The following is a 121,896-nucleotide window of genomic DNA, read 5'->3' on the forward strand; positions in this document are numbered from 1 at the left end:
GTCACAGGGAGACTTCTCTGCCCTTCTAGCACATGGCCCGGGCAGGAAGGACCAGACCATGCCTCTAGATGGTTGGACTAGATGATCTGAAAGGTCCCTTCCAACCTAGCCATTTCTCTGATTCTATGCTGTTGCAGTGGCAGAAAACATGCTGGTTTGGCTCATGCTGAAACATGAAACCACAGCCTTCAGTTTTACTTTTCCAGCCATTTTCAGGAAAGAAATAGCTATAAATACAGGTCTCATTCGCAGCTGCTAGGATCCATTTTGTTTCTTTTTTTCAAACTCCAGCAGTAGCCAGTTCACTCAAAAAAAAAAAAAAAAAAAAAGGAAATTTGTTCCTCTGCGTTAAATTAAAGTTTTTTTCATGAGGAAAGAGACCTATCCTTAAAGCCACAGTGACCTTTATGTCACATTGCAAGTGCAACAATCCAAAAAAAAAGAATAACCAAACAAACAAACAACAAAAAAAAACCCCACACTGAACTAAAGCTTCCGCAAGAGACCAGGCACTATCTCCAAGGAACAAAAGGGGCCAAATCCTTTATATAATGAGGAATTGCATCCAGTGGATGTGGCAGGCCAAAGCCATTCACATATCATGCGCATTTTCATTTCTTTGAAGTACGCACATTCCCACACCCCGGGTGAGGATGCAGAGAAGAGCTTTCCAAGCACTGTCGCAAGAGCAACCCTTCCTCAGTGCTGCCCTGCCACATCCCAGCAAACGTGTTTTCCACCCATTAAAGTTGTCATCAGTATTGAACCTCCATAAAGCCTCATGCTGAACCTCACAAGCTACCCATGAAGCACGAGTAAGATGTCTGACATTTTGACCAATGCTCTTGGGTTTGAGCCCAGGTCCTGATGCCTTGCAGCTCCAGTGCCTTTTCCTGATGGCTCTTACCCATACCCTGCTTTGGATTTGGTCTCCCTTCAGAAAAGATCTCCCGCTCCCCCTTACATCTCACCAGTTTCTAGAAATACCTCACAAGCGTCTCCGAGCCCCAGCAGAGATGGGCAGAGAGGTCTCGGGCAAAAGGGGCTGTAGGGCACGCCGGGGTGATGTGAGAGAAGGGAACATCTGGCAGCGCAAAACTGGGCGCAAGGAGAAAGCCACACCAAGGGAAGCCTCTAAATAACACCACGGTCCGGGATTAGCACAGTAACACAAAAATAGATCAGATCTACAACAGGCTTTGCCCTACTCCGACTGGAGAAAGATGCAGGCCCCCTCCCATGGCATCCCAGGGCCTGGCAGCTGGAGAAGACGCTCTCCTCTCTTTGGAAAGGGTTTCCTCACCCCGATTGTACAGAAGAGCCTGAAGACGGGACTGACACTTAAAGCATGGATCTGGCTCACAGTCCCCCTTTCATTTCCAGTTTTTTGTTCTTTTCGCTTGTTTGTTTTACCCTGAGAAAACCTACCTCTGCCTCAACAGAAGGGAGAAAAACACCCAGATGGCATCAAAACCCACATCCCAGGACCGTGTGGTGCTCGGGAGCCAAGCACGTGCGGGACACCCCGTGATGTCAATACAGCAACGCTTTCTAAATATAGCTTTCAAATAAAGGACGGCGAGGGAGAACATCTCTGTGCCAGGAATGGTCTGGCTGAGAGCTGGAAACAATCATACCTTGACGTTGCAATGAGTTTGCTGTTGGTTTAAAACAAACGCCTTTTTCCTCTATCAGAAATAGCTGAAATTTGTTATTCTTTATTTTTTGCATTATCAGAACTGGTCATGAAAACTCATCACGAGGCCGCAATCCTCATGTAATATTAAGAAGTTTGGGATGCAATCAACATTTAGGACCTTCCACTGCAAGCTCATCCACAACTTTTGGAATTTATTATTAAAAATTAAATGTTAATCGATAGCTTATGGTGATTTTGATCAGACAGCATTGCTTTGAACACCTGCAATCACAGTATTCGTGGTTAAATTTATTCCAAGGTCCTTTTCCATAGCTGTAGCAGCATAAAGACAAATAAAAGCAGACATAAGCGTATTTGCAGCTATTTAATGGTCCTTTGCATCTGAATATAAATGAGTTCACTCCTTCTGGCACCACAGTTAGAAACTACCAATTTCATATTCTGATGGATTCCTTTTTTCCAGCTACAAGAAGCATGGTACAACAACCTTGAAGGCTGCGTGCAGTGAATCAAGCCAGCAGGGACTTCAGCACAACATCCCTCGGAGGGGATTTCTCTTCTAACAGGAAGAGACAGAGAGCACAGCAACAGCAGCTTTTCATGTTTCAGGCTTCAGTTTTGCTTTTTGTCAGAAATTCGGGAAACACCGGTGATACTGATGCAGCTAGCAAGTTAACTCGAAAGGGAACACAAAGCATCTTTCATTAAAAACAGCTCTTGGTTAGAAGAGAAATAAAACATTTCCTGTATGTTCAGCTGAAACTGAGGTGCCAAGATGCAGTGGTAGATAATGGAAGAAAATAAACTAAAAGAACACATTACTGCTTTACGCTGGAGATGTACACCTCCCTCTGTCATTGCAGAGACCGTCGGAGGCAGGAGGGAATGGGGGCAGGAGAAAATCAGAACGTGATGAGAAGCAGAGTGGGAAAGGGCACCCAGAACCTCTGAGACCACCCAGCATCAAGGTCCTGGTGGGGAAAGGATTTGTAAGGTCCAGAAGGGACATCGCCAGGCCAGTCAAAAATCACCATTCATGGTGGCAAAAAGCGTCGTCTCCCACTTTTGGAGGAGAACAGCCTAAAAGGCATTCGATGTTTCAGAGGGTGAAGGTGAGACTGGGCAGTAAAGTCCTGGCAGCCTGGGCAAGGACTCCTACAGGAACTCCCTGCAGATCCCCGGTGCTTTGCCATGCTTCCAGGGAAGAAAATTCCCTGCCCAGCGGAAAATTTATTTTTTATCTTTTCTCTAATAATTAAGGACCATAAACAGTGGAATGTTATATAGCCAAGAGATCCTTACCTTGGGTTAAATGCAGGGTGCAGCCTTGGAAGTCAGCTGAATTATTAAGAGGAGATGTTCAGGTTCTTCAATTTTTCTTCTCATTCATGAAAAAGGCTTTTGTGCTTCATACTTCAAAATTTTACCTAGTCAATTCACAATCAGATGTCAATGTGTTAAAAGTTCAGGAGGAAGGAGAGCGGGAATGTGTTTCTAAAAATCTTTTAGGACACCATTTTATCAATTTATTATAATCAAAGTGAACTGCAATGCCCTCAAACTTTCCTAACTTTCATTTTAAGCTAAAGCCTGCATACCCCGCTCGTTCATGTGTGCAAGGGAACAGGAGCAGAACTGGTTCTAGGTGATAACCAGTTGGGTCACCTAGTTATTTCACCTATCACTAGTTATATCACCTATCATTTAGTTTGATATTCCTCTCACAGCCCCAATCCTTTAAATAGCCGTAGCTCACTGTAGACAAATACAGCCAGACACGAATTAGTGACGTGTTTCCTTAAAAAGAACAAATTCTTACGAGCACCTTTTCCCTCTTTGCATTCCAGATAATTTTTTTGAGAAATCTGCCTGGATTTATGTAAATACATTTTTACAAGAATTAACAGCAACTGTAAATTCACCACAGTCCCCCATCCTCTCTATAGTCATGTCAAAAGTGCAGAAGAAAGAGCCATTGAGCGCTGCTGAATGAGCGAGTCCTGCTGTCAGTGTTATCCCGCAAGAAAGAACGTGGCTTTTCCGTGCAGTGTGTATATAGCGTGTGCTTAAAGCAGCCACCGCTCGTACATACGATGTTTCAGCAGAAGCAAGTGCTGCTCTGCCAACAAACTCTGGCAATGAAGTTTTTTGGGTTTGTTTTTTTTTTTTTTTTTTTTTCATACGCTAAACCTCCCTTCGCCTACACCTCTAGGAGGAAGCACGCCAGCTAGTCATAAAATGGAAAGTCTCACTGTAACTGGTACCGACATGCACAGGCTGTTCCCTCCGAGGGAGGATGCCACTGCCTGAATCAAGTCTCCTGAAACTACTTCACAGGTCACACAATTTCAGACAGACAGGTCTGTAGCGCAAATTAGCAAATACCCTGCTGGAACGGCTCCAAGATTGTGCCATGTGCCAACAACGTTTAATTAACGTTTAGCAGGAAGGTCATGGCACAGTGACATAACACGTAATTATTTTAAAGTACATGATTACAAGCAGTATCCAGACAAATTTAATCACTCTGAGGGGTTTTACAAACATTGGTAAAGAATTGCCCCTGACTCATAGTCAAATGTCTGTGTAAGCTACAAAATACTCCAACAAGGATGGAAGCTAGACAGGAGGAAAGCCAGAACTCATCTGTTAGCGATGCTAGAGATTACTTAAAATTCCCACTTGTCTGTATTGTTGTAAGTTGGCAGCATCCCCGTAAAACACTTGCAGTTCTGTCTTTGAAACACGTGTTTGTTGGGAAGTTCTAATGTCCAAAGAAGCGTAGACTCGTGCATCTCCCTCCTGCCCATTGCCATCACACTGCAGTGCAATCTTTTCAAATAACCATTTTCCATATCCATGTAGAACACGGAAAATCTGTTGCTCTTCAAGACTAAGGATTTAAAAGCTTAAGAATTAACAGCGAAATTTAAACCAACTGGGGAAAATAATCTCATTTCAGGTCAAAATTCTGAATTAATCCTTCAATATTTTTTTCCCCCAGAACTGTTTAGAAAAAGGGCTGATTTTAGCAATGAAAACAAACCTGGATTGAAACTGAAGATGTTTTTTTCCGATTTTACGTTTTAGTTTTTCTTCCATAATTTGTACGACGAACAAAAATATACATAAATCAGGATGAAATTGTTAAGGATAAAAAGAGAGAAAAAGATCACAAAACAAAACATGTGGAATATGATATGTTTGGGGCTCAAAGTAATTTTTTAAAAATCAGCTCAGCCTGGCTATTAATACTGTTCTTAAAGATTGGTCCAAATCCTAATGTTAGGAAAGATGAGTCCGCAGAATTTTCAGAGAAAACTATGTTGAGGAAAGGACTTGCACTGAAAAAGGTTACTGTGAATTACTGAGAAAGACATGCTGCCTTTTAAGGAATCACATCCGAGATAAAAATTTCTTCTCTCTCGAAGTCGCACACCAGTGTTGTGTGTATTTAACCTAAAATTCCATCACCTGCACTTTTTAGATTTGATGGCAGTAAGGAAGATACAGATATAGAGAAAGTATAGGTCTAGGAACAGAATTTTATTTGATTCTGAAAAGTATCATGCAACAAATCTCATTTTTTTTTAATGATCCTTGCCCAGCTTTCAGACAACAAATTATAATTTACAAGTAAAAGGAGGCATACGGTTAGCACCATAGGAGGAATAGTCTTCTCTTTGTAATTCCATTTGATAGAAGGTTATAAAAGGAAACAGAGGAAAAGAAAAAAAAAACAAAACTAAAAACCTAGCTGACCTTGCATTTTTATTTTCAACATCCTAGATACTTAAATCTAAACATCAAGATACCATGACCCATCTACCATATCTAAATAATTCACGTTTAGCAAAACTTGCTCTGTACATTAAGACTGGTCAAACGGTGGCTATCACAAAGTCCCAGCTATTATGCAAGGTGAAAATTGTAAGGACCAGAAAAAGAAATGGAACAACAGAAACCAAAGTGAGGAATTTGCCCATCTTCCAAGTCTTGTGGAGGTATGGCTATCATGACTTGCTGCAAAGATCAAAAAAAATAAAAGGGACGTATACTGGTTCTGCCCAGGATGGATCAAATATCTTCACATTATCCTGTAATATCCTAACTTCTTGGGCCAAATATCCAGATGCACTTAATCTAACCTCTCCCATTTCCTACCTGCAAGCAAGTACAGGGTTACATCAGACTTCAAATGTTTATTTTCCTTACTTTGGTATCCATTTTAAAAACTTGCCCCTTGTGGTTCTTACTGTAAAGGCTTTCAAGATACTGAACAGTTTTACAAACCCTCCAATCTTTACCAAGCAGCAATTCTAATACAGGATGTAGGAGTTTTAAATACCATGTTATTACGTGCTATCTTCTTAAGGCAGTGGCATAATTCCTTTGAAGTATCCCAATTTTGCATTACAAATTGATGCTAAGATTTCCTTTGTAAGCATCTCTAATTACAATACATGTAAAATGCTTTAAATTTTACTAAACTATTAACCTAACTCAGTTATTAAAAGAAGGGTTCAAATGAAGATCGCAAGGCAGAGGCAACGCTTGGTCGCAGTTTGGAAAACACATCTTTTGATTACTCCCACCTTTCAAGGTCACGCGCATGGACGTTTAACAGCAACATTAAGCACCCAGTTAAAACAATTGCTTTGCATCCCAATGACAGCAAAATCATTTACTTCAATCCCAAAGCAAAACGTGGCATAACCCAAACCAGCTGTTTTTTACAGACCGATAAGAGGCCACCATTAGCAGTAGAACATCTATTGCAGTAGAACATCTATTGCAGTGAACGGAGGTTTAACACGGAGAGCCGACATTAACGTTGAGCTCCGCAGAGAAGCCTTCGCAGCCATGAGCTCTATGTCACTTTACCACCAGGAGAGTAATGAGACTCTGAACTTTTCTTTATCTTTCCTTTATTTATGCTTGGACTTCCAGCACTGCACATCAGATACCCAGGGTCTTAATCTGTCCTATATCAGACCGCAAAAACACAATGCTTTCCCAACTGTCCTTGCATGAACAAATCCAACAGTCACATCCAACAAACCCTTCACTTGAGTAGTTACTTCTATCTAAAAAGGCATCTCTCCTCTTCAGGATTTCAACTAATGCTTCTGGCTTATAAAAGACTAAGTGCAATCAGTTACACTGAAAGTTTATAATGCAGCTCTTGATTGTATTTTCTGTGCACGCATTTACATCAGGCACACGAGTTATATAAAATAGTTTGGAGTACAAAAATATGGTTATAACATAGGAGTACCAAACAGCACAGAATTAGAACAGTTTTATTACCGTAATACCAATTTATATACAGACCCCCAAATTAAGGATTTTTTTAATTCTAAGTATTCTTCCCAAATTGACAACTGTAGTGTACACTCTAAAAAACTGCAAATTAACAACACAAATCTATTTTAACCCCTACATTGTCTATGCAGGCTGCACCGATCCTCTCTCTTGCACACAAAAATGTATCATAAATAATTTTTCACAAAAGGTCATGTATGTTTTATTGCACATTGTACATGCCAATATCTAAAAGAAAGGCTCGAACCTTTCGCTTGATAACTAACTGTTTAAATATCTAGCATTTACTTGTGTTATGAATACTACTGCATTCTTCAGGCTCTACTCTTAACTGATAATTTAAAAGAAAAAAAGCAGAACAGAAAATATGCCTTGAACTGTGTAGCTTTTGTGAAAGAAACAAGCTGGTTTAGTTTTACTGATTTCTACTGTATAAAGTCATTAAAAACATCTGACCTAATTAAAAATCCTGCTTCAACATTTCTGCATTTTTTACTATAAAATTATGCGCATAGCTGCTTGTATAATCATATATTCCTTCTGTTTTGCAGAATTAGATGTTCCTGTGCTGTATCGACTAAAAGACTGAGTTACGTAGGTCCTAGTGTTAACTATAGGAGTCTCTGTTCTGCTGGTCTCCCCAGCGGTGGCAAGCAAGGAGCCCGTCAGGACACCAGAACAGGCCGTATGAAAAGACACTGGGCACAAGTGGCCACCAAGCATCAAGGCCGTGTGTAGTTCCTGTTAAGCGGACTTCTAGACTAAGCAATATGAGTAGTTTATCATTAATAGGTGGGTTTATGGTATGCTGCACTAAAATATGACCGCTAAACAAAGAGAATGAGTCGTGTATGACAGACACGTGCCAGCTGGTAAAAATGCCTCACTGGGTAAAAATTTGCATTTCGAGGGTTAAAACTCTGGCATGAACAAAAAGATTAAAAAGTTGATTGATCAAATGGTTTGCCAAGGGTTTCTAAAGCTATTAGCCATCAACAGCTCCAGAAAGGGATCAAAATAGCAAAACCAAACAACTAAAATTGCACTATTACAAAGAAACAAGTCCGTGAAAGGTAGAGTCACCAGCCGCAGTTAAGGGACAGCCACTTCAAGAAGCCGATTGTTTTTTCGCTTGCAAGTTGGGATGTTGCCGTTTTTCTGGCTGCCTTGTATGAACTTCACGCAGACTTTGTCTTGTCGGAACTGGACCAGAAACCTAGGACAGGGAATAAGATATGTTTTAGTTAAAGGTGGAGAAAACCACACGAGGAGCGAAAGTCCTCTCCTGTTGGTTCTGAGCATCGCTCCAAAAGATGTCATTTTCTGGCCTGTATTAGTAATAAGAGTTGGGGGATTAAAAAAAGCAATAGGTTATGGTATGGCTTGCGTCTCCTTGAGGTAGTATCACCTAATTACTGCCTTTTGCCTGTAACTCTGGACCTTTTACAATAGTTAGTTTGCTATTCCTTTAGCAAGAAGGCAATTTAAAACAGAATTTCTAATGTACCAGAAAAGCAGCAAAGCCTATTTCCATTTGCTTTACCACCATCCAAAGGGACTTTTCATGGAAGGAAGCTAAATACTTCTACAGCGACATCAGGAGTGCCCTTCTTCTGGTTTATGCTTAATTTAGTGTATTAGATACGATATATCTGGTAGAAATATGAGCAACTCTCATATTTCTAATCCTTAGTTAGCCTTTACAGGCCCCTGCTCAGCAACTGGGAAAATTCACTTCCTTCCCAGTGGTCTCCAAATTCAGATATTTCCTACAGTCCACGATAAATTAATCTGGATTTGACTCTTCGCTTTTTACGGGAAGAGAAATTTCATTCAATGTGGAGAATTGCTTTAAAAAAAAAAAAAAAGAAAAGAAAAAAATCCAACACGCTCCTGTGGAGCCTCAAACTTCTCACTGATCTGGATAGCAAGATTAAAAGCAATAAACAGGGCAGCGCTGCCTTTTGGCTCACATGCAGCGGTTGCTGACCTAAAAAGTCCTTTGTAATACAGCAGATTTTCCCTTTTAGCATCCTTAAAAAGTCCTCCAGCAGAGGCCAAAAACTTCAAAGAATTTGTTCTCCAGCCGGAAACCACAAATCAAGCTGACGGCAGAGCTCAGGGGAGGAAGTGGCCTCTCCTGCGCCGAGCTGCCCTTTAGTCCTGCTTTCCTGCTGCATAGCCCAGACGCCCAACGATTAACTTGTTCGGCGCCCCCAGCCATGCAAGCATCCGCAAAACACAAGTAGGTCTTATAGCCATCGTCTCTTGTCACCAAAGCTGCATTTTCCTAGGCCCATTGTTCCATTATTTTTTATATGTATATATATATACACACAAATATATACATAAACAGTGTGTCTCTTACTAGACATACCCCTGGATCAACAGTGTTTTTACTTATATAAACTCTCTTCCCCAAAAGTACTGTACACTAATCAAAGTAAGGCCACGTTTTCTCCTCAATTCCTAGCTGTGCTTGTATCTCAACTCTAGCAGGGAGAAGAGAGTACTGCTTCACCATCAGCAGAGATGGAACCGCTAAAAAAGAAGAAAACAACTTAGAATTATTTAGTCTGGGTTAACGCAATAGCAATACACACTTGTATGTTTTTAATCTGCAAGACAAGAAACAAAACCACATCCCAAAATGCAAGACTCCCAGAAAGCAGAATGTTTTCCAGACCAAGGCGGGCAGTCCAGAGTAGTGTTTAAACTTTGTTTTAGTAGTTCATTCCTTTGTAGCCATCATTAAACTAGAATCTTTTACACTCTTTTAGAGGCTAAAAACACACACCCTTGAGGAAATTAAATCACATCTCGTAACAGAACAAAGGAAAATGGCAGATGTAGTTTTCAAGGAAAGAGCAAAATTAGCTTTTAAATAAACCCTCCAATCTGAACAGATACAAACTGTACTCACCAGCACGACTAGAATACAAGCAGTGCTGTGCAGCCAGATAAAAGGTTCAGTTTTTGCCTACAGAAATTTCATTTCACTCTTGTTAAAGCGTTCCAAATTTTCTTCCTTATTCAGAATGAATAAACCCACCAAATCAACACTACTTCACACAAAAAACCGAGCACGTAACAATGATGGACTGAGTGAGGGACTCTTACCCAGCAGCCTTTAGGAGTTCACACACACACACACACAAACATTTTTATTCCGTAGCTACAAACACTGCAAGTGCACTCCGAACTTAAGGCCAAAAGATGTAACTGCACCAAGCAGAAAGAAGTTGTAGTTTGAGATGCAAACTTTTTACCGAACAAAGCTTTTTAACAACCAAAAATCCCAAAACAACAACAGGTGGTTCAAACGCCATCGGCAGGAATTTTAAGAATACATTTTTCACCTTCGAGAAAAAGAAGGTAGAGCTTTATAGACCTACAATACGAGCACCATCATTAGGTATGTTTGGGGAGGAGCTTTTCATTCTCTTTTGGTTGTTTTCACTGGAACTTGGCACCTGGTGTCCACTCTGACCAATTGATAAACATCTCGTAAGAATATGTGAACTTTTCAGTCACACACAAAATGATTCTCTCAAATGTAGCATCTCTTAATTATTTCTACAGCGGCTTCATAGCCCTGTTTGAAACTGCTTTAAGAAAAGTACATTCTCTCTAGTGATTTCCAAGAAAATAAGAGCCAAAATGAATACTAGGAATGAGTATACATTGAAAATTGGATCCTTATTTACAAATATTCTGTCAAGAGAAAAGAAGTATTAATTACACAGTGTGTTTTGTTTTTAACATCAGATACTTGACTTTTTAGCATGTTGCATTGAAGGCAAACAAGAAACATACTCATCAGATATCTCAATGTTGAGCTTCTGTTTGGTTTGGCTGAGAGTAGTGCGGTAAAGTTTAGTGGCCATTTCAATGAGGTGATCGCTGCTGAGCAGGAAATCTCCTTTACCAGCTGCTCCTGAGCCCTGGAACAGAAAGGAAGGTAGTGAGGCCTACCAAAACCTAGAATATGAAAAATATTAAATGCCAGCCAAGCAGGAGGTTTTACAAGGAATCTTCTCTTCCCAGCGCAATGAAACAACCATCTTTTGTCTTGTAAATTAAATAGGGATGCAGTGCAGTGTAGAGGATCAAAATGCAATTAGCTCTCAAATAAACCGCAAACCTGTTCAGAAAGTTAAAAACCTTCTCTGACCCTAAAGGAGGGTCCCTTTCATTTGTCCTACAAAACTGTAGTGTTTCTGTATCCTTCTTCTGGCTACATCACAGCAAGCTCACCATATTTTCAGAAAGGAACAGAACCCAATTACCAGCGCCAGTATTAGGTCAGTATGAAAAGACACTATATATGAAGTTTTTCAAATCCGTTCAAGCTAGAAAAGAAATGCCAGCGTAACGATTTTAGCAGAGCAACGCTGACAGTGCAGCAAAGCAAATACAGCACTGAACTAAGTTCTTTAGAACTGAGTAACCAAATTAGCTGTGCCATAACGTAGATTTCTTGGCATCCCATAAAGAGAGAAACATTCTGCCAGTGTGTCAGGAAGAATTAATTATATGAGCAGCTAAAAAGGAGAACACTGCCACAAGGTATCTGAACCAGATTAAAGGTCCATATTACAACTTGAAAACTCCAATCCTGAAGAGACTGCAGTGAAATGTGAACTCTGATTTTCACAAGTAAATGATCGTTCATAATGTAATACCTGTCCTCATTTGGCTTCAGTAGTTTTAAATCAAAGTTTTTGCAGATATGGCAAACTTCAATAAACTTCTAAACCTACAGGCTAACCACTACGATTTAACACTACAAAATAATTAATAGACAATTTTTATTTCATTGCATGTAAAACAGTCCTATTATTGTATTATAAAGTTGTAACCAACCTCCTTGAGGTGCACTGCAAAGAAGCCATCATTTTGGGAACTCATGGATACTTTGGTAACGTCTCCCAGTGGAACCTCTGACTTGATATTCCCAGATTTTTGATCCGCAAGAAGAACATTATTTTTGGTTAATAAGAAAATCCTGGATGTAGCCTGTGAAAATACAAAACCGCAAACCATTATCTATGCAAAGAGAGAACTGGTCTTTATTGAGCACCTGCGAAGACTACACGCAGTTCATAGAGTTAATAAGCCTGGCCCACATTAGTAAAACACGAACATTTGATGTTCAGTAAAAGCTGCAGATCAGCTGAAATCAGGTCAAATCCATTTATGAGTCTAATTATAGATTGAGAAGCTTAGCTCATTTTGGCACATATTCTTCCATATAAGCAGTTCCTTTAATTACTAGCTTACAGTTATAAAATTCAGAAACTATGCAAATGAGGATAACCTCATTTCCATGCACTGTCAGTCCTCAGGAAAACCAACGTACCTTTTCAGTGAGAGCTAATTCAGGACTACGGTTCACTATTTACTGTTAGTCACCAAAACCGTGTTGCAGAACAACACAAATCACGTAGGGATTTTCAATGCTATGTTCTCCTCCCTTTATCTATTGGAATTATTCTTTAGGAGGATACACATTCATATTTTCAAATGACAAATATTTTTAAAGCATGAGTGCGTGTTCTTAAATTCACCTTAGAAAATAATAAGAACAAGAAATGAGAACTTAATCTGCATACAGCTTTTTCTCCTGTAAAATTTTAAATAACAAAATCTTAACTATTATAATTAAGAAGTAGCTGTCTTAAGCACATAGAACCATAGCTCATTATTAATTTTTTTTTTTTTTTTAAATCTCGAGAGCTGAAGACTATGCAAGTACAGGAAAGATATTGTCTTCATTTAATTAGTTTCTTCTAAACCAGAAAATTAACTTGGCATCAAAAACAGGCAACCTAATTTCACTCCTACAAATGCATACATGACATCTACATCTGACAAGTTGAGATCTACTACTTCTAATATTTAGACAGATATGGTGAAAACAATTACATTTACTAAGGGAGGATATTACTTCCTGTTTTAATAAGTATAATTTAAATGCAAAACAAGTTCTGTGTTGGCAGATTTAAAAAGTACCCAGTATATTTAACAGCTTTATTCAAACGATACAAGAAACTTGTCTCTTCATTCCAAAAAGCTTTTGATATCAATCAGAAGACAGGCAAAGCTAGCAGAGCATGCCACTAACAATTTAAAAACATAATAAAATATGATAATCAGGAGTTTGAATGACAGTGTGAACCTTGAAAGGTTAAGTTTTCTAAATAGTTGAACAGGAACAATATTCTCTAAGTATTTATTTTATTCAATTGGCAAATAGACGATGTGAGTTTGGTACAGAGACTACCTTTAGTTATGAATCAATACCGCCTGTTACCAGTTGATGAAATGCCATTTTTGTTTGGAAAAGTCACTGGAAACTACAAACCCAAACAAGATTTTAATAATCTTTATGTAAATTTAAAACAGGTGTTTAAAATCACCAGTTTACATAAATCAAACATTTCCAGTCTTGCCCTTAAAAAAAAAAAAAGGCATTTTTTTAAATCCTCAGACTATTAGGTGACAGAAACAAAGTCTCCCTCTCAGTTAATTTTTAACAAAAATGAGCTGCCCTTCTGCATAAAGCAATGCCATTTTATTACCTTCCCGTTGGCTCTATTGATCTTATTCACAACTTCTGCAATAATGATCTTTTCATCCACAGCATCTTTAAGTTTTTTATACTTGGGGTTCTTGCTGATTTCCAAGTAAGCCCCTTGGAACGGTTGCCCAACGCTGCCCAACAAGAAGACAAGAGAAACACGAGTTAAATGTGAATCGCAGAGAAGTAGTAAACCTGAAACCGCCACATTCTGCCTCGGGCTTCGTGGAGCGGGGAGATGCACCAAATACCATTTTCACTGACTCTACACTGCCAGAAGATTCCTTAAGCTTTGATACACTGTCTGCCAGTGAAAGTCATGCGGTGGAATTGTCCTCCATTGTCTGAGAAGCTGAAAACTGCAGCCGTCCCGAGCTCTGCCCCTAGACTCTTCAGGTCGGTACCACCGGGGTGGTGTTGGCATCGATCTGTGCCATGCAGGCATACTACGCCAGCTGAAAATAACTTGGGAATTGCTACAGAGTAGTGTGGGTATATCTCCCAGCACATTATCCGAAGGGAAAGAAGAAAGGAGAGGTAAGAAACTGTATGTGTATTAGACACAGAATCTTGTACACATTAACAGCACAGTGATGGTGAATAAAGAAATTTATCACCAAAGGCAGTAATAGGATTTTATTTTTTTTTCTTTGCTCTGGAAACATTTTCCAATTAAATGGGCCAAATTGCTATGAGTATCAGACATAAGTACATCCTTACGTATACAATCAATTTTGACTTAAAATCGCCCAGTAACAGTCTCTGTGAAAACAGACAAAATAAAACTTCAGCAGCAGCAACGCCTCTGCCCCTCCACAATATTTCAGACTGACAGACAAGAACTTGCCTTCAAGATCTGCTGTTGTTTGTGAATGTGTACCAGCTCTTCCTCAAGACTCGGTGCGCTTGCAAATCACCCCGTCTTTGTCCACCTCAGGGTTATACAGTAAGAGCTTCGCTATCAGTTAAGAACTGGTGAATACAGTTGCTGCTTGCTTTGTTTGGAAGTCGCTTTAACTAATCACTTTGATTAAACTGCAGTCAAAGTACTAAATGCAAAGCTTTGCCAAGACTAGAGCCCAAGAGGAACCAATATATTATGTGGAATAGCACTACCTTTGTAATTGCATCTCTGTCACACAGGGAGATGGGAGAGAAAAGGAAGGGAACTGGTATTCTAATATTCACAAGAAGTCCATCTCTGTTCTTAAATAATTACATTATATACAGAAAATTAGCCACATCCTATGAATCATTGTCGTACTAACTAATCAGAAATTTTATGCAATAATTTCCTCCACCCTTAGGCCAAGAAAAAAAAACAACAGGAGCTAATCAGCTCTGAATACAAGACAAAGAGAGATGGAAATGTTCTTAAATGAGTGCAGGGTCAGGAAAGCATTCTAACTTTCTACCATGTTGGATCTTTGGGTTTTTTTGTTTTTATTAATTAGCTTTATGAAACCGTAGTCACCAGAATAGCAGATTCCCTGCGGACTTTGTCCCTAATCAAACAACGACGACTTACAAGCTAAAACTGAAATGAATCAACTGCTGCCCTTTATGACACATACCACATAAGAATGTCTTGGATAAAAGTAACTCAGATATATATTTTGCTATATAATATTTCATTGTTCAGTCTTGGTGTAAGAAGTACCAAACCAGGGATATAAATAAAATTCCTTCCTTCCCAAGGAGCTCAATGCTGATCAGATGTATACTGACTCAAAGCAAAAAAACCTGCTTGCTCCTAGAAAAGTCCAAAGGCAGCATCTTTCTCTTTTCCCAGCAGTACAAAAAGGCATCCCAAAGCAAATAAGGAACAAAACACAAGCCAACATATAAAGTTGTTAAATAAGATATCTACTGAATGGAAGAAAGAGAAAGATACTGAGTCCATTACAGGAAAAAAAAGGAAACGTGTCAACAAAAAATGACACAAAACAAACCTAATAAAACACACAAACAACCAAGCAGAGCTTGTCCATGCATGGAACTGCCCTCATCAACTCTTGCAGATTCCCGTTCCTCCCTCTACTGAACCTCGTTTCTCGTTTTACAGTGCCTTGTTCCTGCTCCGCTCAAACTATGGCTTCTAAGAAAAAACTCTCCTGAGATGGACAAGACCTTTGTTTTCAAGAAAAACACAATTTCTAAGCTCATTTTCACTTAAAAAGTTCAATTGAACTTATTTGAAGGACGTCAGATCTCTATTTTTTCAGTTTTATTTCATGCAAAAAAAAAAAAAAGAAAAGCATTCCTTAAGTAAAATCAGATACTACTGCACTTTAAGTAATGTTAGTACTGCAGATAGCAATGACAAGAATTTATCGTTTTTTAAGAGCTCAATCATCTGAGAAACCAAGAAGCTTATTTGCAGAGATTTCACGTTTAAAAAGTCTCCAATTATAAAACACCATCACAACAGTTCCAAAATGGAAATAAACTTCTAAGCCCCTTTTTTTTTTTTTTTTCCAAAGTATCCTTTCCAAAAGATATATACCAACGGTATCTAGCTCTTGAATGACCAAGTCTTCGCATTAGACCATCATGCTGAATGTACTAAGTTTGGAAATAGGAGAGCACACCTCATCTGGGAGTGACGTTGTCCCTCACAGCCTTTCAGTTCCACATTTATATGTTGCAGGAACCAGCGTGATGGAAACTAGGGAAAAGGGTGAGGGTTACTCCCTTCTAGAAGTGGTTCTGCAAACTTTTACAATGTGAACAGGTCACGGGGGGTTAGAACAACAAAACGTCATGGCTTCAGGACAGAAGTGCTCAGTATCGCAGGATTAGAGGACTGCAACAACATCGAAGTTAGAAGCAAACTGAGGTCAATTTCCTGGTTTGTAAAGTAACACGATGGAGGGACATTGTCAAACAAGGAAAATGCACTTTCCTGCTTCAGATAAAATGCAAAATCTTGCTTATTTTCCTAAATCTATGTAAGGATACTGAATTTATTGTACACTAAAAGCAACAGAGTAAGTCATTACCTGGCTGGATATAAAGCCTTCTTGTCCTTGAAAAGTTCGCTTGCTTCCAGTTTTTCTTCATATATAAGCTTCTGCTGATCTGTGAACTGGTCTCTGTACTTCTTACACTACAAAACATGATATATTAAACAAACTAGAAAATTATCCTTCCAGATCTGATTTGAAGCAGCAGCACCACAGACTAATGTTTGCTTATTGCTCAAGATGCACATTCTTTGTACACTTCTGAAGTGACTCAGCTCCATCCTACGTGCCACTGTAGCACAGTAACAAACAGCAGAGGTGGTTTTCTCCTTGCTCATTCTAGATACTTCTGAATTACACCAAAAACAATCTCTAAAACATACCATTTAAGCATGCTGCACTTGGAACGTGAGCTTAATCTATCAGATACCAGTCACTGGGAGACTGTGCTAAAAAGGTTCACAGCAACATACATAACTGCACAATTGCAGAAGTTTATGTAAAGAGACGGAGAGAACAAAACCCAGCTGAGAGGATGAATTTTGTGGAAGAAAAACTGCTCCTTGACAATTCACAGAAACCGTAGCCCACAAGATCAGTAAAACGTCTCATCAGCACTTACACAGATTCTCGCTGTTCTCTCCACCCAAAGATCCAAAACAAATTTCAGCTAACCACAGTTCATAAGTAAAAAATTCCACCCGATACTTCCAATGTTGGTCCAAGAGCTAGTCCCAGTCCTGGCCATGGATGCAAGTATTATAAGCTACCAATTAACAGGCAACAGGCATATTGCTTTACTATTAAGTTAAAAGCTGATGGCAGGAAGCAATCCTCTCTCCCTTACCCCTGAAGGGAGTAGGCAGGACAGTTATACCCCTTGCAGGCCAAAGACAATGATCAAAAGACACACTTCGTCCAAAGAAATAAAACATCCTGTCTGGAACAGGAAGAAATATATCCCCAAAATAGGCTCCTTATGAACAACACTAAACTACTGAAAACTGTGTGATGAAGTTCTGTACAGACTGGACCAGATTGTGTCCTACCCTCCACAAATGGAAAATCCTCTTTAGTTCCTTGTGAGTTGAATCCAAGAAAAGGTAAGGTCTCGCTGGCCAGTTTTTATCGATTGGTGATAAAGAAGGCATCTTATTCTTCATTTCCAGGAAGTATTTTTGCATCTGTGATAAAATTGAAGCAAGATGTTTTATTAATGTTCAAATACCAGAGTTACTGAAATAAGCAAGGAAAAGCAGATGCTCTGTGATTAAAAGCACAGCAACTGTCAGCTTTCATAAACCTGAATATGGATTTAAAAAGGCAGGTACATTGAGAAATGCAGATTTAGATATTATACAAGTGTGGCAAATGCTTAGTTAGTACTACTCCCACACCGTCAAAACACTATCACTATCCTTTCTTTACAACATCAGAATATTTAAGTTGTCCATTTTCCATATGTTTAGCTTGGACATTTTCTTACAAAGATGACGAAGGCCATAATACAACTGTTACTTTTGGTAGAAAACAAACATTTAAAACACAGAAAATGTACGTGTGCTTTGTACAGATATATACATACAAGTCTCTGAAGGGTAAATTCATAAATTTTTCTTCCAGCATTGGCTCTGAAGAATTTCCTGTACTCTCTACGGACCTGAAAAGTTAAACAAACCCTCAAAGTGAATACAAAGAATGAATTTGTTTGCATAGGTACTTTTTTATAAAGCTCTATGGCAGAAAATACTAAAAAAGCATACAAACATGCAAAGTGTTCCCTGAAATAGGAACACTAACCGGGTACAAAAATATACGAACCAAACCGTGGACCGAGAGGTCAGAAAGTTACCTCGGATGACCCGAGTACAGTCATTTGCAAATTCAACAGAGAATTTGAAATACCTTCCTCTGAAAAGGCAAGCTAGTCAAATATTGTTGAATTCACAGCATGAATCTATTTTCATAGGCTTTTGCATAAAGTTGGATTGAAAAAAGTGAGGTGTAATCAATGATACATATTTTATCTTGTCTGAAGTGACACTGAACTGATGGTAATTACATAGTTAACTGATAAACTGATTCTGATTTTTCTCCTTCAAGATTCTTAATACACAGATTTTGCTACTAAAAAAAAAAGGATTTTTTTTTTTCCAAAGCAGACTTATGCATGAAAAAACTCTTTTCATACAAGTCTTTTCCTACAAGCAGTTTTCATTCCAAAAGGAAAATAAGGTTTTTGGTGCTTTATAAGAGCAGAGAATCAACGCAAAGGTTGCTTAATGTCAGTACGCTTGATATTTGCTCCTAAAATTTATTTTAAAGAAAATGAATCAAAAAAAATGATCGCTGAGAACCACTTTTGCAGGTGATACTAATGTTTTACACATGCTTGTAAATGCAAGTGTCAGAGTACTTTTTTTACCCTTGGTATTTCTACACTGCTAATTAGCGCAGTATCTAAACTTTCCCCCCACAGAAAACGCAATCTGAGAGAGCACAACTGGTTTGTGGTTTTACGTGAAGCCCGTGCTCACATCAAGTTAGCTGAAACATCCTCTATTATTTTTTTTCTTCCTCCAAACTTTGGCACAGCCCGCAACACACCTGTTAAAAGTTTTGAGCAAAAACCAGGGAAAACATCGTGGCTTTGCATAATTTACCCCAGAGCAAATTTAGTGGTTTTAGCTAACTCACTACGTGTTGCTGAGTTCGCTATAACCAGAAAATAAAGGGAAACCCATAGAGGAAAAACCCATGTCAGCTTACAAGAAAAAGTTCGCTTGGCTTACCGTGGCTCGCCTTCTGCCCCGTACTGAGCGTCATGCATTTTAAGATAAGCCAGCATTTTGAAAACAAGAATCTGTCACCGTTCCGGGATTAAAAAAAACCCACAGATAAGTGGGTTTTGCTTAATTACACATTAAGATGCATCAACAAAACTGACAGCATTCAGCCGTCTTCATTCTATGCAAATACAGCACGTAATTTTTTCTTCCTCGCTTTGTAAGAAAAATTCTTATTCACTGATTTTCTGTAAGGTTTAGCGCTCTATAATTAGTGTACATCCTTTATTTATTATTCAGGGATGGAAATTAACACACTCAAAGCCACTCCAACCACAATCATCCCAAATCTCACCATGTTTTCTCATAGACTCTCTTTAATGATGTTGCTTTATATTATTCTTTGTGAGCTGCAAGGTGTGCAAATTAATTTGGAACAAAGGGACTAATACACGCCCACACATCCTATTGGCGCTGCAGGGAAGCTGCAAAGCAAGCACTGAGAAATGCAAGCCATTCCAGAAAAGCCTAAATCTGGAAAGTACCACAAATGCTATTAAAATCTACTTATCATACAATCAAAAAAAAAAAAAAAAAAGACTCAAGAATTAATTGTTTAATCTGGATCACTTGTATCAACTTTAAATCTTCACCTTGGTATGTCACGGGTGAAAATACTTTGCCATCAGACAAATGAGAATTGCCTGTGGTAACAGTGGTGTTTTGGAACTGCAGACTATGTTCTTATTCAGAAAAATCTGCGTGTTTCAGGTGAGGCAAAATTGCTGCTTGCACTATTTAAAAAATACACTGAAAAACCACACCACAGACAGGCAGAAACATATTCCTGTTGTAATGTGCCTTAAAGGTTTTGGATTCATCAGTTTTCATTTAAATGCCGCTGTTTGATATAAAACAGCCTCTGAGTTCTCAGGAGGGACATATTCTTGTTTTAAAATCATAAAACCAGACCCATTTGGCAGCAGGACTGCAAGTGTGATTCTGATCTGCAGAACGACTTCTTAAAATGGCTCCTTTGTATTTCCAGCTCTGGTTTCCACGCGTGTATTGTAATGGATTTTTTTATATATACATAATATACATATATATAACTGTATGTTTTGTAACTATTTTTCCCATTTCATCATTGTTAGAATGAGGACATGAGAGCTGGACTTTGCATTATCAAGTAAATTGTTGCCTTTCATACTTCTGTAGGCTACAAATATCCCTATTACCAAAAGTGACACCCAGACAAACAAACCTGATTTAGATTTCCACAGTTCTTCGGGATTGCATCTGTAAAACTACGTTTGAAAACGGTGTTATGTAAATCATTTGAGAACAGACCTGAAATATCTCAAGATGCCATTTTCATGGTCAATTTACAGAGCAGAACTACATTTTTCCAGATTACAAATGTGTTTTCTTCTGCCAACCAGTCCTTGAAAGCAAGGGACGAAAACCAAAAGACTCTTGTACATCCCGATTTTTCTGGGAATTCCTGGCTGCCACAAGCCATAGGTAACTGCATGCAATGGTATGCCCTAAAAAGGCTTGATAGAAGCGACAGGACATTATTATTAACTTTACACCATGCCCTCGACGCTGGGGTCAGGGGTTTAACCTGAGCAGCAGTGAGAGTCGAGCAGCTCCTCCCTACTTCCCATTCAAACAAGCAGAGGTCACAAGAAGAAAATACACGCTTGTAATCTTTCTGGATAGGATCGTTGCCAACGTAGGTCAGGTTTTTAAGTCAACAACCATAAATAGGGTCCCTTTAACCTGATGCTTGTCTTTCATTTGAAAACTGAAATCCCTGATATGACCCAAAACACCCGGTGCCTAAATATTGTTGTAAATGAGGCATTTTCAGCTTATGAATCATGAAAGTCCCTGACAAAATTAAGCAATGTAATTCTGTGTAAAAATAATCCCTACTAGCGAGCCCACACAACTGCTTCATTATTAAGTGTTAGTAAGATGCCACGCTTTATTGAGTTCATGTTGACAGACGGGAGTGTTTGAGAAAGTACCTTCAGTCCAAGCCAGTAAGCCCAAATGACTGCAACAGCATGCTTACGCCTAGCCTCCTCCTTCAAGCGTTTCAATTCCCTTCGAGCCTAAAAGGTTTAGATAGTGAACAAAAGAGACAGCCCGATGCAGATAGCACAACCACCCGGAAAAGGCTTCTCCCAAACAGAACAGCCAACTTACAATCAAGGTACAGAAAGATGAAAGACCAGCGTTTAACCTTTAAAACCCAGCACGTCTTGGTGAATTGGTGTGAAGCCACACCGGAGGTCCAAAAAGCCTTCTCCGCTGCTTAAGTGGTGTGTACAGATAAGAATTTTGTCAGCCCCATTATTCGCTGTCTGTGTTTCCATCTTCTCTTCCGTGCACACCTCACAATCAGTGTTAAGTAAGTCTTGTAACTTGATTCTAATGGAGAACTTTGCTTGTGATTGCATGAGCAAAATGATGCGTACGAAAATCAAGACTTACTAAAATCTCACTATCTAGTCACTTCTTCCGCTGACAAGTGCCTGGGCAGAACAGAATCAACTCTGAAACTATGTATGTCATGATGAATTACCGGCACTGTACTGAGGGCTTTTATTCTGGAGATTATTTTTTATTTTGGTCTTTATGTACTTTAAAAAAAAAAATCTCCAGTCTGTTAAATTATGTCTGTCTGTCTGGAATGAAGGGGTAAACCCTCCAAACCTAGTGCCTTCCTTACGTACAAAGAGGTAGGCACCTACCTACATTTCATCAACCATTCCCATTTTAGGAAAGCAATTTGCAAAGTATTCTAAACACAAAGGCATGTGTGGGGAACTTAAGAGAATCTCACATTTTCAGAGATACCAGTTATCTGATGATAAAAGTGAAGTAAAACAAAGAGTTCCAGTATCGTAGGATATAGCGATATGTCTGCAGTTGTCAAGTCGTATGTTGTCAAACAGACTTGTGCAACGGCAGTTCCAGCCTGTGCCAGTCACGCTTTTCTGATGCGGCTAGAAAGGTTAATTTGCGTTAGATGTAGGCGCTCATAAAGAGTATGTTTTCACTCATCTGCTGGGCACAACAGCTCCTACTATACAGCGCTGTAAAAACAAGGACCCTGCAAAGCTAAGTATTTGCCTGTCTTGTGAAAAGGAAGGAAACTGAGTACTTGAGGTCTATAGCTATTTTTTTTTTTTTTTTAGTAAAACAAGGGATCTCTGACGATAACTTCCAGAAACTTTTGTTTTAAATATTCCCCCGGGAAAAGATAACACATCACTTCAATGACGAGTTCTATCTTTTATCAGATACTGTAATTCTTTTTCTAATCTTAATTCAATTTAGATTATTACCTTTAGAGTTATATATATTATTATATTTAGATTATTTATATTTAAGGAATAGGGAGTCAATTTGTCGAGAAATTCCTGTGAGCCAATTGAGACAAATAACTACTAAAACATTTTAAAAATTATTCAAGTCTACTAAATATTTAAATGAGGAGCTCTAACACAGTTAACATTATTGCATTGCCTTCTGGATTGTGATCTTTTTAATTCTAAAGAACAACCTAAACCTAGGAAAGTAAATATCACTTCTTTAATACTGAGCAATTTGGGGGTGAAAGGAACTCTGGTTAAAAATAAAGTTATCAATGTATTGCACTTAAACATAGAGGAAACGGTGTGTCTGGCAAATTACACAGCTACCTAAATATCAAGCTAGAACAGAAAAGATGCAAAATCTCTCAAGTATGAGGGAAATACTGTACATGTTTTTTTAGATTCCCAGGGCTGCCATTTCATTAGAAATCTGATAGATTTATATCAAAATAGCAAAGGTCAAACTCAGCATCATACTCCAGATGTAATTTGAGCACATTTCCCCATCTCGTTGGCAAGGTGTTCTGACAATACCCCCCACCCCCCTCCAACCTAAATGATAACTGGAAGATGCTTTAAACTTAATGTATTTACTGAATGTAGTTTTCAACTAAGTTACGAATTTATTAATTGAAACCAATACATTTTTGTCCTGTAGTGAACAGCATTTCAAATGTTCACATAACCCACAACTGCAGGCTGGGGATTAGCAAGAATCTTTCAGTGGGACTTTGCTTCTGAAAACAAACAGCTGATGCTGAAATTCCTGGGATTTTTCTAGGGCTGTAAGTTTAGAATTGCAAACTAACATCATTTTCTGCTAAAAGATCAGGTCATAAACCCATGCTTTACTTGTACTTACTGAAATTTTCTTAACTGGTTCAAATCACAGCCAGAGAATCAATTAAACCAATTAAACCCAAAATTTAGTAAAACTTAATAGTGTTGGTTTGAACTTGAAAATGAAGACTGTCCAGGGTACAGAATAGACAGCCTGGTGAAAATCTCAGCTGGGTCACTAATACAGTATCACTGAAAGCACTTGTTAGGGGGGAAAAAAAACACACCAAAAAAACCCCAACCTTCTCTCCCCCCACAAACCATGCTTTGCATATTCACATGTAGTTAAATGCATTTCCTAATTTGAGAATACTGTAGTCTAGTCAGTTTTAATCTAGTCTAATGGCTTGTTAGTGCAATTCACTACTTGGCTGCCATGCAAAGAATTTCCTACTCTACAAAAATCTGACATACAGAATGTTGTCAAGTTTATTAAGTGTGGCATGAATGGAAATGGAAGGAATCAATGATCATGCTCTATTATTTTAAAGTCGATTGTATTAGTCATTAATTCTCTCTATTTACTACTGATTAAATGTTGATGTTGTTGGGTAATGAAGGGGGGCATGTGATATGTGCATGAAGTACCTTATATCCAAGCCAGTAAGCCCAAATAACAGCAATAGCATGTTTATTTCTAGCCTCCTCCTTCAGCCGTCTCAGTTCCCTTCGCGCCTGTGATGCATTTGAAAACGGGATATAGAAAAGCTTAGGAAAGAAAAGGTTACTGCAAGTTCCCAATGGTGCAGGAAAGAAAGAAAGAAACCATTCACTACAAACAGCAAATATTAAAGCGTGTCCCAGCTTCCCAGATCGCACCAGCTAAAACATGTTAGCAGCAAAGAGAAACATAAAAATCAGCAATTTAAGCCACTGAAAATATTCCCAGATAACTTTATCCTGAAGAGCCTTCTTCGTTCTACGTAGAGAGAATTATGTGCACCATATGTTGCTATTTTCTTACCTGGGTACCATGCCAATAAGCAGCAATTATTGTGGCAGCCTCATTACAACGCTTCTGATGCTTAAGTTCCCGAAGAAGTTTCCGAGCCTGTAAGCAATTGAAAACACTATTTGATTCAAATAAATAGCTATAGTGTTTTAATTTTTTTTGTTAAACTAAGGCACTACAATCTGTAAATCTAGGCAAAACCAAAACACAATGCCTCCAAATCCCCAAGCAAATACATTCATAAACGCTACACAGCCTAACATTTAGTGTTCCAGGGAGGATTCTGTGCACAAGTGAGACCATGGGACTGGCAGTTCAGGGGATTTTAGTTCATCTTTTAGTTTTCTCCCAGATTTGCGGCGTCACCTGAGATATCTATATGTCTGCCTGTACAATGGCAACAATACTTTTCTTCCACACAGTATGTGTCTTATCCACTTAGACTGCAATAAAGAATAAATCACAAGTAAATTGCCTGGCTTTAGGTCACACTGAAGGCTGCTGTCACAGCAGGCTCTTATCCATGGCAGCGTTACTGCAAAAGAGCATGTTCTCCAAAGGCAAACAGAAAACTCTTAACTCGAGATGAGATGATGCTTTTACCCAGTGTTCTTCAAATAACGCTTATGGGAAAAGACAGCACATCAAAAGTTAGACTGAAAGTATATTTTTAACTCGTTTAAACAAAATAATAAGCACAAAGTATTTATTAGGGGCAGAAGACACCCCAAGGATAACCCAGTAGTGTAGTGGGGTCCCAGCCTTCCACTTGCACCGTTTGCAGGGATTCAGAGCCCAGGCTACCAGCAGATAGCACAAACTTACCTCGTCTATGGCAAACACGAGTATTTAACACCGGCTACGGCACAGCCACAGCTCAATGGACAGAAGGCATGAAAGTTGGGAGGCTCAGCGCACTTGAAACATGTTTTGTGGCCTGCTCCTTACCTCTCCGTGCAGATAGAGCCCCAGTAACAGGAAACTCACCTTCCATCCTCTGATGTAAGACTGGACCACAATAGCCGAACTCTTTATCTTCTGATACTTCTTTTGTTGCTGTATTGGAAATAAGTATGTGATGCTTAGAACAGAATATTGCAACTGTAAAATATTGTATAATAAAACTTTTGTTACTAACATTTGCAAATATGATTACGGAAACAAGCACTAAATGTAAAAAGTGAACAAATTTTGACCAAGCAGATCAGAGCGTAGATTCTGTGTTCAACTCGAGGGGAAACAAAGCACGTCAACAATGCTGCGTGGACAATGTCACTCTGTTTACAGAAACCCTAAGTTCACGGTCAGCAGCACAAAAGTGACACGGATTAAATACTAACAGTAACAGCTTTATTTGTCTTTCCCACCAACAGAGTAGCACACAAACCATCACAAATGCTCAGGTTTGTTGGCTAAGCTTTTTACCACCTTTTCATAAGACTTGTGCTGTTCCTATTACCCGCAGTCCCTTTATAATACCAAATGCTGACGATAACTTAGGAACAGGAAAAAAAGACCATGGATTCTTGAATGACATATTGGAGTATCATCCAAGTATCCCAGTTTGAACAATAAACTTCCTGGACAGCTGAACTTTTTTCTTCTAAAAAGCTCAATTCTCCAGTAGACCAGTGGCTAGTATAAAACTAAGTGAACAACAGTTGATAGAATCTGCAACATGACTTTTAGACTTCACACTCAGCCCGCTCAATTACAGCGAACGTCTCTGTGAATGAGCTAGAGAGAATCCCCTCTAGGCCACATCAAGGTCACATTCGTGCCATGACTGATGTCTGCCATGCCTTGTGAAGGGACAGACAGAGGAGTATCTGCAGATCCTTTAGCCAAGCCTCCGGCACAAGTTGTTGTCAAAAAGCTTTGTTCATGGAAGGGATACACATTCCTTATGAAAGCTTTCAAATCACAGTGCCTAACAGTCATGCTGGGTCAGGAGAATGGTGCCCTCCATCTACACGAAGAGGCTGAGGAAATATCTCTATTGCTACCCACAAGTAATTCTGAGGGTCTTGCTATGACTTCATCCTGCATTCAAAGACATTTGCTGCCATGTTTCACCAGTCTACAGTTAAGCAATCCACAATGATGTGAATTTGGTCAAATATTCATTTTCATTTCTTTATATTAAAAGTTGTGCCAGTCTAGCTGTAGTAAGTCCATTTTTAATTCATTAGGACTGTATGAAATCATAACGAAGCCATATGGGCACAATGCAATTCTGTAACGATGGTGTTTCTAGAAACGGTGCATTCAATCACAGAAGCTAAGAGAGAAAAGTTTTTCCAGTGAAAAAGCATTTATTGATACTTTTCCCAAATTATCCATACTTCTCTCTAATTATCCAAGTTAACGAAACCAAACACTGCTGGCTTTCAAGACAATAAACAGAATTGCTTGTCAACTGAAAAGCAATTGTCAATTCTGCAACTTCCAGCTTAAGAAATGCTTTCTTTCCATATCATATATTTTATCAAACTTCCTGATGTGAACACAGTAACAAAATGCAGATGAAATGTTTAAGGATTGTTTTAAAACTTAAAAACAATGAATCTCTTATCATATATGTTATTTACTAACCGATGAAAAGACATGAGAGAGTCATATAAGAGTACTGTTCGGTTCATGACATAGAACACCCAGTCTACAAACAGATCTGGAACTGGTTTAGAACTGTATCAATAACAACTACTGAACTACGAGTCTTATGAGCTATAATTAAAATAAATCCCTGGGATCCTCCCAAGCAGCATTCTTGAGCCTCAAATGCAAAGGTTCCAAATAAGGCAAAAAACAAAACAGCCTTAGGAATGACTGAATTCCACAGAGTTGCACATGTGTATTACCGAACATTTTTCACACATTAACCATATGTTTTGAGAGCACTCTAAGTGCCAGGAGCACAGCATTTTAGGTGAATGAAAAAGTCTCTTCCCAGCTGGGCCACAAAATCCTGCTCTCCCAGAGCTAAAGGGCTCTGGTAAGCTTTTTAATTATTTAAGCACAAAGTAAATACTTCATAGTAGTCACTAGAAACTAAATTTTCTTTTATTCACATTTTTAGTACTTAAATACTAGCATAGAATTGAATTATTTCAACAATTCTCCATACATATCAAGGAAGAATATCATATGAGGGTTATGTGAAATATGTCAAGGTTATACAAAAAAACCATATTAAACAATAAAAAGAACCCCCCATTTAGTAAGGATATTATCTTACTGCATATCTCCTGTACCAGGAAGCAATCACTATCTGGCTTTTTTTCATTAACAAGAAGCGTGTGCGGCACTTCCAACCTCTGTAAATCTTCTCAATTAGAGTAGCCAAGTCCTCCAACCGCTGCTTTCTCAGATCTTCTAGTTTGAAGAGCTGGATATTGGGTTTTTGAGGGTTTGGTTTGACATTGGAAGAAAAAGGGTAGGGGAGAAAAGACCAAAAAACCCATAAGCACAGCTATTGTAAGAGAAATCTCTCCTTTGTTCAAGTCCCCCTTCAGACACCTTTTGGTTTATTCATCTTCAGAGCTGTAGGCAGATACATCAACAGGGTTTGTGGCAGATACGTTGCCACAAGTCAGTACATGAAAGTTACATTAAATTCAGGCTGACAGCTACTGTAGAGTCTTGATTCACACCAATTTTAATGGGTCTAACATTAAAAAGTGCCTTTTTAAATGCTATATTCCACAGCAATATATCAAAGCACCGTATCCAGAAAAATCTGTAGTAAGCAGCTAGTGAATTATGCAGTTCATAACAGGCTATCCTGTAGTAAGCAGCTAGTGAATTATGCAGTTTGTAACAGGCTATCCTCATGAAAGATGGCTTGATTTTGCAGGGGAAGACATTTTTCACTTACCGTTCTTGGGTTGCGGATGAATATCTTTGATCTACCAAATGAAAATTCTTCTTCAGGGATTTCCAATTCATTAAACAGTACCTCTACTCCATCCCTAATAAGAAGTAAATGAGCTTAGCAAACATGACCCTCAGCTCTAAGACTTCTTACTTTACATATTTACAGATTAATTTATGGAAAGTATATGAAAGTGTATTTTGAAATCTTAAATAGTGCTTGACATAAGAAGATTGAAAACCTAACTCATTTACTCACTGGTTATTTAACTAAAGGCAAGAATAATCACTGTAAAGATTCAGAATAATTTGATGAAAAAAGAGCAATTTTTTTTTTATATCATCAGCAATGGCCTCTTTTCCTCCTCCATCTACAACTATTTTACTTTAAAAAAAAAAAAAAAAAAGGGAAAGAAAAAAGGAAGGGCTCTGACTCTAACGTCAAAATGTGAAACAAAGACCGACAAGTTTGACAAATGCTAGTGTTCCACACTCCACCAACTGCATTTTATAAATGTCAACAAAAAAAGAGAGCATTTCACAGAACTTTGTGAGGATTGTTACAAAGCTATTGTTATCAATACTGCACTTCCACCCTTATCTTGATAACCTTAAGATTTAAGTTGTAGCTAAAGATATTAATCTGTTATGAAAGAAATTTAAATCATGCCATTGGTGGCCACGTGTAAAAGAACTAAGAGAAGCTCATTTGCCTACCCAAGACTTCATTGGCAAAAATACCTGTGAATAATATGCAATTTAAGATTACCTATTTAACATAATTGATTTGCAAGAGGTAAATCACAAATCATTATGTAGTGTTTTTCTTGAAAAGACAGAGGCAGATTGCATGACTGTCTTCAAAGAAATTGGTGTTCCTACGCTTTGAGATTCCTTGTCGTTTTTATTCCACTCCAGTCAGTCAGTCGCTCTTCCCCCCTCCCCCTTTTTTTCAGGCTCAAATCAGTAAAGGCTGCAATGTATTCTAAAAACAATGTGCTCTCCTTGCTCACATACAAAATCTTTTCCGTTAGTAGATTAGTTCATCACTAAAATCACCTCCTTTGCTAAGGAACTGTAATTTTCAGCCTACTAAAAAGTATAGGTTTCCAGCAAATGAACTCATCCAACAAGCTGCTGAGGAACAACATACAAGTAAACACTTGGGCCACGCTGGCTTAGTTTTTAATTTGCTTTTAAAATACTTGAAAGTTCATTAAATTTTTTTTAAAAAAATTTTAAAAAATCAGAACACGTGGAAGATAGTAATTTCCATCATTGGAACAGGACAGGGAAGAACACTGATGTTTTCCTACCTGGCTGGCCCTCTCCAGTGGGGCCATGTCTGCTTACACAGCATTTTGTACCTTTCCAGGCAAGGCTCGTACGCCTGCCTGAATGCATACCCTGCCCTTCTGACCCGGACGTTCTCCAGAAGACCGAGGTAGCGGATCTGGTGGCACACCAGGGCGTCATTGAAAATGTGTGCAGCCTTTTTGTCATTGGGTTTGATGCACCTGGAGAGGGAAACGAACAGGGACACTTGTTTGCAGCACTGTACGTGTCAACAGCTATTAATGTGAGCTTATATCATAGTTGTCAATAGTTTAATCCTTGGATATCAAGATTTTTTTTTTTTAATTTTTTTTTTTTAACTTCGCCAAACATAAATTTACCAAAGCTTTGTCACAGGGTAATTTACCTAATGTAGTTTGGATTTTTTGTCTGAAGATTTTTCATCAGGGTGGCAACCGAAGCCTTGAACTGCGAACCTGCTGTCGGTGGTCTCTTTAGATTGATCTTAGCAGGGTTACCTTCTGGGAACAACGCTTTGATAAGAGAGTGACTGGCCTTCCACATGGCCTGGGAGAGGTCACGGTACAGAAGATCATTATTTTTGTCAACAAATCCTTCCACCTGGTACATAACCTGAACAATACAGAAGAGTCTCATCAGAACATGTTTTGAACAATAACATAGGCCAATTCAAAATTGAACCAAGAAATAATTTCCTCCTTTCTCACTATCCAAAACAAGCTAAAGACATTTCAGCTTTCCTTTTAAATTTGACATTTGGGAGACTTTTTGTCAGGTAAAATTTCTGTGAAGACACTTTTCCTGAGAAAGATGGATTTTCTCACACCGCTAACAGATCCTTGTGCTGATCAGTTCTGGTTTCCAAAATTTAAAAAACCCTTCTTCTGTGATAATTCTGATACACCACCACTTGCCAATACTACAAAAGAACCCTTTTTTGGCTGACAAAAGGTTTTGTCCCTTTCTTTTGAATCACAACAGCAAAAATACCTTTTCTTTTCAAAGTACGTTATTTGCCTAACCAAAAAAAAGATATGAAATACCACCTTTTGATATCGTAGCAGCCAGCACCTATCTGTACCGTCCTCAGGGAATTGTTATTTTAAAGGACTTTTACCAGGAGAAGAGGCCAATGACAACAAGCATGAATGCAAAGCTCTGACCTGCAGCCGGAGACCCAGGAGGCATCCAGGGGAACTTGGAATCTCAGGTTGCTAGTGGCTTTCTTTAATTTTTTGAGGGTAGGGAATTTAGTTTGATTAATTTTGACAAGTTGTCTGGCTGGTAATACGGATTCTTCAGCTTCATGATTTCTCAGTTCTTCTGTGTAGATACGTGCTATGTACACAGAATACTGAATAAAGCTAATACTGACATAGCCATATTTTACACAACAGCAAGTCCCTGGGTACTCAGGTGGCATTTTTCTTTGCAGTACGTGTTTCTGTTTCTGACAGGTGTGCTAAATGCTACTACTGAAAAAAACTGGTCGTATGAACTTGCTTATATTTCATAAACGGAGAATCAAACTTTTGTTGTCCAGTGACTAGATCAAAATGTTCTCAGCTGAGGATGGAAAAACAACATTCCTCCCAAAATAGGAGGAATTAACTGACTGCTCCACGGGGTAAGTGAATGTCAGTAACAATCGAAGACCCTCGCTGTCTGCTAAGACACAGTCTGTTTGCAGTCCTTCTCAAAGCACTGCAAAAATACAAAGTATTTTCAATTCACTTGGAAGGTAAGATGTTTCTAAATATTTATCCCTGATAAATGATATGCAATTATGCATAATGGCTGCCTCAAAGCCAGAAGGTATGACTTTTGCAGCACTATTGTGAATGAGCAAATTATCGAGTTACTCAAAATTCTAAGATTGAGAAAATGTTAAAAAATAGGGAAGTATTAAACAGTCCTAGCAAAATGAAACGTTTTCCAAACATTCATTACTCTGTGAAACTAACAGTTCAGCAGATTCAAACAAGAGGTATGGTTTCAACCCCTATGCTTTTTTTTTTTTTAAATAAGTTTTCTTCTTTTTACAAATTTAATTATTTTGACTTTCATTAATAAAAAGTCATACTGAATTATACATGAAAAGCTATCAGACTTGTATTTATTCATACTACTTATGTTATAAAAAGCAAATACATTTGCGAGCCCTCTGTATAGCTTTCTCTTCCATCTGTTTAAACACACAAGCTGTCAAAATAAACTCAGTTCCTTCAAACGTACAAAAACTCCACTTTCTCATCAACATGACTAAGGACTTCAGCTAGTTCGGTAACAACGAATACGTTTTCCAAAACATCTTGTCTTCAGATGTGTGTGAATTTTTGTCATTCTGAACAACATTTTTACTTGCGGAGGAGACCTAGCGGCACAAGCAGCTCACGACCAAAGCACATGGGACAACTTTCTCCTTTGCAGAAAGGAGTACTGCCCTTGATTTCAACCAAAGCAGCGTGATCTCTGAAAAGCTTCCAGCCCAAATGACGGATCTTCGGCTTAAGATGGAAAAGATTAAAACGGGTCTGGATTTTTTTGATCAACTGTTGACTCAAACAGTTCTCCTCCATTACTGTAACATAATTTAATGGATGAAGAGCCTCCCCACTGGACCAAACCTAGGCTTTGCACAGGTACAACACCCTCCAGACACCACATACCCCCCGCTTCACCAGGTACCTTGCCAGCGTAATGCTGAATCCTGAAGCAGCTGTGAGGCAAGGAGGTGTCGTTGAGGAACCGGGAGCACTTGCTCATCCTGCTCTCAAAATGCTGGTGGGTGGCACAGACTTGGTTCAGTTTTTCTAAAAAGGTGTCATCAGTAACAGTTCCTGGTCTCAGGCATTCTTCATCTAGCATGGCCAGGATTCCAGTTTGGTTCTGAAGTTTCAAGGCAAGAGGTTTAGTGTTTGTTTCCATCACGTTTCCATCAAGGCATAAAAAGGAGATGGCTCTCTCCTGTCTCACTTCTGCTACCCAGAAAAACGTTCTTCAAACCGTTTCAAAGTTTGTCTCTTTTCCTCGTCCCCATTTTCAACAGACTTTTAGTATCTGCATTTTTGAAAGACTGCTTCTGGGATCTGAATCTTGAAGTTCATGTTGGAATTTTGTGTCATTTACTCAGACTGTAGAAACTGCCACTTAACTGAAAGTAGCCAGTTTATGGGTAAAACCAGCATATATTTTATGTTAATGGTTAAAAACTGTTCTTTTCTAACTATTAAGGTTTTTATCTTTCTTGCTGTGCTAAGTCCATAGGAAATTCTCTTATTAGATACAAGTACTTTCTGTACCTAAAGCACTCAGTAACAAGTTATTGAGTTTTCTAGTTTCCATATAAAAAAATGCCACTTAGAATGCAGCATGGGGTATCTGCTATTGAAAACAGCACCGAATGTAAGCATTTAAGGGTTGTTTGGTGCTTGGGTTTTGGTGGGGGTTTTTTTGTTTGTTTGTTTGTTTTGGGTTTTTTTGTTTGTTTTTTTTTTATGCATAAGGTGCTGCTGAACATTTCTAACAAAGTAACATATAGGCTTATATAAAAAAAAAATTTGTAGCAAAATAAACTTTTACCATACAAAATAAGATGACTAATGCAATGAGTGGCTTGTTTTATAAAATCAAAGTGCAGAGGATGTACAGAGACTTTACAGCTAAATTCAATCCATGTATTAAAAAAAATTATTCAGAGAGATTCTGGAACATAACTTACATTTTCTATTAGGTCACAAATTATAGCATTGTTGAAATACTCAATATGAGTCCATTCAATCCCCTATTAAAAAAAAAAATAAATAAATGTTTGAACAGGAAGACAATCAAAGGAGCTTTTCCTCTAGGCAACTTAAAATTTTATTCATTAACGAAGATACGACTTTCAAATTTAATTCTATACGCTTCCTAACATTTTATTTATTAAGATAGAAATGCAATCATCTACTACTAACATCATCTGTGCACAACGACTGTCCTTGAGCGGCTGCCAAACCCGCTCGCCATTCCTTTCCCCCACCCGTGTCAGCTTCCCATGCACTCCCCTGGCGCCCCGCCAGCCCCCTCCGCCCCCCGCCCGCCCCAGCACCGCTCTGCCCGCGCTCCCACTGGTTATAAGGAAATCGGCCCATTTCACTGCAAGCATCCCAGATCAAAATTTCTAAGCTCTTAGTTGGCTTCTTTTTAACGGGAGGAAGAAAGAGGGCTAAATTTAGATGAGCTATCTGAAAAATCTGGAGTCTGGCTGTTGTTCAGATATTCCTAATATCCTAATTTTTTTTCAAACATCAGTGATAAAATTTCCAGGATGAGATGCCAGTGCATCAGGAGGTAACGCTGGTAGGGCAAAGGACTGGAAAAAGAAAAATATTAATTTAATTCTTAATTTGCATTCTGTGGTACTTCTTACAGTTTATTTTTTTCAGAGCATTTGAAATATCATTCAAGAACCAAATTGCAGTAACGATGTTTCAAGAGTTTCACAACTGAAGGCAAAAATTAAAAATACATGCCCAAACTTCATATTCTCTTCGGGATTATAAGGTCAGAACTTCATCTAATTTTTAAAAATGTTTACCCAGCAAAGTAGTATCATCCAATTTGAGCGCGGGCAGCGTATGGCGTTTCCTACAGCTGTGAGCTGGTATTTTGTCTGAGCTCTGTGTATCACGGGGACTACCGCTAAAACTTGTTAAAACTGTAACTTGACATTCACTCACAAAATACCATCAAACACCAGCGTCTAGGCTCCAAAGCACATCTTAAATTTACCCATAAAGTTCACACAGCTCCCTTCAATACTTCTCTGGAAGAAAACTAGAACCAAAATCTATTTGTAGCTTCTTTCATCTTGCATGCTCTTGTTTCACCCGCCCAATTCCCTTTTGAAATAGGATTAGCTGTGGCCGCTGCTGGGGTGTATCCCAGATGCTCCTGCATAATCCAAAACACAGGCTGTAGGGTAGTGGCACTAATACCAGAAAGCAACATTCATCTTCTAATAATTAGCCCTTGCTCAGAACTGCCAGTCGTTGTTGCCAATGAATGAGAGTTGGGTTTGGTTTATACCTGGAGAACTCATCATGTGTAACAAAACCAACTTTTTTTGCTTAATAACTATCACACAGTCCTACACAAACATGCTCCATGCCAGGCCTGTGGTCAAAAAGCGACTCTTCCCTGAAAAGAGGTTCCAGCATGCATGCCTGCGTATCTTCATTACAGGGACAGGACAACGGGAAGAAGAGAGGATAAGGAAAGCTCCATGAAGTATTACCTCTCGGATGTATTCCTCCTGCTCTTCTTTGAGGGTAAGTTCAATGAAGATCTGCTGCAACTTCTCATTACAGTAGTTGATAATGAATTGCTCAAAGCTGTTGTCCTGTCAGATAAAACATGTTTGCATTTGCCGTTGTGTAAACACCCGGGAACTCAGCTGGAGTAAGTTACTGCAGCAGCTGCAAGTCAACAAGCTGCTTTATTAACTACTCCTTCCAGCTTTGTGATGCGATGGTTTGAGTAATATTTTATTGAGAATGAGATTAGTTTGGAAATTTCAGACCAAATCCTTCCCTGAGGCTTTCTCTATGGGGAGGGACAAAAACTCTGTAGGTTTATATTCGTGATGCCTCTGTATCGCTTCCTTGGCAGGGGTCATAAGGAGGCCTGTGGTGTCAGGAAATAAGCAACAAACATTTTGCCTGCACTAATCTGTCCCCATGCGTAAAATGTAGTCTCCTGTAGGTGCTGATAAATAAAATTATGATGGTAGCATTAGCTCTTTTCCAACCGGGATCACTCAGTAGCAAATAAAGTCTCCTATTTCACTACAGACTGAGGCCCAAGCTGCTATTCTGGTTGCAGCTGAGCCTGGGTTAAGAGATTATTGTCTCCAGAGGCCAACCCACCTCCTCCCTGCCAAACTGCTCATGTTATTGCCCCATGAAAGGATGGGAATTAAAAAAAAAATATTATCAACCAAAAATCCTTTAAAAAGCTAATTCATATAAAACCGGGTTAGGGAGCAAGCATGCGTGTGACCCTTTGCAGAAGGGACCAGAGCAGAACCTGGAAGGACGGGCGGGTGGGCAGGCAGTGGGAAGGCTGCTCAGCCACCACGGCAGCTTGCTCCATCCCAGCTGCACGACAGGACTCCTGCCGGAGCGGGGCTAGGATGCTACAGCCGCACGCTTCCAGAGGGACACACGTCAGCATCGGAAACGATGGCCGCAGCGAGCCCCTACACACCACAGGTAAAGCCCTCGCACTCCAGCCAGCTGAAGCTTTGCTGCTGACCTCACCAGGGCCAGGACTGCAGCATAAAAGCTGTGGATCACCACTTCATCTACATCATCTTAAATGAGTGCAGTTTGGAGGCCAGGTGCCCATTCTGAGGTTAAAATGCCCCTTTCAAAGAAAAAGGGAAGAGCAGCTTCACTGTTTGTTTTTTTTTTCCAGTGCTTGAAAAGGTCGTTAATATTGTAAGAATTTTATACATGTATCTGCAGAAATAACTGCAATCAAGAGTAAGTTTGGATATCCACTGCTGGTTGTCTTTTCTCAGCTTTGGGGTTGTGGGGTTCCCTCCCCCCTGCCCTGTTTATATTTTTTTTTTTCCCCCCTTTCCTTCCTTAATCACTAGTCGTCAAGAACACTTTGGTTATTTAGGAAGCCTGAAAATTTGCAGAATAAAGCACTATGCCTTTTTACACTACCAAGTAAGTCTACTATACAATACCTGTGAAACTCAGGTTATGGTGATAGAATTTTTATGACTAAGGGCAACTGCAATCATTTAAATGTTTAAATTACGGATCTGGTTGCTAAAACGAGATTAAGAACACACAAGCAGATTAGAAAATATTGAGGTAGCACAGATTACTTTTATCATTTTAGTTTTAGGTAACGCAAAATCATAGCTGATCACCAAACTTTCTCAGCCACATCAAACTGCCCCTCACACCAACTGCAATTATCAATCAGAGATTGCGAAACTTGCATAGCTCTAGAAGAGAAAGTTAAAATTTGGCATGCATCAAAATCAGCACTGCAAACAAGTCATACTTACTGCATTCTGTTGCAAAAAGAAATTACATAAACTGCAGTCAGTACTTGTACTACTTCCATAACAACACAGAATATAAAACATCTATTAGCATTTATTTGGCAGACCAAATAGATCAGTCTTTTTATCAGACTCATATTATACGTCAGTGCAAATGTGAAGTACTACATAAATGTTATGCATTATTTTTTTGTAGCTGAGTGTATCTTTAGATATCCAAAGATTAACAAATAAACCAAGGGACTGCGGCACTTCGGAGTTTAACACAGAACAGCATTCTTGCATTGTCATGTCTCTAAATCACCGTGTATCTTCTGTCTCAAAAAGCCATATATATAACCTTCAGTAGACGAATCTCATTAAAAGGAGAGGGGAAAGGGGAATGGAAGAGAGAGTACTGGAGGAAGAATGGGTAAAAGTTTATTTGACACATTCGGATAAGGCCATCACTTTAGATATACAGAGTTTGAAGTAAAAAGACCCCGACTGACCAGCAAAGAGGAAGGATAAAACACGCTCTGCATCCTGCTGCCAGGCACATGCCACCTAAAGCAGAAAGACTGTTTCTCCAAAAGACCTTGTTATTCTGATTACAAGGAATGCAGGACTTTTTGCTCACATATTATACACAGTCTTCATCTTCAAAAGAGGACGGAAACTGGACTGCAAATCCAGCTAAACCACCTAACTAAAATGTCATTAACAATATATTAAACTAATTGCTAGATGCTTTCCTGATTTGTGTATCGGTGTTATTTATGGTTTGCCAAAGAAAAGCAAACCAAAATCCACAGAGTTCTTCACAAATCACTCACTAAGCTATGAAATTCTATTTGACATTGCCAAGCCACTGAAAATTGCTATTCCAGGAAAAAAGTCATTGAAGAGCAGTAGCGATTTTGGTCTTTATGTACGATAGAGAGCAAAAGGCTAACAGTTAATTACAGCAAAGAAAATGAGGCAAAATGTTTGGAATTACTGAAATTCTCAACACACTTAACTCTGAACAGACCAGAAGACAGTCGGTAAATTAAATACACTTTAGAAAGAGGCATTTCCTGCAGGTTTTAAGAAACACTGTATGCAAAAGATTATTAGTGCTTATCCCTGGACGCACCTGAATAAAGCAACAGAGATTCTGGGAATTTTTTCTCCATCACTGCATATCTATAGTTTTTTTATTATGTGAGGGCTTCACGAATCATGTATGAATCATGTAAATCAATTGTCCCCAAATATTTTAATGAAGGCTCCTAGGAATTAGTACATTAGAACTAGGAGTGATCTAAAGGACTTTCTGACATTGTTTTTTAGAAGACAAAAGAGCCTGGTTAATAGCAGCGACAGCACAGCATTAATTCAGGAGAAGGAGGCTGGGAGAATCCAGCCATCGAGAGACTGTACTTCCTCCTTACGCTGGCATTAAGTGCCAGAAAGGGTTTTGACAAACACAGAAGCAGCACTATCAGACCCCAGATTTCAGGAAGAGTTAGTAAACTCAAATATTCTTAGGAAATTTTAAGAAAAAAAATAAATATTTAAGACCAGTACTTCTCAAAGTGTAAGCTTCTCTTCCAGGCTGTAATTCTGTTAGTCTAAGGTTGAGAGCAGCACTTCAATCCCTGCATTTTTATAGCAGCGTTTCAAACTGTCCCTTTGAAATCACTGTGGAATACAAAATATAACCTTTGGGGAAGAAAAAGCCACTCCGTCTCTCAAATTAAATTAAAGGTGCTGGGAAATGTCAGAATGTCACCTGAGATAGGCTTAGTCATGTCAAATATATAGATACAGATCAGCCAACCACCCTCAGCTTATCCTCCCAACCTTTTATCAGGTGCAACAATAAATATAGACAAGTAGAAAAATTCACTAACAAAAATTAAAGCTTACTTCACCGTGTTTTTCATTTCACAAATAATGGTGTCTTGCTCATACAGCTTTAGTCTTTATCAGCCTTCAAACTACTGGGCATCAGGGTGGCATTTCATGAATAGCAAGTTTTTTAGCTCTAAAAAATTCTGCTCCATGCAAAAATATAGTACTTCTCTACACAAGCAGATCACGATGTTGTATCTCACTCAGGTTGTTAGAGTCAACCATGAAAAGATAAAACTTTCTTGCTTTGAACCCCTGCTATTACATTAATTACATATCGGTGCTTGAAAGTCTAAGGAAAATATTTTTCGTTCCTTAGTATTTTACCTAATTTCTTCATTGGAATATTCCAGTCATGTGTATCATAGAATCATCTGAAAAAACATATATGGATGTTCCAGACTTTACATATTGTTATACCAGTAAAATACCAATAGCAAACAGACAAAATAAAAATATTTTTGTTAAAAAAAAAAAAAGTTAAAAAATTAGGCTCAAAGTCTCTTAGTGGTCTGTTGTGGTTTAGGCTGGACTGGCCACTGAAACAAATAACAGGGATCTGCCTGATGGTCTCAGGCAGAAACGTGTCCACGTGCTGATGCTGAGTGCCGCTTCCTGCATTAGATTTATGAACACAAAGTATCTGAACCAGGGCATTTTCCTATGAAAACCAACTACCTGCTAACCTTCTCTCCCCACAAAGAATTCCAATTCACTTTTGAGGACCCAAATTCGGACCCAAATTCCAGTCATTTCCAGAGACACTGAGCCAGCTAAGATACCTACTTGAAACTGAAAACTGGGTACTTTTCCATACTAAAAGGTAGGAATAATTTTTTATCTTCCACCTGCCTAATAAAGTCCTAGTTTAAGTGTTCCGTTTTCTTGTGTCCTTTCCACTTCACCATGTTCCCCAAATCAAGCGTATGTTGTTGATCCAAATCTACACACTATATCATCAGTATCCCACCTATAAAAGGTGTTTCTCAATATCTCCTCTTCCTTCTTAATCTTTCATCACACCAGTTCCTGTTGAGAGCCAATTCAAAAATCTACATATTGCTCAGTCTAAACCACACTGACAAAAAGGTCCTCAGCAACACCTTTTCAAATACCTTATATGAACACATACACCTAAAAAACACATGAGAAGTATTGAAAGGAAAAGCCATGAAGTCATGAAACCAACTGTTGAAATCAACAGAACTAATGCCATTAAAATGAACTTTTTGATCAATATTGGGGGAGGGAGGGTGGTGGGGGCGACATATAGAGACTGATACTTTTGCTCTGACACATACACACGCAGCCCCAGAAATTAAGTTTTTTCAGCATCAATGCAGCTCTGGGCATCAGAAGTCTCCTAACATAGATGGGTGATCCCAGGTAGTTCCACCAGGCCCCTAGACTACTACTGAGGCTCCTAGAGAAAAAGCCAGGTGGCAAAAGTAATGATGATAAAAGACCAACATACTCGCTTCACTGAGATGAATGGTGAAACCAACCAGCAAATTTAATTTATAACCTACTATGGTGTCTGGGGATAGGGATTTTTATGCATGACCACAGAAGCATACGAATTTATGAGATGAAACTAAGAAATATAAACGCTAGAAAAAGGAAATCAGCAAAATGGGGAAAGTCCATTTAAAGAAAATGAAAAAAGACACAATTTTTTATCTTAGAAAGCAATGAGTTACACATGACCCAGTTATAATATTTTTTTAAATTTTCTGCAAAGTTAGTGAAGATATGTTATCTATATTTATCCCTTACTTTTCTGTTTACATATACAAACATTCAAGTAATCAAACTTAATTGAAAAATACCTCCTTTAAACTAGAATAAGCTCTGTGCTTTTGTGTAAGTATGTCTGTAGGCAAAGAACCAGAGAGGACCATCACTTAACTATAAATATTCCACATGTAATTGACTATGTTTCCATGTACCTAATGGAAGCAATCAGGGATTATCCACTTTCCATATTTGCCATATTCATCCTTGTCCTATTCAGCCCTTATCGATGCTACTGGCACTGGTAGAGAACCAGGCACTCTCAAATCCATTTCGCTCTCAGTTGTGGTGTCTGGAAACGCAGGTCTAAACCAAATTTGGAGTTAAAAGGGCAAGAAACTACAGTGAATTCAGTGCACACAATGCATGCGAGATCCATGGGGAAACCCAGGTACGATCACTTCAACCAACTCAACCTGATAAATTACGGTCCTGGAACAACAGAAATTCCAAATAGACAAGAACCTACGATATAATCTCATCCATTCCTCTACTAAGGCATAATAGCTGCTGTTGGGCAAAATGTTATTCTCACAAACCGAAGCAAAGAAATCATGTATATTTGCTCCAGCATTTCAAATATTTCCTCTGTTGAAAACAGCCGGCCGATGGGATTTACTTCATAAACCTGTGTTTTGCCAAACAAGCCTCTCTAAATACTTACATTATAACGCGATTAATTAAACAGTGATTAACTTCCTGGGATGACCCTCTGTTTCTGAGCACTCCAGCACTTCAGGAAATTATTGCTTTAACTGTATTTTAAAATCTCCACAGCACCTAGGAGTCCAACCAAGGGTCCCTCTCTGTAAAGCTTCCCTCTTTCATAACACCTGCCAGTAGATGTAGTTGATCAATTATAGATTAAAAATTCCTCTTTCACACTAGACTGGGCTTTGCCTTTTGCAATCAGATACGCTGATGGGCATCGGAAAAAGGGTTAAACAATTTCGAAAAGGAAATCTGTTGCAAGGTATGGCACTTAGAAGAAATGGCTGGAAATTACGGTCTGGAGATTAAGGCAACTACCAAGACAACAGATATCCATGGCTGAGTTAGAGCCAAAGTCAAGACATGAAGAAAGGGTCCCCAGAGTTTATGTAGTACATGCAATATGACCAAGCTTCTTTCCATCACCACAAGGGATTTCTACACACAAGAAACAAGTTAATTGCTGTAAATGAATATAAGAACTATCAAAGTGCGTCACAGATTGTGAGACATGGACCTGCTGCTGGGTGGCTTATTTGACTTATTTGACTGTTGGTGGTATTTTTATTTACTGGGGTTTATGCAGAATGTGATGGATGCTGCCATGTTCTTGTGTACCTGGAACAAAAGGAAAAACGTGGAACAAACTACTCTGCCAAGGGACTGAGCAGAAAGCATTCACTCTCAAACTGTCTTCTCAAGGCCTGGCAAATTTCAAGAATAAGCCTTGTTTGGCAGCCTTAATTTTCATAAAACCACACTCCAAATCATTAGCTTCGTCATGTGGACCAGTTACATAGTGGCAGCTGAAAATTCAGAATAAAGCCTTTAAGCCAACTAGCACAGACATTTTTATCTCTGAAGGCTAGGCAGAATGAAATATTCACACTTGCTCCAAGACGTTCAGTTTTACATACCCTAGCCCTCATCTACACAGGAAACGTACACAACAGAAAATTAACTGTCCAAACCAAACAGAATGAGTCTTCTGCTCATCTCCGTTGAAACCTGCCGGGTCTCAGTCATCTGCCTCCTACAGCCATTGTTTCTTTTTCATAAACCCTACCCCTCCCACAACCCAACCCTGACATTTTGCAGAGATGCAAAAACCACGTCTGCCCAAAAACACAGCATCAAACACGGAATAACATGGGACCAGCCCTAAACCTACCCCAGCAAGTCTGCAATCGAATTGGTTCTGAAATTCCCAGTGCCACCAACCATCATCCCTGCCCCATCTCAAATCACAGCCTAGACTGCAGACTGACTATGCACGCAGCCGCTCAAAAATGTAGATAAACATACTTGGAGCAATTAGTGTCAGGCTTCAATCCATTGCTCGCGCTCCAGCAGCATTACACAACCAACCCGGTCCTGTAGCCTGCATTTTCACACTAATCCTAGTCCCTAAATCCTTGTCGATAGGCAATTCACACAGACACCCAGAATTTCAGCATTTCACTTTCAAAACATTCAGTCCCAGCATACCGCTTACCATGAAGGGCGTGACAGGACTCAAAAATAAACACAGCTTTACAGCACCTATTTTGTGGATTGTTTAAGCCAAGCTTGCCCTTGACATTTGCCAAGCCCACAGAGCCTGAGGATTATCAATAGATTTAAATTCCCTAATCTGAATTTTTGGACAGTCAAGTCCTTAAATCTGCTTTCTTGGATAGCTTTTGGGTTTGTCTGGAAAATGGTTTGTCTTTGATGATAATACTAGCGGAAACCAAATGCCAAAGATTATCCCAGCGTTATCAATACTACAGTATCTTCCCTTTTTTGAATTTCAACCTCCAGTTACTTTGTAAATTGACTTCATCTTAAATTATAGAAAATTGTAGAAATTACAGTGGACAGTGAATAAAGTCGTCTTTCAAAAATAGATGAAAAAAATCTCATATAAGCCTTAATTTGCATATAATAGAACAAGATTGCTATTGTCATCAGAAGGTGAAGTGTAAGATCTTTCAGAATGGTAAATCTGGATTTCTTTTCTCTTCTTGTAGGAGGAATTGTTGGATGATCTAAGGAATCACCCTAAACAGGAGTAAGACCCAAGAAATAGTATGAAACAAAACAAAAACCTCAAAAATCTGTAGCAAACGGATGTTTTTGCAGTGGAATCAGGCCAATCCATAATGTATTCCAATAACTTTTAAGTGAGAACCTCAGGACAAAAAAGGTACACTGGAATATCATTAGTTTATTCTTTCAGCGATCCTGAGGGGTAAAGGAAAAACAAAACCCAAAACCAAACACCAAAACTCCCTTCAGGAAACAAATATCTTGATACTTATTTCAATGGTATTGAGCTTCACGTGTAAATATTTAGCATGTATTTAAAAAACTCCTACTACATCTTCTATGGTTTTTGATATGTTCTGTCTCCAAGGTACAAGGACACTTTAGGTCAAAGAACATGTGCTGATGATAAAGTTATCTGCTTCCTGAGTAAAAACATGATTAAAGTAGGCCATTTACCTTCAGCATATCAAATAGCTTACAAGTTTAAAACACACGAGTTCACAGATAAGGAAGTATTTCAAATATGTTTTTGCCAAAAAACATTCTTTGTAGAGACCATGTTAGTTCTAACCTTCAAGAACAGACATGAAAATCAAAATCTGACTTAAGAATTAGGTTCAAAAGGGAACTGCGCATTTTTAGTCAGTGGTTTTAAGTAATTTATAATTAGATGGATATAGTTACTGCCATGAGCTACAACTCAGCTAATATTTTGAATGTTTAGCCACCGTGTTTACAAATGTACCACACAGTCCAAATTCCACTATATTTTTAATGCTATAAATCTTATTACATTATTGACTTTTCCTTGAGTTACTGTATTGTGTTAACATTTCATTCATTTATTGATTGGTTTAATATAATTAATTTTAAACAACATACTTTCTGTGAAGTGGTTACTTAAATTCTCAACAATAATTTCTTTTTTAAGCATTTTCTCAAGATCCTTAATAATTTTGTGAGATGCAATCATTTGTTACAAAACTTAACACAAAAATATTTGGCAGGCGTCCTCTTGATTGACCTTACTACATGACATTCATTCAAGCGACGACAAGACCAGTTACATTTTGTCTACATAGTGTTCATTACAGAATTATTTCATTCAAGGACTGTGACATAACACCATCTTTTGTTCCAAGTAGAGCTGTATAGAAAATAATTTATTAATTTTTTTTGCCTTGAAAGAATATGTTTGCTTTTGATCCAACTAAGAATAAGTCAGCAGTTTCTGATTATAAAATTAACCTGTCTGGAAACACAGGGATGGCTAAGTGGGCAGTACTGCAAACACAGCTGATTCAGGATTTTCTAATGGATTTTTTTCTTCTACCATTCACCCTTTGAATTACAATACCGCCATGCAGTCCCAATACCAGTAACTGTACTAGTTACCTCTAGAAACCTAAACCAATACATTTCTTTTTCAAATGTCTTAAAATTAAAATACGGTATAATACAAGCCATGTATGTTTCTGGCACGCTACCTGAATCCCATTTTGACTGTTCAGAAATAATTCCGTTTATTTCTGTGATGCAGAACCAAGCTGCTTGGCTGGTGCTCTCGCCACAGGTCTTAACTCACGAGAGGAACAGTCCAGTCTTGTGTGAACGTACTGGTGAATTTGATCCTCTTGAGTCACAAGGCAAACGTTTCACACCTCTTCCATTGGAACCAATACTCAACACTTAAAGGCCTGAACAATAACTGCCTGTATTTTTTTAAAGCTTTTGAGTTTGTATAAATCAGGAAAGCTACATTGTAATTCAGTATGCAAGCTAAGTGAAAAGAGCCTCGTTTTTACATTTTTCTTCTGGTAAGCTACAACTCCTACACTCAACTGCTTTTATGACCTGCTAAGATGTGGAAGTCCTACCAAAAATGAAATTACAGGCACGAAACAACCTGGTTTCTGCAACACCATCCCACAAACACGATTACTCAGTTGGCTTGTGTCCTAGCGTGAGCTTCCGTCTTCCACCTCACCCTACATGTTTATCCTTAAGCAAACATAAAAGAAAGAGCTAGTGAAAACAAGAATCCTGCCCGAAGATGCCAGCACTACCATTCTAGTGTCCAGCTTTCTAAAGGTACGCCAGGGACCAGCTCCAGAGAGAGATCTGGCGCCGAGATCTGCGTTCAGCCACCTGGCCGCTTGCAATATATTGTCATAAATATGCTCTTATGTTTAATGCAAACAATACAACCTAGCTTAGTAAACCCTTGAAGCAAGCATCAGCTCTGTTTTTGCTCTTCACAGGGGTGTTTTGATTTGTACATACTTTGATGTTATGCCTCTGAAATAAAACTTACACCACCCTCCCATATGTAATTACTCTTGTCTGGATTATTCCCATCACCTACACAGTTTAAACATGTTCCCTAGATTTTCAAGAACGATGTGGGGAAGTGAGTGAGGATTGCAAGGTTTCTACTGATTTTTCTCCCCCGTCGAGTTTCAAGTTTAAACATTAGATACAGTTTCCAGCTGAGATCTATAAATCTCTTAAAATAAACTGTCAGAGTAAGATTTATGAAAAATCCCTCTCCCTGGTGTTCTCTAACCCAATTAAAAATTCCTCTTGTATTGTTTTTGTTTCAGTATACCACCAGTCTAAAAATACTATCATAAGCAAACAGCAGTGAGCCACACATCGTTAGCTAGGAATCGGTACAGAATATTTATTTAAGTGAACCAAGATGAAATGGAATATAATTCCTTATTTAATTTTGACAGGAAAAAAATGTATAGTTTTTGTTGTGTTTTTTAAAAGATAGAAAGCTTGTTCAAAGGCATCCACAAAATGCCTCAGGGCAGAACAGACATTGCCAGAATTTCTCTTATGCTCAGAACGTATGTCACAACAAAATATATTTAGTTTACCCATCATAAATATTTATTTACCTATGGTGTAAAAACACAAGTTGGGCTTTCATAAATTTTTGTCTCATTTGCCAGACATGCTAAGACACCTCTTTTTGGCTTACTTTTCTAGCATGTCTTTGTCAGAAATGACACACTTGATTCAAATTACGTGTTCTGATTACACATTTATAAACTACTCTATTGAGTTTTAATAACAGCTCTCACGTTCGATACTTACTATTATAAAGGTCTTACCTCAAAAATTTCAAAGCCGTAGATGTCCAGCACCCCCATTACCTTCTTTCTCACTTTTGTTTGTGCCTTTAAAAAAAATTAAACCTTGAGTCAGTCATGCGTACATTTCATACTTGGGAATCAAGAAAACCCTCTCGTAAGTAGGGTGTCAAATTCTGTAAACTAAAATGTTAAGTATGGTTTCCCAAAATACACTTCACATGGCTATTTTCATAAGCTTAAAAACAGAGCAGACAGCAATTTGTTGAGCTGTGATACAGTTATTCACCTGTACCATTTCTAACACTGTACAACCATGAAAAACGAAATTGGCAAATACGGTTTTACTGTCCACTTTAATTTAAAGGATTCCTATTGATTTTTCTTTTCCAGGCACAAAACAACAATACCTTAATGCTCTCATTGATTCTGGTAACAAGCCAAGAAAACAGTCGACTGTACAAATTCTTTGCCAAAGCATCACGGGCGTAATAAGCCTAAACAGAAGAAAGAAGAAAAATGTTATAAATGCCGGGCTAATCCCAAACTTTTTACGTGACTGCCATATCTTAAAGGTGCTATGAAGAGAGCGAGAACGGCTCAGGCAGCAGTGCCTCTGCCAGACCAGGGGTGCCAGGACGCTGGGGCAGCATCGGCTGCTTGCCGGTGCATCCCTCTGCCTTCCAGGCTGCAGGCGAGCTGGAACAGCAGCCACAATCAGGGCGCTCCGACTCCCTTCCTGCTCATCTATTTATCCTCTAAAGACTCACATCCCCCATCCTAATCCTCAGGGGATTCCGTAGTCCTAGAGGGACTTGAGCAGCTGTGGTTAGGGAAATGACATTCCTGCTAGCCTGAGCTGATGAGACACAGGTGGCAATCCCACTGGCTCTGCAGCGTTACAGAAACATAAGCTGGCAGCAGCAGTTTTGCAGCAGCCTGGGGCGTACGACTCACATGAAATTACACCAGTTGCCCTAAATGAGAACCGTCTGCCACAATACTTTCAACATGCGTTTTGTGCAGAACTGGTCCATTTTATCATTTTCTGCAACATTTTCCTATGCTTTTGAGGTAATTCACACCTAAAAGCAAAACATCCAGTATATTTGAACACTTAGAAACAGCTGAAGAAAAAACACACTTATGTTAATGATATACTTTATTCAGTACAGCCTACTGCAGTTTCTATTTGGGCAGTTATGGTTTTGTCTTGTAGAATAAACAGCCATTTAAAACATTCCTTTCCTTTAAAATCAGAACCTCCTTTTACCTGAGCCACATTTAGTGTTGTTGAAACTTTCTCTTGCTTGGCTTCAACCGTCCGGAAGCTGAAAGCTCTTTCCAATACAGACTGGTCTATACCCGTCAACTCGCAGATTTCCTTGAGTTCTAGCATGAAAAAGGACAGTGTAAATATAATGAATCCTTTTGTATCGTTGCTTTTTCTTCGTCCAAACTCTTAGCTTTTAAGTAGTTCAGTACTTTCCCAAACAGGTTTTCTTCAACAGAAGTGCCCCCCCATCCACACTCTCCCCCGGCTACCCTGCCAAACAAAGTTGTTAAAAATATGCACCGCATAAGGAAACAGAGTTATTAGTTTTGAAAGCACTTTCTCTTTAGTTATTTATTTATATGTTTTTTCCTCACGTCATTAATCTCATCTTACCATTTTTATCTTTGATTTTACTTTCATCTAAGCCGTTCACACGAGATTCAGGCTTAAATTCAATATTTCCCAATTTCAGAACGGCTGCCACCACTTCAAAAACAGACTGTGTTTCATGATCCATAAAACCAACAATCTGCATTGCATTCTGTAAAGGGGACAGGTAAAATTATGAGATAAAAGAATCTACATTTAAACAGCTCATGCTTGCAAAATTCACCATTTATCTGTATTAGCATAAATTAGAAATGTTTTATAAACACTTTTTGCTACAAAAAGAACATGATATAATTACTATGCTTAGGTAAGTAAGTTTCTTAATATAAAAGGCAGGTTAAAGAAGATCTGGTAGTTAAGCTGGCACGTCAGTCCAGTCTGCTTTTAGGATTCATTCAGTTTATGAGTTTTTAAAACGCAGTACTATTTTTTAACCACTAAATTTAGTTTATAACCCAATGCAATTTTTCACAGTCAAACAAACAGGAACTGCTGTCTTCTCAGTCCACTCTGTTGTTCTAAAAGCAAGTAACTTTTTGAATCTAAATTTGTATACACTGGATAACGGGGTCCCGTATTCTTCCTGTAATTCCCCGAGTACAATCAAGCAAAAACATCACGGTAAATCATCTTGAGAACGTCCCAAGCCCTGTTTCTCTTTCACGTTGCTCAGCATCACCTGGTTCACGAAGCTCAGGCACTGGCATCACAAGCAACTACACAATATAACCTTTTCCATGATCTGATCAAGGAGCCTGGACTTCTGGACTTGGGGGGTTTATTTCCCCCCCCGCCCCCTTTTTTTTTTTGTATTCCCACTAGAATACTCCAGATACTTGGTTCTTTTTATTTTCCAGTTGAAGCCAAGCTTCCCCGTGTAAACATGCTATACCCTAGCACGAACAGCGTGGAGCACTCCGAAAATTACTTGGAAAAGATGTCCCTCTGCTCATGCCAGACCAAGGGCATAAGATCTCTGCGTTACTGTTGAGCCCTTTTGCGGTTTGCACCCAAGCCCCTGCTACTTCTTACCCTAACTGTCCTGAAGTTTGCAGCATCATCCACTCCATTCACTTTGGCAGAATCAAGACCTAGGTAGTTGTATCTGCTGAAGTCCCGCTCCAGTTTGAGTTTGCCTAAAAAATCAAATAAAAATACAGTTAGTAACAGCATACTTGTTAGTAGCTCTTTTATCCCAGAACCAGTATTGTCAAGAACTGTTATTAGCAGGATTAAGTTTTCTTTAAGAATATTTTAATTACAAGCCTTCTGAATAAGAATAGGCTTTCTCCTTTGTTTATAATACATCGCAAAGCCAATTCTGACTCAGATATTTGGATAATACCAAACCATATACTTTATTATTGCCGCCACCAATAATTTCAAAAATGAATCAATATCACATTTCCCACAAAAGATGATGTGGGTGGAACAGCGCATTAAATGTAAAGAAGATTCATAACTGAAAATGGCACGAGGGCAACACTCACAGAGGAAGTCTTCCGAGGCACCGGACAGTATCTGATAGAAAATGTGAAAGTTTCTTTCACCTCTTGGCTGCTTAACAACACGAGACTTCTCTAGCAGATCTAAACAAACAAACAAAATCTCACAGGTCAGTGAAAGGTTGTTGGTGCAAAACACTAATATCAATGTAATCCCCCATCGTTTTTTTATTTCATTGCTTCATATCACCATCATCAAATTAGAAGATGATAAATGGCAGGCACAAACCATTTCACCATGTATTGAATTAGTACATATTTCTCAAATAAGTTATTTGAGCAAGCTGTAAGCCCAGTACACTTCTGAAAGCTGCAGTTTGTGAGCTGCAAAGAAAACTCAGGTCAGGGAGGCAACGTGCTCAAAAGCCGTCATCCAATATACAGTACAACCACAAAATTAAGATTTGGTAAGAATGATTGCGTGGGCGAAGGTTTGAAAAAGAACTGAAATGTTAAAAGGCTAGGCACATGAATAATGGGTAAATGAAAGGGGGAAGCCAAATAAAGGAAGAATTTAAACTGAATAATCACATAGCACTTTGTGATCCTCAGGTGCATCAGACTATGAAATAATTCCCAATGGGACCGACAGAAGCTCCACCATAAGACATTTAAAGTGAAATGGAAAAGCAGTGCTTTGAAAAGCATCACTGCGCCGATTGAGTAGTTTAACAAGAAGGTTGCTTTGTCCGCCACCATTAGAGATGGGAACATCTCTAAGCCTTAACAATGAGGGTGGGAATCCGGGCAGACAGCAGAAGCGAACTGACTTGTAACACGTCACAACGTTTCAGACTCTACATCATGTTTACTATGGAGGTGACGATAAAATGGTTGTCCCGCCTGTGCTCCTCTGAAACGCTGGGGCCCCCAGCGCATCAGGAGAGGAGAGAGGGATCCAATAAGAGAACCTCTTATTGGACAGGTATCGGTGTCGCTTGCTGCTTTTGTACAAAAAACATGTTATTCCTTCTTATCTCAGTGGCACACAAGGGCTCCACACCATTTTTCCAGATAGCAAACCAACAGTTCCCAGTATACAGTCGTGTCTTCAGCAACACGAAGACAGAGACATTTAGTGCCTCGTTCCAAGTGCGCAGCAAAGGAGCTCCCACACGCACCGACCACTACGTACCCACCACAGCTCGCTCTGTCTGGGGTTAAGATCTCTCTAAGCTGTGCCCATGCAAGAAGAAAGCCCCAAAGGGGAAATTACCACAGCTTGGATGTCACTCTTCAGAAGAGCTGCCACAAAGTTGAGATCAGGTTTTACAAAGGCAAAACACACAGAACACCAATCCACTGAAGGACATGTGGGGTTGCTAAACACTCCCCCTGCCTGACTACCATAATACCCGATGCGTACCCTACTATACCTTTCCTCAAATTTCCATTTCTGCTGAAACCAAGCCTGTTTAGCCTTAGCAATCCGGTCAGTTGGAGGCGGTGCTTTGTGCAGCCACCTTTGCGCTGCAGACCCCCCCTCTAGCCCCACCACGGAGGAGCAGCCGAGGAGAGGGTGTCTCTGCTCGGGGCTGCAGCCCCCGGGCTCCACCAGCTTTCCGGCATGCCAGGGCTCACCCCAGAGGGAGCATCTGCCCTGGGGTTTGCTGGCTGAACCGAGGAGCAAGGAGGAGTGCAACAGAGTGTGTTCAGATTTTGCCTAGCTCCAGGCAGCGTGTTGCGCCTGTGTTACCCACTGTAATTACCTAAGCTTACACCCCTTTCTCGTGGAATAGGCCAATGGCAACAATGACAAAATTCAGACAGTATTATTAATCTTCTGGTTGCCTTATAGTAGGACAAGTTTCAAATATTTTACACACCACCTGAACTGTCTTATTCCATAAACACGCAGTTGCCCGAGAGAAGAACTGTAGCGAGTGCAGCAGGTGACAGTGCACAAAGCTCCCAATGACCAGACCATCTGACAGGGTGAAGGCTCTATGAAGACGAATAACTCTTCACCACTGAATGGGTTGTGTGACCAGGTCAGAACTTCAGCCTTGTTTGAACAGACAACTGTGGTTTTTTTAACTCCATAACCCCCACAGTCTCTTTCCTCCCGTGGTGGCCCTGCATCAGCACCAGGCAGTTTTGCGCAGGCCGGATGACAAAGTACAGATATACGCAAACAAGTGGCTGTCCCATATTGTCAGCAGCTCATCTTTACATCAGGATTACAGATTCCCACTTTTGTTTTTTCCTTTTTATTGTCTCTTTTTTTTCTTTTCAGATGACTAACATCTGCCGTTTGACGCTACGTCAGAGGGTGCAGGTCTCACCAGCAGCCTGGCATGCACCCTCTCTACCTTCTCAGTTCACCTAAGGTTGGGGCTCCCCTCCTTGAGGTCCAAACTCGGAGTCATCCTGTACCTAAATAACTTGATCCTCTCTAATTTTACATTCATAACTCCAAGGGAGAGGCTGGTCCACCATCCGAGTGTTAACACTTGGGCTGAGAAAGGCAAGGTGAGCGCCAGGTGGTTCGGAGTCACGCTGGCTGTGAAGGTTCTCCAGTGAAGTGTTGGAACGAATCACAGCCAAATTTCATCTCAAAGAAATAAACAACTTCAGCTCCCGCAGTGGGCACACACACTTCAGGAAATGGCTGTGTTTTCAAAGGATATTGAAGCAATGCAGTTTGTGAAGCGGTTTGGCTTATTTGGGTTTAAAAATATTCTATATATAAATTTACTCAAACACTGCCACAAAAGCTCATCTACATATCCTGGCAAAATATTACATGTAAACCTTCTTCTAATTACATGCATGCCTTCAGCAGATTTAACAGTTTCTCGAGCATATGTCAAATGAGCTATGTTAGACGGATAACTAACTTCGATTTTTCACTGCAGTTTATCTTATTTATACCTTTTTAGAAGAAAGGAGGTTAACTAATTAAGTTGGCTTTCCAAAGTCCCAATATTCCATATTCTGTCAGCCTTCGTAATTGAGGAAAAAGGCTCCAGAAAGCAGCTACCGACAGAAAATCAGGCATTTACCTTAAAGCAGCTGTTACCAATTCTTTTTAAAGCTGTATTCATTCTCTGCTTTTTTTCTTTTATGCCCACATGCAGACTGAAATCAGACTGGTAGAAAAGATCCAGACCATCTGTCCTACTCTTAAGAAAACCTTCCCTTTGTTTGCCCTAATTAGCATTTTAATAAATCAACCAAATATATTTTCCTTAAAGCAACTACTGCACAACCAGTAACTTTTGTGTTAACTCTCGCATGATTACAAATTCTGCGGATTGAACAGTCAAAAGAGAAGACACAAAGATGCACATCAGGTTTCTGCACGCACCCACTTGGTAATTCTGTTTACAGTGGCATGTGTGGACAGGTGGTGCCTATCTATATGAAAACCCACACAAGCAAAAACCCCAAAACTCTATGCATGTTACATTTTTTTATATAGTCTATATAAATTATGTATAGGGGCTACACAGCATTATCTAGTGAGAACATACAGAACTACACATGGTGTACTTAAGGACTGGGTATTCTTCCTGCATTATCTAACAATGCTCCTGCTTGAACTGAAGCACTTAACATGTTGTGTGTATCAAAGCAACTGTAAAAATCAAATTGCTTTGGAAAGGTCCAACCTGGAAACACTTCTTAAATCATATTGTTTGAATATTCATCGATTCAGATCACTCAAAATCCAGCTACATTCCACAGGTTCTGACTAATTGCCGTTCCTAGATAACACTGGTTTAAATGCAAGAGATCTGTGTAAGCATCCATCCTGCTAAACCACTCAATATGGAAAAAAAAAAAAAAAAAAAAAAAGGAAAAATGATGCTGAACACTCCTGTCAACTCTAATGTACAAATTTACAGGATTTCCTTTTGGTTACTTGACCCATGAACTTGATTCAATCCAGAAAAATTTAGGAACTTTGTATTTCTCGAAATGTAGTAGAAATTGAATGAACATTCAAGAAAGGAATAAGTAAACACTGCAAACAAAAAATGACACTACCTGGGTACATTCTGAAAAATCTAGGAAAAGTTTGGTTTAGTCATATTCTTTTCAGCAGGCCATGACCAAGGACCTTTTTAGCTATTCAGCCCAAGTTACAGAACATTTTCTAGTCACGGAAGCTTATCTCTACACCCACGTGATGTTAAATTATGTTTTCTGTTTTCCTACCTTGATCGTTCAGCTGTCATAAAACAAAAAAGGCACCAGTGAAAAAGAAAATACAGTAGTCATTTCTCAGGAACTTTTTCACATTATTCCCACCAAGTTTATATTAATGTTCTCTTGAATGAAATGACTCATAATTGTATCAAACAAAAACTACTATGTGGGCAGTATGTGCAGTGAAAATACAATGGTTGCACATTTTAAGAGTGTTAAATCCTCATTACTCAAGTAATAAATGATGTTTAAAATTGTGCTAATCAAAATGTTTCATATTGTTTGGTTGGGGTTTTTTTTAACACTTCCTAATTTAGGCAAGGCAATTGCCTAAATGGTGGCAACTGTGCTAACTAGAACACCAAGGGAGATGTCGCAACAGTTAAGATTAAAAATAAATCAACAAGAATGAGTATCTCTTTCCATAATGTCTAATTGTAAAATCTGTGTAATATTTCCCTGAGCAAAGGAGATCGCTAACAGCAATCACATAACTAAAATCAACAGCCGGGTTGTTGATTTCTCAGTGAGTGGGTAATTACTTTTGTCTTTTAAAATGAACAAACAAGTTGTAAAGAAGAAAGAGTTGTAAACTTATCACTATCACTTCGGTAATTTAAAAAAGTTGTTGCTTTCAATAAACATCATAGATTTCTTTCATGTTATTGTTGGAAAAAATGGCAAAACGAGGCCCTTTTTTAATCCCTTGTTATTTGCACTCTAAGTACACTGTGCCAGTTGAAAACGGCTTTTCAAAAGCAGGCATTACATATACTGTACTTCACCTGCACCACTGTTGTCTTCTCGTTAATCATTAAATCACTGAAGGGCTCAGGCAGATTAGTAAAGATCCCCTAATGCTAAAAAGCTAGGTATCTTTCAGCAGGAAATCCCAGGGGAAACGTGAAAATTTAAGACTTATTAAATATTAAAGAGACAGAATATTTAAGACATTAAATATTCTGGGAAAACTACTGTAAGATCTCTACTTTTGAAAAGGCCTAAACAACTGCAATGATGAAGCATTTTGGACTGTATTATGCAAAACCATTTCAACCATAAAATTTAGTGTACACAAAACCGGTCACAAAACTAACGAAGCAAGTGCACATGCAAACGTCACCTGGAATACAAAACAGATGCAGCATCTGTGCATCAAGAGTCATTATTTTAGAGCTGTACAAGTTATTGCAATTAGCACCTATCCCTTTTTAAAACAAACACACCCATTTTTACATGAAACACATATTATTCTATAACTACAGAAGAATAGCCGTTTCTTTTCTGCTTTTCTCCTGCTTCCATCCCCACTACCATGGTAGCTATAATAAACGGAAAACTAACAATAGTACTGATGGTTTCTGTAATTTATTTCCACAGTATTATACCCAGGTGAAAAAAGTTAATTACCCAATATTCCAACTGTCTCTTTCTTGACAAGTGCTCTGGAAAAAGCATGTAAGCGCTGGCAAGAGTGTTCACTGCAACAGCAGCAGCTGTAAACACCCCACGGGAGGACAGGAAGAGCAGATACACCTCATACTCAATTCAGTGAGAGACAATGTAAATGCAATTTACCTGTTTGTAAATGCATTTTAGAGCCACGGCATAACTGTGAGCAGGGTTTGTTACAAAACAGTGATGGGATATCTACAGTCACAGGCGAGAATACAGCAAGGATTTAGTGTTCAGGAGAGCTCACAAGAGTAATTTGGGCTTCCTAACCCTACACAGGTCAATCAGGTCCGCTTGTGAACGGATGGGCTGGTTGTTAGCTTGCACTGGGGCTGTGCACCTCACCTTACACAGATTGCAGCATCTCCCACCCATTAGGAAAACCGGCTGGGACCTTCACAGAAAACTAACAAAAAGGAAGGATTCAAACGACTCAGGCTTACCACATACCTCCTCTTCTCAGCCCTTATTCACCCTTCTGCTCACCCCCACGTCTCACTTGCTGCTGACGTAGGACCAAACAAGTACAACACATGCTACCTGAAATCATTTTTCTTTTGTAGTCTAACAGGAAGAAATTCCTGACTCAAGTAATATACTTAAAGATCATATAAATCACATTCATCTCAAATTTTCCACTCTCAGTTTCTTTTTATGACTGTACATCATGATATAGCAATATGTCAAATACCTTACAAATCAGTGCACTGAGAAGCTGCGAGCAGCTATGTAACATAACGAGTCTATTATGTATTTTACACTGTCCAAACGTAAAATTGTCTTCAATTTGGGAACATACCGGTTCACTGCAATGAACCATTCACTGCATTGAATGGAACATACCATTCACTGCAAACTGGACAGGAGAGACATGCAGTATGCACTGCCATGATAATTTTACCCTCTAGCTCCATCCTGTGAAAGGTTCACTTGCAGGTTAACCCCTGTCATTAAGAAGCAAGAGCTCATTGAAAGACACCAGAGAATGGCCCAAGAGAAGGTCACCATAGCATCAGCCGCTACACGAAGGGTGACAGGCAGATTGATTAGCCTTTCACAGAGCTTCATAGCATTTTAGAGTAGGACAGACCAGACCATTTCAAAACAAGATGTTTAAAGCTAATGGGTCGCTGCTTATCTTTACCAGTCTGATAAAATCAGTCACTTGTTTTCATTACCCTTTTTGCCACCAAAATAAGCTAGATGTTCAACGTGGCTGCTTACAGCCACTCATAGTAGGAAATACAGCTTAGTGACATAGGCTGTGATCCAAAAAGCCCACGAACTTCATTGGTGTTTGGAAATCAAGCTCATCAGATACAACTATTAAAGTTTAATCAAAATATTATTATATCATCTTCACATCCTGTTAACACCAAACCAACAGATGGTCAGAAAGCAAAGAATATTTATGAATAAACTAACCATACTTTTCTTTTTGAGGATCAGAAACTTCAGCACTATTTGATTTCCTACTTAATGAATTAAGAAGACAAATCCTAAATTTGACTAAAACCAGAGTAAAAGGTAAGTGGCATAAAAGAATTTCAGGCCCTGATATTCCCAGAGTGGTGATACCTCACAACAGAAATATTTCTGTTGCAATGCAATGCTGCAGATGTGTGGAAAAGATCTAAGGCAGGAAAACAAACTTGCTTCAAAACTGTACAGAATTCAAACTCTCTTTAAAGAAAGACGGATGGACTATCAAATGTTGCGAACTTTAAATCAAAGATGAGATACATTAACACTCAGCTACGGGAACTCAGTATTTACTTGTGACGTACCCTGTGTCAAGTATGGGGTGTTTCATAGTTCAACAAGTAACATCTTTTCCACAACAGGGCTTACACATAAGATCTTCATTTTTAAATTTAAATTCATCATCTTCCTATTACATATTTATTAAATGTGAGAAGACAGGGAGCATGCCCAAAATAGGCATCTTTTAGGAAGATCTAAAAATATGGCCGCCCTTGATTACATATGTCATCACATCATTATAATTACATGTAATGTTATAATTACAACATGCAAAGATTTATAAGGCAGATAAACTATAGACTAACTATTTGGATCGCCTTTTGATATGACACAATATTTTAATTAGATGACTCAGCAGAGCACTTTCAAAGACAAACTGTTGAGCGACCACTCTACAAAGCAGGGTTTGTTTTAAGTATCTATTTTGAATGTGAAACAAAAAGAAACAAACAACACAGCTAGCCTGCTAGAATCCCTTTGTTCTCATTTAATTATTGACGAATACACTGAGCATGTTTGGCCTCTAATTTCATTGACTACCCAATGTCAAATTTAATAGATAGCCATAAACACTTAAATAGTGACTGCTTTGAGTGTCAAGATCTACTCTGTCACAAAAATCATGCTCTTTCAGGCACGGTTCCAAAAGGTGACCTGGTCCAGAAAAAACGTTTGCCCTATGAAAAAAACCAAAGCCTATATTTACGCATAAAATTCTTCACAATGTTTTAAAATGCTTATGTTATATATGGAGAGTTTGGTTCACCTTGGATGGATTCTCATTATTTCACAACCAGTAAAATGCCAATGGAGTCAAAAGTCAGTCTTTAGAAACAGCGATGAATTTGGCTGAGTGGGAAAAGAGGTCAAGGCGAGGTCAGTGACACCTAGTATAGTCACTCGCTGCCCTCCTCCATCCCTTTTCAAAAATAAGAAAAGCAAACAAACAGAGCTTTATATAGCACAGAAGAGCAATTTCTTTTAAAAGCTGCATTTAAACTCTCGAAAGGAAAGCAAGTCAAAGCATCCTGGGCTGGCATTCAGTTCCCAGCCTCTCTCTTCCCCACAGAGTGATGGTTAGAATTTCTGAATCGCTCTATGTTTCATAGCACAACAACATACGTCAAGTTACAACCTCCGAGGCCACCCCTGTCTCCCTAAACTCGACAGCTGTTCATCCTCTCTCATAATAAGTCTTTTCCTACACCGTGAGGTATGTTAAAATTAGTATGGCACGCTTTGATTCCAAATAAACGTACTCACCTCATGGTGATCTCCAGCATACCTTGTATCACTCTTACAAATTACAAAACAGCGTATCTCAGACATCATCTACCCTAAATACGTAACCCATCAAATCAAGTAACAGGACTGATCTGGGGGATTCAAGTATTGAAAGAGCCTCAGATACCCTTATCCATCTGGCTACCAGCTTCAGAGACAATAACGAGGCACATTACTCAGTACCTTTTAAACAATACAGGACATTTTATTCATGCTTACTTCTCCAAGTCTGCTTTCATGTACTTTAAGGTACACTACTCAGCAGAAAATTAAAAAGCAGAATTTATCACATAATGGAGAGAGATTTGATTAGACAAACACAGCTGATCTTTTCAATAATTTAACCATCTTCCTTTTGAACAAAACATTTTAAGGTGTTAATATGCTGACACCAAGAGTAATACTCACAGTTGCTTATAACTCCTCCAAGTGGGTCACCCTTGAAATCAAACTCAATATCCATGTATTTTCCCTGTGAAAGAAGCATATTTTAAGACTTTCATTTCTGTGTAAGCAAAACTGCTCAAGATATTTTTAAATAAATTAGTTGGCTGTTTTTACAGGCTAAAAGAGCAATCTGGCAACCTCCTCTACACTCCGTCAGATTTTGAAAAACAGAAAATGATTCAAAGCTTCTAAGACAACTGCATTATCACAGTCAGAGATCTTCATGAGAAGAGCTTTAATCGGGTTTGTAATGCAAACCCAGTACTTTGCTCAGTTTCTAAGGCTATATGAAGAAAAAGCACGTCATACAAACTTTCACCACAAGACCAAGAACACCAAGCAATACTTGTGGCCGTGTAGGTATTATCACGCTTATTAACATAAGAATGCAGGAAAAAGTTATTTTCCACGCAAACTTATTTTCTCAGTGTAAAATCTTCCAGGAGTGTGAATCAAGGCAGTTGAAGGATAGCCGCTCAGTTTGGCTTTAAGGACTGGCTGGCAATGATTACTGTTAGTAATCGTGGGGTGTCTGTCCCTAAGCGTGTGCCTGCCTTGTAAAAGTGATGGATTTTTCCCACTGAACTCTTTCCCTCGTAACTCAGGAGACCAGAGGCAACAATTAACAGACTGTCACCACAAAGGCGATTTCATTTTCAGCTGTACTGCCGCAGTGTGTTTCCTTGACTTCTGTTTGACTTTTCCACATCGCAGAAGATCGCTCTGGTCTTTGCATCATTTTAATTTATATGACAAGCGTTTAATGTAGTAAGAGCTATGTTTAACAGTGACAAAATGGATAGACCCACACTGTGTAGAAAAGGCAAAAGCACTGCAGCTCACATTGGCAAGGAAGTTTAGAAAGATAAAAACTGCTGGTAGTAATTCAAACAAATTCCGCAAACCATGCAGAGAAATGATCTCACCAGCCTCTGGTGCTTACTTAACAGAGGACAAAAACAACCTATTGAAAAGAGAAGCCTTGTGTTTGTACTTCCTTATTCACTGCATTTAGGAAGAGTTTTGTTTCCTTCTTTGTCTTTTGATTTTAATTACAGAACACAAAAAACACGCACTTTACATTGACTCCCTCAAAGATGTTTTCTAATTTACTGGCTATTTGTCAAGATTGGCTTGACTCTGTTTAAAATCTATTCTTTTCCTTGCTGCCAGCTGAGGCTGGCTAGACAGGACAGTACTTGTACTTTCTTGTTTGAAGTTAATTCTGAGCTGATTCAAGTTTCTGAGATAAAGAATTGAATCAGATAATTAAATTTTAATTTCCCAAGGACTGGGCCAGCTGGATGTTTCCAAAATTATTTTTAGCTTTGTGTTTATAAGCAAGGACTTGAACAGCAAAATAGTATTTGGTTACACTTTGTCCTGGAAAGACTTCTGTTTGCAAATGGCACCTCTTCTCTTCTTCGCTGTCTCCTCCTCCTTTCTGCAGTACATCATCTCTGACAGTAGCATTTTTTCTACCCTTTCTATCCAAAAATATTTTCTACAGTGCCTCAAATTTTGGCCCTGACCTTGTGATGAAGACCCTTCGTTCAGTTCACAAGCAGGGGCTTGACAGCTGCAGAAGGAGCATTCATAGCCATGGAGAACAATACCATCAATACTCAAGAATCAGAAGGGAAGGGGAGAGAAGTCTCCCGTGTGGAAAAAAAGCCCCTCTCCAGTGTCACAATATCGCAGGCTTTCATCCATTTGCTTTTACTCGCAATGCACCATTTTCCCAGTGTATTAATTTGTCTACTTTACACATCTCACAATATTACTCTTCTGCACACAAGTGAGCAAATCACAAAGTTGCATTTAGTCTTCAGATTTTAGCAGAAGAAACTATGATGAGTACTCACACTTCTGAATCTCCCAACTCCAGCTTCAACTTTTTTTTTTTTTGGTCAATTGTTAATTCCTATAATTTCACATTCAGTTTCATGCTAAAAAAGCCTGAATTTAACCAGTTGATTATAAAGAACATAGGCAAATAAGTAAATGTTAAAAATGTTTATATTAAAACTAAACTTGTAAACACAGGTTGAAAGATCATAGAAAGAAAATGAGAACCTGAAGTAGCAATTTTAACAAAAAAAACCTATACATATGGATAGAAAACGAGATCACGCAGAAAGATCCACTTGCTAAGCAGACGAGTTGCTAGGCACATGGTCGCTGACATTAAAGCCACCAGTGCCAGATAATTAACGAATCCAGCTGCGCTGTAATTATGTTTTCATCCAGTCACAGAATGTCACATCCGAATTTTTTTCCTTTTCTTTTTTTTTTTTTTTTTTTTAGCTTCTACTTTGAGTCTCAATAGAACTCTATGCCCACATCAGAAACCAACAAGGTTTCTGACAAGGAGGTGAAACATCTTTTAAAAAGAGGGGTGACCGCTAATAATGCTCCACTAACACATTGGGGAAGGAGAACGTGCTCAAATGTACAAAATGAAGCACTGATTGCTGCTGAAGGTGGTTGCCTTCTCCAAACACCACCGTCCTCAGACAACTACCGGAAAGTTTTCTCTCCAAGTCATTCATTCCCTCCTTACAGATGCCTTAATGGCTGATACAATGTAAAAGGGAAATAGCCAACAATGTAACCAACAATATAATTGCCCTAAACGGAATTCAAATTCAGTCTTAAAGAAAATACTTACAAATCTAGAGGAGTTGTCATTCCTCACAGTTTTGGCATTTCCAAAAGCTGGAGAAAGAGAAAAACAAATATGACAACCAAACTTATCGGAAAGGAAAAATATTTAAATGCTAAAATATCTACGACTTTTATGTATTTAAAGGAATCTTAGACCGCTGAGAAGCAATTACCCTGTTCATTGTATGGGTATCAGTCGTCGGGGACAGACAGAGTGTGACAGACATGATCACAAATGAGAAAACACCTATGGAAGTCCAAAGAAGTTTCATCTCAACACTTCCTTTGTTTAAAAAAGTGAAAGAAAAACACACAAAGGGAAATGGTTCCAAGACAAAACTGCACCTGGATTGAGCGCATATCCTGGGGTGTTGAATCATCAAATTTAAAATTTTATTACCCAAATAACTTTATATACAGGAAATACTTCTTTCTCTTCAATTCAGAGAAAGAAATGAGTCTTAGTTCCCAGAACTGAAGATGGTAAAAGATGGAGGCCAGAACTGCGGAAATTACAGAATGAAACTTAAAAATTCTTTGCACAGGACAGTTTAATCAATGCTCTGGAACAGATTTATTTACACTATTCCCACACATATACACTAGCTTAAGCTGAATATTAATCAGCTGAAATAAGCCTGATTTACAACGGAAGTTTAGCACGCTTTCTTCAGCTTGACCTAAACTCACTTTTTGAGTAGTTTGGTTTTAATTTCTTTAGCTAAAGTTTTATGAGAATGAAAACTCTCCAAGAAAGGACTTCCTAGGGCTACATTCAGATGGGCAGCCGCCCGCTTAGAACACCGGCAGGACAAGAACTCAGACTGGAGGACAATTCAAGCTCTAAACATCACACACTGTCAAAGTACATGGAGTCCAGCAGGAGTGTCCCTACATTATTAAGTATATCACTCGTGCTCTAACAAGAGAGTTTATTTATCCCAGTATTTATTTATATAGCATATATACTTTCAAAGATCAAGTCAAGTCAATGTTTTTTGGATAGAAATAAATACATGCTTTTAGGCTTCGACAAACTTGCATGAGTAGACTTATTCTTGATCAAAGAACTGAAGCCAAAAGGAAAAGTTTGTTGCTCCTGAAGGCCAAGGATAAGTGAAAGAATTGTTTTAAAAATCTTTATGCCCTGCAATAAATCATCTTTTCAACAACGAAATCTCTGAGCTGCATTTTCTTAAACACAGTGCTGAACAGTAGAGTCATTTATAACTGCACAGAACCAAGCACAAACGTTTCATTATAAAGCATGAGACACATTCCGCAGTTTTCCTTTAAGTTCATTGTTTCAAAAAATTAATTTACAGTAGCAACTGTAGTTAAAAAAAAAATCCCACAAGATAAATTATGCATATGTAACATTTATGTCATTTTCTTGCACTGCAGCTCAACTGAAACAGAGCTACATAACCAAAGAAAAATAAATCTAACCACAAATGTTTAATTTCCATCCAAAACGTATATGCGCAGCCAGGCTTGAGCAGCAGTCTCATGGAATAATCCAGTGTCCCACCTTCCAGCAAGCTAATTAGGCAGTTACCAGCACACCGAGTAGAACAAATAATACCTTAAAACGATAAGGCACTCTTCTGCAAGCTTAGTCTCTTTCTCTTGCATTAAAAGAAAGATTCAGAAACCAACAAGAAATTCAATACGTTTGTCAGTCCCTGGGGAACAATCCAGCTTTGGCAAGAAAAAGCTCCGTACTTTGCATACAGTTTACACCTGAAATCTGCCTTCCAGGACGGTGATAAAAGCAACACAGCTCTTCTCTGTGAATCCCAAACAATGGAAGATTGCAATCCCCCCACTCAGCTTTCAGTGGAACATATCTGATCAAAGAAAGGCCTATCCAACCTTGTTATTATTCTTAAATTTTAACATTTCATCTTCTTTACAAGTCTTTGCTTACAATTCTGGGGGTTTTTTGTACAGTCAATGACCACATTTTACCCATCCAGTTCACCACTGCTGTCAGCCCACTTTTTCATTCCCTTCCCTTTTTTTTATTCCCCCCCACAAAGCCCCGTTCTCACTTGTAGAGCGCTTGCTCCCTATAGACTCCAAATTACCACTTATATGTATAAGATAGCTAGGCAATAAATAAGATGTTGACACTCAACAGTCTTACAAACCCTGCATATCATCTGGCCATAATGCAAAATTATTGTACAAGAGCCGTGAGGATTTGTCTCAGCACCACAATAGCTTAAAAGAACTGTGGGAAAGACTGAGCCAGGAATCAACACAATAGACCTAAATAAGTCAACACTAACCAAGGCACTTCTGAAGGCAATTATTAGACAATGGGACAAAACTGCAAGCTTTGGGGATCATATATCCTATCTCCAGGAAAAATGAAGATCCTGTTTCTGGCAGCCAATGTCTTTAAATTAAAATGACTAATTAAAAAAAAAAAAAAAAAAAAAAAGAAGTCTTTCATGGGAGAGCAGGAAAGGCAGTTGTCAGGAAGACGGGCCAAGAGAGTCACCAGATGTAGGGAACAATAAGTCTCAGGGAACAACAGGCATGCATATGGATTGGCTTAGTTTTTTCTAAGACACATTTCTTCACCCTTTTTTTTCTAAAAGAAAAATAATGCTTTACAGAGCTTGTTTGTTTACTAGAGACTATAATAATATAATTTGGAAGGAAATGAATCAGAGGGACTGAAGTTAAGGCTTTTGATACAGCCAAGCATCATCAAGGCAGGGTTAAGAAAGGGTACGCCCTCAGAGAGCAGCAGAAGGAGTCTGGGAAATATGACCTAACTTCCTAAGCTCTCCCTTCATGAGGGAAACAGTTTTCTTCTCAAGAAAACCTCTCTGTAACCGAATAAAATCTTGTAGCTGTCTTCACAGAAAGCATCTCCTACGGCTTCGGACACCAATTAACAATGAAACAACAGCAGATACAGTTTTCCAAACCAGCTCAGCAGGGATGCTGATACACACGGAGGTAATATGCTCATAAATGCTCTATGAATGAGATTCTTACCTTCAAGAACTGGATTTGACTGCAAAAGTTGTTCTTTGACTTGATTAACCTCTGCCCCTTTTCCACACACAGCAGCTACATACGACATGACAAGTTTGCTTGCCTCTGTCAGGGGAGAGCAAAATAAAACAGTGATAAGTATTGGCAAATAGGCTCAATCTCCATCACGTTTTCACCATGCCAGACAGGAACTGTAAGCACATTTCATTTCAGTTGTCTTCTACACTGTTGTACCATCTGGAAATGAGGAAGGAGCATATCCTGCTCTGAGACTCGTGCCATTACATCAGCAGCCCTCTTGACTTAAATACCTAGAGCCTTCCCAAGCTGAAGAAGCCACCAGTGACGTTACCTGCCAGTTTTGCGTTTAGCCTCAGTAAGAGAGGTATTCAGTAAGGAAAGAACATTATCCCTAGCTGACACATTGGGAATGTTTTAATCTAACCTAAAAAAAACCAAGCCCAAGCAGCTTCAAGATGCAAAATTCAATTGCTTTATATCAGCAGATACACAATAACACAAGTGTAAACATACAACACTATACATACGTAATTACAACTCTAAAGTACAAGTAAATGAATAACTGCAACATCCCATAACATTATGCAGTCTGTTTCAAAGTATAACAAATAGAGAAAGTGAAGCATTCATTTAAATAAGGAAACTAATTTGAAGGTACAAACTTAAAGTCTGGAACAATTTTTGAACTCTCAAAGCTGGGTTCATATGAGTGTCAATCACCCATATACAGAGAGAAACAAATATTAAATAATCCATTCAACCCTTATGTTTTGGCTGGTCAGGACAAAGAGCAGCTGAAAAAAAGGATTCTGTTTATAAACAGAGCCTGTGATGTTCGGTATGATGCAAGATAGTGAAATTTGAGGCAATATCAGCTGATATACAATGTAATCACTAACAGCTGGAATCCCTATCAGCTCAAGACAGTAGTCATAAAAACCCCGTTGCTTGTTCTTCAGAGATCTGTCACAAATTTAAGGGTTTCATTTCAGGAAAAGAACTGACAAACAAGAAATTATACCCTGAATTTTGATTCTTTCCTATTTAATCAAATTTGTTGCTAGTATTAAATTACTATCCCCATACTGTAGAGAAAACTGAGCAAACCTGCACCCCAGGAAGCAAGCAAGGAGCAAGAACTACAGGTGTGTCCATAAGGCCTCCAATCTCCTTTAATTGTGCCTCAAACCCAGCTTTCATTTTTAAGAATCCCTTCCCTTCAGAGCTTGGAATTACCAAATTATTTGAGTTGAAATATTTCTTAAAACAGCCAACATCTTTAAGTAGAGCTACTCAGTCACTGAGAGAAGAAAGCACTGAAGCAGCAAATAAGCTATTATAAAAGTGCAGTAAGACACCACACAATGACTTCAAGATAGGCTTTGAACATCACTGAGAGAAAATAAAGGCCCTTTCTTTTGTTAGGAACTCTGTTTGGTCCAATAAAGACACTGGGAAAGGAATCATCACCTTAGTATCTAAAAAGATTTAAACACACCACTCATTCTGGTAACGTAGCGTGTTTTCTTGCACAATGTTACTATCAATTAGCAGTATAAACAGGCAGTGAAAGAAAAACAAAATTGTAAATAAAGAAAAAAAACCCAACAACTGATGACAGTTTAGTTTCAATTCTTCCAGCCAAATATTCTGGCTACCAAAAATCTAAAACAGAGTTACCTAGGACCTGTACTAACAAGTTTGTTTCCTCCACTCCAGGAACTTCCTCCCCATCCCCCGCCACCGCCTTTTTTTTTTTTTGCAGTGAAAACCTGACTTCTTGGCTAATAGCCCCATTTCAGCAACAGTAGTTACACCAAATGTTAAAGAGAGAATAGCACAGATTCCAAGTCGATTATTCACTTGAATTTCAAAACCTGTATTATTCTGTACGTACCTTTATAAAGAAGGAATAATTCCTATTATGTTCCATATGGCTACGAAAATTACAGAACAGTCAAAATCTCTATACAAATATAAATCTACTACAATATTCTCTACAAATAGAGAAGTTCAGAAACTCAACCACTACTACACCTTTCAACTGAATAAATAAATGAATGAAAGGTGGACCTTGGTTGTATGAGGTGCTTGATAACTCACAGTTCTTGAAGGAAATCAAGAGATTAAACAATACCAGTACAGAACTCCTCTCTAAAGTCTGAACTCCTGGACATAATCTCTAACAATCATATTAATAAGAACTTGATTATTTTAATATACACTTTTACTGAACACTCATGCATTTTCACGTTATTGAACTGAAAAAAAGGATTATATTCCAAGATTCCGAGACCTCTCAAATGGATGCCACTAATCAGACAAAGGAAAACAAAGGTGAAGCCTACACTTTACATTCTCACAACAGGTTTTGAAAGCAACTTCTTGTTACCCACTTTAAGTCTTGCTCAATATAAGCATACAAAGCTGCACATTTTCTCAGATTCAAAGGAAAAATCTCTTAACTACATAGAAACAGATGTATGCATTCCTACCCACCGCCTCTTCTGCAAGTCACCTCAGTTTTCAATTGGTTATTTTCTGAAATAACAGGCTTCTTTATTTTTTAAGGTCTAGCTAAAATGTTCTGCAGTTGTACAATCCTCACTTGATTTCTACCATTCCAGTTTAAAACTTAGCAGCCATTTCCAAGGCAATTTCAGCTTCGCCTGAGAAACACAGTGTTCTGGTACACAAGCCAATCTTAGAATTGCAGCTGAGCACAGCATGCAAAAGACTGATGAAAATTCCAAAGTAATCAGCTACTATTATTTATTTTTCTTGGATAAATAGCATAATCCAGTTTAAATTTATTAAAAGACGTGCAAAAGCATCAAAGGGTTGCCTCCCAGACTAGAAGACCAAGAGCAGTCAGTTTTCTCCCTCTTCACGTTTCCCACAGGGAGAGCCTAAAAGTTTTCCAGTCCTTGCAATACTCTATCGCAAACCAGCGTTACTTTAGTATGACTTTGCATACTGATGAGGGTACTGTATTAACACGCGATACGACTGCATCACGGTGACAATCTGAAAAAAATACTACTTTATGGAAGTTCATACCTACAGCAACAAGTGTGACAGCATTTTCTGCAATTGCTAGACACAGAAAGATAGCGATATCTCTCAACTCTTACAGACTCTAGCATCCCTTTGCAAGACTGAATAACTCTAAATATTTTTGAATAAGATCAAAACTGCTTATTACCTGTTTTTCCAGCTCCACTCTCTCCTGTAATAAGGATGCATTGGTCTTTGTCCTGGTCCCTTAAAGATCTGTATGCTTCATCTGACAGAGCAAAGCTGCAAAGTAAGAAAGAGTCGATTGAGAATTAGATAAAAAGATACCAACAATAACTACAACCTGTCCTTCATATGCAGGCAGGGAAAACCAAAACAAAACACCAAACCAAAAAAAAAAACCCACAAAGATCCCAAGTGCTAATGTTCTGTAAGTTGTGAAGCATTCATGTTTCAGAATATAAAGACCCACGGAAGCAAAATAGATACTTTTTCTCAGTGGCGTATTTAGACTTTCTCCAGGAACAAACAAGCATAACCTCCAAGTTTTCCTAAAGACAGCAAGCTCAAAACAAATGGACAAAAATTAAGGGAAACATAGGTTGCTTTCCTCATTGAACAAAACATCATATTCTTCATTGAACAAAATGTCAATGCATCAACAGGACGTGTTCTGTCTGAAGACGTTTAAGAAAAAGAAAACAACAGAATTCTGAGCACTAAGAACACCGTAAGCTGCAATTTCTACTCTGAAAAATATGAAGAAATCTCATGACGTTATAAAATATTAAGCATTTTAAGCATTCAGGTATTGCTGGACCTTTGCATAAATATGCAGAAGTGTTTCCCAATAAGTGTGCTCCTAACTCAGTAAGGGTGATGTCATGTTGTGAAATTAAAGAATATAGTAGGAATCAAATGCTTTCCTATAGCAAAAATGTCTTTCCATGGAGCTCAGAACATCATGACCCTGAAATTGCTGGGCTGCAATGTGAGTCCGGATGTGCTCTGTTGCCATGCAGCAACACATATTTTGGAGAAATGCAGATGTGTTACTTATATTTAGTTTTCTTTAGTAGTAATTTTGAGACAGAGTAATACTGATTTTGTTTCAACTACATTTTTCAGTTCATGGAAAAAAGGACTCTGGAAAATGAGCATTAAAACCACTTGGAAAAACTTAAGCAAGTAGTATCTGAAAAAGGACGTAAAAGCAAAATCCAAATAAAAAGGCACACTTGCATTACACAACTTAAAGAAAAAATCTGACAGCCAAACACAGCACTTCTTTACATGAAATAAACATCCATCCAACAGAACAAGAGCATTTTTAAATTACTGCACCTAGTAAAATATTCAGTGTTTTTATGTACTTAAAAGTGGATATTGCTTATTATTTACAGTAAACAACATAGGAAAAATAGAAAGGAACTCTTAGGTCAACATAAAATACATAATCATTGCAGGTTCAGTGCACCTTTTGGAAACTTGATTCTTTATTCTACAACAGTTACGGAGCTTTACGTTCAGCTGATAACTACAAACAGATCAAGTATTTGTTTTGACTAACGTAGCCCTATAGTGCTTTCACAGGCCACCACAGCCCCTGTTAGATAAGGAAGCTCTTTGTCATGATAGTGGTTAGGGGTAGCAGGGACAACACAATGCAAGTAATGAGAGCCACACAGAGCCTCTTCTAGAGGCTCCTATTGCTGCAGCTTGAAAGCTTCAAATATTAAACCTACATATATTCAAATTAGTTCATACTTGTTCCTAACACTGTCCCTTGGCTCAAGCAGTTCTTCCTGGCTTCTCTCCATAAAAAAGTTGATGGAGAGCATGTCCTGTTCTCCCTGATTTACCATCACATGCACATGCAACACTGTTTATACTTCCTCATCCCTCATCAGTGTTAGATTCATCTCATATTTACTTATTTGGGTTTTGTTTATTTGTATGCTTGCATCGTGTTAGAAGCTCAGCCACCCTGCAAGAGACCAACATACCAAGCGAGTCGCATTCTAAAAAAGTTGGAAATTAAATACGGCTCCTTTGCTACTAAATAATCACACTTTCCCCTCCCTCTCTAGTTCCTGCCAATGACGCTCATGTCATTGATTCCCCCCACTTTGTGTCCCTCTCCTGTCCCCTTCTCTCCTGCAGCACATCTGCCTGTCTAGTTGCATGACCAACCCAGGGCTCCATCTCTCTGCTTTTCTCACCAACTTACATTGTCTAAGGCACTAAATTGCAATTCTTCTCTCTGCACAGATGGTTGGGCAATCCACTTAACAACCATGATCAGAAGCCATTAACTCCTTTTGATACATATGCCATTGAACCCAAATTAAGACTGATCTCTCAAAACTTAATACTGCTATGGTGATTGAAGCATTTGAACTCAGTAGTTCAACTGGAGGTGAAAATGTGTTTACGAGAAAGTAGCAGGCTGTAATGTTTTTAGCATTACAACAAAGTCAATTTGTGATGTGGCCAACATGCTGGAGCACTAGCATAAAAAAAAAAAAAATATTCTTCTGCTGCTGAGAGACCATGACACAATTTCTGGCATCCACTTTGCTGTCCGGAATCCAAACTACAGTAGCAATAACACTTTAACAGACTCTCTTACAGGACATATTTAGGAAATGAATAATATTTGTTGAACACTGCTGCAGATATACTTGTAAATTGAAGAGTACAACATGCGGCACTCAGAAAAGCTTATTCCAGCACACATTACATTCCTTTTTGCAAGGAAAAAAAAAAAAAAAAAAAAAGCACTAGGATGAAGAGAAAGGAAATAAAACTGCACTGACCATTCATGGACCGTGTGAGAGAACGTTAATGCTAATGCCGTGGTTTCCATGGGTTTGATTCAGGAAACTGTCTTTCATCAGGAAGATAAGACTCTGAGATGCTTTTCAAACTAACAAACTGGACGGCTCATTCTGTGCCTGCTGTCCTTCAAACAATCTCAACCATCAACTAGTATTTCACTGTTGAAACAACTTCCTTGGCAGTAGTTTCACGCCAGAAAATGAAGTCAGCATCAAGTACAGGGAAAGTATTCTCTCTGTTGATATACTGAATTACGAGTTAATCAGCTTAGTAACCATTCATCTTTTCTAATACCCTGAATTTCAGTTTCACAACAGCCCCTGTCAAAATACATTTTACTGCTTGATGTATTTATTAACTCTGACTGCACTGCATAGTTAAAAACACCAAATCACACTTTTTTTTTCCCCCTTCACAGAGAAACTGAAAGTCTGATACTGCAATGAGACCTCTGAAGTTGGAGAAGAAAGTAGGCTTTAATCCAGTTCTGGTTTATTCCGATCCAGTCAGAGACACTTGACATACATTATCTTTTTCCCCAATCCACACAATCCAGCAAAGCCTAATACTTCACAAGTATAGCAAATACTATCTACTGCAGACAAAAGAAAAAATTAGTCAACTCATTTCAGAAGAAGTTCTGCATATTTACTTATCAAAAGTCACCTAGTAGAAGTATTCTAAAATCTACCTCTGACGTTTCAACCACTGCTCCAACAATGCGATCAGAGGAGGCATAACCAAGAGACTATTTAAATAACTAAGATTTCTTTGTCTTTCTGGCATTGCACAAACAGCATTAGACACATTTATGTCAGAGCCTGAACAAAGATCTTTATCTAAAAGACAGACATAGATCTATTCATCATGTCGACTTTCATGGCACACCATTACACCTCACAGCTCTTCCTATCTATTATTGCCTTCTATCTTTGCAATAATTAAAAAAAAACACAACACAACAAAACAAAACAAAAAAAATCCAAACAAACTCAAGTCTTTTGGTTCAAACTCTGTTTGATCCAAAAATATAATTTCATGCTATTCCTCCTTTGTTACAAACATATAAAATAATTTCTTTTAAGGTCATTTTAGTTTAGCACATTTTGATGATCCATAGATCGCAAAGACTCCTTCTATTCTTTTCCTTTTAGCAACATTAAGAGACACAGCCCTGTAAAGTCAACATTTGCAACTATAGGTTTAAACCACATACCACTCTTTGAGCCACCTCACAATTACAGAGCCCAAGTAAAATTTTAGAATAGTTTGTAGTTTAAAAAGCAGTTATAAACCATATGTTTTGAATTAGCTGGTGAGTCTGTCAGCAGTGTCATTTACCATACCTTGTAATAAGCTCTCCTTTGATTTTTAGGTTTTCATGAAAGAATACGACATTCTCCACAACAAACACAGAAATATTTACTGGAGTTCTCTTTTAGCTAAGATTTAACTATAGAAGCAATTTGAAATTGAAACGCCACCCACACCTAGCTCAGTAAGAAGGCTCTGCTTTTTTATAGCACGGCTTTTTCAGCAGCATAGCTCCAGATGGCCAGACCTGTCACAAAGTCCTCACCCAAAAATTCTAACAAAGGGAAACAGCAAATATGCCTCCAAGGGGGATTTCCAAAGGGCTCTGGCAGTGTTCAGCAGCACAACAGCATCTCCATGCTCTAACAAAACACTGGGGTCAAGAAGAGACAGGAGGAAGGTTCCCTCCCACTCACCCCGAAACCAGCATCAACTGCTAGCGCTTCATTTCAATGCTCAAAATTGCACCCACAATTTCACCAGGGGCAAAAACCTTGCTCTTATTGTCAAAAATTCAGTTCGCGGGAGCGCCTCTTCTACCATCTTTTTCCTTTAAGACAAAATCACGAGGATCGGTACTTGCCAGCTATCGGTACTTCTTTCCACCATCATTTTAATTCTTCCTCTCGTTTCCCTTAGCATTCTCAATTAACAGTAATTAGTTAGCATGATCTTAAACTCCCTCCAATTGCTTTTTTCATGCACTGATAGAGTCAATTCCCTTCATCCCATCTTCACTGGCTTCACAGTCACTGAGACTGACTGAGTCTTGGTCCCCATTCTAAAACATCTTTTGCTTGATCTTGGCTTGCAACTGACAACTCATTTTCTACTTCCAAAGGAAATTAAGAAAACCTCTCTTCTTAACCGTTCCAATTCCGTATGAAGCGGGGCCCTGGTACCCCTTTACTTCTGCTCAACTGTGTCTAAACACACTGGCAGGATACTGGAAGTCAATGCTTATCAAAGATTATATACCATGCTAGACTAAAAAGAACAGTAAGATGTAAATTGTACATACATTGTTAATGTAAATTTTACATAAAATGTAATTTATATTATTTTTTTTCCTGGTTTAATTAAGAGCATCATTTAAGTTCCTTCTCCTTGTGAATGCGCAGAAGTGCTCAGTAACAAGGTAACAGCAAACAAATTATTTCCTCCTTTCACAGCATGCAGTGGGAAAACATCAGAATGACAGTTTGTTTGGGTATAAAAATTCCTAATAACTTGAGCTAGGAACAGTGGAAACACATTTTATAAAGCGCTTCGAGGTTTTACGTTGTAAATCATCACTATTTGCTATATATGTTCCCCGCGCCCATTGAAGCTCAGTGGAAAATTCACCATTCAGGAAAAACAACCGTAAGATATTATTTATAGTATTAGCTCATAGTGCAGAATCATTTAATCTAATTGCCCTAAGGATAAAAAGTGTACTCCCATTTTCCATAATTACAAACTGTCTCATGTTCAGCACTTTGACACACTTGAAAAGAAAAGGTTGATTAGCCTGCCACTGGAGTGAATAAAGTAACAGCTAAATTGATGGAGCTTCGGCTACGATAGACCTTCACAGGCAAGCAGCTGCTCTTTGAAAAATGCCAATCAGGAAAAAAATAAAACAAGTTTAAACACCAGGATAAAGAGGTGTGCTAAGGCAGACGGAAAGCCTTTTCTCCTATTCATATTCTCCAATTTTATTTTCCTGGTGAGCACAGAAACTTGATTTATCAACAATACTATGTGGCTATTATACACAGCAGAAGGGTACCTCCTGCATATGCTTCCCCACTTTGTTAATTCACATTAGCAACTGTGATGTTATTAGATGCAGAATAAAGCCCAAAGCTGTGTATATCACCCCAATCTGATTTGTAAGAAGCATCTGTAATTTATGGAAGGGAGAGAGGGGAAGGGAGGGGGGAAGAGGACAGACAAAGCCACTCTTGATTTTCAAGAGTAAAACACTTTAAAACACAGGCTAGTATTAAGCCAGAGAGACTTATTTTCTGTTCCAGTAGACTGGGAATATAATATACCCTCCGATGCTCGTACACATACTGCAGGTTTAGCAGAAAAAATGATTCAGGCCACTATTCTGAGGTCTGGACAAAAAGAAGAAAATGTTCTTTCTGATAATTTTGTCCTTCTCAGGATGAAACAGATTTCAGATGGCCTCAAGTTGCACCAGCGGAGGTTTAGACTGGATATTAGGAAAAATTTATTCACTGAAAGGGTTGTCAAGCATTGGAGGAGGCTGCTGAGGGAAGTGGTTGAGTCACCATCCCTGGAGGTACTTAAAAGGCATGTAGACGTGGTGCTGAGGGACATGGTTTAGTGGTGGACTTGGCAGTGCCAGGTTAATGGTTGGACTTGATGATCTTAAAGGTCTCTTCCAACCAAAACAATTTTATGACTTTGCCTCAAAAACCTCCCTACAGAGAGGTCCAACCAAAGCTTCTTCCCCAAATACTGTGCCTGCACAACCTCACAGTTCACTACAGCCCAGTCTGTCCCCGACCCTTTTCTCTCTTACAGGGTGGCACACGTTTCCCCTCCAAGCAACTGGGAGGCTTTATCAGTTTTGATCACTTCCTTTTTACTGACTGACAGTCCAAAAAAATGTAATAATTTGAAAACCAATAGTGGTCTTTCCCCAGCACTGTACACAAAAGCCAAAACTGCAGCCTATGATCTTCTGTTTCAACAACATCTAAGGCATCTCTTTAGAGATGCACTTCAGTATGATGGAAAACAAGAAACGCCTTTTACCAGGAGCCTATGACCCAGCTGTTGCATTACTTCCCTTCAACTGGTGGAAAACCAGGATCTCTGAAGCTGAGGATGATGGTGCCACTTTCTAATCCAGACTGCAAAATAATTCCTTCCTCTAAATTTTAGGAAACACTATCAACCCCAGTGTGTCCACATCGCATTCAACAGCTCAGTAGTGTAAGCTAGCAGTGAAACACGCCCAGCAGATGGTCAGGAGAGTGACCGGGGCATGAGTCCAAGGTTGGGTCCTCTAAAGTAATGTAATATGGTGGCAGAGAGGAGCAGCGGGCAGAGCTTTGGTGCTGCAGGTAACCAAGTCGACAGGTCAGTCTCCTGCCCTGGTAACATGTTAACCATGGAAAACCCACTAGGGCATACCAAATTGAATTAATATGGACCAGTGCCGGCTGTACACAATATAAACACCTTCAGCTGCAGCCAAACAACAGGTATAACTTGTGACTTAGTTCACCTAAAGAAGGGAATTGAAATAGTGAACTCTTACTTGGAGCAGGTTCCTGTTATCAGCTGAAGTGAATATATACATAATAAATACATGAAGAAAGGCTGAGGGATTTGGGTCTCTTCAGTCTGGAAAAAAGACAGCTGAGGGGGGACCTTATCAACACTTATAAATACTTAAAGGGTGGGTGTCAGGAGGATGGGGCCAGGCTCTTTTCAGTGGTGCCCAGGGACAGGACAAGAGGCAATGGGCACAAATGTGAACATAGGAAGTTCCACCTAAACATGAGGAGGAACTTCTTTACTTTGAGGGTGGCAGAGCACTGGAAGAGGCTGCCCAGAGAGGTGGCAGAGTCTCCATCTCTGGAGACATTCCAAACGCACCTGGACGTGTTCCTGTGCAACCTGCTCTAGGTGACCCTGCTCTGGCAGGGGGTTGGACTAGATGATCTCCAGAGGTCCCTTCCAACCCTATGATTCTGTGATTCTATGATAAGCCAAGGCCGGGGGGAGGGAAGCAAGTATCTCCAAGCTTTTCAGAAGAGCAGCTTGGCTTGGATTCCCCCGTGACTAGTGCCATTCCTTGAAATTAAATCAGCCAGCTGGATGCCACGTAACCATCAGCTCCTCATCCGTACTCAGGCCATGGGTCTAGCATGAAGGAATAACTCCCCTTTCCAAGGCACAGCACTAACCAGCTGAGTTTGTAACCCAAACAGTCTCCCACCCCACACGCCGGGCTGTGTCACCAAGGCAGCCAACCAGCTCCTACACGATCACACAGGACGACACAGCTGGGCCTCTGCTGACCTACAGCAAATGAGCCTGCTCGACCATGCACTGCAAGGATTTTAATTTTTTTGGGGGAAAAGGCATTTCTGTTTACAATAATTTTACTGGGCTATGATATCTTTGAAGGGAAGTACAGGAAGTGTTTTCCATTGTTTTATTAAAACCATATTTAATTAGATGTAGTTTATTTCCTAAGGTAAATCAGCACTTGCATGCTTGATTTAACGACTGCCTAAGCCAGCCAACTCCTTACACTCGGTGGTTTTACTGCAGAAGTATACGCTGAACCTTTTTGGTAGCCATATTGTGAGTCAGAAGCTCCATACTCTTCCTTGACCTGCCACATCCTGACTGCACCAAACGAGCCTGCAGCCACCTGCAAGGGCAGCAGTTTCATGGCACACCAGGCGTGCCGGTGGCGAGAGACTCAACAGTTCTCCATGGACTTTCTGAAGCTTTTCTGAGGTCGGGCTTGTAAAAATTAGGATTTAGCCCATTAACAAACGCATTCCCCAGTTCAAATGGAGTAGCAAGGGGTCAGACAGCTGAACGGGACAGTAAGGAAAACAGAGATGTAAACTGATTCTCCTTGCTTGGCTTCTGTCACAGTTTAAAGGACACACCATTTTTTTAAAATTCCAGTTTACTATTTCATCTACATACTAGCAGATTTGAATTGCACCTCTGAACTCTTGCATGTATTTGGAAATGAAGGACTGGTGGGACAGGGAGGAAAAGGGGGAGCAAGGGAAAACAATCATTCCCTTTCTGCGCTGAAATATCTGGACTCTCAATATTTTACAGAAAATTGAATTAGTTTCTGTACCTAATACACCATGTGTCTGAAAATTAGGGAAGTTTGCTGGTCAAGCACATGTGTTCAGTTCATGTCAGCTTCAACCAAATTTTAAATAAAAGAAATCTTTTTCTGCAGAACAAGCCATGCTTTGAGTAGGCTGCTGCACTGTGTGAACAGCACACTAAAAGTAAACTCTTCCAATAAAAAGGTAATTCATCTTGACTTAGGTGGCTAAGCATAATACTTATTACATCAAAATAAAATACCGACAAACAATTATTCCTCATTTTTAAAACACTGATCACGGATAAACACAGGTCCTTACAATTATCCATAGCTATTTCAGAAAAAAACAGGCCCAGAATACAGGTGAAATACTTAGAAGACAATAATCCTATTAGAGGAATAATGATCATTATAACCTGGCTTTTCCTGTACAGATGAGAATTTACTGTTAGTCACTTTTTTCCTTTTCTTTTTTAATTTTTTTTCTTCAAATAGGATGTATCTTTGGGCCTCATAGTTTGAGCTCGTCCAAACCCAGCGGCAGAGCAGAGACGCTCCATGTAAAAATGCCAGCGACTTCTTGATCTCGCAAATGAAACCACAATAGGGCTGTACGGCTTGCGGGGTTTTCCTGAGGCAGAGGAGCGGGGCGTGCTGCTCTTACAATTTCACATGGAAAAATGTTTAGCAAACAGGCCGTGTTCCATGTTACCGCCTCAACAAACGTTCTCCTGCTTCGCAAAAAGAAAACACCAATTTTATTTGCAGCTTTAAGAAGCATCACCCTGAAGTCAGAATTTCCTCCTGATGCTGTAAGGGCAGAGATATTGCAAGTCAAGGTTTGGCTTCCACAATAAGCACGCATTGCTACGTGTGCTCATGCAGGGACTTCTCTCACTGGAAATAATTTTAGCGCAACAGTAACAATCCTGTCGTAGAGAAGCTCACTCTACTCTGCAAACTGAAGAACGAAAAATAAACTTATTCCTTTATTCTAAAGTAATTAAATGTGTTCCAGTACTCAGGGGAGGATGAACAGTGAAGTGAGGTGCCCAGCTTCACATACTCGCTTCATAGAAAGGGACATGCTTTCAAAGGTCTCACCTCCCAGGACAACAGCGTACTGTAGCACAACTGAGCTCCAGGATGCTGCACGCACCTAAGAGACAGAGTGGCTCGCATAAAAAGATGCGTCCCGGAGTGACCTCATAGCTCTGCCTGGTGAGATGGGTAAAGAAACGTCAGCCATCTGTTAGTGCAATAGACTGCACTGGAAGGCAACACAAAAAAATGCTGAGCACTCCACCAAATTCACACCACAGTATTGGAGAAATCGGAGTATTAATCACATCCTCATAGCTATTTGTAAGCCGGAGTAAGCTGCTATTTATTAGCTTTGAAATTCAGGCTCTATAACGCAAAAGCTAGCACACACCTGCCCTCAAGTTTACCAGAGACAACAGTGACAAAATCACAAATAAAAGTAATTCAGTTATCCAGAAAACGCCTGATGGGCAACACCAACACCGTGTAATTACATAGGTATGGTGCTACTTTACTTGGAGGAGTTACTGAATTTTTTAATTTTGCACGTAACTCTTAAGTACTCTTAACAAAGAAAGGAGTTCGTCAGGAAGTTGAAAAGCCTACGCAACTTCTTTTTTACCTCCCAGCTCTCTTTCAAAAAAAGCACCACTCATTAATCCCTGGACAAAGCAGGCACTAAAGCTTATCTGAGCTTCTGAGAGCTTGTTAGCTCAGGTACAACACCAAGCTAACGAGTCTATTCAGTCTATAAAATGGCATTTGCTCAAATTTGTGTGTGGGATGACTGGTCACAGCAAGAAATTAAAAGCCTTCTTCAAATTGCTCAACACCAGGCTTCAGTCCAGCCCATGGAGACTATTTCCAGGGGCATGTTTCAACAGCCACGTCCTTGGTTGGTCTGCTGATGCTCAAGGAAGATGTCAACTGCATGCATCTTTTTTGTCCTATGGGTACATCCTCTCTAAGAATCACCTTGGAGCAATTATGACCAGTTACAATTTGAATTCCAAAAGGTTTAGCAATTAAAAATCATTTTTGTAGTATATAAAAGAAAACTGTGTATATAAGAAAAGTGCAAATTTGAACTAATTTACTGAAATGACCACAATTAAACTGTCTTTGTAGTTCAGACCTTTGTTTGTTAAACCCCAGTCCCAGCTTTCTTATCTATTCAAAAGTAGATTATTCTGTGTGCTAGACAGTAAATATTAAGACTGTGTATTTCCTGATTTATAACATGAAAAAGTTTATCTTTAATAACCCAAACTATATTAACCATAATGTACCAGAGTTGAAGAAACTGGAGCCTGTTGCCAATAAAAAGTGATAGAATGGAAAACATTCTGCCTCTAAAGGTGGTACAAAAGCTGGAATTTTACTGAAGTTTCTTTAAGGCTTTAAACATTAGCCTTGTTTACACTGTATCTAAACTCATGACAAAGGCTCCTAGCATAGCAGATGGGCATTTTCTGGCATGTTATAAATTGCTTAAGAGGAAAAAAAAAAAAAAAAAAAAGGCAACCATTAAACACAATGAGACACTTCCAATGAAAGGACGACAGCTGTTCTTAATTGCAATTTGAAATCCCAGATCTTAAGAGAGTACCATGCTGCCAATTCAGGAAAGGCATAATGAAAATTCTGGTCCATGTACACACAATGCACACAATGCAATTTCTCTCATTTCTGACAGGGTCTCTACCTGCCCTCACTTCAGTCTGCATTTAAGAATTGAACCGTAGCAGTAACTCCGTTTAAGTAGTTCTCATTCTTTTCAGCGTGCAAAAAGTCTCAAAATTCTAATGAAAAGAAAAATGAAAATATCGAATCCTTTTTTAAACCTCAAGTTACATTTAAAGCCGCATGAAGTGTTCAAAAATGCTTCCTTTATTTCCAAGTCCTACCATAGCATCAGTCAATTTTCTAATCAGAAGAACTTCATTTTGTTAAGCAGCACAAAAAAGGCTAGTCTTAGTTCTGGCCTAGGCGTACAAATGAAGAGCTAGAAGGAGAACTATTTGAAGTGTTGAGAACAGACAAAGAGCGGTTACGTACTGACAAATGTGGAGAGCTGCATTACAAAACTGAAAAATTACTGCAGGTCCTTTCCTTTATTAAGTGCCCACTTCATTCACAACATTCAGTCATACTGAAGGGATTCCCACACCTTTTGTGTGAATTACAGATTCTGCTTTATGCAACAATGTGAATTAATTTTAAAAAAATCTCAGCATTTTATGTCCTAAAAATATCAATGTCATAATGTGAATACTAGCCAGACCATTTGACTTCCAGGAAAACGAGAGAAATGCGATCCAGCAAAAAAGTTACCATTAGTTTAGACTCCTGAAGCATTAACACACATCTCCAACCATTCAACATATATTAAGGCTTTTTTTTTTTTTTTTTTACCTTTTTCAAAAATTATTTTTGCTCTAACAATCTAGCCAAACCCCAAATATTTTTTTTTGGCTTACAAATAAACACAACTATAACAAATACACTCACATGCAAAAAAAGAAGAGAAAGAGATTGTCACAGACAACTAAAAACATTTGACTCTCTATCCCTGACATGACTGAAGTCAAATGTGAAAGTATGCTGCGTACAGAGGTATGAGTAAATATTTGAAAACAGTTCTGAAAACAAAGTTATTTTCTTGAGGCTCTAAGCCAGCAGTTAATTCATGAAGGATGCCCCAAGATTATTTTCCTTTGTACACCATGACGACAATTATAGAGTTACAGAAGCATCTGGAACAGATCTTGAGTTAAGTGTTTCCCTTACAAACTCACTATCCTTTAAAGGTACACAATTGCGTTTTTTTGCAAGCTTCTTCGAAAAGCCCACTGGACATGTGAATGTTGGCTAGGACCACGCATGGCTCTCCAAACGAGCAACTGATGAATGAGCAGGCTCTACTGGAGCCAGGTGGGTCCCGGCCAGAGAGAGAAGCCTCTGGCAGCAGGGCTTCAGGAGCTGTGACTGACAGTACTGCCAACTGGTATGGCTATGGAGACCAAAATTGTTCGTGAGCCAGTGGATCTGGTGCTTTTGAATAATTTTGTCACAGCAGCATATGCTGCTGTAGCTTCTGAGAGTTCTGAGACACAGAGAAGCTGGAGGGCGAGACCAGAGGCAGAGTCCTCTCTGCCTCTTGGGGTATTTTGGGAGACAGTTTTGTCTTGATGCTTTTTATATCCCCTATAATCTATACATACTCCTTCCTGGCCTAGGAAGTGTTTAAATGCCACAACAGCACAAAAATCCACCTGGACTCCACACTGCCGGACCGTCTGATGTCTGGGCGAGTCCATGTGCAGGCAGCTCTGGCAGCTCCACCCCACCCGTGCTACGGCTCTGCGGCCACACACAGCATCGTACGCTTTCATGTTGGAAATACTATGTCCTAGACACTGACAGATGAATGACAGCACCAGTGCCATACAAAAAGAATTTAAAGGGCCTTTTCATTTCTTAATTTAGGAAGCGCTACTCAGAGGACCAATGGAAAGGCTCATTCCACTGAACTTTGGAATCCAGTCTAAATGTCACTCCAGACCATTTAAAAAATTAAAATAAAGCCCAACATTCATCTATACACAGCTTTTTGCAGGCTGTTTACCCTTCTTGGATGTTGGGTGCATTTTTTGAGCCTCCTTACAACGGCACGTCCTGCTATAAATCAGTTCCTGTATTATTACACATTATTACAAATTTTCATGCAATCTAATACCGGCAGAAACAAGCAACTACTGTTCTTGTCAATAAGACTATATTCACCTCTGTGGCACTGGGGTGACATGGCTGCATTATGTGCTATCCAAACCAACTGAAATAGCCCTGCTCAAATTTCAGGAAAAAGCTAAATTTATTATCGCATGCAAGAGAAAGCTGGCTTTACACCCTAACCCTAGTTCACAAATCACTTCCAAAACTCTCTTCAGAGAATCGGAGGGCCATTTCAATATGGCCACATCACAACCACCCTCCACAAAACTCTGTTTCCCCAGAAGGGCTTCTGAGGTCTCCTACCAAGTGTAAAATTTAGGAAACTGAGCATCCCATGGGTGTACATCAGCAGCCTGCAAAAGAGGTGGCTCTTCTCAGGCATTAAGTCCTTCTGACTCTTGAAGCAAGTGTGATGCTTCATCCCCTTTTCATCTATACACTTGAGGAATTTACATTCACAGGTACACCACATCCAGTACTGCCTCACTGTAGAGGTTAAGAAAGTAATAAGCCTGACCCCTTCCAAAATAAGACTTCAATATTCTCTGTAGTTTTTTTTCCCCTCCCTTTCTTCTTTCAACTCATTCCTAGCATGGGTTTAACAATTAGATACTGGCAGTCCTCTCTAATTGCTATTTATGATTTCTGTCAGCCGTAGATGCTCCCTCTCTGCCCAGGGGTTAATTTTGCCAACTAACCTCTGAAGCGATCATCTTCCCTCGACTATAAATCTCTTCTGAAAGAGGCACTCTGCTGAGCCACATGAACAAGTCCAAAGGCTGAGTCTCTGGAGAAGTCAGGAATTATTAGGAAAAAGGACAAAAGGTCTGTAAAAAGGGGATACTGCTGCAAGGTGAACAAAACCATAGGGGGGAAATTAAAAAAAAAAAAAAAGAACAAAAAAACCCAAACAACCAAAAAAACCCCCCACACACCCAAAACACCCAAAACCCCCCCCAAAACAAAAGGAAAGGATGAGGAAAGGGCAAACTGAAAAGAAATGCTAAAATAAACTGGGGCAATGAAGGACACTGAACTGTGGCACAGGCTCTCACCCCACCATCTCCTTCTTCAACAAATAAAGATAGCGACTTTGTATCTCCACTACCTATGGGGAAAAGGTGAGTTTTACATATAGGCAAAAACTACCACTCACAGCTGGGACTTTCTCGTGCCCTTTAGACAAAAATTTTTGCTTTAAATCCAGGAGGAAAGAGAGTTAGTGTAACCTTGGTGTTTCGGAAGACATGCAATCCTGGAATACCAGCAAAAAAAGCCAGAAGCAAAAATATAGCTTCTATATTCACTGTTTACATTGGCTCAAAACTTGAGAAGGAAACAGCAAATTTTATCTATTGTCAGAGCAATTGCAGATATTCACAGAATATCCCAATATGTCCCAATAATTATTAATATGATGATCATTGAAATTGGAAACATTAATAAGTTCCTCATTCTTGTATTTTAATAGGCATAAGGTTGGTATCTTTGTGTTTATATCCCATATAAAGACAAGCTGGTTTTCACGAGTTGCCCGCAGGCGTTTAAGTCTCTCTGAATTCGAAAGCTTATAAGGCAAAACTATTATCTTTTCAGAAATACTTGACTTAAAAGAGCTATTAACAAGTAAACAGAATAAACAGCAAAACAGCCTAAGTGGAATTCAATAGATAAAAGCCTTCTCCAGATATTTTCCTGCTCTCCCAATTATGCACCGTAAATAATTCAGTGCATAGCTTAAAAAAAATGCACGTTGACTCTGAACTCCTATTTGCTTGTAGCTTGCCGTTAGGCATATTGTTGACACTTTCAATGTTGTCCCTCAACTTAAAATAATCTGTGATTCTTCTAGAGCGAGCAGGTAAGGCTTTTCAGAACATGAAGGGGAGCAGAGAGTCACATGCCATGCTACCTCCCAGAGACAGAGAGCTGCCAGGAGCCGATGTTAAGATAGGAAAAGCAAGAAAGCACCCACTCTGCAGTCCCCCTTAAAGCAAATCTGTTACTCGTAGGAAAGTGATACAGCGTGATGGTTACAAATATGTGATACTACAAGCTATTTATTTCCTAATGCGTTCACTTTGAAGATGCCAGCAGAGGCCTTTGTCCCTTGTAGAAGTCAATGTAAATTACCAAGACAGGCAGCTTGGTTCTCTCACGTGTCTAGGTTACCCACAAGGTAAGCAAAACAGCAATTACATCGACTGAAATAGTAATTACATCAACTAAAAGAGCAGAACAGAAGTGTAAGGACTGCACAAATCAAGCAGCAAACTGAACACTGAAATGTCATACTCCGCCCTGTCAAGTCAGAGGCAAGTTTGATCCTGCCTTGCAGATAAAGACAAAATCAGCAAGATTAACAAAACTTTGAAAAAAAAAAAATAAAAAACCAAAAAACAATTTAAAAGCTTGGTAAACTTCCTATTACAGCTATGCAAATAGCCATAGACTATGAAAATAAGCATTCAGAAGGCCTAGAAAAGTAACACTTTATTACATGGTGCCACAACAACAGTGGTATATTTAGAGAGGAATGGACTATTAAAATAAAAATCTCTTTGATCAAATTTTATGAGGTATAACACTATCCAAAATAACCTGACCAGAAACTTTCTTCCAGAAATTCAGTTTAGCTGCCCATTCAAAATGCGTCCGTGGCCTTACTCTGTAGTTTCCAAAGACCATTTTAAAAAAATAACTAAAAAAAAAAAACAATGCCCAAAGCCTGCAATTAAGTATTAACTAGCGTCACTGAAAGCCTCAGTCACTCTCGCAGACGCTCTTAAGGTTGATGAAACGTAGAGCAGATAACTAGGCGTTTACTCCCTCGCCTTTCAGACTAGGGCTAAGAAAACATGTGGACAGATTTTCACTCCCGTGAGTGTGTGTTTCCTTCAGTGACCATATATGGAAAAAAATCCCTAGGTATGGATTCCCTTCATGTCATTATATACTTTTCTCTCTTTTTCCTTCTGTTTTCATTTGCTCACCAAGCCTGCTATTTTACTGGGACTCTCTGCTGGCATTCTCAAGCACATCCCCCCTATACCAACCCATCGCATACAAATGCTTGCACACACCTCAAGCATAGACAGAAGGTCATATGAAACTACCGGAAAATAAGCAAAACATGGTCAGATTCCTTGTTTCCCAGGAGCTCCCACACGCAGCCAGAGCTCTGGGAGTGTCCCATGGCAGCCTGCTCCAGAGACACTGACACTTAAAACCTGTGATTCCCAAACCTGAAGGTTCTCTCCAAAATGACAGACCTTGGAGAATATGAGCTACCATGTTAACAGGTAACAGCATGTTTGTTTCTGACAGAAGAGTTTTGGTGCCACACAGACTTGGTTTCTGTAGGAATCTCAAACCAAATAGCTGCTAGAAATTTTCTGCAATAAATTCTTTGCATTTTTCTAGCTAGCACTAGTAACAAAATTAGATTGATTATTTGTACAAAGGAGATGCTGAAATAAACACACTATATATCGTTTTATTTCTAGACATACTTTCTAGGTCATATGCATTAATTTCCTTATAAACGGTCAAGAGTTTTGCTTTGCTCAGGATTATGCAATAGGAACCAAAAGCCTTTTCCCAAAGCATACTTAAATGGCACAGTGGGCTTACCCACAATCAATTCTTCTGAAAAGGCCATGGCTTAATGGAGATTTACACATCAAAGAAAAATATGTACATCTCCACAAATCAATGTGGGGTTTTTTTACCCCCACGTCAGAATACCACAAATTGCAATTTGTCTCACAGCATCTCTTCATTAAAGTTCCTGAGCTGGAAAAAAAAAAAAAAAAAAGCTTGAAGATTGCAAGGTCTCTGTGGAATTGTAGCAACATCCTCAGACATGCCTGAACCCTGCTTTTAACCATGGCCTCCTGCTCCCAAGATCAGTCAACCCTAGCATTAGCTGCAAGCTCCAAGACTGGGATGATGCCGGCTCTGTCCCAAACCCAGTTCCTGGCCTGTACTGACCAGCGTGGTAGGCAAGCACCCCGTTGGTGATCAGTCTAGGCTGGGCTGCAGCAGGACCATATGGTCAACCTGGAAGCTCACCTCATGGTCTATGAGGCAGCATTCAAGTACCAGCTCTATGTTCACAGAGTGAGCAAGTGGACTGGCATCAATCCTTAGGCTACAGCACAAGGCACTCTATATTAAAGGGGATGAAAAGTTGTTTAGGCTTGTCAGAGATGGCGTAAGACAGCCTACATAGCCCTTATTTTAGACACCTACAATATTTTAAAAGCATCTTTTAAAGACAGTGAGAAGTTTACCAACTTTAGCAGAGACAAGTGTCTCCCTTGATTCTGCAGTCCTCATAAGCACCTACAGACAGGTGGGAAGGGAAGCAAGGTCACCATAAAGTAAGATCATTTTATATTTCTACACTTTGAAAAGAAAACATTGTATCTGTAAAAAAAAAAAAACAAAACAAAACAAAAAAGAAACAAACAAAAACCAAACCCAAACCAACCAAACAAAAAAGCAACATAACAAAGATTATTTCATAGTCCTGTAGTTTCAAAGAGATGTTGTCAGAAGACAAAATTTTCCTACAGAAGCAATACCAAATAAAGCAAATTTCTGGAGAGACGTATCTGTCCAAGACAAATTAGCCTTACACTTTTAATGACTTGGCATTCTATCCAAACTTGCAAGGAAAATCTATTACTATCACACAGTCGAGATCTCCTGACATAGTTAAAATTCTACATTTTCTCACTTCAAACTACTGCTCTTAAAGTGGATTTCTAGTGTTTGGACTCCAGAAGTTCTTGCTTTGAGACGGCAGCCTGACCATAAAATTATTGTCATTAGTGATGAATGATGTTTATGAAACATTTTTCTACCAAGTAAAGACCCTCATAATACACACAAGAATGACTGTTGACCGTTTCTATTCTGGAAAAACATCCCTCAAGAGAGATGGGAAAAATGCAGAGATCAATATATTACTGTGCACTTGATTCAACATGTAACCAAGCACATAGTACTGACTTTCAGAATGTCAAACTGTAACTCCCAGATTTTGTTTTTAAAATCTTCCATCATATGACAGCAAATTTTATACAGCTGAACAAAGTTAGCAGAGCAGAAAGTTCTTTTAGAAAGCAACTGTGCTAATTTAGCAAGCAATTGTGCTTGCTGAACAAAACTGTGAAGAAAGAAAACCTGAACATAGCCAGAGTTCAGATCCAAGAGGGCCAAGAACTACGGGAAGCTTATTTCATCTGATTAATTGGCTATTTGCATTTCAGCCAACATATCTGGCGTAGTTACAGATGAAGCATGAGGGCAAAAAATTAATCAGAACAAAATAAATTCCAGAACTCTTTCCATACATAATTTCCTTTTAACCTAAAAGCTAACACTGAAGGAAGATGCATAGATTTATGGCCATGTTTAGACACTCATCTGATCACTGATCACTCAAGTCAGTCTCCTGAGTATGTGACTGCAAAGTCAGATGGCAACCTCACAACACGCTGGGAACATTCGCTATCCCGGCATCATGCGGGGAAGAGGACTAGCTGTCTTTAAGCTCACCACTATGATGTCTACCAAGAGAGAATGATTACCACAACATACAGACCCGGAAGACAAGATACCTCATTTTCAGCCATACCACCTACACCTGTGACTAAAGTCCTGTCCTATTATGGACAGGGCTTAACCACGTTCCATTACTCCCAATAATTCTGACCAGGCCCAAATAATGGGCGTTGTGCCAGTTCTCTATAACTACAAGGCAAGGCCTTTGACTTATTGGCAATACGGACCCTTGTAGAGGAATTACAGAAGGTGAATCAAAGTCAGAATAAGAGACTATACCTACTTCCCAGCCTTCTATTCCTAATGTAGACTTGGAATTTACATCACATGCAAATCATATTTTGCAATATTATATGTCTGTATATATGCTATATATTTTAGCCTTAAAATTTGCATTCTATATTTGTGGTACTCTGCCCTTTTAGAACAGGCTCATTTTCACCCAGCACAGAGGAGACCAAGGTTTATTTTCTACAGTTACCATTCAGACATACCCAATATGTTTCTGCATTCATCATGGTGGGTTTTTTTTCATTTTTTGAATTGTGTAAAGAGAAATTAAGAGTTTCAGATATCAAGATTAACACTATATGACCCAAAATTTTTAACACCTAGAGGCTTTCACAAGGCAATCTGGACTTCGAAAGAAACAGATTTCCTCGAAAACAGACTACTTGCTTTCCAATGCAGTAATAAAGGCTACTGCTAACAATCACAGGAAAACGTTCTGAAATTCACACACCAGGATCTAAATACATGAAACAGAAAGAGTAACTCATCTTGACTTCTCTTTAAAATAAGGATGAATTAATAAAATTCATTTTGGAGGAGTGGTGGTGTGATTTGGGTTTTTTTTTTGCTTTAATCAAGACAGACTTTTGATGACAGACACAGCTGGTACCATCTGTTCCAGGACAGAATGAAAAACTAAAACTTCTTCACCATACTTACATGTGAGGACTGAGTTCATAAAAGTTTTCGGTTTCTGTATTCTTCCACTTTCTCTGGAGTATAAATGGGTAAAGATCTGTAAGGGTTTATTGATATCACCACACTGCAATGTATGTCTGTTGAAAGAAAAACAAAAAAAAAAATATCATGGATTTTTCTCTTTAACATACCTTTCCTGCTTATATATTATCTGCCCATTTAATACTTATGCAAAAAACAAACAAAAAGCCTAACTGTAGCAATGGATAAATATGTACATACACTCTGAAACACCTTTTAGCTCTCTCTCAACAATCATTGTTGGGTACCAAGTTTCTATTTCTACATAACCGAAAGCCTCTTATGAATGTTTTGCAAAGAAAGCCCAATCGTACAATATTTCTGTGACTAATTCAGTTGGGGGAGGGAAAGGGAAAAGAACACAGATGTTCACAAAGAACCGACTCCATCTGCATGGCAAATGTCAACACGAGCTTTGCTGCAGCCCTTGTGCACTCGTAGAAAACCATGTAAAGGCAAAGCCAGAGCGGGACTGGGCTCCTCACCTGAGGGGGAGCTTCACACCGTCTCTTCAAAGCCTCGGGCACAGAAGTGCTTCCCAGGGAATAAGCTGAAGACTAATAGCCTCTGACAGGTTTCTATCGATGGAGTGATTTACTGTCAAGATTCAAGTCAGTCGAAGTCCTGCTGTGCTTCCTCAGCAGACGTGAAGCATAATTTTTATTTCCAGATTCTAAAAATACTTGCCATTACCCTTGGAAAGCAGACGGAATAATACATTGTTTTACTGTGTTAGGTCCCGTTCACTAGCAAGCTGAATAAAGACTGACACTGTACACCCTGATTGCCATGTCGGCACATAACACAATTAACCAGCCCTTCATCAAGCCTACTGCTGGGATGCCCCGCAGCTCTGTACACCTCCCCCCCATTTGCAAGGGCTGCACTCAAATACACCCGAGTGGCAAGAAATGCCACAACCCATCCCACCCTGCCTGCAGATACCGATCAAAGATTCATTAAACCCCCAGTGTTTGGTATCTCTTTTCCACAACCATGAAATAAATAAATAACACCTGGTGAAACATGGTCTTCCAATAACCAGGGACTCGCTGGGAGGTACGAAGGGTGTACACAAAAGCCACAGGTTCCTGTTATTTGGATTACACTTGCTAGTAACTACTGAAGAAAAAACAATGTTTTTTTACATAGATGTATGATTTTCAATGGCTCCTTCCCCGTAACACCTTAGCACCTCTGAATCACTATTTGGATTTATCCCACAATTTTTCTTACAGAGGGAGTGCTACAATATGCAATTTTTAATGGAACAGAGGCACAAGGAGCCCGAGTTAGTCACCAACAGGTTCAACAGAACACCAAATTACCTCCAGAGCTGCAGTCACAAATTAACAATACTAAGTGCTGCAACCCTTCCCCATCTTTCACATCTAAAGCAATTTTCTGCCAAATACTAAATAAATTTGGTCCTAAGCAGAAAGCTAGGAGAGCAATATTTCCCATCTTCCACAGCATGTATATGTATAGGCAAGCTATGAACTCACATGGCATTTTCTGTCCCATTTAAAATAGAGTTGAAGAAAATAGACTGCAGTGATAAAACAAGTAGTATGAGGCTTCCAGAGACGCGTAGTTCATCCTTGCAGTGTTTACTACCCACAGGATGAAATAGAAGTAGCCGCCGCTGACAACTTGCTGTACAACTGCGGCTACGATGAAATGCAATACTTCACTAATTGGGCTCAAGACTTACTATTTCTCAATAACGCATACTTTCTCCTCTCCTTTGGAACTGGCCAGAAACCTTCTGCAAAACATTTCCCTCTCTGCATCGAAGCCCAGAACAGACCGAATGCCCTAGGAAACAGGCTGGTTTCACACCAAGAGCCCAGGCAGAGCGTTGCAGGGGTAGTGAGCGTGAACGTGCCTGGCGCACCTTGGCAGCCACGCTGCGACTAGAAGGAGGGACAACTCCAACCTGCCTCACGCCGCAACCTGGAAGGGAAGCGCCCCCAAAGGCATTCAGATACAGACTGTTGAAAAAATCCCCAAATGATTAGGATTTTTCTTCTTTCAAACACATGCTGCAGTACGTGCTTATATATATTTTCTTCAAATAATAATAAAAAAAATGTTCTAGTTTTGTGGTCATCCTCCTCCTAAGGAGGAAAGTGTTTTCCATCTATGTCCAATCTCTTTGGCTGAACAAGAAGAAAATGCAAAAATTGCCTTTCTACAGTGTTTACTTTGCTCTCTCAGTACATGTGGCTTTGGCAATTTGCAACCCTACGGATTCTTGGCAAGAATAACAGATACCCAAGACTAAGAAGCTTTGTAGTCTTCACAAGTGCATGCATACCCCAGTTAGGACTCCTTCCTGATAAAACATTAATACGTTAACTTGTTTCCTGCTAAATCTTAAGAATTTGTGAACTCAGCCTGTTGTGAAATCAGTGCCGGGAAGTATCAGCAGAAGAAAGATGAAGGCCAGATCTTGAAGATTATATTTTGAAACAGGAATTCTTTGAAACTCGAAGACTTGCCCTTTTCAGCTATTCTGCTACCATGACAGCATACAATTTAATTGCTAAGTTCCTTGAAGTATCCTGAGACGCCAAGGTAAACAAAGATGAGTGAAAACTTTGATTTTTAATTTTGAATTCAAATGAGATGTATTTAGACCCATCTCTTCATAGCTAAGTATTGCTTAGATGATGTATTTTGGGAATTCAAGTCAGCTGTTTATTGTCAGACATGAACGAATACAGACCATTTCCTAAAATACCAATATTTCAAAAGGTCAAATGATTATATAGAAACAAAGACATACTCATGTCCATTTTAAACACTGAGCCAAAGCATGCCAAAAATCGTTGGTCTTGCTGCAAAGCTGCTTATAAGAGCTAATACATTTCCTCTTCTAAAAAATGCCAATATCTCAAAGCTGATGCCTAATAGCTACTTGCTACTGATGGTTTGTGAGATTCCATGTAACAGGGATAAACAGATCCGGAAAATAGCTTTCCCACATAACATCTGCCTTCCCACCAGAACTCTATTATAAACAAACAAAATAAATGGCTTAAATCCTTGAGCAAGCGACAAGCACAGAAACATTCCAGAGCTGAAAGCGGAACACCCAAGAATAGTGGGAGACCATACTGTGACACCCCAGGGACTGAAGAGATCCTTCATTTTCCGTGTTTAAGGAAAAAAAATGAAACCCTAGAGGAAAGGCCTCATGATAATGAATGCACAGAATGCAGTTAGGAGATCTGATTTCTTTCTTGCTTTGACATGGTCTTGTTTTGCAAGTTTGGACAAGATCTGTTGTCTACTCAAGTTTTGCTAACTAGAGACTCTTGATAATACTCCTTCCTCCAAATTTCTACTTTATTGCAATAACTCACAAAGGCAAATTCTGCCTCCTTGGCACGTTCATCCAGAACCCAGACCAAAAGGGCTCTTACTTGTTGTTTATCAGTGCATCTGTCACGCATGACGGCAACACTGTAATGGGCTAACATTTCATATGCGAAAGAGAACATTCAAATTTCTACCAGGCCAAGTGACAACGCATTCTGCGTTCTCCATCAAAAAAATGCATACAACTCATGCCTGTTTAACACCCCGAGCAAGAAGAAAATTCTAAATCACAATTCAAACGGAAAAACTGATAGTATTTATTACACATCACTTCTAAGTAGTGCTGGAGATGCAATGACCAAGACACTTAGATGCCTGATTTTCTCCCCTTAGGACTGAAAGCCAACATAATCACTTGGGGCAAGATATTAGTGCTACTTCAAGCTTATATGCACCCTGCAAGACCTTCTGTGCCTAAACCAAGCTTTAAGACTGGCTTAAGAAGAAGCCTGAAATAGCAAGATGATGTGAGGCTCCCGTTGCTCAGAAGAAACCACAGGCAGCAGCCTCTTCTCAGCCAAGGGCTGGGGAAAGCTATGCTAGAAACTGGCAAGCTGCCTGACATCCCTGTGGACCTTTTCAGCGGAGAGGTTGCAAAAACCTTAGAGAGCCTGGCAGAAGGTCCCAACACACCTCCGCAGTCAGGACACACAAGCACTGTGGTGAAGTCTCATACACAGGGAAGAGGCCGTACAGGCCAGCTCAAAAAGGGGAGCTTTTAGAAGACCACGAGTAGAGCTTAAGGGAGAATATTTCACACCGTGGGATTCAGTATATTAATAAAGCTATTTTTCCTCCTCACAAAGTTAATCTTGCAATACCCCAAGGGCCCAGAAGAGAGGAGACTGCAGCTGCAGAAGCCAGGAAACATTATTGACAGCAGTTGAGGCTGCAGCACAGGAGCTGCAGAGCTGGGGCTAACGTAACAACCTGCTTCGTGTCTTTAAAAGCTTTTCTCGGTCTGCGGCATCCTCTGGCAAAGGAACCTTCTGCAGAGTTTAAACCATTAAGCGCCTACACAGATTTACTGCAAACCTTCTGGAAGCGTACTCTACATCACTTTTGCCAGCTCTTAAAAACAGACCCACTGCTCCTTACCCATGGCAGCCTGTAACAGTCCAGAAAAATTGCTGCTGCAACAAGTCACTCCTGTTGTAAAAGGCCCAACTGCTAATGTACCCTGCAAGTGTACTAAATTCCCAGGGCCCGATAAGGTTCCTCTGTTTACTTATTTATTAAACGCTCGAGCACAGAAATAGAAAACAAAGAAATTCTAGTAAAATAAGATTGCTAGTGTGGATACTGATTCTTCCATTTATTCTGACCAATTTTAATACTCCAGATATGCATAATGCACATTTCTTTAGTATTGATTATGCTCAAGTGCACTGGGTTCCTATGACTTTGAACAGTGTCAGATCACACCACTAAAACAACACATTGAAATGAGAGATATTAAAGTAAGATCAAAGAGAAGCGTGACTAGATTTTATCGGAACAAATCCAGAACGAAGGTCTGGGCAGCACTGGGTTTTTTGCAAGGGGGAGGGCTGTGTTTTGTTTTTGTGGTGTTTTTTAATGTGACATACGCAGAAGTACACTTCTAATGTAATACCCATTTTCATTTGTATTTGCCTGAACTACTGCGGTTCTGGATCATGCCAGCTCATAAGCACGTGTGCCGCTGCATGCTCAGAATAGCTGAGGCCAAAGAGATGGCAGACGCAAAGGAAGCCTGTACTTACATGTTCTCAGTTTTCTGAACTGTCTCAAACTCAAACAGAACCTGGCAAATTTAACACTGCAACGTTACTCCACAATGAAGATTCTCATTTTAATAAACATTAGCAACTAGATCAGTACCTTATTAAAATATCACCTATTATTTGAACAAGCATGCTATGTGCTCAAATTTGTTTTTCATTGTGGTTGGCCACAATAAAATAGCTAAATGCACCCTGCTTCTGGTCCATTGTGTTTTTCCAGGTTGGAAACGCTCACAAAGTTGCAAGAGGCTGCGTTTGAAAAGAATAAGGAAAAGAGTAGCATTGAGACTAAAAGCAAAACCACCTTAGACCATTACTATTTCTGGGGCTCTGATTTACTCTATTACTGAATATAGCAACCTAGGTGTTCGTATTGTTCGGTGGAGAGGGATGGGCCGGGTACTTGAAAAACACAAACAAACGAACAAACAAACTGGGATTTCATCCTGTAACACTCCAGGGTTTGCCTGCACTGTTTCATGACAGCACATACAAAATAAACTCTACCTGCAATCCAAGCTATGCAGCTGCACTTCGCATTGAGCCAATGCTGGGCTAACACTCCCCGTGCCTCACTGAGCTGGGTGCACGAGCTGAGCCTCCGGGTACCATCTGCAGGCAGCCACGCAGGCACAACACAACCCCAGGATCCCAAAGAGCAACGATCAAGTGGAAAGAACAGGAACTAACAAAGTTTCCGCCAACAGGAGCATCTGTGAGTATTTTCCCATACCCACTAAGGGCTGGACTCGCACAGCATCACAGGGCACTAATCCTTAGCAAAAGAAACTTCTGTGCTTCGATTCCTCTCATTAATATTTCCCAGTAAATATACCATCTCTACAAAGTTCCTGAACAGCTCTAAAGAGGTCACAATAATCAGTGAGTTGCTACAGATAAGAAAGCCTGTTTCCACCTCCCTCAGTGGAAGGGAAGCCAATGCTAAAAACCTACTTTACCAAAAGATAGTCTGTAGTAAACTGAAAATACAAACCAGACTCTCCTAGGCAGTCTTTCTCTGTCTCTCCATATACATATATATATATATATATATACACACACACACACACATACACATATATATACACACACACATGGAGGAACCTCTCCCCCTTGATACTATTTTTCACTGCAGTTTGGAGGGAGTCCTTTCTAATTATGTTTGTATGAGCGAAGAAATAGAATACTGGATTTCTGAACAAACACAGACTATTCTCCATGGTGATTAAAACTCTCTTGCTCAACACCACCCTCTTGGACACAGCGTTTTAGCCCCAGAAATATAGTGGACAAAGTTGTAATAGAAAAAAACCCAATCCTGTAAGCTATTATATGTGCTTAATGCAGTTATTAATCATGATAGGCAGCCTTGTAAAACCTGAACAGGACGGTAAGGACTTAAGAAAACTATGTATAAGAGCACAGGACGACTAATTGGGGGGGTGGGGGGGGTGGAAATCAAGCAAAAGAAGAAACTGAGGCAACAGCATCCACAGTTCAAGCAAAACCATCTTATTGCTACGGGAAACAAAATTAGACAGCATTACTATGTATCACAATCATGTACCAAATAGGTTGATGGTTGATATAATGACTCAAGAAACAAAGCTCAAACAGGTAACACAAAGGCGGAGGCACACATCTATAACCTAAATCAAACAACCATGGCACAGGCAACCTATGTCAAAAGGGATAACAATACTGCTAAAATATTCTTCAATATAGGCTTGATCCTGCGAGTCACTGTGCAAACAGCAGCAGTCTGAACAAGCTATGGGTAACCCGCACTGCCCAGGATCAAGCCCTTCATCGTACTGCAACCTGGTTTAGATCAGAGCCCTGAAGTAAGAGCGGAGCCAGAGAAAGACACCCACGCGGCAAGTCGAAGCCAGTACTCAAAAGGGGATGCATGTGTACAGACTATCAGGTTTCTCCTCTGAGTTTCTCGAGGGCACAGAAATCTCTCCAATGCTCAGTGAATATTGCTGCTAACCTCATGATCGTTATGACAGACTCTAATGTTATTATTAACGAACCAGATAAATCATCTCCTCCTCTCTGACTACATTGGGATGTTTTTATACAAACAAAGAGAATTCCTGCGCAGGATGCAATTACAGACAAAACCTGTGAAGTAAGTGATGAGGAAGTCAACCCAGATATGAGAAATTTTAAGGAGAGCATTTAAATACCCCAGAACATCAGTGCTTGCTCACTTTTGAAAAAATCAAGACTTGTTTTCGTAAGCAACCAGTAGCTGGAGATTGGATAGTGCCTGCGACAAGAAACCACTGGTGAAAACCTTAGCGAGAGCACTCATTCCAAAATGTTTCATTATTTCTGTATGAATCAAACGAGGAAAAGGGGGGAGGATGCCTCCTGCCATGCTGCAGATGAGGCTAACCTATGTTCTTCAGGGTGAAAACCATGTTTTTACAGTACTTGGACGCTTTTGCCTCTATTTCTGTTATTTGCCAATATTTCATTAACCTTCCTTTTGTGCTTTTATTTCATATAACGTGCACTGAAATCACTAGTAAATGCCCAAAATGTCATCATCACGTTAGTGAAGAAATATACAGCATTCTGGGGCAGAGCCAACACTGTAACAGTCCCTGGGGCCCTACAGGAGGCATTTCTTACACCACCTCCTCTCTTCTTTCAAAGTGTCACATCAGAGGCAAAAAAAGAAAGAGTGTGTAGGGAAGGAGAAGACCCCTACACACAGCCCACAACAGGCATATAATTTTCTGTGATCCTTATTAATGTTTTCTTACTCCTTTATGCAGTTATTGCATACAGCCCTAGAAACACGTACCTCAAAGGCTATGCTCAGCATCATGGGAGCTGTACAAAATGGAAAGGAAACAAAGCACTGCCTTGAGATAAGTAACTCTCCTCCCATGAAGCACTTCAAGGTAAAAAGCAACTAACCTGCTAGCTGTAAAAATCTTTACTCCTGACTCCGGGCAAGTTATAAAGTTTGTTTTACCAGAGTGAGCCGATGCAAAGGGCCAGAGGACCAACAGGATTTCTATCTAGGTAACAAGCAAAGCAAGATTTACAGGGAGGCAGAGCACTTCCTTCTTAGACCACAAGCTATCACGGGAAAAGATGTGCCTTGGGCACACAAGCCCTTCTTCACATCTGAAGGAGAAGCAGCAGGCTTCAAGGTCCTAGCCTGTGGCAGCTGCAACAATATTATTACTACAACTCAGTAGCTTCCCTCAAAGAGGGAAACTGTTGAGGCACTGATGGGAAAATCGCTCAAACCGACGCAGGCATCTCCCGAGGGAGGAAGAGAAAGAGATCTGAGGAAACTCAGGTCCCCTGGGCTCCCATCATGGGCGGATGGATGGCTGCTCTGCTCCGGCTCTCAAACCATCCTGCCTTTAAGAAATGACAGTCACCACACCTGCTTCTCCTCAAACTCCCAAAGGAGGACGAGCAGTCCAGGCTGGACTCGTTGAATAAACACAAGTAAATACGTCGAGGTACAGGAGAGCAGAGCCGGGTCTGGCAGGGGGACAGACTCTTCTGTGTGTTGCTACAGGAGCAGCAAGGGCACAGACCTGTTGCCGGCAGGCGTGCACGCAGCTAGGACGTACCCCAAACCACAGGGGATAACAAGCCTCTTCAAAACCCAACAAAGGACGCCATCGGGCCTCAAGAACAACATACTAAAAACCACCATGATCACGCTGACTTCAGAAGGTAATAAAGTTGAGAATAAGATTGAACTTCAACAATCACTCAATTATATTACAATGAAGATTTTCCCAGCAAGCGGCATTTACGTATCCTAATACCACAAAACTTTGGTCATCACAACAGAGTTATATAGAGGGATGGTCACACTAGTCCGATGCAGACCAAGACAATAGGTCTCATTCACATAACTCTGTCTTCCGCTCTCTTCTTCCAAATGTAACATCTGGAATACCAGGTATGAGTGCAGCAGGAACAAAGACACTGTGCTTGACAGCAATTCAGTAAACTCCTAAATACCATCAGGTAGCTGAAAAAGGAGTGAGTCAATACTATAGACAGGCATCGTAGATTATAGTCAAGTCAGAAACAAAAAGGCTACCCCTAAAACATCAAAACAATAGAGATCAACAGGAAGCGGCTCAGGCTGTGAAACAAGCACACCGCAATAGCCACGCCACCAGAAGGCAGCCACAAGGATGCTACCTCAAACAGCTGACACTAAGTTCTTATACTGGAATGCCAAATATTTAATATTGCAGTGATAAAACAACATGTGTTCAGTACCATAAGGTTGTTCCTGCCCAAGGCAGCCCACAAACTCCACGCACAGAAAATACAAATTAAACACTGACATCAGAGAAAGATTCTGTTTTGTTGGAAGAACAAAAAACAAACAAACATTTTGTTGTAAGGAACAAAACGTTGACCTCTGCAAATTTGGGAAGACTTCAAGAAACAACATAACTGCAGGGAAAAATGTGCAGGGCAGCAGAATAAAGCTGTGTCTGGCCTCTAAAGGCTGACTCCCGTGAGCCTACGCAGCTCCACTCCCCTCCAGACTCCTCACACCTCCCCTGCTGCTTCCATACGCTTCACAAAGCGGCAAACCCAGTACAAAAATAAGCCTCAGACCAATACGTACACTACAATTTATCCCACATCTCTACCGTTCATCAATCACTGTAAATACACATATAGACAGATGCTCCCCTGCCCATTTGACAGCATCCCAAAACACAAAGGAAAAATAATTGCTGAGCTGGATTGGCTGAGCATATTTCAACCAACTTAAAAAAAAAAAAGTAAATCAAAATAAAAAATTCAGGGAAGGAGTTCAACAGAATGAGTCAAAATTCACCAGTCACATACAAACTGAATTTTATGAATGTATTTGAAGTTTTTCATGCGGTCTCTAGGTCATACATTTTAACCACACAAACTGCTCCCTGGAACCTTCAAATAATCAACATTGTGGTTTCGCTACTTGCTAACTGCATTGCCCATGAGCCACGCTTACTCTGTAAAGTTAAAGTCTCACAGGCTTTTGTTACTGATATATACAGAAAAAACTTTTGCAAAAAAGCGATGCAAATTTTATCAATAAAAAGTTTAAGAGTTGCAAAAATAATATAATAAACAAGTACAGCTTTTTAAGGAGGTTTTTCTTGGTCAGACGTACCCCAGACGTTTCCAGACATGACTAAACTCCAAGATTCCCATTTCCAATTAACACATGCGTGTTACCCAATGAGCCCTTCCCCCCGCAAAGCCACTCAGCATGAGATTACTGCAGAATCTGATGGCCTTTAGTAGAATATTTGGCCTAACTCCAGCTCCACCAGCCTTCATGCTTATTTTTATAGGCACAGCCTCCAGCTTTGCGCTCTGGTATGCAACCTAACACCCAAGTTCATTAGACTTTCCAACAAATACACATAAAATTGAACAACAGGTAATCAAGCTGTACTCTGTTCTCTAACTGTTAGGAGTACTCTTATTGCCCTGTTTGCACCATGATATGAAACTTAGCTAATTTTCTTGACGGGCTGTACAGCGCCCATGCCCAGGATGGTACAAGAGGACAGTCAGGGGATCCAGATCTGAATGCTCTTGAAAGGGGAGCTCTTATGAAGAAGATTTGGAATTTCAAAGGGGTAAATGGAGCTGCACTACCATGTCCAACATCAAACATTCAGCATCAAACATACCTACTGTGAAAGGCACTAGAAAAGACAAAAATTGTATTCTCTTCCAGTGGAATGAGCCCATTTATCTTGTCATCTTTAGCTACAGGGAGAGATTTGGTACTGCTCACTGATGGCTCAATCTGACTCTCGCATTTCATAGAACTATAGAGTAGTTTGGGTTGGAAGACACCTTTAAAGGTCATCTAGTCCACCCCCACTGCAATGAGCAGGGACATCTTCAACTAGATCAGGTTACTCAGAGCCTCGTCCAACCTGACCTTGAACATTTCCAGGAATGGGGCATCTACCACCCCTCTGGGCAGCCTGTTCCAGTGTTTCACCACCCACATTGTAAATAATTTCTTCCTTATATCTAGTCCAAATCTACCCTTTTATCTTAAAACCATTACGCCTTGTCCTATCTCAACAGGCCCAACTAAAAAGTTTGTCTCCATCTTTCTTATAAGCCCCCTTCGTTGGTTTACCTATCCAGGCTGGCTAACACAATTATGCAACGTCTGGCCAATTTTACAGCGTTTTCAAAGCTATCAATGTTACAGTTCTCATTCCTCACAACAAATCCTTTCGAACGTTATAACTACAACTCCATTTTAAAACTAACATATGTAGCACAGACACAACCGTGAGTCTACAGAAAACTGCTTAGAAGCTGATGTTGAGTAAGCCCTGGTTTACTGCTGTAGAAACATTTCAATCCGTTCACATGGCTTCAGTTTGACTTAGTTTTTTAAACTTGGACACAACTTTTAGTAGTGCTTCCAATGGAGAACTGACATCAGGGCTGAACTTAACCCCACAACTGTGACAAACCTGATCTCTTTCCATGACAAGGTGACCCTCTTGGTGGATGAGGGAAAGGCTGTGGGTGTTGTTTACCTGGACTTTAGAGTAAAGCCTTTGATACAGTTTCACACAGCATCCTCCTGGAGAAACTGGCTGCCCATGGCTTGGACGGGAGTACTCTACGGTGCGTTAAAAACTGTCTGGAGGGCCAGGCCCAGAGAGTGGTGGTGAATGCAGTTAAATCCAGTTGGTGGCTGATTACAAGTGGTGTTCCCCAGGGCTCAGTACTGGGGCCAGTTCTGTTTCATATCTTTATCAATGATCTGGACGAGGGGATCCTCAGTCAGTTTGCAGAGGACACCAAGTTGGGTGGGAGTGTTGACCTGCTTGAGGGTAGGAAGGCTCTGCAGAGGGATCTGGACAGGCTGGATCGATGGGCTGAGGCCAATGGTATGACGTTCAACAAGGCCAAGTGCCGGGTCCTGCACTTGGGTCAACAGCAACCCCATGCAGCGTTACAGGCTTGGGGAAGAGCGGCTGGAGAGCTGCCTGGCAGAAAAGGACCTGGGGGTGTTGGTCCACTGCCAGCTGAAAATGAGCCAGCAGTGTGCCCAGGTGGCCAAGAAGGCCAACAGCATCCTGGCCTGTTTCAGGAACAGTGTGGCCAGCAGGACTAGGGAAGTCCCCCTGTACTCGGCACTGGCGAGCCCCACTTCAAGTACTGTGTCCAGTTTTGGGCCACTCACTACAAGACAGACGCTGAGGTGCTGGAGCGGGTCCAGATAAGGGAAACAAAGCTGGTGAGGGATCTGAAGAACAAGTCTTATGAGGAGCGGCTGAGGGAGCTGGGGTTGTTTAGCCTGGAGAAAAGGAGGCTGAGGGGAGACCTTATCACTCTCTACAGCTACCTGAAAGGAGGGTGTAGAGAGGTGGGTGTCGGTCTCTTCTCCCAAATTGCAAGCAATAAGACAAGAGGAAATGGCCTCAAGTTGCACCAGGGGAGGTTTAGACTGGATATTAGGAAAAATGTTTACACTGAAAGGGTTATCAAGCACTGGAACAGGCTGCCCAGGGAAGTGGTTGAGGCACCATCCCTGGAGGTATTTAAAAGACAGGTAGACACAGTGCTTAGAGATATGGTTTAGCAATGGTTTTTATCAGAGTTAGGTTGATGTTTGGACTAGATGATCTGAAAGGTCCCTTCCAACCTAGGCATTTCTATGATTCTGTGATTCTATTGTCCCCTGAAAGGATCCTGAGTGGTCAACTTGTGAAGCTTGTTAGAGCTGAAGAAATCTGCAGTCTTTGTTAAGCATCAACAGTAGCTCTTTAATAGTCCAATTTGGTCTCCCCAGGGATCGCATGCAAACTACAGATTTTACATGGTAAAACAAACATTACTTCCAGATTACACAAAGGCTTCATTGTGCTCATCTAAGTCTAAAAACAGAAATGTAAAGTGTAGTTTTCATGAGTGAGGTCTGGGGAGAAGAGAGTGGGTGGCAATAAGGAGAAGGGAGAAAAGAGTCTGCACTTGAAAATTAACGTGGTTGTTACTATGAGCACGGTTCCAACTGTTACTGTTTTAAAAGTTTTCTAAAATAGGCAACATTAGCATGAAATTTGCAGGGTAGCAGAACTCAACGGATAGGGAAAGGAGAAATTATTCCTCAGAGTGATTTAGTAAATAAAATCATGCAGCATCGCAAACTAACTTGTATACTTGTTAGCAGCATGTGGCACAGATGTAAACATCTACTCTTTCCATCACTGATGCAGCGAAAGTTTTAATACTTGCAAAGATCTGGAACATTTTGCCTTCACGGTGTGGACTCATAAACAGTACTTCTAAGATCTTAAAAAAATAATCACACGATCAAACAAATCCAGAGATAAAAAGGGTAAATGATAGTGCAACAAACTACAAGGGAATGATTAGGGGGTGGAGGGGACGGACCAAAAAAAAAAAACCTCCTTTGGTTTTGGCAGCAGTTCATACTTCTCTACAGAGCATGTTTAAGTATTAGGCTTTTCCACCTGCAAGGCAAAGGATCTTACATTGCTAGAGAAAAGCGACACCTTGTATCACCTGCCAAATAATACAGCTAATTACATCGCACATCAGTGCCAGGCCCAACCGAATCAGAAACCGGGGGAAACACATGCTTCCCTGTCACTGTCTCGAAGAACCGCGCATTTGAACATGGTTGTCAGCTAGCACGTCATAGCACACAAAAATAAAACAGATTACCCACTTGTCATTCAAACTGATTTCTTTCAAGAAAAAGCTATCCAGTCTAAGTTAAGTAGAAACATGCAATAAATACTTTGCAATCCACAGTAGTTTACATTAAAAAAAAAATCTTATCAAATTCACTCCCACATGACTTTTAGCAATCCTTCTTAAGAGACTGCATAGTCTAGGGTACCCTCACAGAATAGGTTTCTATCTTTAATGCTTTAAATAAAACTTTCAAATATGACCCCAAAATTGGGCAAGGTAGTATTGTCATCTTAAAACTCTAGGCAAATAGCTCCCTTTCCTTCTCTTCTCCTTCACATTTTCTTGAGCTAAAGTGGAATGAGATGATTCAGAATCACCCACTTTTACTGTAGGTATAAGGAATAGAAAGTTAACCTTAAAACTGATGTGAGACAGGTTAATTATACAAGCCACGGACTGAAAAACAAAACTCTGAATCCCACGAGAGGCAGCCACTGCAGCTGTTGAATATGGAGGACTTGCCAGAAGCAGGATGAAAGAGCAGCAAAGAGGAGTCTGATATCTTCCTGCCTGTATCAATGTCTAAGGGTTATCAAGAGGGAATGGACTACATCTTCGAAGAACAGGGAAAATTTAAGACACAGATTTTTGGAAATGTAACTCTCAAAGGTATCAGGAAGATTTTTTGACCATTGTGGAAGAAATGTTTTTACAAACACAGATCGTTTTGGTTTTCTTCTCCAACAAAGGTTTTAATGGAAACTGAGACTCCTCATCTTCGTTTATTTTTCTGGTCCGTTTAAATTGTCAATCCAAACATAAGGAGCAAGTGGGTGGAGGTGATACGATAGCAGACAGCTGCAACTCTGTATTACCAAGCTAATGCCTACAGAAAAGGGAACAGGCATAGTTGAGTAGGAAAATGACTCCAGAAGAAAGATGTGGCAGACAATGCATAGCAGAGGTATAAAAGCACAGACTATAACTAAGGGACAGAAGAAGCAAACAAAAATAACACAGATATTTCCATACTGGAGAATGGAGAGGAAGAAGTACAATGAAACCATGAAGGTTCAAATGCTTAGCAAGAAGGAGAAATATAGTCACACTAAAAATAAAAAAGGGGGAGGGAGGCTAAGTTATAATTAAGTACAGAACACATCTATTTGATTGTAATAAGCTGCAGACACAACTGCTTGCAGATCACAGCTATAACTTTGGCTTACATATTTCAGCTTTACTCTTAAAAAACTTATCTTTCACCAGCAGTCTTGGAAAGTCTCTACAAATCATTAAGTTCACACAGCCTGAGCAGTACAACAGATACAATACTGTGCACGTTTTAACAAAAATGGAACAAAGAGAGATGAAGCAGGAAATGAAAGGCTTAACTGGAATCACTATTTGCCTCTTCATTCCAAGCCTGTGTTTCAACTGTCAGTTCACAACATCTCTCCTATTGATCATCACTCACGAGATTAATATGCCTGAAGATTTTGATTACTTCCACATATATCCAAGCTCATTGTTTCTAGCTTAAGAGCCAAGCATTCTAATAAACATAACTTTTTTGCAAATCAAAGATAGCAGGCAACATTTAAGCTATCCCTAGCATATTCCAAGCATATACTGTTTCTGCATCAACCTGCTCTAACATCCTGGAAGTGCCTTCCCTGGAAGTGAATTATTTATAACTGCAATGTCCTCTGACAACAGGAGTATCAAAGTTATTGTCATCATCAGTTCTGGAACTGTTTTTTATAAAAATCAGAGGTCCACCACATTGTGCAACAGGGAAAAAGAAAAAGGAAAAATATCCCAGATGGAAAAGATCAAATGCAAACAATGCAGGACAGGAAAGACTACAGCACAAGTAAGGTTTAAAATATCCCTAATACAATAGATTATGTTCAGGCATTCAGTCTGTGTGTATCCGTACAAATAAACACATATTTTAAGAATGACAACATAGCTCCCCATAGGATGTTATTTGTTAACATATACTCACATATACTTCATTGTGATCAAAGCGCTTTTTCAGATTATTGATGAACGAATCTTCATTGAGTGGCTCTAAAAGAACCATATCTCCCACCCCTATCATGTTGTCTAAAAGCGACGTCTTGACCTCCATTTTGGCCATTTTCTCCTGCAAAGAGAGAAATGAGGGAAAAAAAAATAAAACAAAGAGCAAAGTTAGCTCAGAGTTATTCTAATTATTCACAGGCATTATCCAGTAACACTACTTAAGGAATACAAGTTAAACACACTTGAATGACACTGCTTTAAAATATTTTTCCAAGAAACATTCTCAAAGTCATTCTATCTACACAAGTAGTCCATACAATTCCAAAAAAAATAAGTCCTAGCAGTCAACAATGCCTTCTGGTCCACTATACATTAAATATGAAACTCCAAGAAACATGAATGAAGATTCCAGTGGGTACCACATCCAGATTTTTTGGATGACTTCACCACAGTGTTCAAGTGAATGAAAACCCAAGTTTTATCAAAAGCGTCATCAACATCTCCAGCCTATCAAATTAAGGTTTACATTTGTCTGAATTTCTTTCTCACCCTTACTTGCATTTCTCCAACCCCATCAATATCTAAATAGAAACCAACTAAGTGAACTCATGCAGAGACAAAACCCACACTATTTTATCTTAATTCATATACCCTGTACTATATTCCACTACAGCACTGCTCTCGGTCACACGAGGCTACCAAATTACTTCATTTCCTAACCAGACTTATTTGAATTTATTTCTAATTTTATTGCTTAAGAGACCATTTCTGTAGGGCAGCACCAATCCATCTGACAAGCAGAGACTCTGCATCTGTGTAACTGGGGTGGCAAAAGGCAGAAGCCAGGCTTAAACAGGGGACCAGGATCAAACAAAGTAACCAAGTCTGATAAACAAAGTAATTCAGACAAAGTCAAGGTCAGGCCAAAACATGACACCTATTTGATCCTCCCAGCCTTTTATCCTCACAATCCAAACACCACACAAGATTAACCAAGCTCCTCAAGAGCTCCAGGCGCACAGTTACTGCTTTCGGTTTTCACAAGACTGAAAAATGAACGTATTGGCAGTGGCGGCCAGCAAACGGGGAACCAGAGGTGAGAGAACAACTTTGCTGACAACACAACCCAAGAATCAACTACTGCACAGCTACAGCTACACCAAACAACAGCCGAACTCCGCCAGTCAGCTGTAACCTCTCAGCTATGAAATGCTATCAAGCTGTCCTTGCTCCCCCTATCTCTGCAGCATATTTTAAGTTAATTTTTTCTCGTTTTTTCAAAACATCTTTGAACAGCTATTAGCTTATACAATCACCGTTAACTTGCTGTAGTAGCTATCCATCAGATAACTAATTTAAAACAAGCGAAGCCTTTTATCTCTTGCTTCTGTGCACAGCCACTGCGTTACTACACGTTATTTGATTTTTGAGCCGTGAGTGACATTTGAGGCATATTAGATCACAACATAAGCCATGTCTGGTGTTTTTCCAAATTCAACGAAGAGAAGCACATCTCCACAGGCAGGAACAGAAGTAAGATCCCCAAAAACAAGATCCCCAAACCCTGAACCAAGCCTGGGAATTACTAGACATTCACGTGGAAATGCAAAACCAGTGCTGAACTATGGTAACCAACCAAAGCTGTCAACTCTGCTAAACAAACAGAGAGCATTTATTTTAAACAAAAACACTGGAAAAATATTTTTGTTAGACAAAGATACTTTAATTCTTAAAAGTTCACCTCTCTGAATCATCAAAAAAATTTTAAGCATTCACAAAATCTTTTCAGAGGTATCACTTCAACTTCTGTATCCCATTAAGACAAATTCTTTAAACTACCAGTCTTGTTTCAATGACCTAATTACTTCCCATACATCAGTTAATACTCAAATAGTTTTTGAAGGCTGAAAAAAAAGCCCTTCTCGAGTATGGAACTTATTAAATATTGGGTTTGTAGCCAAAAAAAAAAAAAATCCAACATAAAAATCCTAATATGGGCAATTTCAACCTAAATTTTAAGTTCTAAGTCGTATACCTCCCCTACCATTGTGAAATTACATACCACCTACCACACTTCATGCATCACTGCTCGGGAATTTCAAGACCAAGAGCAGCCAAACCCATCAAGAACATTCATGTATTCCCAAGCTCAGAGGCACATTTTGCAGAAGAGGTACGCAAAGACACCATATCTACTACTAAAAGCTGGATCTGAAAGCTGTATACAAATGTTTATTTATCAATATATTTGAACAGTTGGGTTTTATGGTTAAAGGTTAACTTTCAGCTTGGTTTTTTCCCCCCACAATAATTTAACATCATACTATAGGTTAAAATACTTCCATTAACTTGAGAGCTAGAAAATATTAGAAACACAGGTGACGAAAAAATTGGTCAATATGCCTAGACATCTTGTTTAACACTGAATTCTCAAAATCATTTGCAACAGTTTAGCCTTTGCAAAGTATTCCTTAAAGATTACCTCATACACTGATGTGTGATTCAAGAATAGCCTGCCATACCAGTGTTGTTTGTCCCCCACTTCGGTAGAATCCAATTCTAATCCCTGCCCTGGTTTAGGTAACAACAAAGAAAAATCCGGCAAGCTTGTGGGATAATTTCGTTGGCTATCTGATGTAACAAGTGGGAAAGAAAACATGGTTAAGAAAAGCCAACAACGTTTAAACATACATTAAACATTTGGATTTAATTTAAACAATGATGAAATTTAATCTACTAGTAGAATTAAATAGAAGATTAATACATTCAGCGCTTTTGAAATACCAAATACCAATTATAAAAGTAGCTTTAAAAAAAAAACAACTCAAAAATCAGCACACTACACAGGGAAAATAAATAAATAAATAAATCAAACCCCTGCTACACTGCAAGACTAAACTTCCATCAAGATATTTAGCAATACATCACTAAGCTCAGAAACGCCATCCGAATCCATGTCCAAGTATTTGTATTTGCCACATATTCAAAACCACCTTGCCACTGGAAATCTTTTCCCATCAGTGCTGGTGACAGCGTGCTCACCACAATTTGGAGAACGGTACATAGAAGGAAGTGGCTTCTACCTATATATGTACTCATGCACCTTTAAAAAGATGAACGTTTCTCAAGAGCCATTTTCAAGAGCCAGAACTATGAGAGGGACAGGACCAAAACACGCTCCCAGTGGCTGAGAGACCACTAATGATTGAAACCACAGCTGCGCTGGTGAGAGAGCACCAGCAAACAGGAAATTAGGTTAGAGGAAAGAACCAGAATGGGTTGTGTCCTCTAAACCAAGCACACTTTTAGTTATTGTCAAATGGAGATGGCTGGGCAGGAGATGATGTATGGAGGTACTGAAGTGAGGCTATACTTCAAACTGGAAACTCAATAAAAAGCAACCTAAAAATGTAAGTGGGACTCTCTCAATTTACCTAATACATTTGTTTTTGTGACTGTAAGATACGATTGTGTTGACATTAAGAAAAACTACAGTATTGTATAAAGATTACAGCTGCAAATTATTAGAATTTTAATACAGCAATGAATTAGCTCAGCAAAAAAAACCCAAAATTCTTCTAACGGTTGCAGTCTGCAAATCAGATTCTTCTTCACACATTCCCTGATGTCTCCCCCACGCCCCCTTAGCACTTGAGCCTTATCCCGAATTTACCTTTCTTATGCCTAAAGCAAACATTGGCAGCATTTCAGAACACCTCCGTTTTCTCTAGTCATTTGTCAAATCCGTTCTTCCTCACTTTGGTCTCATATCTAGGCCTTAATTCAACAGAGTGAGTACACTTCCAATACGTTTCCATTCTCAGAAAAATAAGAAAGAACATTCAGAGTAATCCTTCACAGCTCAACCTCTTTTATGTTGGACAACATGCTCGGGAGGAGAAGTGCTGGGCACACTACATCTGTAAGACACTTATCTGCAGGCTCCCACATTACACGTAGCCTTTTAAAACAGACTGTTGTATCTGCTACTTGCAATGCCTGGGATTGCCATCCAGCTAGGCCGGCTGAATCTAAAAACTTTTTGTCCCTCTTGGCCGCAAAGATGGCAAATTAAAAATCACACTATTCCGCAGCCACCGCAGTCTTATCATCCGCCAATGTGAAACAATAGCTAATGAAAACTATAAATAGAAGATGATACAGAGAATAGGCAAAACCCCCAAAGCCTTGTACAATTAAGTTCACACATTCTCTAAGGGGAAATGAAGTAATACCCCATTATTGGCATACAGCGTGTTACGGAATTGTCCAAGGTTTTCCACATCGCCCTCATACAGTAAGACAGCAGCAGTTGCCAGCAGCTTCCTACGGATGTGCAGTCATTAGCACACGTTTGCTGCACTGGAATTATCACTGCCTCCTGCAGCGGTGGGCTTGTTTGTCTTCTTTTGTGGCAATGTAGCAAAAGGACAACTTCCCTACCATCAAAACTGACCCAACAGACAACGCATATGCTTCAAGCTCTGACTATTTAAAAAAAAAAAAAAAAAAAAAAAAAAAAAGCGCCTTTGGTTTCACTACCACCAACTCATGTAGAAAATAACCACCTTTTTCTTTTATAAGAGTTAACAGGGACAACCTGCCACACCAGTAATTCAATATCGGAGTTTAAACTGATTTCATGTTCCAGGTCCGATCCTGAGCCCCCGTCAGGCTGTAATCACGCTTGCCCACTCATTCCCTTTTTTCCTCTGTCAGGGAGCAATCAGCCCACACGGAGCAGGGACGCTGACAGGCCACTGCTGCAAACAGCAGTGTCATTACCTGAAAAAAACGAAACCAAAAGGGACTACAGCCACCTGTACTACTCATGACAAGCACCAGTTTGGCAAGAGGCAGGATTTAAGTTCATTCTGTTCTGCTGCCCAACAAACCCTACATATCACTGGCCTCTTATTGATGCTCAGAAGCCGTAAATTCATGGGAAACACCTTGTGCTGGTTCACCAGGGAAACTGAGGCAGACTCCGCAGATGAAATGTTATAGTGCCCTTTTCACTCAAGGCTAGATTTCCCGACATCAGCGTGTATGAAAAAACGTTTATGTCATCCAAAGAAAAATCTTCGCTTTCCCTCCAGACGCCCTAACTTTTTTAGTCTCTGGATGCTAGAGGGGAGCAGCACAGCCAGCGTTTCCTATGTGCTGCCTGGCCGCTGTCTGCTAGGCACACCTGCACCCTCCTGCCCAGCTGTGACCGCTCACAGATGTTGCTCTGTCAACCATCAACGTGCTGAAGAAAAGAGCACGAGGAAAACAGCGCGATGTTGCAGCCCACAATTTCTTCCTGCAAGAAAATGGACTTGAGAAGCCTGAGAGGTCAATTGCAGGCAGGAATGTTAATAGGTGTCGCACCAGCAGTAAAAGCACTCTTAAAGAACTAAAATGCTCCCTCTGACTCTCCGTCTTTCCTTTTGGCTTGACCAATGTCTGAATATCTTCTGAATTCCTTTTCCTCCCACAGTCCTACTGAACAAATCAGCATTTTCCAAACTGAAAAAGTTTATCATCTGGAGCTTTTGAATTAGCTAGCGTTTCTCACATCTTACCTACCAAGCAAAAGCTATTATTTGAAAGCCCTGTGCAACTTCTCTTTATTTTCTGTAGGCATTGAACATTATGCATGTGTACCAGACTCCTTGAGTAGTTAACAACAAACAGCTCAGGTAAATTACAAAAGTAAAATGCAGCGTTACAGGGTATATTTGTATTAGGACTCCAGCAATGTTTGCAATCAGCATCAGCTAAATGGGAATGGCTCTTTAGCAACATCGGATTACGACAGAGTTGCATGCCAGTGACTGCAATTTAGATGACCGAAGATTTGCCCAGCAGAATTCCATAGGAGGAATGAATGCTCCGCTGGCTCCTGCTACCAAACGCCGCGCGTTTAGCTGAAGATTGGGCAATTCTCAAGAAAGAAACAGGACATTTAAAGTACTGCTGAACAAACAGCTGTAACCACATGAAGCAATATCATCTTTTCGTAGTCTAACAACGGAGGCTTAACTGCAGTTTAGAAAAACTGACAGCATAATAATTAGACTTCATTAGGACATGTACAAAATGTTCACTGGGACGTCATCTCCTACTGACACAAACAGTGGCTGAAACTTTCTTCATTAACAGGATTCGGGTCCTTTCTAAGTGTGGAGGGGAGAGGTTTGGTTGTTGCTGCTGGAGGTGTTTGTTGTGGGGGGTATTGTTGGGGTTTTTTGTTTAATTGAGGGTTTGGGGTGGTTTGTTTTTTTTTTATTTTTACATCAGCTTGGTCACAATCTACATTAAGCAGTAATTAGTTGCTATCAATCCCCCACAAATGAGAGCGATGCCTCTTTTGTACCTCTGTTCACATCCTTTGTCACAAGACCACGCACAACACTTGTACCATGTAAAAGGTGCACAGTACCTCACCACAAAACCAAAATAACCTGAGCCATGTATGCAGAAGGCTAATAAAAGACTAGTTAATCTACCTGGGGGAAGGAGTGGGGGGCTGTGTTTGCATTTCTCTAAAGCTACTTTCTGTTACTTTTGCATACTAGTTTGAATAACATTAGCATGGCTATTACCTGCTGTAAGAGACCATGGGGTATATCTATTCTACTATTTCGACTTTATACTCCCAGCAGTACAGGTTTTCAAATTACTTCTAATAATTATTTTGCAACCACAACACAGTAACTGCCACCGGTAATTGCACTCAGGGGTTGATCTATTTCCTAAGTCATACAGTCACGCTAGGTTTTGGGAAAAACATTTGGTCCTCCAAAATTGGTAAGGCACCCTTCTTTAGCACCTGCTAAAACACACTCTTAAAATGATCAAAAGATGTTTGATGCTCCGTTTTTTACCCTGCAAAAGTTCCTTTACGTTTTGGATTATATTGACAGGTTTCAAAGATTATAGGTGTGGAGTAGCCTTTTCCATAAAAGGTTGCTCTGGAGCCTGATCTTTTTTTTTTTTTTTTTTGTTTGATTAGTTCTGTTTGACAGGGAGAACATCTAGGGTATTTTCAATGCATAATGCATCTGGAAATAGGTCTTCACTAACAAGACTGTTTGCAGTCCAAAATTCTGGTTAAATTCCCACTGACTTCAGCAGAAACTGGATCCATGGCGGTTTTTTACATTTAGGCTTTTCTTAGTCATTGCCTAACCACAGAGTTTTATAATCATTCCAGGTCCACATCTACAGAAGGGGATGAAATATTCAAGAATAAAGGAGGGCTCTTTTTGGCACATACATTGCTAAGATTCTCTTGAATATTTTTCAAAATAAGGAGCAAAATGTGACTGCAAACCTGAAAATTGGCAAAGGTCCTGCCTTCTTCCCCTAAACCAAAGACTAGATTTCAGATTGACAGTGTTCTTCAGACAACATGATTTTTTAAAAGTTGTCAGTACAGAACATGAACAGAAAGAAAATACCTTCATTCTATTAAAAAAATAATCCACAAAATTTAGCTTTTACTACTGGACGTCTGAACTCCACTAAGCAGGGGTGCCCTTTTAAACTGATCATCTCCATCTTTTAAGCTGCCGCTTAAAGTTTCTGCCAATTTTTTGGGATTCTGCCCAATCCAAAGGTTATGTTTGCATAGCTGTTGCAGAACAGGGGCATGAAAACCAAAACCAAGGTAGCACTTATTTGTTTTGGGGGATCTTCTTTCTTTGTTGTCTGTGACACACCAGTAGCTTGCTAGCACACCAAAACCTGCGTTCAAAAGATTCACCGGTAGCACATCCTTATAAAATACTACTTAAAAATAACCATCCCTCATAAAGTCAGAACGTTTCTTTCAACTGAGGTTTCACTCCTTTGGGAGCGATCCAGCAATCCACTGTAATCTAGTCCTTTCACTTGTACTTTTATTGGAATAGGGTTTGTACTCTCCCTTGCACGCAGCTGCACAGGCAGAGCGAGCCTTGCTCTCCTCCAGTCGGCATCTGAACCACACCATCCCTGATACAGGCAAAAGAGATCTGCTCGCGGTGAGCCGACTGGGGTAAATACCAATGTATAGCACGTCACTAAGGTGGGTATTAAGAGATGTCTTAATAGTACAGGGTTGATACACCAAAGTACACACTAATCTTCTCCTCCAATGCTTGGGTGCACTGCCTGTTAGGCAGTTGGTGATGAGCCTTGGAGATATGCAGAATGTGAAATAACAGAACAGGTAACACCGCAGTTTCACTCAGCTGCCAACAGCAGAAGGAAAAGCAGCCACAGAAAGTCATCACAGCAGTCACTGAACCACTTAAAACTGGACAAGGACTAACACAAGGCTAATCAGGAGCTTCGGGAAATCCAGGCCCCAGAGGAGGCGTTGGTGCCCCTATCTACCCACCACCAAACCACCCACAATCACTGAGTGTAACTCCTAGAGCAGCTGGGAGACACCACCGTACCCAGAGTTACCCACAGAGCAAGGTCCCAGCCACCCATATTCTCTTCCAAACAGTAGAAGTCTGGGTAAAGCTAAAATTTGCATGGCTGAAAGCACTGTTATTTCCACACCATTCACTTTCCTTTTCCATTTGAAACAGGAGGAAAAGAAGTCACCTGAACACCACCCCAGAGATCTTATTCTTGCCTGTTGCAATTTCCCCCCCTGGAAACCCCACCTGATGTGCTCCTTGTAATATTTATAAATAATATTTGGCATGTTTTTAGTCTAGTATTTTATAAAAATAAGACAAATCATGCTAGCTGTATGTGTCTTGGTCTATGTATCCACCCTCTCATACATGCCTAATACTGAATTTCATTCAAAGGACAGAGGAGTAAAAGACAACAGAATAGCTATTTTTCCATGCGTTTGTAAAAGCAGGCAGGAGAGGAGATCTGAGCATAAGCGACCCATCAGAGACACAAGCTGCAAGGAGAACAAACACTTTATTAAGTACGACAGAGCCACTGCAGAAGAATGGCCTCGCAAAATTCCCTAGCCGCAGAAAAGCTTCAAATGGAAATTATTGCTTCTTTGCAAGTCAATCCGTCACAAGAGAAAAACCTGCGGGAAGCCAGACTCGATTAGTCCCATTTCTCCCAGGACTAGCTGCCAAGGTAACACAGTGGTGCAAGGTTTCACCCTACAATTTGCCATCACTGTCTATTCTGCACATGTTTCTCTTCAGCAAAACACTGCTATTTTTAATGAAAAGCGGGGAGGAGAAAATAAAAAAAAAATAAATTGGATGCAAGTGGTGGAGGAAGAGGAACCAGTATTTGTCCAAACACATGCTAAAAAGCATCTTTTTAACAGCAGAAGAGGCTTAGATAAATTGGGTACTGTTAGACATGTTTGCTTGTCTCAAGTGTTGAACTAGATCCACAGTTTTGTCATTTTCATGCTCAACAGTCATTTTCAGTAGGACACTTGAAATCACAGGTTAAAAGTCATCAATTTTTAAATCAAGGTATCTCCAGCTATTCCTGTGTATCTCTTGATAAGAGATCTCTCAGACCACGGGAGAAGTTCAAGAAGCTGCATTTCAACACACAGTAATCACCCTTGTCCAGATGTCCGTGAAGTCAGAAGCCAGCAAACAGTGTTCTTATTAACATCTGGCATGATAAAAGGCATTTCCAAATGAAATGTAACACTTTGCAGATTTAGAGAGGGACACCTTCCTAAAATATCAATAGAAAGCACCTCCCTCCAACACAAGGAAAAGAGCCGATCTCACAGATACCCACAGGTACTGCGCTTTGCCCCACTTTGTCTCAGCAAGAACCATCATCTGGCAGTTTTGGGAAGCAGAAAGATCTATTCACATGGGATACACGCAAGCTTCCCCTGTGGCAGAAATCGTTTACAAGATACAAGGAGCTCCAGCTCTACCCTTGTTTGCCAAAAGGGTTTTCCAGGGTTTCTCCCAGAGTGAACTTTGTTTTAACACAGCGTGGAACTCTTTGATCAGTGAAGGTAATCTCCAGAGCCCTTTTAACTCCCTGACAGCCTGAGAATGGAACAATGGCAATGGTAGCTGTATCTGTTCTGCATGTTCGACACCAGCGCCAAAACCACTGTGTCATACAATCATGACTCCTATACTGCACTCCTCCAGAGCGTGATTTTTCAGCCTTCTAATCTTTCAGGAGTGACAGTTCCTACAGTGGGCCTAATTTCTAGACTAAATTTATTCACAGTCGCCTAACATCCACTTTTTGCTTGGGCTAATGCTATAGGGTTTTTTTGTTTTGGTTTTAAATTTAAATGTGTTTTCTCCCGCCTGGAAAACATTTAGAGAGGATCTTCTCACGGTCCTCATTCTGAATAAATAACCAGGATTGCTTATTTTCCTCTCAGCAGCTTCTCCATCCCCCCATCCCAGTAGCCCTTTTCTGCTCCGACTGCTATTTGAGCCCATCTTTGCCGAGTGGGGTTAACCAAGGCTGTACAGAGGATTCCTGGTATGTTGTGGCAGCAATATTTCCTCTCCACAATCAGAAGCATTTCTTCCGAGAGAGGGGGATTCGTTTTCACCCTCTTCACTACTCTCTTTCCTTCTCCAAAGCTTCACCTGGAATCAGCACTTCCCCAGCTTACCCTGTGCGACTGAGCTCGACCGCTCCATCAGTCACAGACCTACTCTCACAGGTGAAAACTAGAAAGGGTCTCCAGACACCGAGTAACCAGTTACTTAGTGGTTTAACTGTAAGGTTTAACTTGCTTAGCTTGTAGGTTTAACTACTCCCAAAAATGATCTGACTCTCAACCCCTACCACCTTCCTTCTGACCTCTCCAAGCCGCTCCTGATGAGAAGGGAGAGCAGGTGGTATTCCTGCCACAAGTTAGACATCCCAGGTATTCCGTCTTTCACATCTGAGCAAGATCCCCACTAGCAAAAGCTTTTTTCTCCGCCCTAAAGCAAGAAGCTCTAGCAAAGCTACTTGACCGACGGTTAACTGGTCCCTGGAGTCCCAGAAAAAATGGCACCTCTTCATCTCTCAGCCAGCATCGCCAGTACCTCTGCTAAGCTGCTTATTTGCTTCCACAGGGGAACAATGGAGAGGATTAGTACCAACTTCGCTCTCTTCAAAAGCAGAACTAACCCATTACAGTGCCATCCAAAGAGTCTTTAGGCAATAAGGACTTCAAGGATACCTCTTTAATCTAAATAGACACCATTAACTGTCCTACAAACTGTTCTAACACAAAGGCGTTAAAATACAGAGAGTAGGTGCAACTTCCTTTGATCGTGCTTTCCCAAGACACAGAACTCAACATTCAGTAGTTTCCTTGTTTCATTTCTGAGATGCAGGTTTTTCAAAGGTCAGTGGAAAATTTAAAGCACAGTATCGGGACATTACATATGCTCTACTGTGCACAAGAAATGGTTACCTTAAGGTCAAGCCTTTACAAAGATATCCGAACACAAGTGTGCTCTTGCAGACACAAGGAAGAAGAGACTCCACAAAGAAAATGCATATAAAAGGGTAGAAACATTTCAGGATGTGGCTGGTCTGTACCTGGTTTTATTTCCATTGTAGAAAGTCCTGCCGTTTAAATTATTCTTATTTCTAATTCAAAGTACCCCCAGTAGCGCTTTAAAGCACAAAAACTATGAACATTATGGAAAATTACAGAAAAAGGAGCAGACAGAGAAAAGCCAGAGAGCCCACATACAGAGCATATTTGTGGGCCCAGGAAACTTGTACCAATGCTGACCAGGCTGTGGTTGCAAACTTTTAAAAACTGCTTTCTGCTGACAGTAGGGAAAAATTAGTCTCTCCTTGTTGCCTGTATTTAGAAAATAAAGAAATCTACAGCAAGCAATTCTGATAGTGCAGTACCCACCAACCCTTCTGTTACTCAGCACCAATTCCTCAAAATCATGTCCTCCTTTTCCTCCTTCGTATACAGCTTTTCTTTCTTCCTGATATCTTAGTTTTTCATGGTCCCCTTGCCCAACAGCGTAAGGACTTCTACCAATATAAAACCCTCATAAGGACGTCTGCCTCTACAAAAGAGGGAGAACAAGGCAAAGTTTACGAACATAATTAGTACACCCACATCAAAGCAATTCAGAGGCAGCACTGCACAAAGTCAGGGACAAAGCAATTACCTAAAGCCCAAGATACACCCACTCCCCACCCCTGCAAAGGAGAAAATCTTTGTGACAGTAAGTGTTTCTCACCCTCGCTCCTTGGAACTCTGGGTATTTGGATTCCTTATCTTGGGCCTTCAGCTTGTTTGCTGAAATGTTAAGTCTGGCTGCTTAGGCTAGAGGCCACCTCTTGATTGCTTTCATCCCAAAGGCTTGAGCATTAGTGTGTGTGTACAAGCGTGTGTATATGTTTTCCACTGGAGAGAAAGGATGCTGCTCTTCCCTCTGGGGTCCACTACTACAGCTATACTGCCTGGACAGAATGATTCCCCAATCAGTTTGCATCTGAGAAGGGGACTTCATATGTCTTCTTCACCTCTAAAACCTTATTTTGAAAGTTCAGTCTCTGCTATCGAAAACACTTTCATCACCACAGTGACTTTGCTAGCGGAATTAAAATCAGGAAACGGACACAATTTTATTTGCTGATACCTTATGGGAAATTTCCCAGCAACAAGGAGTTGGGAGAGAAGAAGATCAAGTGTCTGCATGGCTTTCTCCAAAAGCTATACCACTAGCTCTTCACATGCAAAAAGACAATTTGGATGGTTCTAGCCCTGCAGCTGGATGACAAAGTAGTCTAAAACCTTGAGTCTGCAGGCAACACCAAAGACTATACAGTTACTTAAACAAAGGTAAGCAAAAGGTGAGATAAACTGCTGGGTTTTACAAGTTTCTTCAAACACCGAGCAAAGGATCAAAAATGGCAGGAGTCGCTGAAAATGGCCATGCATACCACAAAAACACACTCCAGCTCTACTGAAAGAAGAGTCTGTCACAGGCTGGGCTGGTCCCTGAGGATCACGTCACACATCTCACAGTTGCCCATCTCCCAGATACAGGATACGACTGCAACAAGCACGATATGCCAGTGGCTTCAGGAGGATGGAGGACAGGCATAAGAGGTAAGTAAAGAAGGAGAGGCCACTTGCTTAGAGGAAAAACAGCTTGGCAGGAGGCCAGAGGCAAAAATGGTGAGGAACAGTGGAAAAGAGTTAATGTCACTACTGAAGTATGGATGCTGGGAAGCCCAGGCAGAGCTACAGAAAGACCTCCTTTATTTGCTCAGTGAGCAGAGGCACTTCTCCTATTCAAAGGAAGAAACACCTACTATTCATCTTTCGTATGTTTTTAGATATGTGAAAGCACATGGAAAGGTTTTGAGAACCCCACCTTTCTCTTCCCCATTACTCTCCCCCAAGACAGAGCTTAAGTCCAACAGCAAAATAGAGGAGATCCTGGTCTCCACACTGGGTTCAGATACCAAAATCTGGAGTCATAAAATCCAAAAGAGCAAAGCTTTCACCATCTACAAACAAAATGGAGCACAATCGTAAAGGGTGAATATTTTGAGATTAATACTCATACCCACCACAAAAGACTGACAAAAAGATCCTTGTTGCAGTTCCAGTATTCTCTTTAATAGCTACTTCACAGCACATGATAAAGAGTTGCAACCTTTTCCACCAGCACAAAACAAAAATCTTTACTTTTCCCTTCTTTTTTTTTTTTGTTTTGTTTTCATTCTAGGAACTACAAAACAAAAGAAAATTAATGTTATTCTTTACTGCTTCTTTACGACAAAGCATGCCTTGATGTTAGTTTATACATCAGAAATCAAGCTCTGGTTTCCTTTTTGGAGGATATAAATGGAGAGGTTACATAAGGGTGTAATAGGAGCTGTTACTTCCTTTCCCAGTTGAAGAGAAAAAGCTGTGGATCAGGTTACAGACTCAAAGGCTGGTCATCACTACTGCAGCCTTCCTAAATTTTTTGCCAGTAGTCCCCCAACAAACATGAGAAGCTACTTAGGTACCTTTTATTTCAAAGCAAGAAGGCTCTGATAATTTAAGACTAAATACATAGCTATTAGTGGGGGGAAAAAAAAAAAAAAAGCCTTTATTTTTGCCTTTCATCAAGCTCAGGAAATTCCCTAAGCTTGACGCATACGATCACTCAAGTCACCATTTTCCATTTCAGTTTGTTCTTCATTAGCACAACAAAAAGGATGAATGAAATATAAGGTAAGATTTATAGGATGGTCTGACACGTGAGCTGCGCTAAAAAAGCTTAGCACACCGACAGAGCACTTAACTTTGGTGGGTATGTTAGCGTTTGTCCCAGCTCTGACCACCCAGGGCAAGCAAAAGGAGGAAATGCTGAGTGTCCAGATTGGCCTGCACGAGCACTAAGCTGTTCTCCAAACCATCCCACTTGCGCTTTCTTCACCTTCCTCTCCAATTCCCAAGCCACTGCTATTACTGCTGCTGAAGGAAGATGAGATCAGGCTCCAACACGAGGAATTTCTGTTCCCACAGAGCTCAGAGAAACCGGATGATCTCAGAGGATCATGTGAAGAAAGTCCATGACACTTCCATGAGGCAGAGTATCTTCAGTATATTGCCAGCAGTTTCTTAAGAGTGCACAGTGGGAAAAATTAATGGCTTTGCTTATGTTTCCAATTTCTCTCTCCCACTTCCTCCTCTGATTTGCCAGACTTTTATTTTCCCTTCCCCCTACTAGAAGTACTAGTAGGCTTGCAAGGTACGCTTGCCCTTCTAAAGGGAATTACATCAAGTCTTGCACAACATTTGAAAGGGCTAACACACATAGCTAAATTAAACTACCATCCCCTGGCATCGTTTCCTCATGGAGTTCCTCCCCACAGACGTGATTTAACAAGGTCTCTTAGAAAAAAAAGGAAAGAAAAAAAGGCAAGTTTCTGTGATCTAACACGCTTTCATCAGTTCTTTCACCTTTGCCTTGTGGAGCACTCAATCTGTTTGTGGTACCCATATGGAGCCAGAAGCTTTTAAGATGTCCATCAAATACGCCACCGAACACCACATAGGTGTTTTCTGAAACATCTTCTTTCTTAAGGACAAGAGGGAACTTGTGGTAACCTAATACGCCAGTAATCGCCACATGATGGTAAACACCGACATGAGCGGTGACCACTGTATGTTACTCTGGGAATAACGGGACCACTACAGCTATTAGACTTTCACACAGAATCAAGCCAGAGGCAGCATGTTGCATTAAGCACTAAATTAAAGACTTTCTTAAACCTGGGCCTGGGACAACTGGAAATAAAAACACATGAAGAGAAGAACGTCATTACCTTTAATATGTTTAAAAGCGGCCAAGCCCTGAACTCTACTTTAACAGATGGGTCAGACTATTTCTGTTCCCTAACACTGTGCGCTTTTGGGGAAAGCCTTGTTTTTGACACAGGGCTTGACAAAGTGATGATTCATCCAGGGAAGGATGGACAGCTTGTTGCCAGCCTTAATTCACAATTAACAATAGGACAGACGGATACAGAAAACTCATGATTCTACAAAAATATTGCAAAGTCAGCCATTTTACCTGACCTTTATATTTTCCACTGGTAATTCCCGATCTGGATCTATTTTAAATAGTTTCTCCAACATACATTTTAAGAGTAGTTAGCTTTGATTTCGTTACTGTTACATTTGTCCCTTAAAACAGCGGTCCTGATTAAATACATGGCAATTGACCTAATGACATCATCTGAAATTGCAAAGGTTTAAATTACTTGAAAACGCAAATAGCATGCATGCGCATGGACATACAAGCACATGGGTACCACGGGGAAGACAAGCGAGCGCTGCACCTATGCACTTCGTGACCGTCCCACCAGCCCCTCTCCCTGCAGGCCCTGCTGGGATGACCATTGTTTTGTGCGGGGGGAAATCTGGCGACTCCGAGGAACAAAGGGATGCCCTTCCCGAAACACAGCGGCAGCAGATGTCCTACACAGAATCCCCACTGTCTCGGCCTCCGTAGGCGCAGTCAGTCTTAGTTGGGAGGCTACACCAAGCTGTCCCCTCGAGCAAGCTCTTTGGGACAACGACCCTGCCCTGGAAAGCCCTTCCTCAAGCCTATCTCCAAAAGTTACCCGACGGCAGAATTCATCATCCCGCTCCCAGTTACCGACACTCTTCCCACGGTCCTCCCCCTTCCCCTTCCCCGAGCCCGCTCTTTTGAATTAAGCGAAGCCACGCACACACGGTAATTATTTTAGACAAGAAGAAACAGATGCCACGGTCTCTTTCCAGAAAAAGCACACACACGTTCTTATTTTAAAGGGTAAGATCCGGACCATCTCTGCGTGTGTGCACACCAGCATTCACGCCTAAATTTCAGCTGCCTAAAGCCCACAACCATCCACTAGATGCTAACGAAAGCCACAACCCCCGTAAATCGTCCCAAAGCCGCAGTTTTGCCCCGGCAAAGGACGCCCGGGGTTCCCGTGCTCGGCCCCCGGCACCGCCGCCCCCTGCTCGCAAAGGACCCGGCGCCGAGCCGCCCCCTACCCCCAGCCTCTCCAGCAGCGGCCCCGACCCCATCCCCGCGGCGGGTCGGGTCCCGTCCCGCCAGGCTGTCCGCGCCGGAGCCCCGCCGGGGCGCAGAGCTCCACGCCCCGCAGCCCCCGGTCCCGCACAACAAAGGGGTCCGGGGCCGGCCCGTGCGGGCAGCGGGGATGCCGGGGTAGGGAAAGCCGTACCTCTGCCGGGGGGCGAGCCGTACCTCTGCCGCCGAAGGGCGCTGCCCGCCGTCCCGCGGCAGCCCCGACGCCTCCCGCCCGGAGCCGGCGGCGGACGCTGCCCTGCCGAAGCCGCGGCGGAGCGGAGCGGGGCTCAGCCCCAGCCCCGGCCCCGGCCCCGGCCCCTCCCCGCCCGCCAGGGGCGGAGGCGCCACCGCCCGCCGGCCCCCGGCAGCGCCCGCCCGCCCGCCCCGGCCTCGCAGCGCCGCCCGGTGGGCACCGGTCCTCGGGCCGGGGGCTGCCCGGCCCGCCCCGCCCCGGAGCTCCGCCGCTGCCCGGCTCCAGCTGCATCCAGCCCCCCCTTTCCCAGCCTGTGGCAATGGCAGGTCCCCCCGGATCAGCCCCCGCAGGGGCCGAGCAAGGGCAGGTGCGCCGAGCCGGAGTCCTCCTCACCTGGGCTCCCCCCTGTGATGCAAAGGGGGTGTGAGCGTGTGTTTCACCCGTCCTGTTGGCTGTGACTTGTGTGCCTCAGACCTGTAAACCATCTGCAGTTCTCCAGTTATACCCTAGAATTAATTTTATTTTTTTCCTATATAGTTCACCTTTAGCCTTTGAAAACTAATCAAGAGAAACTGACCTATTTTAGCATGAAACCCAACATCCCCCCACTGGATTTCTGCAATAAGGTTTTCGGCACCTCCTCAAACCATACCAGCATTTTAAATGTAAGCACCCAAAACTATTTATGGCGAGCTTTGACAATACATACCTTATCTGCCCAATCCTGGCCCCGATAAGCACACAAGCCACGAACAATGTAGGGCAACCACGCCGTTGTGTGGGGGAAAAAAAAAAAGAAAAAAAAAAAAAAAAAGGAAGACAAACCCCTAAGGACTGTGTTCATACCATGTTTCAGCCATTCCCTGGCCTGAAACTGGGTCTGAGGGAAAATCAGCAGACATTTCTCCCCACCCCCATTAAAAACTCCCCAATGCACAGATGAAACAGGGGAGGATTTAGGTCTATATATTACACTCACACACTTCCTGGCAAAATACCCCACATGAAAAGTTTCGCTACACGTGCTTTTTCCTAAGAAACCAATTACCACATTATCTTGTAGTTATTTCTTTTTGTGATCACAAGTAGGCTTTTTCTGAGCTGGCTTGGTTTTAAACAGCAACAAGCTTCAATTCAACTACAGGTTAATCTTACATTTCACGGATAACAGTGAAGAGGACTTGAACTGCACACACACAACCAAAACTCTTCAGTACGTGGAAGAAATCCAGCTTACAACTCCAGATTCAATGTGATCAGAACCAAATAGTAAAGAAGCAAAATGCATTTTAAAAGCCTTTCTCATTAAAACATTTCAGTTATTTCATGGCCAATACTGTATTTTCAGCTACAGATGCCATTTCTTAGTAGTCCTTCTGTGCACAGAAAGAGATTGTGTTCTCACACAATTTTCCAAATCTGTAACTATATAAATGTTAGAGACAGCTTTCGGATTAATTTGAGGAACTAGAGCCCTACAGCCCTACTAATTCATAGATTCATCACTACTTTATTATCTGTAGATTTTCCTAGCAGATGCTTAGCTCCTAAGATTTATTTCACCCTTAAATTTTTGTATCAGTAAAAATAATGACCACTTCAATCAGAAGTGGTAAAGACTGTTTCAAAAAAATATTTTTCCTACTGAAAAATTGAAGGCTTGGTCAAAACTCT

General features: G+C 40.1%; 1 protein-coding gene across 1 annotated transcript; it reads right to left on the bottom strand.

Moving 5' to 3' along the window:
- Positions 1–5,185: 5,185 nt before the first annotated feature.
- On the bottom strand, positions 5,186–120,368 carry MYO1B (myosin IB). Its single transcript, XM_063340720.1, is given in 32 exon segments — positions 5,186–8,201; positions 10,802–10,929; positions 11,852–12,004; positions 13,570–13,702; positions 16,571–16,677; positions 17,584–17,718; positions 18,120–18,194; positions 21,357–21,443; positions 24,141–24,227; positions 24,517–24,603; positions 25,492–25,560; positions 27,743–27,892; positions 28,382–28,475; positions 29,694–29,894; positions 30,080–30,306; positions 32,383–32,583; positions 33,416–33,478; positions 34,973–35,077; positions 46,297–46,362; positions 46,686–46,772; positions 47,549–47,667; positions 47,945–48,092; positions 48,974–49,077; positions 49,432–49,530; positions 58,513–58,576; positions 61,223–61,269; positions 64,234–64,338; positions 67,460–67,554; positions 87,569–87,594; positions 87,596–87,684; positions 103,492–103,636; positions 120,184–120,368. Coding segments are annotated over 31 exon segments (3,414 nt in total). The 5' UTR covers positions 103,631–103,636; positions 120,184–120,368; the 3' UTR covers positions 5,186–8,077.
- Between the last annotated feature and the right edge of the window lie 1,528 nt (positions 120,369–121,896).

Source organism: Chroicocephalus ridibundus, chromosome 7, assembly GCF_963924245.1.
Source record: "Chroicocephalus ridibundus chromosome 7, bChrRid1.1, whole genome shotgun sequence".
Classification (NCBI taxonomy): Eukaryota; Metazoa; Chordata; class Aves; order Charadriiformes; family Laridae; genus Chroicocephalus; species Chroicocephalus ridibundus.